Source organism: Botrytis byssoidea, assembly GCF_014898295.1.
Source record: "Botrytis byssoidea strain MUCL 94 chromosome Unknown BBYS_024, whole genome shotgun sequence".
NCBI classification, from domain to species: domain Eukaryota; kingdom Fungi; phylum Ascomycota; class Leotiomycetes; order Helotiales; family Sclerotiniaceae; genus Botrytis; species Botrytis byssoidea.
The window spans coordinates 493,539-621,340 of NW_024065865.1; the positions used below are offsets into that span (position 1 = coordinate 493,539).

Sequence of the window (127,802 nt, forward strand, 5' to 3'; positions counted from 1 at the left end):
GGGGGAGAGAGTGTGTGATCTTGACGTACCGGATATATTTGTATGGATATAAAAAATATCAGGACAAGTCCATTTGAATTACTAGATAAACTCAACAGATAATTAACAACGAGTGAGTAATACCCCGGCAGGTAGTTCGTAGATGAATAAATAAATCATCCTGAATGATCACGATTTACCTATCTCCATGCGAGGATATTGTACAACGCATAAGATACATATCATTCATTCATTTATTCATCTATCTCACTTCTTTACCCAGGCATCTCTTCATCATGCGACCATGTTTCCCAGCTCTGCTTGCTTGCTGAGGCTGGGTATCAGATTCGGATTCTCAGCCCTGTTGGGTTCCTCGTGGATTTTTGTGGTGTGTGTGTGTGTGTGTGTGTGTGTGTGTGTGGACGCCTTGTGGTTATTGGTATTGGTATTGTTATTGTGAGAATCATTGTTAGGATTATTTATATTCACATAGATCCATAAACCTAGCTAGCCATAAAGAAACACACCCAGATCTACAACCCACACCAATACCAATACATCAGAAAATAACTTCTCCTCTCCTCACCCCATCTCAACTCACCCATGGCATCCCAATTCCTACCCATACTCGGTCCTTACCCCAAATCCATACACACGATACAACCAAGCCCTAACATTAGGCAGACTGTACCACCGCCCATCTTCCCTCACCCACGCCATGCTCTCGAAAACTTGAAGAAGATCGGAAGATCCTAGCTGCATTTCTCCTCTCCATTCCTCTCACTGCATTCATCGCATTGGATCAATCATCAAAAGGGGAAAGCAAAGCTGACATGTTACACGTGGGAGCAGATGACTTTTTTCCTGCATCGTCGCTTGTCCTAGTATCAATTGCTAACATATATACATATGCTGTTAGGGAAATAGTAAGTACATATAAGCATGAGCGTTAATACGGAGTAAGTATATTTCGATATCTCTTTATATTCATCATCTCTATCGATTCGATTTGCAGATTTCGCATGTATGTATATATGTATGTATCATGTACGTATTACAAGTGGTAATACGGATGATGTTGTATATGGGATGTGTATGGTATCTACAAGGCTTGCCATTTCACAAGAGATCACGAGGTGCAAAGTGTGATGCGAGATGAGAAGGTCAGGGTAAGCAAGCAGACCAGCTGAATACCTCCAGCTACAGATGATGTGCTTATGTAAGCTTTGCCACTTTCTTGGGTTTGGGTTTCCTATTCAGCTTTGGTTGGGGGTGAGGGGGGTTGTGGATGGATAGATGGAGAGTGTAGTTCCGGATTTGTGTGGTTACAGTTATAGTTACAGTTACAGTTACAGTTGCAATTACAGGAACGGAGAGGATTTAATGGGAAGGAAAGGGAGGGCAAAGAAAAGGGGAAGGGAAGGGAAGGGAAGGGAAGGGAAGGAGAAGCTAATCGCTATTCCGGGGAAAAAGAACACGATAGTTTATTTATTCGTTTACTGTGCAGGTACACTATGAGAGAGTAGTTATTATCCCCTCTATCCGAAAAAATAAGTAATCGTGGTAATCTGCATCCATCCGGATCTACTCTATATAGATAAATAATAAATAGGCAAATAATAAATAGATAAATAGATAAACAGAAACAGATCCGATGACCTGTTTAACTCATCCATTCATTTCCTACCTACCTATCTAGTAATTCCATATAGATATATAAACTCCGAATGAGTGAATAATTGAAAAGAGAGGCAGATCAATCAATCATGCATTTCTCAACCCAAAATCTAAAAAACCACCAACCGAGTATCAATCTACAACCTCCCTCTCCCCACCCCACCTCTCTCCATCCACCGAATGAAATCCAAACACAACATTCTCTCTCCCTCGCAAATCTTTCCCCACTGATATACCTCGTAGTAATGGATAGTATAGTACTGTAGATCTACACATCTCTATACTCTGTACATCCATCCATACCGGTGTATACTTTCCACCATCCAGACAAACCCAAAATGTATCCTACATTAAGGTTGATGTACATACATGTACAAAGGGTCTCTTTCCCTGTTATGTTAGATTTAGACTCCTCTTTTCCATTTTCGTCTGATCTATGATAGTTATTGCGACTGTCTATCTTGCAGATTTAGATTTAGAGAAAGTTTATCTCGCATGTACGTATTGTTTAGAAGAGTAACTTGATTTTTCCAGAGGGGTTAGTGAGTTGGTTAATTAGTTAGTCTATTTCATCCGTGATGTTTCCGCAGAAGAGGTATTTAATCTATCCATCTATTGCGACGATAGTAGCATATGATATTGTCATGTTATGAGTACCTACCTAACCAACCATCTATCTGGATACAATTGTGAAGAGAGTAATCTTTTATGAATAATTTTCTAGTACATACCTGAATACCTAGTTCGTGGAGAAGGATTTTACTCCCTCTTTTAAAGACTCTCTCTATTTCTTTTCGTTTTCTACCGAGGAATACGTAGATGTTGAAGATAGGTAATAAATGTTTATGATTAGTTGATCGTTTTGTATATGTATATGTATATGTATGTAGGGAAATAGAAGGGTGTTATTTAAGTAGGTATATATTCTCAAGCTTTATATGTGTGTTTTGATAGATGAATAGGTAGTTATAGTTATAGTTAATTAGTTAATAGGTATAGTTATCTCTATTTCTCTATTTCTCTATCTACCTTCAATTCAGCTCAACTCGCATAACCCCATAATACATCTCTAAACCACCATACCATACCCGCCATCTCCCTCGATAAATCATCCTCACCCTCATCCTCACCTCACCCTCACCTCACCCTCACCTCTTACCGCAACAACCGACCTCCCAGCCTCACCTCTTACCGCAACAACCGACGTCCCACCCTCACCTCTTACCGCAACAACCGACCTCCCACCCTCACCCCAAAAAACAACAAACATCCATCCATCCACGCATCAACATTCGCCACCATCAACAAGGTACAAACCCAGACCCATCTCCAACCAACTACAAGGACCATCCATCCATTTCCCCATCTCGTGATCATCCCTTCCAAATTTCAAAAGCCTCTCAATTAACTCCCCGCCCATATTTATTCTTGTTCCTAGCCTCCTACGTACACAATATACAACACAATACGATATCCAACATCCCAACCCCGCACCCCGTACCCCGCCCACCCACACAACCTCACAGATTCCCTACAATAATCACAAACTACCTAATTAACTGGTAAAAAAATACTAGCACGCACGCAAGCTAATGAATAAATAAACGGAGAAATAAGGGTTCAGGTGCGTGCATACCCACTCGACAGAATAGTACCGCAAAATGGAAAAGTATTTATTCGGTATAAGGGGCGGGGGAAGAGGGGGGAGGGGGGGGGGGAGATTCTCGGATGTTTGGGTTTAGGTTTTGATTAAGGGTATTGGTTTAGGGTGATGATGGTGATGATGACGATAATGATGTGCGGAAGAAGGAAAGGGAAATTAATTAATCCGAGGTTCAATTCCATTCGGTAGAGGAAGATCTGATGATCTGATCCGATCTGCATTTTTCTTTTCCCTTTTCCCTTTGATTTTGAGAGAGAGAGAGAGATACCTAGATGGATAGATGGATACATAGATGTCAATCAGTCAGATGTCAAGTTTCGAACGGGTCGGGGCGAATCGAAAATGACGTTGTGGGTGAAAGTTTAACGTTTGGAACTTACTTACTTGATTGATTGATTGACATATGTGATCGTATAGTGTAGATGGAGTCTGAGTGTATACTTGACGTCTGACATACACTGGCTCGAGACTGGGTACGTACTAGCTAGGGAAATGGGTATCTGAGTCTTTGATCTTGAGATGGAGCTGGAGATGTAGATGGAGATGTAGATCTTGCGATGGAAAAATGGGATATTGTATATAGATGGAAATGGAAATGAAGAAATAGATTTCCTAATTGGTTAGTTGTCGTGATGATTTGGTGATTTATTCGGAATCGTGTTCGTATTTGTTGGCTTGTTTTGATAGTCAGATTTAATTCATTTATCATTATTATTATTATTATTATTATTTATTTCTATTTCTATTTTGGTTTGTTCTTTCACTCATGATTAGATAGATTACTTGATATCTAGAAGATATCTAGAAACTGGATTGTATTCGAGAACACTATATTCCGAACATACATAACCAAGAAATCTCTCCATCTCTTCATCCATTCATCATGTCACATGGCCAACAAACCAACAAACAACAAAAACACAACACAAGACAACACAAGACAACAAAAGACAAAAAAAGAAACACGGAATATCCCATTCCGCTTTATTTCAAATGATTAATCGATTCATCCATCCATCCATTGATTGAATTTTTGCCTTCCGATCCCAAGATGGAAAACTATGAGATGAGATGAGCTGAGATAGAATGAAATAGGATGGATGGATGGGATTCCCCGCATTCTCAGTCTTCTATTCATTCATCGCTTCTAGAAACGGCTGGAGAAGCAAGCAAGACTACCTAGGTAAGAAAGATCGCACGAGGGTTTAGAGATCCCCGTTGTGATGGCGAGATATAAGGGATCGGAATAGGAGATGGAAAAAGAAAATAAATGGATGTTGAAATCTTGGAATGGATATGTGAAGTAGAAGAAGAAGAAGAATAAGAAAAGAATCAGAATCAGAATCACATGATACGTTTTTATTTTATTTTACTGTATTTTATTTCATCTAGAGTAGCTACTACGTATACGTCTAAAGCAGAGAAAAGCTGGGTAGGAATAGATAAGTAATTTCAGATTGGGTATGTTTATTTATTTATTTATTTATTTCCTGATTGACTTGAACCTTTTGAACATTCAAAGATTGGAGACTTCCTATTCGTGCGCATCAAATTTTATCGTGGAATCATGTATACTTGTATGGATGTGTAGGATGTGAGGTAGGTAGGTAATCTACACTACATGGGATTCACATACATACCGAGGTAACGGATCAGAGAAGCACCTTCTCCGTATTGGTACGGCGATACCGTGAGTGAGTGATAAGCCTCGTTCCGAGACGATGAAATCCTAGGGAAGTACCTACGGAGTAGCTAGAGCTAGGACTTGCCCACCAGTGATCTGGCGATGTGATGATTTATTTGGTTTTGTGCGTGGCTGGATGGGATGGAATTATGAGATGTGCAAAATATGTTCATACGTAAGATTATCTAGGTATTTCTTCTTTACTGTGATTCGTGAGGATAATTTGAGGGGACTGGTAATGGTACTGGTAATGAACGGTACTGGTAACGGGCAAGACAAGGCGTAATTGTGATGTGATTGGAAGTAAAACAAGGACCTAAGTATAGAATGGGAGTGGAAATATACTCAGATAAAAGTTGATCTGAAGTATATATTTACCGGTGGTGATGGCGAAATAATAATAGTAAGTAAAAATAAAATAAAGTAAAATAAATAAATAAATAAATACAAATCCCTGCATCACTCACTCACTCCTATCGCCTCATTTATTATTATTATTTATTATTTTTATTGTCGTCGTTATTTAAATAACCCCATTCCAAGATTTTCCCTTTTTAACATTTCCATCCCCTGGGCACTTGGAAATTGGCAACATGGGATCGAAGCGATGAATACCCTTAACAGGCGCCACGGGTCGCTTGGATCCTCGTACCGGCGGTTGAGCGCCGGAAGATTCGAGGAGATTGGCAGGCGGAGGTTTGTTCATGTTCATGTTCATGGTCATGTTCATGGTCGCCATGGGATGGGACTCATGGGAGGAGAAAACGCTCGGGGCAGCGCGCAATGTTTTTGGGGGATGGGTGTGTGATTACTTGTGTGCTTGTGTGTGTGTGTGTGTGTGTGTGTGTGTGTGTGTGGGCTTGATGAACCTGAGTCTGAACTGGTGTCTGAACCGATATTTCGGAGAGATGGAAGAGTGAATTGGTTTGGGTCATTTTGTTCTGGAACAGTAGTTGGGAGTTGGGAAGCGGAGATAGGATGGAAATGGGAATGGGAAATGAAGGTGGATGAAGGATGGATGTAGGTAAATGTTTGTATGGATTTGATAGAGAAAAGGGAGATCAATAAGTGAATCATTGATGAAGAATATCACAGACTTGATTTAGGTGATGAGCTTGGATTCATTTGTGATCCTTTGAAGGATATACTCACTAAATGGATGGATGGATCGTCGTTCTTCTTCTTGTTCTTGTTGTTGCTGTTGTAGTGGTGGTAGTACAAAGTCAAAGAACGGGAACAGCATGATGGAGCAAGCGCTTGGGTTTTGCGTGTGCGGTTTGCGTAGCTTGTGTGCGCTCCCCGATGAGGAGACGAAACGGGAAGTATACGTGTTTCGGATTTGGGTATGGAGTTTGAGGGCTTGCTGGATGTGTGCTATAAATGTGCTATGTATGTGCCATTTGTGATGTGTGTGCAATTTGGTGGGTGCTATGTGATGTGCTATGTGATGTGATGTGCTATGAGCTCTGAGCTCTGAGCTCCCACAGAGAAGAAGCTGAATAGGATATTTGAGGTTTGTGAAACTTATATGAGGACTCGGGATTACCCGTTTACTGTGTCCGTATGTAGAATGTTGTAACTGTGTTTACCATATCATATTTCACTCTGCGCTATATGCCATGTGCCATGTACTATGCGTATACCAATGTGTTTGAGAACGCACGTATGGGGAGATATGTTGACTGAGTCGTGATATCAGGATCAATAGTATCAATCGCATAAATACATTATTCAATGTATATTTTCCATACCATTGATTTCCGGACTGATTTGAATCAATCAAATGCATGATATATATCAGTTATCGATTATCAATCATTCATCCTACTCATCGTTACATTCTTAATGCATAGCATAGGATATTTATTACCAGTTCTCTGTACGAAATGCATACCTCGTGGAATTTCAAGAGGTTCATGCACTCCACAAAACCACACCACCCCTTTTTTTCCCAAAATAGTCAAAAGGCTACCTAAGCAAGTCAAGACCCTGGGTCGTCCTGAGAGAAAAAAAGCTTGTCAGTGCTTTCTTTCCTTCATTCGATCCATTCACACTTTGCTCAAAAGTATCTTTTACCCAGTTCTTCCCAATTCATTCGTGGATAGTTTCACATTCCCCAGTAAATCTGTTAGGACTTCGTAATGTATACGCAAACGTCATTTATATCATCTCATCCAAAACATCATATGAATCTAATCTCCTTTTAACTTTCGCAAGCACCGGAGATATAACCTTTTTGGACTTACTTGTGCTCTCTTAGACTTTTCCTTCCCGTGGTCGTGGCGTTTCTAGTCTCCATCCCCGGATTCTATTCTTCCCCTCCCCGAGTCCCTTCGAAACTCTCCTGCTCTAACATGCCGATTTCTCACGCACATTCAGTATAGCTTCAAACAAGCTCATCTCCCACCCATCCAGAATCGATTGGGAAATCTTCTAGAAACCCTTCCTTGACGCCCAATTGGGTTGGACTTGCTCTACTATGCTGGGTACGCATTGATGTGATTTTGATTCTATTGATTAACGAACCGGTATCAATGTTTCCGCGACCCGTGGATTGCTTTATGGATGGGAAGTGGTTGATCTCATTCTTTTCGGGGATCTCTGTATGGGAATGACTCAAAGTTTATTTTGAAATTGGGGATTGGAGGGAGAGATGAGAAACAGGGGTTTTTCTTTTGTCTTTGAGTCGATATTCTTTTCAATCTTTTTATTCGGATTATTATTATTATTATTATTATTATTATTTTATTTTATTTTATTTTTATTATTTTATTTTTCTTTTCGAATATTTTTATTCGATTTCTACTTGGGTTTATTTTCATCTACCCAAGTACGAGATTTGAGTCGGGATCATCAGAAGTGGAGGATTTGGAACCACGGAAGAGATACTATATCGAGTATTCCGATATCATCAATTCCCAGCAAGATTTCACGCCTTGCTCACTCGCTCGTTGCTTCCAGATGGTCACAAAAGTCCTTGCAGGTTCTAGAAGTGAATACAGCCTGTGAAAGATTACTACCCTTTGTGCATACAGACATACATGCATGCAGATATACAACGGTTTTCTATTCTCAAGCCTTGTTCAAGTATATGACCGGAGAGAATGTCATGTATATCAGTATCATGCAGTAATAGAATCGATAAATACCTATGAATGTATGTAAGACGAACAGACGGTAATCAAGTAAAGGATAGATAAGATTGCTACCCTTCGCGGAGCATGCTGAGCGGGGCTGGATGGGGAACCCAAAATCTCACCCGAGACGATGAGGCGTGTAAGCAAAAGATTTTATCACTTCATGTGATAGAGGAGGATGATACGGGCAGTGAGATGAGATTTCATTCTTCAACGGGGAGAAACGGGTGATGCTGCTCGGTCATTGAGTACTTGATATGGTAGTTTGCTTGCGCGATGTAGACGTGACGATGTGGAATATCATAGCGGAGTTAGATGGATCGATACGGCCAAGAGAAAATGGCTTGCGGGTGGGAATTTACCGTGCCGTGATGATGAGGGTGAGGGTAAGATTCTGGAAGAGAGTTTGGGGGGAAATTGTGTGTATTGGTGGTAAAGTCTTCTCGCGATGATAGTAGATGGTATTCGATAACAATACACATCTATCTCTCTATTTCATAACGTGATGATAGCCAGTATCAGGACACCATACAACAATAGTATTTGCCTAAGGATTTCAACATCACCAGCTGATTACTCTGTACTTCGTAAACCTCCAAACCTCCCTCTTCAAATCCCCTCGTATTCATTGGACGGAAAATTGGCGGACCAATTTATCCGAGCGCCGGTAAAATTTGAATGAGCCGCCTGGCCGCGACACAAACACGAGATCAAGATTGGGTCTAGAATTTTTCACATGATTTTTACCTTTTATCACCAGGGATCATTTTGCGGTCTGGACTTTGGCTTTTCACTCGAATCAGAGGATCTCGTCGTCGTGTGTTTAATGGAGTATAGTAGATTTGTGAGAATATATCACGCTTCACTTCATCTCACATCTCAATAGAGTCTCTTTGGATATGTTTAAAGGGTAAATGGACTTATGCAGGTACCATTACGAAATTGTGAACTATTTCCTCAATAGTTCTTTGGCAAACCCCTCCTTCCTCGAATTCATTCAGCGGTCCAATCATTCATTCGCTTGAAAAACATATCCGGAATCATCCAGACCATCCTTCCATACCAAAAATACCCATCCCAGAAGTTCACCCTCCAAATTACCCATTCATTTTATCCCAACCAACCACGCGACTCATATCAATTTAACCACACCAACACAATAGGGCATCAATACCCCGATTCTAAATCATGTGTCAAAACCCACGCGTGGTAATTGGCACCGTAGCGAAAAAGCGTGGTAGCCCTGTTTGTTTGCCCTACCAATCCCTGCTCCTCATCGCCTCCCGTTCTACAGATTGCCAATGGTGGACGATACTCCGGGATTAGGTCGCGTAAAGAGATCCTGGCAGCCGGACCAGTATTCATGTGAATTTTCGCACGGCGGTTTTGGGGGTTTGGGCGCATCCTGGGAGTGGGGAAGTCAGGATGACTTGAGATGGTATTCGGCCCGGTAGGGACTTCAAGCGTAATGTGGGATGCCTCCGAGGAATTGGAGCTGGAACTTTGGGCGTGAAGAGTCTGGATGCTGGATGCGCGTGATTGGGATAATGGGATTGCAGGGGATGGTTTGGGGATTAGGAATGACTGGAATAGGAAATGCGGAGGGGAGTGATTTGGGTTGGGATTGGTCATGTGACTTTGAATCACGAGTGAGGATGTCCAGAAAGATGGAATAGGTGAAGTGAGTGCCGAGGTCTAGTTATTCACAAGTTACTCTATACTGACGATATGCGAACGACAAAGGTCAATTTGGATATCATGTGAGATGCTTCTGGCTTGGAGCTCAAATGCACAAGAGATCATCGTCGTCGCAAGAATATTCATCGCAGATTATCTATCTATCAGGTAACCATCTTCGCATGTACAAGGCAGCTACGCGTAAACCTAGATGCAATTTATCCCAATCCCGAGTTCCAAACTTCCCATTCATCTCAATCCCAATCCAACTTGTTCTATCCCACGAGGAACACAGGTTTGTGATCCCCAATTCGCGAACCGACATCTAGGATTTGAATCCCCCCAAAATCCCAAGGTTATCAAATTTCCAAATTCCCACGCGAGGCATACAACGCAATCTGGAAAATCCCATGTACAAACGTTACATGCGCTTTATCGCTATACGGAAGCGAGGTGTCAATGGTATACATGTTACATCAATTTCCTAATTCGATCTATCTCTTTACCGATGTTACGGGCGTAGGTACTCCACTCTCACGTTTATTACATCGGTTGGAGGGTTTGATTGTGAAATGGGGGTTTGAACTTTGATGAAGGGATTGATAATGACAATCGATGGGTACTTGATACCCGTTATTGGGGGTCCGGATAAGAGTTTATCGGGTAGGGGATTTGGTTCCAAAACGGAAGGTAGATTTTGAGTGAAATCCTTCATATGCAAAATCTGATTTGGTAGGTATAACCCCCACGAAGATGTGTTTGTAAATTTGGTCATCGGCGGTAAGGTTATAGCACGTGTTCCAGGATGGAATGGACTTCAATTCAATCAAATCACGGGAACCCGAGTTTTCTCATGATGCCTAAAAATTATCTTGGGAAAATAACTCTGGAAGATTGGAAGATACAACAAACGGTACGTGCAAACCCTATCTAGCTCTTTGCCTATCCCATAAATCACAATCTCTCATCGCAGATTCCCGAAACAAGCCAACACAGACAAATCAATCAATCTCAAAATAATCAAAATCCACATCACACGTTTCTAGATAAAAATTACCTATCAAGCGATGAGCCCAGATCGTTTGTTTGTCCTTACACCGTCTCTTCTATCCTTTCATTTATCCATTGATCCATTTATCTTTTTCATCCATGCTTCCATGTGTTCTTCCATCATTCTATCTACCTTCCAGACTATGTGTGCTAGGCTGGCACGGCTGGAAAAAAACATCACTTAATTTCCTTCTTCTTTCCCAGAAGTAGTTTTCCGGGCTCTAGATTGTCTCACCGTGCTTAAACATCTGTGTTATTTAGATGGATAGGTGGGAATCAAAAATTGATGTCACATCACATCACGATGCATACATACATGAAGACATGGTCCCCGGCAGTATTTGCAAAGAGCAAGGGGAGAAACGGGTTGGAAGTGAAAAGTTTCGCTTCCGAATATGCAGATGTGGAGTTTGGTGGGGAATGAATCGTTCCGGAATGATTTTTTTTTTCCCTCTCTTTCGGGGTTTCTTTTTGTATTACGATATTTTTGAGGATTTTGGGAGAGGGGGGGGGAGACAGAAATCGAGTACCGGTACCGACCGTTGGAATTGGGCTACGCATGGGAGATGAGATGAGTCTAGGAATTTTAGCAACTTGGACTGTGCTGTTTGGTTCATGGGACACATGGAATTGGTGGACTTGGTGGAGACGGTGAGACAAGACATGTTAATTATACTCTGGCTCTTTGAGACAGACGGCTCGGCTGTACCATTTCACTTTTGGGTGGATTGACTTCCTACTGACGTATGTATTCTAGTGGAAAGGGAATTTGGAGTCGATTTAGAGTTTTAATGGAAATGAGAGAGGGGGATGACAATGTATTGTTCCCATTGGTAGGAGGAATCGAAGATGTTTTTCTTTCTTACTTGGTATGGAGTTTTTCCATACCAACCATGTCAGTCGCATGGTAGATTTGGAAAACTCAAATAGAGTGTTATTTGTTTCTTTCACTCATTCTCTCTGTACGGATCCCGAAATTTGGTGGACGGAGGTAGTGGGCTGCATATGCAGCATCGAGACTCGAGACGTACTGATTGTGCAGGATGAAGTTATACGCATCTTGTGATTGTGAAAAAGGTATGGGCATGAATGAGTATTGAACATGTACATCGAGATCGAGGAGTTTAAATTTGAAACAGAATGATGAGATGGTATGGTTGTTTTGAATTTTCAATGGATGGTTGATGATTATTTGATGGGCAAGATTTTGTATCGTCCGATTTACTTGAGTGAGAGTATTAGAGATAGTTGAAATAATGGGAAATAATGGAAACAATGGAGTAATACTCACATAGAGGTTTTCAGGAAAAGTCATGTCTTATCTCTCTGTTTTGAGATCTATTTTTTGGGGAATTGTCTGATAGTTGTGAGACTTCTTTGTACAGATCAGATCAGATCCATGAGTTTGAATCTGTTCTATCTGATCTAGGTACCTATACATAGTGAATAATATATGGCGTTCAAGATATCATGCTCTTAGTGGATGTATGCATCACCGCACAACCAAGTATATACCAAACTCATCTAGTGGTTCATGGTGTATCACTCATTCATCAGCATCGTTGAATCACTCCCCCCAGCTGCAAATTCTCCAACCTATAATTCCGAGTACTCGGGTAGGTGAATGCAGATGTCGGAGAGTTTCCATGCGTGGCGAAAGCGGTCGGGATTTGCTGGGTGTTTTTTTGTGGTGTGGTGAGTTGTGTTGTGTTGTGCTGGGTTTGGTTGGGCTGAGTGGGATTGGATGGGATTGAATGGGATGGTTGGTATGGTATCGTATGTTGTGTTGCGGTAGGCTATGTTGGGTTGTGGTAGGTTGGATAGCGGTATGTTGTGTGGTGTTGTGCGATGGGTGATATGGGTGATGGGTGATTTGCGATGTGTGATATGTGGTGTATGGGAACAAGGAGTGCTGCGAGGATAGGGATGCAGAGGTGGAGAACTGGGGAAATGATTGGGCTTGGGGGTTTGTGGTGGTTGTGGTGGTTTACGGAGAATGGATGGTGATGTGGATGTGTATTGGTTGATGACTGGATGAACGGATGGATGGATGGATGGGAATATGGTGTTGTGGTGTTATGCTGCTGCTGATATATCGATGATGATATATATCCATATCCATATCAAATTCATATCCATATCTAAACAAAAAACCTAAAAAACAATACATACATACATCGCAATGATTGCAGCACACAAAACACAAAACACAAAACATAAAAAAGCAAATCATCAAGATTTCAGCAATGAGTTAGTTGTCTTTCTTCATCACTTTGCTAACTTTGTTACTTTGATACTTATGACATATGAGAAATAGAACTGTGCGGTTGGAGTATTTGGGGAGAGAGCTAGTCTTGGGGAGCGAGATGATTTGGTATATTGTATATTGTATGTATGTTATATAGAGTGCGGATGAGAGAGGTTTTGTAGGTTGGGTATATATATATGTATATGTAGAGGAAGGGGAGAGAAGGGGGGGGGGGGGCAAAGTTTCCGATGTTGGGTCGGTCGATCGATTGATTGATTGATGATGGTGAATGGATATGGATGGATGTCAATGGGTGGTGGATGATGATGAATGGATAATGGGGTATCTGTGTAACGAGAGTGTGGTGTGTAATATGTAGCACATGATATCACTCTGTTTTTCATCTTGGGGTATATATATGTGGGTATGGTGTATGTCTGAGTGTGTGTGTAATGATTACTTGCAAATATACATACATAGCGATATCCTTCGATTTCTTAGCAGCGGAGATGTCTCCGTGAGGCTTGTATTTGTGTGCTTAGTTACTCACTCACTCACTCACTTACTCACTCACTTACTCACTCACTTACTCACTCACTTACTCACTCATCACTATTGCGAATACTGTTCAAAGTTTCTGGGGGAGTGTACTCGTATTCATATATCTTGAACTATGAGAGAGTGGTTAAGTGATTGATAGATAGATGGATGTAAAGATGGATGTTATACCCTAGTATATTCTTCGGTATTTGAGATATGAATATAGATGATTGGAAAGTATAACTTATTATATAACTATGTCTGTTCGCATCTCATTGAAAGAAAAATACTTATCTATAGGTTATAGTTCGTTCCTTTGCTCTAGCTATAGGGTACTGTGAATATCGCAAAGATAATTGGTAAGTATACGGAATTAATCTGTATATATTTACCAAGATTATATGTCTATACGATTTTTCCTTCCCGCCAAAATCCAGCCGGATTCTCATTTTATGATCTGGTAAGTAGATAAATATCTACCAACCTACCTACTTACCAAAACACCCCCAAAAGAGATCGGTACCACAAAACCCACGCCGTGTACCTCTCCATCATTTCTTCAACCCTACACCGCGTCCGCAAGTGGGGTTGTGAGATATCAATATGCACTCCTACCCTCCCTATGCATACCAATATGCATGTGGAAAATCGAAATGTGTGCATCTGTGTACACACTCAATGGATATTGTATCGCTTACAGACCGCGCATTGTGATTTGTGCGCGTGGGCATGAGGGGAAGGGCCGGGGAAGCGAGGAGGGGATGAATAGGAACATGAGGGGAAGAAGGGCTTGTGTGTGTGTTTGTACCGGTACGCGTGTATGGATTACTAGGTTAATTGATGATTAAATCTATTTGATGGATTGAATAAATGAATTAAATTGATTTAATATTTATGGAAAATAGATATTTGATGAATGAATGAATCGAGTGGGTGTATGCATGTATATCTTTACTCTATCTACACTATCAAATCCTTAAAGCAAAAAGTCCTGAATAAATAAATAACAACTCGGAATCAACTCGAACCCTTCAAAACCAAAAGTCTAGAGTGATAAACCAGGTCCAGCCAAGTCGAGCATACAAAAATAAATTAATTCGTGAATTTGTATTGTGTTTTATTCATGATTCGTTCTGTACTGTAACATACTACCAAACCCACAAAACAAAACAAAAAAGAATAAAAATAAAGTAAAAATAACAATAGTCCCTCCTCCCTCTAGACATACATATCACGATAATTCACGATAAACAAATATATAAATAATAATTATTCACAACATACATATCCATACATTCATCCCCGGTTCTCGGAAAAGATACAACACTGCCAACACGATTAATGAATGGTCTGCATGGACTGTTAGCTAGCCCAGCCCGATATCTTGGCAGCGTCGAAAAAAGCAAGTAGAAAGAAAGGATATGGCAACACGAATTCGGTTTCGGGAATTGCGTGCGTGCGTGCGTGCGTTTCGGATCGGGAGCAGGATCGGGGTCGGGATGGATGGGTAGGTATTGCTAGGTATGAGAGGAAGGGGAGGAGTTTGTGAGATGTGATACCGAGATGTGATGGTTGGGTATTGGAAGGAAAGGGGTGGTGTGTTTTGTTCAAGGGATAGTTTGAGTGAGATTAATATTTGTATACTTGTTCATTAATTAGACTTTTGCGGGGATCGATGCTGGAATGCTAAACAGGGTTATTGGTATTGGTGGCTGTAACTTGTGGTGTGGGAAAAGAGAGTGTGTGAGTATGGGGGTGTAGATGTTTTTGGTTGAGGGTCTATTGAGTCTAGATTGTTGGACATTTCGAGAAAGTTATCGATACATCAAGTGAATAGAAAATATTCTCAAAATGATTTCGCAAGTACTAAAGTACCGTCAGAGCCTCAACTCAACCATTTACTCAACCATTTACTCAACCATCTCAAGTCTTCTTCACCGTCCCACCACCAACCCTCCTATACTTCCTCTTATCCTTTCTACTCATCCTCGTCTTATCTCTCGTTCCCTTTCCTCCCTCCCAGAAACTCGCTCCTCCCCTCCTCCGACTAATCACCCTCTCTCCGCATCCTGCACAATCTTCTGGTCTATAATTCCCCTCTCTACTACACCATCCGCAGATCATTTTCTTAGCCCATTCATTTACATGTTCTTCTGTTTCATCATGACATTTATCACATGGATATACCTTTTCGCAACAACTAAAACGAAACCAGCGGTAACTTTTACCGTAATGGCGACAGAGGCCATTTTTGGGCAAAGGAGTACCAGGGACAATACCGAGAGTTTCTTTCTTCTTTCTAGGGAGGAGATTATGAGGAGTTGCTGAGGAAGAGATGTGAAGAAACTTTATAGTAGGAATTGAAAAGGTGAACTTGGAATGACATTCTCGACAAACATTTGTAGTTGTTTCACCGCGGATAGAAACGATTCCAGGAGCTGGATATACGGTGGAACATGTGGAGCATGTTGGCCTGAATGTACTGTTTGTGTTTGGTTAGGCTGGAGTGGAGTGGAGAAAAAAACATAATGTGACTTACCTAGGTAACATATCACTAACTACACATCCTTCCAAATCCAAGAATCCAGCTCGGACATTGCTTGCGTGAACGAAATCTCCACGGTAGCAAATTGCAAGTGCAGTTGCGCATTTCCTACATGTCTCGGTCTCTTGAACTCCAGTTTTAAGACCTTTGATTTCTGTAATCTCCCTGCAGCGAGAACATTTGACAGTGATGTTCAAGGTAGTAACCTCCAATAACTCGATGCCATAAAGTTCAATAAAGGGGAATGATATAGCTGTACCGCGTTCAGGATTGGGTGTTGGGTTTTCAGGTTCATGCTCAACTCCAACTCCTCCTTCATCGGTTTCTGATTCGTCACCGCTGTCATAAGAGTACATCGAGTCAGAGTCAGAGTACTCTGCATCCTCAGCATTGACAATCGTCCACTCGGGTGGTCGAGCAATATACTGAATGTGACTCTTCTCTTCATTCTCATCGGTGGAAATACTTTTCCCCTTGACTTCCTTTTGTTCTTCAACAACAGGCGACGGTGTTCGTACAACAGGAGTAGGTTTCGGCTCTGTATTCAAGACAGTCTTTGCAAGAACGTGCATATTTTGTGCAAGGTAATTAATATAACCCATCAAGTTCAAAGCTTTTGCTTCTTCAGCTTTCTGTCCAAATTCTTTCTCTACAGATTTTGCTTCCGGAGCATCTACTCCTTCCAATTTGATTCGACAAGGTTCGAGTGGATAGATTGTGGGCACAAAAAGTTGAATGGCTTTAACAGCTTTGATCGACGGTGGCAAATCACCTCGTTTCCGGGGTTCAATTGGCACGGTATATGCAATCCCATCGCTGGATTTCTTGTAAAGGGGTAATCTACCCATTCTCGCTTCCAATTGTCTGGTTTCTAGTTCTCTTTTTTTCGATGCCTCAGCTTTCTCGGATTCCGTGAAACTTACAATTGCTTTAACTGGAGTAACCTTGGGTTGTTCTGATTCTTTCATTGCAGATTCAGGCTGAGGTGGTAGAACCACAAGTTGTACTTCTCTGCTCGGAATGGAGAGATGTCGCGTGTCTTTGTTCATGACAATTTTAACTGTCTCGGCTTTTTGCGCAGATAAAAACTCTTCCAGGTGCTTATCCAATGATTTCATCAAATCCAACAAGGTAGCATTCTCCTTTTCGTTAATCAATTGATCGAAGCCATTCTCCACATTGATAGCAAATCCTCTGGGAATATCCTTATTCTCTACCCTCAAACTAGGTGGGGAAGTAGGATATCGAGGAGGCACTGTAAGAGAACATTCCAAAGCAGTCATCTCAAAAGGGAAATCTGGATCCGATGGTGTGAGATTGAACTTTAGAATAGTAGTACCCTCGGCATTTCCAGATGGTCGAATCTCCTTGGGGGAAAATCGTCTTCGAATTTGTCCTAGCTGAAATTCTCGAGGGTTTTCAGTTTGTGCTTGTGGTACCGGCTTTGATACCACCCGTGATGCTGGAACAAAATTTGTGGTAGCTTGTGATGAATGATTTTGAATCACATTTTGTCTTTGTGTAGCTTCCGATATCGAAGCCTGAGAAACCTCGGGCACTGTTTTATTTACCGTGGCACGGCTAGGAAGTTTCGTCGGGTCATGGATGAATGAGCAGCTGTCACCAGCTCGACAATTCCCTAAGATATCAATATTAGTACCTTGTCATCATCGCATAGCTGGCTTCCTCTTCATGTGCTTTCACATGTGTTTCCAATATCACGTGGTGTAACCCAAGATATACCCAATGGCAATGACAATTGTAATGATACGAACGCCTCATGACAAACGCCACGGTCCAACGAATAACCCCCAACCATTCATCTCCATGATCATATCAACATCCCACGCTCATTACCGATGATCGGTGAATCACGGGATCTCCACCATGACTGCAACATCATGCAACTTTGCATTACCCCATATGCAAGACAATACCCTTCTCCAATTCTCTTTCCTCCCCAATTTCCGGCAATCCAATGAAAATATTCCAAAACAACTGATGGATGAATAAAATAAAATGAGAATTTACCTGATTTACTGAAATAGCGACATATCCTTGTTTTCAGCGGCTTTGGAGAATGAGGTTCGAGAGCTTGTGAGGCGGAATCATGTTCGTTTGTAGTATCTGCCAACGCATCAGTTCAATTGAAGCAAGCAGATGACCCTAGGCAGAAAGCCATAATATGCACTACAACCCGGGTTTTAAGGTTGATGCATAAGGGGAAGATAGGGAAAATCAAGCAAAGATGAAGGCGGTGAATATGTAAATAGAGCTTCTGACCTGTTGAGTTTGAAAGATTGGATGTCATGGTATCTAAAGATTGAGGAGGTATTGATGAGCTGGGCATAAGAGGTCTCGGAGGGTTGTCACGAATAGGTATAGAATGATGTTGAAAAGACCGTATGGAATGTTGATCTAGATAACGGAATACGACTTTCTTGGTGTACGATGGAGTGAGTTAATTGAGTCGATTGTCAGCAAGGTTGTCGTATAATCAGTCGGTAAGAAAGAAATGCAGATGATATGTTTTTTTCCTTGTGCGTTGTTGATCTTCTTGTCTGTTGATGTTGATATCGAGATTGATGTTCTTATGTTTTTGATATCACAGAGAACCCAAAGGATTTGATACCGAGTGGTGGCCAATTTATCAAAGTGGGAATCTTCATAAGAATGAGTCGAAATCAGCCACTCTGACAACGTTATGTAACAATGACTCCCATATGCCTTGGATTTGAGTCATTCATTGTTTACAATTGAATTGAGTTTTTTGATATCAAATAATAATAATAATGATAAGAACAATATTTGTATTATTTATTTTATTGTATTTCTTTATTAAATTTTGCTAGGCATTTCTATTTCTATTTTTGTTTTTCATTTTTATTTCCAACTGTTATATTGATTCCATCCAATTCAATAACTTTATTCCTTTTTCTCACAATGTTTCATCTGCCACACCCTCCATTATACAATCGGGACATAGAGCCGATGTCGTCACTCCCCAACGTACAAGCATGCAAGCATACTTGAAGATTTTCTTGATTGATCAACATAAAGATTGATAGAAAGGTCGAGACCGTCGAAAAAAAACAAACAACCCATGAAGCTATCCTTATCATCTCTTCATCTCATTCATCAGTCGGCACACGAGGAGATTAACAAATTGATATATCAACAAATTCACAAGTCAATACGTCAATATGCTAGACATCGAGATCTACAATCTACTCGGGCTCCCTTACCGAGTCGGTACGCTCACATGTTATAGTTAACATGTTCGACATAGTATCAATATATTGATATCTTCATACTAACACTCTCTTACCATTCTATTTGAAGATTGGGCATGACTTACCTAAGTTTTCTAATCAACGTCCGCAGACACGAGCAAGCCATTCCCCCATTCCCCCACTTTGTTGCTCATTGCAGTCTTCTACCTGGTGGCGTATGTATGTGGGTTACTTTACCATTAATATTCAACGCCACAATATATGAATCATCTAGACTGGCATTACCTAAGATTCAGATGTCAGTAAAGGGGATTCGTTGCGAAATCTATTGGTTTGGGTATTTCATGGTGATTATATATGCTTTATTTCAATCTCCAAGTTTCGAAGTCGTGAACTTGGGGAAGAGCGATTGGTTGGTCGCTTCAAGCTAGGATACATAGGCCGGTTATGGGTCTCAAGGTAAGGGATGGGGTAGTGACCATTCAAGAATCAATGCTCACTCACGTGTGTTGAGCTTTCTGTGCATTTTATCTTCTTTTTGTGAGGAATAGGTGAGTCTATGAAAGATTTATAGATGATGGGCTCTGGATAGCATTTGGGATAGTCTCCTCTATTGGTGATAATACGTGCAGATATAGAAACCTTGCAGCGTTAGATCCAGGCCTGAATTGTTAGTGGAAGAACCTTGGAAGAAGTCTCTCATTTGAATTCTGGTATTCGAGAACCATTCGATATTCAATTGTTCATAGTACACTGTCGTTTACTAGCCCCAATTTTTCTATGTTATATTCCTGCTCATCTGTTCGTAGGCTCAGAAAGGGAATTCCCTCGGAAGGTCGCTTCGTAGCTGCGATATCTCTTCAAGGTCAAAACATAAGATAAAAAAGTTGATCCACTATGAAATGAAAAAGACAGCATGTAGTCTAGTAGTATGCATTCAATTGACGAACATGCAGGATAGAGCTGAGACATACTTTCTATATCCCCACGAGTGACTTTATTCTGCGATGTAATACCTTTCGCGATGGGCATTTTAGCTTCAGCATGAGTATTCAGGGGTATTCAGGAGTATCTGCAGTCTCGCGGTAATTGCATTCACTCAGCGATAGATTCTGATACCTGAGATGCTAGCTACTTGGTAACAAGTAACAGCAAAAGTCATCATTTTTATTTCAGGTACATCTCGATCAGCCGAGTTTGAGAACTATATTCCAGGGCAAAATCATTTCCCAAAGTTATAGTGGTGAATCACAGAAAGATTCTTGATTCTGGGGATATGGTAAGACGATAGGATGGAGTCTCAAAGAACCATACATGATATCAATTAAGTTCTGAATACATGATTTGGTGAACTAGCTGTAAGATTTGGAAATTTCGGCGGATAGGGGATATGGGATTCGTTATCACTTGATGAGGAATTTCTGGATGCTGGGAGATGTGATCGGATTTGCATGTATGTACTGCTACCAGTACATGGCCCGTCGGTTAGACAACCAATAATAACCCCAAAATTCCTCCATTCTTTCCCGATAGTCTTCAGACTATCCTCCTCTCTCATTCATTTACATTGTTAATCCCGCAAATTAGTAATCCCATCATTATGAAATCACTTTGGAATCATCGACTGAAGATGTAGTCTACAGCATCTGGGTGGAGATGCAAGAGTAAACTCTGGAAATTACCACATGCTCTCGAGAGATCGTTCAAAGATGCGTCCCGATTCGCGGCTTCATGTTTTCTCTTTTCTGATGCTTCTGATCTCGTAGTTCTAGGAGAGTAGGCATGTCATTTTGTGCCACAAGGATTATCTCCATCAATCAAATGTATCAAAGAGAAGTTCATTTTTGCTATTTCGTCAGGTCTGTGAGCTATATATCTATTCACATGATCTAAGTTTGCTGCAAAAACACGTGTTTCATGCTTGAGATAGTTTGATAGCAGCCCATGCCTTGCCAAATGCTCGCAAATAACATCTGCACCTGTGGATGTATACTTAAGATGCTTCATGCAACGATTGCAGAGCCTCATGTGATAATGAAATCACTTCAATGGGAACTGAAGTAAGGAAAAAACGCGCATCTCACGAAAGATCGTGAACTGCTTCCCACAGGCGTGACTGTTTCATGTAGTTCGAAAATGCCATTCACCAGACCAATCGACCTGGTGGCCATCAAACCTGGGCAAAGTATGTGATATGGATCTTACCAAAGAAAACGAATGTAACTTAGAGAGGCTTTCACAAAAACCGGTATAAGAACATGAACATTTCCTGTGGAAGTGGATAATCATTAGTATTCAGGCGCATTCCAAATCTGCCCCTTTCACTTCTCCATTCCGATCTTTTCATTCTCAAATTCTACCTTACTGAAAGATCCTCGCTCAGAGATATCAAGATGCAGCTGTATGTACGAAATTGTGCCCTGTGCAAAGCCGGACAATCAGAAAATCGAAGAACTCAGCACTGTTCGTTGGATCCAGAAATTAATCCCTACCGGAGATTTGATGAAGTGCGACAATGCGACTTCTGTACAAAAGATCATGAGCCCCATCAATGCAAGGAATCCAAGGCAAACGCGTGTAGTAATTGTGGTCATGGATGGCATGACAAGCGTGAATGTATGTTAGATCAGAGTTTTGACTCTCATCTTGAGCAATTCACTCTCCCTAAATACAGAACTGCCAGCCAGATTCAAAAAGCACGGCCAGAGTCTCGGAGGGAAGAGCGTAGAGATAATTACAATAAAAAATTCAAGAAAGGACGCTACGCACAGTCCCCGCCTTCTACGACATTGACATCTACTCCCTCGAAATCCGGCACATCTGAGACCGGCACATCAGCATCCTGCTCTAAGAAATATAATCCTCTGGCACCTATTCTCTCAGCGTCTAGTCCCGCAGCACCTGGCTCGTCTACTAATCAGTCTAGACCCAATAAGAGTCTGCCAAGCGAATCAAGTCAACCACATCAGACAAGCCAGGCCTCGGGTCAACCCCAAAGTCAAACTCAAAGTCAACCATCTTCAGGTGATGGAGTTGAAGATCGAAGCGAAGAGAAGACAGAGGCGGAGATAAGGAAGGAAAATTGTGAAAAGTGGACGGGGGCAAGTCTTCGCCTCGCTGGATATCCTTCTAATAATCAACTCCCAGCTTCTGGCAACAACAGAATTAGGGCAAATTTCCTGGAAGTCAGAATCACGGACCCTACCATCAACCTTCGAAGGTACCGTGTAGAATTCGGAAAGATGCCAAACCGTGACGGAGATGGCATTATCACATATAGGTCCATCGTGAAACCCGACTTGAAGAGAGCGATGATCAACCAAATGCTGGCTGCAAATCCTCCAGCTACATTCTATGCCACTGATTTCTTTTGCTACATAATCTCGGTTGGAAGACTTTACCCTGATTGTGGCGATGCTATAGGCAATGCTGTTACCAGAGATCACCAGCTAACCTCTGCGGACCCAACTTTAGCTCCGCTATTCATATCAACAAGTCTTATCTACGAACGTATTGTCAACCTTGCCGAGTTAAGGCGTTTTGTAAACCGTGTTCCTGAAAGGGATATGACCTACCACCCTGGTGAAGATCTCAAGTCTTTAAACATTATATCTTGGCAGATGATATTTCCGGATACCTTTCGGGGGGGTCGATTGGGAAATAAGTTCTACCCTGAAAGCGCTCCATACTCTACCGTGAATAATACCCAAAAGCGCCAGAGACCGCTATGGGATCTCTGTGACGGATTCTTCAGCTCCATGCGCCCTGGGGATGGTAGATTGCTTCTCAACTTGAATTGCACAACGTCGGCATTTTTTCATCAATGTCTGCTTGAGGATTGGATCTCGGCTAAGTTCGGATTGCCGTTACCAAATTCTGCAAATGTGATTAGAGAGTTGAGAGGTGTCAAGGTCACATTTAAAGGGGATCCTAAAACTCCCAAGAAGAAATGGTCTGTAACCGGCATCGACGGTCAACCTGTCGGCGTGAAAACCTTTACCAAAGATAATGGGCAATCTATCACTGTTTGGCAACATATGACCAATAGTAAGTTTCACAATCTAGCATCCTCTTCGTTTCAGTCTTTCTTCATCCGAAAAAACTAATCCCTGTACTGCTTAGCATATCCTACGCATCAGCAAGGTTGTATTCAGAACGCTTGGTGTGTCAATGTAGGAAGTACCATTCCAGGAAAAAAAGGAATATGGTACCCAGCAGATATGCTTGAGATTTGCTTGTGGCAGCCCGCTGGAAAAAAGGCCGGCATAGAAATAACCCAGCAAATGCTGACTTTGGCAACTAAGACACCACTAGTCAATCAAGCCAATCTCAGGGACACTGCCATGCCTCTCCTCGGTCTACCACCATCACCTGACCATTACCGTGTAAGTGAACTCCAACCAATCCAGAGTAACCTTTGAGCTAATTGTTCGAGGCATTTGGGCTTGACGTTCAACCCGGTTTTCTATCGCTGGATAGAGTTCGACAATTGCCCCCCCCTGAGCTGAAGTTCGGTCATGATTTTACTGTGAGAACGGCTCGGGCCAATCCAGCAGGTTGGAACCTTAACGAGGTTGCAAATGATCCTAATCGTAATGATCGAGGCTTTGCTGTAATTGGCAATCCATATCCTGTCCTCTATTTGATCTATATTAATAAAAACCCTCAAAATCTGGTGCCTCCGACAAGAGCGACTCAGTTCGCAGGCGTTTTATGTGCCGATCTCCCCCGCTACGGTTTTTCTACAGGAAATAGTGCAAGCTTCATAGAGAATGCTCCGATATCAGCGATTGCAAATCCTAGTGCGAGGCGCGCAGCGTTCAGTGCTACGTTGGATCGTGCAGTTGCTAGATTGAAGCAACGGGGTGGAGGGTTCGATCCTCCGCTTATCGTTGTTCTCCTGCCCAATGGCAAGAAGAGTGAACCCGAGCTGTACTCAGATGTCAAATGGTGGGGAGATTGTGTCTGTGGCATACCGACTGTCTGTGTTAGCAGAGATGGTGTTGATAGAGGTGCTAGACCTGATTTGGGCTTGTTGGCAAACATTGCGTAGGTTCATTCTCGTACAAAAACCTTCATTCATCATAACTAACCACATTTCTTAGTCTTAAGATAAATTTCAAGCTAGGAGGTATAAATCATAGAATATCGAATTTACCGCTACGAGATCGGACAATGATCATGGGTGCTGACGTAACGCATGTTGGGAAGGGCCAAGATGACGCATGCCCATCTCAAGCTGGTGTCGTTGCTACCCGCGATAGCAATTATGTGCATTATCTCGCTTCAGCACGTCTGCAACCCCATAATACCGAGGTGCGCACAATTAACTATCGAAAGATATTCTTGCTGACCAAATCAATAGTTCATCGAAGACCTCCGAGGTATGGTTGAAGAGCGACTAGAGGCTTATTATCAGTACAATGGCTATCTTCCTGCCCACATTCTCTTTTACCGTGATGGCGTTGGTGAAGCCCAATACGGTATGGTGCTTGAAGAAGAACTTCCACAAATTCGTGCAGCGTGTGCGAGTTTAGTCGTGAGACATGAAGGTGGTACCCCCTTGATCACGCTCCTGGTGGTAGGAAAGCGCCATCATGCAAGATTCTTCCCGGACAATAATAAGATGCCGAGTAAAAATCTTCCCTCCGGTACGGTAGTGGACAGGGGTGTTATCGATCCCAATCGCACCAACTTTTACCTACAGAGCCATGATAGCGGACTAGGTACTGCGAGGACAAGTCACTATGTGTTGATTGTTGATGAGACCGGATATGGGCTTGGGCCATTGGAAACGATCGTGAGTAACCACTTCACTCCGCCTCCATTTAGTCTAGATTGCTAACACTCTTCACACTAGACAAACCTTATCTGCTTTACGGGATCTCGTGCTACAAAGGGTCTCTCGGTCTGCACACCAGCGAATTATGCAGATATCTTGTGCACTCGCCTCCGTTGTTACATGTTTCCTGCTTTGCAAAGACGAATGGGAAATGTTCTGGTTAACGCGACGGTCCCTCGGTATCGACAGAACGCCACAATCTGGAACAGTCCCGCTGGTAATCCATGGCATCGTAATGCAAATAACATAATGTTTTATCTTTGAGGAATGGAATAGCGAAGGCAATGAATGAAAATTGAGTCGCTGGATTTTTCATTGGGAGTTTGGGAGTTTTGCGGGAGTTTGATGAGATTTTGGGCTGTTTTTTCTTAATCTTTCTTTCTCTCTCCACTTCATTCATTGTCATACTCGATACTCTCTTGCGATTTTGATCTTGATTGTCGGAGTTTGGGATACGGAAAATATGAAGAGAAAAAGAATCTGGGAATTTTGAATGGTGTTTTGAGTTGGTGTTCAGGGTTTGGCATGTTGCAAGTGTTTGGCTTTAGGATGAAGTGTGGCGTTTGGTCTGCTTTTTGGGTGTTCAGTTTGGGATTGATGATTTTATCTGCTTTGAGATGGATTTTGTTGAAGAATAGTCAATTTCAATGGCAGGTATCCTTGCATATGATCTTGCCGATATGATAGGACCCGCGTATTCCGTGACTTATCTTGTGATATCACCGCAATGAAGAACGTGAAGTGATCTTGCCACTTAGCAATAGCCGCCTGGTGATTGATGAGCAATTAACTGATCATGCCCTGATTTATCTGGAATCCTCAATTTCAAGACCCATTTATATCAAAACGTTCACTTAGCTACTAAATACATACTTTTAACCTCATTATTCTTCCCCAAAGAACAACAATCTAACTTCCACGGCTCCCATCCATGTCATAAACGTTAGAGTTATTGGAAACATCAATCTCATCCCCAAAACACAGTTGAATTCAAGTGAGCAACATGAGCGAGTATGCGAATATGTAAAGAAGAATTAAGATAAGCGAGCAAGTAAGCAAGCTGGGTATAACCACTCCACCATTCAAATTTCCGTCCCATTCCTTTCGTCACTTCGCCCATAAACCCATTATTCGAGTCGCTGTAAATTCTCTTCCCAGTCCAAGTCTAGCTCATTGAGTAGTCTATCAAGATCTCCATTACCAGTAATATATCACCAGATCCCAGTCTATCTCCCAAAACCATTGTGATATTTCTTTCCTTCGCTCTCTAAATCCTTCCTTAACTTCTCTCCCTTTCAAACGACCATCAGCCAACAACAGTGCCCCATAATATACCACCGCCAAACATAGCTCCCACACTAATAATACTACTAACACTCAATAAACTCATTCCACTAATACCATGCCCACTCGTACAGCCACCTGCTATGCGTGCACCGAGAACCATGGCTATGCCTCCTAGAAGTACATGGATTATCGATATCTCTGGGATGGTGGGTGTGTCGAGGGACATTTTAGGAAGAGGAGAGGGAAGAGAAGATGGTAATGTGAAAGTATGAGAAAGAATATAGGAGCCGAGGAGGATACCGACAGTAAAGAGGTTTGAGCGGATGGAGGGACGTGGTCTGTGTTGAGGGATTGCGTGGTGCTTCGATACACCGTTCCCATTTCCATTCCCATTCTCATAACCCTTTTCAGAAGAAACAACATCACCACTCCTCAACCTTTCCAATCCCCACCAGAATAGATCTCCGATTTGTTCATACGCAGCACTAGTCCCCAAAGTGTTCCCCGTCAACCAAAGACTTGCTCCCTGCGCACACCCGATACCGATACCTCCCCAGGTCGCACTCAACACACTTTGTTCCTGAGAATTTGAAAGCCACGAAGCAAGAAGAATGATTCCCCAACAGAAGTTTTGATAAATGTATACTGCTTTTATTTCATCGGCTTTGGGGTCAAGTTTTTGATATAGCGTTGGTTTGGAATCGGGAATGGTGGGACGAGTATTGGGAGAACGGATGAAGGGACGGATAAAAGAATATATGATTCCGCCAAGGATTCCTCCGAGTAAGGCGTAACGTCCGGATGAATAACCGGTTACGATTTGAGGGAGAACAGTCCCGGGACAGGCGCCTGTAAGTGCCATACCGGTCCCGAGGAGAAGACCTCCGATGAGATTTCCATCGTAGGGAAATAGGGATAGGGAAGAAGGTTGCCGAGGAGGAGCGATAGTTGGTGAGAGACGATGAGCGAGGAGGAATATCGCACTATGTTGTGTTAGTGAAGCTATTCTATCGAAAGAACTTTGAAATGTATGGAAAAGAGAGGAAACTTACGCGCTAGTAGCACTTGCTGATAGAAATACTTTCAGCATATGAAAAGATTCCAACTTCATCTGCGATATAATCACAGTAGGAGAATAAACTCCTGCTGCAGTAAGTGCTGCACCAAACAGTGCACCACTTAATACTGATTTTGCTCCTATTGTTGAAATTGAAATCATGGCGAATTCTTTATTCCGAATCTCAATGTGAACCATCTTGAGAAAGAATAGGGTTGGAAGTTGAAGTATATGTATATGGAACAAAGATGATCTTCATGAACTAAAATTTAAGTTCATCTAAGAAATTGAATCGTGTCTTTCATAGCGTTTTGAGTTTTGATACTAATATTTTGATATGTGGGAAGTAGCAACTTTGATACCTCGACCATGTTAGAAGGATCTGTCATAATCATATGAAGAAAATGATTCACTTCTTTAACTATCAATATGATACGATTGAACAATTCTTTGACCCATTCTTTATTAACTCAAATTTATCAAACTGAGGATGACCTCCACTTGCAAGAAACTTCGCAAGCTTTCCACAAATATAAAAAAAATACTATGAAATAATGTACACCTTGTGCATGAAAATGACATACCTATAACGGTACATAATCGCCAATTCATTACTTCTTAGTACTTACGAGGTACATAGCTATCTTCCTACCTTCCTTTGTTTGATCAATGCTCCGTAGTCAGATTTGTTCTCTCACCGGTACTTTGAAAGTATTCATCCATGAAAGGGAAGAAGCCAGCCCCATCTAAAAAAAAAATTGAGGTCGCCGATTATATTTCCCCCTAACAAAGAAGCCCGTGTGGTGGACTACTTTTCTAAAGAACTCAAAAAAATCCTTCCAGAAACTTTCCATTGCTAGAGTGAAGTTAATTATGGAACTTCTCGAAAATATAGAGAGTTTCAAAGCAGTATAGGGGAAGGTAGAGACCAAAGTTACTTTTTTCTTGAAAGATCGTTGCATGTTAGTGAGATTCCCGAGATCTCTCGGGAAATAGGTAGCCGGGTCTGAGGTCCCCGAGTAAGCGACTACAACACCCAAGAATCCTTAATTGTCGGCGAGGATGCTACTGCACCATTTTACTGCCTTCATAATTTGCGGGGACGCGGGAATTTAATTTAGGATGATGCCCGATAGGTGATCTAAGAAAAGGAGGTACGGATCGGAGGGAATATGGTTACAATCCTATGAAATGAAGAGTGTCTTGCCCTATGCAGATTAAATGAACTCACCTTGGCTCTCCTGTCACATACGGATATGTTGATTGATGGATTGAATGATATAGTGATGGGTGGGATGGGTACGAGGATACATGAAAAGTGTACTTGAGCAATGTAACTTTCGCATGTTAACTAGGAAGTGAAGCGTGGCTTCGGAGATCCGGGGACTTGCAAGATGGAATGTTTCATATGGTGGACATTGGGTAAAGAAGCTTTAGAATGATTAGAATCGGTGAATGGTGCATTTGTGGAACTTCCGCGGTATAACAAATTTCGTCGTATATATCTATTCGCCGGTTTGCGAGCTAGAGTTTCTATAAGGATGATGGAAAGGCTTTAGAATGATTAGAATCGGTGAACTGTGGATTGTACTAACCCGATTGTACATCCGACGGGTGGCTACGTTCGTTGACTTGCGAAGCTTGTGGAAGCCTCAGCATTGATAGACATATGATTAGTCAATTTTTGAGTATCGATTGAAGACTGTAAATACATTTCAGTTGACGAAACCACTCTGTTATGCATCAATAAATACGCCGCGGTGACTATAGATTACGAATTGTCGAACCAGGCTCTTGGCTAGAATTTTTGAGAAAGATGCCAATGAAGGGGGCATGATCACGATGGAGTACCAGATGTATTTTCGAAGATATATTAAAAAACTGCATGCACACAGGATATACAATGCAAAGGTACAAGTACGGTGATGCGAGATTGAAAAAATTGGTTTGCGGGAGAGTCTGTTTGTCTTCTTCTCAACAATAGAATATCTTCTCAACTTTACCCCTTCATCAATCGGTAAATGCACGGATGTTCACCCACGGTTCGATTGAGGTATTGCACGTTGATATCCTCCTTACATCCTCAAATGATCCTCGAGGCTTTCTCAAGGTGTCAATGAGATGTCGAAACTCTTGTACTCGTTCGTATATGTTCGTACATGTTCGTACCATCAATTGATACTGCATCCCCGCCATTGTCATCATCCAAAAATAAATCCCTGTCCCCACACACCTTGCACAAATCCTCCTCATAAATTGCCCCTCCCGAAAAAATCCCGATAAGCACTCCCGTGCCCCTCATTCTCATCATACCACTTCAATACTCAATCCCCACACTCCCCACCGTCCACCATTGTCCATCTCCCGACTTCCTTTCCGACCTCGGGTTTTATGGTATGTATGAATTGCTTTTCTTGCTTCGTATATCTCTCCATTTAAACATCTTTTGAATCCTTCACACTGACTTTGAATACACAAATATACATACGCATTTAATACCCTCTTCTTTCATACAACACACATTCAAAATGGCACCAAAAGGACCCTATAAGCTCGTTACAGTTAACAAAGTCCCAGCTCGGGCAAAGATCTTGATTGGAAGGGTGGTCGAGGATGTTAAGGAGAACTATACCATTGAATATGTCAAAAACGCTGAACGTGAGTGTCATTCAAAGTTTCTTCTTTCCCCATTATGATACTTCTTGTGGGCTTTGAAACTGGAAGTGGGAATGCGGCATCGGGAGAGATAGACGGGTATACGAATTTGGCAAAAGAAGATAATATGAAATTTCGAAACTTTGCAACGACATTGAAAGAAGCATTCGTCGGTCAAGTGAAGTCTCACTGCCCAAATCCACAGGTTTCATGAATAACATTCTCATTTACTTCATGTTTGAGTCTGGAAGCGATCGACGAGTCAGAGTAGAAATGAAGCATGGGAAGACATTAACAGCTAAATCGGGGAATTGAGCAATGTCACTAACTACCTCACAGGAATGGAAGATGTAAAAGCCATGGTCGAAGAGCAACAACCAGATGTTCTAGTACGTATCATTGCTTCTACGCCATCCACCCCTTCACCCTCTCTTTGCCCCTTTCCTTCAGCCCCTACTAACACCCCCCCCCCCCAAGTTCGTAGCCTCAATGTGGACCACCGAAGAAGCAAACGAAATTCAGGAAATCGCCAAATCTACCAAGCCAGGTATCAAAACCATGGCTATCCCCCACGGATTACAGATCGAAAAGGGTCCCGATGCTGTTGTCGAGTTTTTGAAGGAGCAGTGGTCGGGACTTGTTGATAGTTAGTTTTTATTTCTTTTGAGCGGGATTTAAATTAATGATAGGAAAACTAACTCCTCTTAGATTAGAAAAGATTGGTGAAGTAAAGTAGGATAAAAGAAGAAGGGGGGAATAGATGGATGTATAGATGCATTTATGTATGAATGTTTGTAAATACCCATAGAGAAATCAAAGTATAAATATGATCGCGATATCTACCTAGATAGTGTTGAGTTATCATGTTTAAGAAGGGAAAATATTATTGTACCATAGTAGGCACATCATGATGTATAGAATCAAAGCCCACTGTATCTGCTCAGCCGAGTTATGAGGAAATCCAAAATCAAGGATATCATCAAGTCGTATATCGTCCCTCCATCCTATTTATCCATAATTGTTTACCCATCCTGTCTATTAATCCCCCCATTACACTCCATCTTCTCCTCTATCCTCCTAGAATTTCAACCATTCTATGAAACCTCTCCATATATTCACTGCCAACCTCCATCTAATCCCTCTTCTCCTCATAACCCCCTACCCCCCTTTCTCTTTCCCCACTCGCCTCCCTTGCATACCCATTAACCATCAGCACAAAAACCGTCACCAACAATGTCATAAATGCAAGCGCAACAAAGCATTCTTTCTTACGCTGCAACTTTCTATTTGATGAGTTTGTGGAGGAGGTGAAACGCACACAGCAGTTATTGTGGCCTTCAATTTTTTAGTTATTGTCTAGAGATGAGGAATAGAAGAGAATTACCATTCATGACCAATGCTTCCTCCATATCTCTCGATGCATCAGTAAATACAACGCAGCAGTTCTGTCTGTTTCTTTGATTCTCGCCCCCTGCATTTGTACCCGTACCAGCGGCTCTTAATCTGCGGAGTTCTTCATTTTCCAGCTGCGTTTTATCGTTAGCTTATTCCTTTGTTTGTCTGTTCTTATTCTCATGATGTATCGTCCCCTCCTCCAGAATGGAAGGTAGGGGGAAGGATGAACTAACAAGCAACCTCCCGATACTCTCCTCCAACCTCTCCATTCTCCTTTCCAATCCCTTCACCATCATTAATCCCCCCGTCCCCTCTCTATCTTCCCCTGCTTCATCGCCCCCAGAAGTAGTAGTCGCTACGCCCCAAAGTTCTACTCCACTTCCTCCGCTTACACCACTAACCCCACTGACATTACTAGCCAGTGTCCTCGTACTTGGCGTTGGACGCGGAGTACTAGAGCGGGAATGAAAAGATGGTGGTGCGGAGTCTGAATAATTCGTAGCATATGCATTGTTGAAAGGAGGGAATGGTGTAGTCCCTGCTCCGCTTGCTCCTCCTATCGCGTTTGCATATGTGTTGCTTGAGGTAAATTGCGAAGAACCTTGACTATTCAGATGCGCAACCTGACTGCTGTGAAAGCTAGGCGGTGGGGTACGAGATGAAATACTAGTGATAGATGTTCGATGGCTTGAAAGAGCGGATGAGGGAACGGATGTAGGAGTTCCGGAGTTGTAGTTGTAGGAGGGGCGACTTTGAAAGATTGGGTCGAGGAGAATCGGGGGATTTGAGGGAGATGAGGTGCGGGGGAGCTAGATGAAGGTGATTAGTTGATTGGTGGCTTTGCTTCGAGAGTGAAGCAGAGAATAGGATGAAATATTAATAGGTATGAAGTGTAGAACGTAAGGTGTAGTGCCTTGTAGACGTAATGAAAAGGTAGAGAAAAGTGGCTAAGGATGAGAATAATAAAAGCAAGGCGCGAATGGCAATATTCACCAATACATAAACAGCAGCCCCCCCTATCTATTTGACACACGATGCATATATAGCGAATCCAATCAAGCACCACGACGCACAATATAGAAGTAAAAGTCTTCGACCCTCAATCTCCAATTTCCAGATTCCTCCGAGTTACGCAACCCTCATTCCCTCCCATTGCACATTGCACATCCAATACCAATGAAACTAAAGAAAAAAACTCACAGCTTCATAACGCGAGCGATTCATCTTGGACGCTTCCGAAATTACCGACCTAGTATCCGTTCCGTACACCCAAGCTCTATTCTATCCGCGCTGTACCTGTACCTGGAAATTGTGGATCAAACCGAACCGTTTGCAAATAGACTTGACAGGAACCAGAAGGCGTACGTATTTCCTTCCGCGTATTTCAATCGAAAAACTATAAAAATGAACGAAAAACTTCAAAATCTCAAAATCTCACTTCTTTCTGCCTAGAACCCAAGGGAAAACTGCACATATAATAAAAGGAATCCTCTCTCATGAAGTTTCGCCGCGTCATCCAAACTCGGCTCGCAAGCTTGCAGCACTGCCACAATAATGGGATGGAATGTCATTTGCTCGTGAACGATGATGGATTGCGATAAGACTTAGACTTGCATATGCGGGGTCCAGGTTCCTGCCACTTGACGAATTGAGGAGTTCTGATTGGTTAGTTCATGGCCCCGTAGGGCTATGCAAATCATGTGATGAATAGGACTTTCTAGGCAGAAGCATTTTGACTCGATCTAACATTCTGGTCTGGTCAAGTCTCAATGTCAATTTGCATATGAACGATGTGTGTAGATTTGTTTCAAAAAGTAGAATTGCATCAACGTAGCTAAATATTTCTGTGTTGGAGATTTCATATCTGCAGTGATTAGTCCTTTCTAAATGTTAGTCTGTGCTCTTCTAGATTAGCGACAATACACAGTAAGTAGTATGATAGCAACGATAGCAAGATCTTCAAATATCCACATCAGGCCATCCCCTCGCACAACTCAGCAATGGTAGCCGTGGTCTTTACCTTGACTTCTTCTTCGCGCTCTCCACAAACAATTCTCTTCGTCCATCTTATCTCCTCCCAATCCGTCACTCTCACATTGATGATATGCAACAACCAAGAACCATTTTTTACGTCCTTCTTAACTCTGCCCAAACATCTTGCCATCAACGATTCACTTGATTCGATGAAAGTTCTGCTTTCGCTCTCCGCTAGTCCCGTAGTCTTAAAGTTCTCGAGAATACCCTTAGCAAATGGTGGTCGATCATGAAATAAGTCTGCAAATTGAAAGTGCTGTTTGGTAGTCCCAGGTTCTCGAGATGAGAAATTAACACGAGCAAAGAGCTCGATAATTGCGTCCTGACCTAGCGCATTGCATTGGCTTCCTTCTTTAAGCATCTCACCAATCCGAAAACAGACACGAAGAATGGTTTGAGACGATAATCCATTGATTGGGCATCGATCTTGAACTCTTTGGGGAAATTTCGGCCGAGCAAACGGTGCGAGGGGTAAATATTCATGACTATCATCTAGCCACATTTTCGATATGTTGGTTTGAATCGATTGCACAGATGTAAACAATTTCTCTAGAGGTCTGCTTTTGAATGGCTGGATGAGGGCCTCGGAAGATTGGATGACTGGAGCTTTGACCGAACTCAAAGCCGTGGATGTAATATAGCTCCAATCTGCATCTTCTTGCGTCACCGGTGGTTTCGACGGACTAGGTTTATCAGTGGATTTGGCCAGAGCTATTCCTTTAGAGAATGGCTCTCGGGGCGTAGGTGAAGAGAATTGAAGAGTATTATCGTATACTTCCCTGTCAGTATCATCACCGTCATATGGAAGGGTTAAACTTGGTGGTGGTTCCAATGCCTCTACGACACCTTGAACTTGAATTGTTCCTGCGAGTCGAAGCAACTCTTCTTCCAAATCAGTATCCATTGGGAAATCGTCACCGTCATCTGCAACGATGGGTGGAGATGTAGTGCGAGTGACTTCTTGCGAAAGAGTGACGGGATCGTGTAATTGTGTTGTCCTCGTGCGTAAAGAAGGAACAATATGTGAAATGGAAGGTGAACATGGTTCTGCTGGAATACTTTGGGCCACTTTGCCTCTCATGGGAGATGCGAGAATAATAGGATCTGCAACCAGTGCTAACAAATCTTCATCATCAATATCATCGCCAAAGCTATCACTGTCAAAACAATCTAGTGGAGAGTTTGTGATCGTTAGCATGCCTTCTTCAATGACTGATTGCTCAAAATGATTCTCGTTATCATATGTTCCGACACTAATTGTTGGCATGAGTTTCAGTAACTGTTGAGAATTCTGTGCTTGTTGTTGCTCGAATCCGGTGTTGGGCAGCTGATCATTACCTTCTGGAAGATGTGTATTGTATTTTAGCAACTCGGAAGTCATATCTCCAGATTCAGTGGTCACACTGCTGTCAATCTTTGGCAGAACTTTTTGCGGTTGCTGCCTGTCGACATCATTATTGGTGATTGCTTCAAGAGCATCCTCCCGTGTTCCTTCACCAAAGGTGGGAGGGCCACTAGATTGATTCGGCGAGTGCTCAACTTGGAATACCTTCTGCCGTGTGACGGAGGCCAATAGATTTTCAGAAAAGGGATGGCTTTGGGGTTGGTTCGTACGAATAGTGTCAGGCTCATTGCTGTCGGCAGATTGTTTTGAGATCCACAAAGCCTCTTCGAAAAATGAGCCACTTGATATATGCCCATAGTCTGATGAGGTATGATTCGACTCTTCTAAAGCATATCCATCACGATACTTATCCAGGTTAACGTGAGTGTCCTCTATTTTGCTCGCAGTGACCGATTCATTCGCCAATAGATTCTCTTCACGAGGTACATATCTAAAAGTTGCCAATTTCTGTAAAGTTGTGCTCGCGATTCCATTCGAATTACGTTTCATCTGTTCCTCAGTTGTCGTGAAACCTTGTAGCCGATTGATGGGTTGTGATTGCTCTCTCAAAGACTTTGAGGTAAAGCAAGACAGTGACGGTTTGGTAACTGTTGAGTTCTGAAACAACTCTGAAGATTTCTTTCGTTTGGAAACTGTGGCAGAATGCGCTCTCTTCTTAGATCTCTTATGAGTATCAGGTGGTGAGACCAATTGAGAAATAGAAGGCCGGTCGCCTAATTCGTTAGGTGGTTGCTCAAGATCTTGATGAGCAGGTATAGTTTTTACTCTAGAAGGGAACTTAAACGGGGGTTGCGCTCCTTTCGTAGGAATTTTCCTTCTCTTCGGCGATGCTATCTCAAATAGTTCAGCGTCACAATCTTCCACAGTAGTATTTGTATGCGATCTGGCATTGAGTAAGATTTTCGTGGGGCCATTCTTCGAGCGTGGAGTTTGTCGCTTTTTACCATCCGGAATGGGAGGACTCGGGACGTCATCTGGTAGGTCGTAGACATCTGTGTTGCGCAAAGTTTTCAATGGATCGACTGTTCGTGTAAAAGGTGACATTGGATTTAGACTCTTTGAACGACTAAGATTGATGGGAGTGAAGGATAGATATGGGCGCATTGCTGTTTCCGGCGCACTGTTTGTTGATAAAGTATTAGTATGACAGGATTGAACTATGGCGAAATCCAGACAAACATGTATGTCGGATTTTCTTGGCCTCTTCCTTCTCCTCTCAATTCCCCTTCATTCAAGCCTCGATACTGCGCCATCTTGACCATACTTCAGTTCATCACCAACTCTTCCTCAATCCATCACTTGTCGCACCACCCCCGTCATGCCCCTCCTTTATCAATCTCCCCTCCTTTTTACGTCATCAATTGGAAGTTATCGAACAACTGAACTGAGTATTGATATGTTGAGTTCAGACGGTAATATCAACGTCTCGAAACCACGGCTATGAAGTGACCATCGATACTGTGTAGTTATTAACAGTTGAAGATAGAGGCTCTGGAGATTGAAGTTTGACTAAAAGAAGCTCCAAAACGGGTGTATAGAGCCTAAGGCTCATATGCCATTAAAAGCGGGTACCTCGGACACTAAAGAGCCGTCCCGCCCCGCTTTACTAGTCTTCTTCCAATCCCTTTACACACTCCGTACATCACATGCTTCACTTAAAACATAACTAAAACCAAAACCAAGAAGTACTTTGCTCTCGTCTGAGTAATCTAAATCAGTACTCACTCAATACTCACTCATATCTACTGGTTCACTACTTACTATCGTCGACTCATTATTGAATGTCTTTACTTCACTGATATCGATATACTGTACTAGATACACTAGCTACTTCTGTACAGAAAGAGGAAATCAGTCAGATATCACCAAAAAAAAACATTCAAAGATCTTCCAACCCAACCCCAAATCCCCCCTCCCCCCACCTTCCACTTTGAGACGTGGCAGGAGAACATTTGACATCAAAATCTGATAACTTCCTTTCTCGACAACTCATACTACATACATTTTTGAATCCCACCAAATCAATACGGACTGCATCCACTTATCCTTGGTTATCCCGATATATTTGTTTGCTCTTCCTGCACCCGTACTATTGGTCTCTTGTTAGACATTCCGGAAGAAGCTTGTAGCGAAGCCAATCCTTTTCGTAGTCAAGGCCCCTGAGATACGGGTAGGCAAATATGTTTTCTTCGGTCAGTACTCCATAGCCATTCTCTACTCTTGATTCTTGACCTTCTTCATTCCTCCTGTTTACTTCCGGAATTGCCCCATTCTTATCAACTCACATCACGAGATTATGGAGACATATTCGTGATTTGTGAGATTTATGACCGATGTCCTCCTGTCATGGCGAGCATGGTAGTAGGCCTGCCAAGAGAAAACTTCAACGTCGCCATGCAAGATCTTATACTGCATCATACATTCCTTCAGAACCCCAATCCGACTATTTCCATAGAGGCCATGTTGGAAATCTTCTTTTTGGCAGACAGAAAACAACAAAGACAGAAGAACTAATATATGTTCATCGTAAACAGAAGAAACCATATTCAGCAGTTACCGTCGCTATTGAACGCCTCACTAGTGAGGAAAACGAGGACGGTGCCTATGGCGGTATTCCAGATTTGGTAGATGTTATCAAACTTCAAGCCACCGGCCCTAGAGAAGCCACTAGAGCTCTACGAAAGAAGCTCAAATATGGTAACGTACAACGTCAGCTTCGAGCTTTGGAAATTCTGGATGGCCTTGTTCAGAATGCTGGCCCAAAGTTTGAGCATGTTTTTGCCTCCGATGATGCTTTCCTCGAACGTCTACGTGTTTGTGGTGTTTCAAGCACTTCAGACCCTGCAGTAAAAGCTAAGTGCAGGGAGCTCTTTCGAGGCTGGGCAATTAAATATAAGAAAGTTTCTGGAATGGAAGACGTCGTCAATCTCCTTCATGTATGTATCATCTGGGTGTTTTCATATCATTTACTAACGCACTTCAAGGCACTGCCTGATACAAGGAAGGTTGTCACGCAAGATAGATCGAAAGTTCTCCGTGAAACAGAGGAAAACCCCTTCCAGGATGACGAGCTTGAAGAGCCATCTACCCCTGTTTCTTCTAGACCAGGTCCCTCTAAAGCTGGACCTTCTCACTCAAGACAAAGCTCTCTAACAACTGCATCTGCTAGTACCAGAGAGCGGGCATCCTCAATCATGTCTGGATCTGCTAAGAAGGTCAAGAAAGAAGATAAGAAGGACAAGAAGAAGAAGTCCAAGCCTTTCAACCTAGAAGCCGAGAAAGAAGCCATGAAGGCTGCTATTGCGGAATCAACTGTTGCATCTACCAATCTTTTGAACGCATTGAGACATATCGATCGAGAGAAAGAGCGAATTTCTGAGAACAAAATAGCCTCGCAATATTTTGATACCTGTAAACTGCTACGAAGGAAGATTCTACGATATGTAAGTTTGAAGTCAAGATCAGTGTATCTAGTAGACCATACCAGTAGACTAGATGTTGACTTCCAATGATCCAATTTCATTGGGATATTGAATCTCTCTGATTATCAAACTGCAGTCCTCACTGTAGTAACATCTAGTCAATGCCTACTTGACTTTGCTAACCGTTTTTTCAGATCCAACATGTAGAGGCCGAGGAATGGCTTGGGGGGCTTCTTCACGCAAACGATGGATTGGTCAATGCCTTAATGACATTTGAACAATTGGATAGATCGATTGACGCAGACAGTGACTCTGACGACGAAATGGCAGAGCAAGCTCATCTCTTCAAAAGTATGTGTATTCATCCTCAAGATTGCCTTTGATTTTCGAGAATAACGAAACCATCGAATTGTCGCATTCAAGCACGTACTAATACCATACAGTGGCAGAAATTAATAATGCAGAACGCAAGGCAGGACGTAGAGCTAGTGATTCAACCACACAACAATTACATGATCTTACACTCGGTACAGGCCCACTTACAGGCCCACATAGTCCAACCAAACCCGCTCATCGTCCCGCACCACCTACTCCTGTTCAAACGACTCATCCGAGAGCACAGGAATCGGAGGATGAAGAAGAGGAAGAGGATGAAAATGACCCGTTTGCTGATCGCAATGCTCTTGATTGAGCGTATGTTTTGATGCTTTGTTACATTGGAAGACTGCCATCCAGGGTGGTGGATCGTGGTGGATTGGTTGATTTGGATTGGTCGTTTTGGTAGCAAATGGGAGTTGTTTAATTGGCAAATCATAGCATGGATGGAGGAATATCTTTTGCGGCGGTGCCGTGCGGTGCAGTGAGGTGTGAAGCTTGACGGTGATGGACTGAGGCTGAAAGAGTCATAGATAATGAATGGATGGATGGAGAATAGGATAATCAATTGCGAAGTGTACTAGAGGCATAGTTTAGGATCATGATCATGTTTTACTACTCTGCAAATTGATCTCTACCTTCGGGGGCTGAAAGACTTACCACTAAATCTCGACATCTGTGGAAAATCCTAGAGCTAGGTATGCCCTTCAAGAGTAATAAGTAATTGAATTTATATCTACGGTTGCAGATGAAGTCAGAGTAAAAACCGAGAAGCGGGGTTGTGCTGTTTGAAGTGTTTATCCAATATATAGGATATATAATGAACACTTCATGCCTTCTAGTGGAGCATGTACTCTACTGCTCCCCGCCCTTCCAGCCGATCTTTAGCTGAAGCAGCGATGTAGATTCTGTTCTAATTCGTCGCCGTGTCTTCGAATAGGTTCCGAAACTAAAATTCTGGTTGCAGCTCATATAGTGTACAAGTTCGACATGATAATATGACGGTATGTCGTTATCAATGTCTGGGACTTACGACCAGGAATCTCTTCTGGGTTTTGATGAAAGAGCGTACAAAACATCAATGCAAGACATGAATTTATGATATCTTCTATCTACCGTCAAATGTGAGACGAGCTCTCAATGATGGTTGACGCTATGTATTTCCTGCTGAGCTTTCTGCTCTTTATCTCATATTATGATCGTAGTGACCAATGGTTCGGGATTTGGCTGGAACAATGCTAACAGTATGAGGTTTACACAATTGGCAAGCCTGAACTAAGTTCATTCGCTTCATTCCTTCAGTATTCTTGGCCTTTGCAGTTATCCATCCATGCCTACACAGTCATAGTGTCGTCCAAAATATCCTTCAATGACTGCCAGAATCATGCGACCTTGACTTCTCCCAGATGACGCCTTTTCATTATCGAAATTCAATTCTCAAGAACCGCTTCTGTCAATAGCTTTCTTCGTATGTTGGGCTCACTCATACTAAATACTCAAATTCTTACGCATGGAAGATTCATTTCGACCTATTCCGAACAAAAAATGTGTTCCAATAATGCATTCCCAAACTATATCGTGCCTTCACATAATTGGGCATAGGAATGAGGTATTTCACACCCAAAATACCGCGCTCTAAAGGCTACTGCCTAGATACTATCGTAGCAACTAAATACCTCAGACCCTTCTTCGTCGACAGCACCCATGTCTATTTCATCCCGTGATGCTATTTCCAACCCCATCAATTGCTCTTCCCTCCACCAAACTTATTAAAAGAACAAAGTTGGTTCCTGAGACCCATGATAGAGGAACAAGTGTGCGTCACACTCATCCAGCTCTTTCTCCACCATGATACACAATCGGCACGGGACTTCCACCTAAGCCGGAACCCGGATAAGTCGTCCAATCAAATGTTGCAGGGCTGTGGAAATACCTGGTACTCCATGCATATAGGGTCAGCCTTATAGGTTGGACTTACGACTTGCGATGCCGTTCGAGCCTTTTTGAAAGATAGGATATTGGCCGAGTAGGTGATCATGGCACAAGATTCCTCAGTTGGAAAGCATTAAGTACTTCGATGCTCGCCGCGAGGAATGAAGGTGGAATGTGTACAATCTTACTTGCATTCATTCTAAGGAACTTTAACAAACAAGACGTGTCAAATTTTAAGAACGATAATATATAGATATCGATATCTACAGAATTCGAAGAAAAAGAGTTCTGACATTACTCTTTGTATACTTATTCATTTGGAAGTGTGGTGGGACCTGAGTGAACGCCTCTTTCGAGAAGTGTCCTATCAATTGTTCCAAACCGAGTGAGCAACTCAACCACATATAAACCAATATCCCTTCATTAGCGATCGGTAAATATGAAAAGATCACCACCATCATTGTCGTCGTCATCGACATCAACAGGAAGAGAAATGGCACTGGATGATTACGAGAGTTTAAACTCTGTCACTACTTTGGACACCCAAAGCAGCGATTCTTCCGATGTCAGAGTTGCAGGGAGAGGAAAAGGAAGAGAGATGGAGATGGGTATTCAACAAACAGAATTGACTCCTGCATTTACAGGAAGAGAAAAGTCGCCTACTCCATCGATGTTGATGAGGAGAAGAAGTGAGGAGGAATCCATGCGGAACGGGCAGACAGAAAGGACGAGATTTGAGGGAGCGAGAAGTGGAAGTGTGAATAGAGGGAAGGGAGGGGAGAAGAAGGATGGCGTCAAGAGAAGACATTCGAGTAATGAACATGTTAATGTCTATACCGAGTAAGTTTTACCAAAGGCTTTGGTCTTGTTGACATTCTCGGCTATCATCTTGATAGTCAAACTTTCTGCAGTAATAATTTCCACATTGCCATGTGCTGACCTGGAGTGATATAGGTGCGGAAGACATTCAGACGATTGGCTATTCGGAGGATTCTCCCTTACAGATGCAGTGAAGAAGATTTGGAATAAGGACGGAAAAGACTCGGGATGAAATCTGAAAGAGTGGGCGATTGAAGGAAGAAACAATAGCACAAAGAGTTGCGACAATTGAAGGACCTACGTTGAAATGCTCCGTACACAAATCAGAATTGAACAGCCAGCATGTCGGCTTTGTTCAGGAGGAGAGAACCTCCGCGGCGTTTATATTCTTGTCGAATTCCTATCAGGAAGGGATCTAGTTGATATTGGTAACGGGAGGTTGTTTTACCCCTCGCGTTGGGCTGGAGGAGACGTGATGATGTATACGTTGAGCACCCATGACAATCTGAAGAGGGTTTTGGTTCTGGCATATAGTTTATAATTCCAATTCGATAATTGGTCGATGATTCAAATCTCCATATATAATTCCCTAATTGATGTTTATTAATGCAATGAATTTTGGTGGAGTATCATAAATTTCACATGAACGCTAAACTTCCATTGATCATGACGCTAGACCCCAACCCAATTGGCCCTAGGGGAAAAAAGTTCAAAGCTGGAGGGGACCGAAATTTTGACTTCTAATAAGAATAATCGCAATTTTTCTGCGAATTAAGTCATCCTCTACGCTCTACATTTTGAATTGGATTTTTTTAATGTTGAAATGCTCTAGAAATCTTTCAAGAGCTTTCCTTTCAAAACCTTTACTGTATAAATTTAACCCAATTCGATCCTATAACTTCTTCGCAATGACTCCATCAGCAGACCAAGGACCGGATCGCAAAAGAAAGCAGCATCAAGGCGGTCGAGCTCCTAAAAGACAAAAGGCTTACAAGCCAAAGCCAGTCAAGGAGGGATCATCTGAAGAAGTTTTAATAGCAGATGTGCGAGCATTGTTTGAGGCGCAGAAAATCTCCAATGCTTCTCAGGTCCCAATCGAAAATGGAAACCCCGAGTCTGCGAAGGTCGAAAATGGAGCAGAACAAGAGCAATTAGCATCCGCTGAATCAGCGTCCGTTGCGACAGGCACTCAATTAGAAGCAGCATTACCAGAGAGATTCACGGAGATCGAAGTCAAGGTCGTTGAGATATCATCTACAGGAGACGGACTTGCGCTTCACCCACCTACGAACAGAATATATGTTGTGCCATTCAGTGTGCCAGGGGATATTGTAAAGGCGAAAGTCATTACACATTTTCCAAGAGACAATTACTCTTTAGCAGACTTTGTTTCCGTGGTTCAACCATCTCACCTCCGGGATGATAGTCGAGTAAACTGCAAATACTTCAGCAAATGTTCCGGATGTCAATTTCAGATGTTAGATTATTCTGAGCAATTGAAACACAAGAAATCGATTGTTGAGAAGGCATACAAAAATTTCTCTCAACTTCCATCGGAACTTGTACCGGCCATCTTGGACACCATTGGAAGTCCATTACAATATGAATATCGCACAAAGCTTACTCCACATTTCGACGGACCACCAGGTTATAGGAGTAGGTCAAACAGAAGGAGTGATACCAAAGCTGCCTTTGATAAGGTTCCAGAAATTGGATTCATGCAGAAAGGGAAAAGGGCAACATTGGACATTGAGGATTGTCCAATTGGAACTGATGCAGTAAGAATGGGAATGAAGCTTGAGAGGAAAAGAGTTGCAGAGGAACTCCATAAATACCAACGAGGAGCTACGATTCTATTACGAGAGAGCACCAAGAGGATTTACAAAGGCGATGCGGAATACCAAGAAGATATGGAAACACCACCCAATACCATCAAAGTCACAACTCCCGAGTACACTGATCTGAAAACTTGCATTACGGATAATAAAGGGGAATCAACAGAATACATTGACAAATTCCTTTTCACCAGCATTGCGGGATCTTTCTTCCAAAACAACAATTCCATTCTTCCCGTTTTCACCCAATACATTCGAGACCATGCTTTACCACCTCCAGGATCCTACTCCCCAGACCTACCAAAAATTCAATACTTAATCGATGCGTATTCCGGTTCCGGACTCTTCACCATTACACTCTCATCTCTATTCAAATCCTCAACCGGAATAGATATCTCAGACGCTTCCATCATATCTGCGCGTCGTAACGCTGAACTCAATAATTTAGATGCATCAAGATGTAGTTTTATGGCAGCGGATGCACCAAAACTCTTCAAACAAGTCACTTATCCTAAAGATGAAACGGTGGTAGTCATTGATCCTCCAAGAAAAGGATGCGATGAGAGTTTCTTAAGTCAGTTATTGAAGTTTGGACCGAGAAGAGTGGTTTATGTTAGTTGTAATGTTCATACACAAGCGAGAGATGTGGGGGTATTGGTTAATGGAAGCGAGGAGGGAGTTAGATATGAAATTGAGAGCCTGAGGGGTTTCGACTTTTTCCCACAGACAGGGCATGTGGAGGGGGTGGCGGTACTCAGCAGAGTTGATGGGGTCGTCAAGGGTGGAGATGCGGAGATGGTTGATGGCAAAGAAGAAGTGGCTAAAGAAGAACCGACCGAACCCGAACCAGCCAAGGAAGAACCGGTTTCCATTGAGGTCAAGATGTCAGAATAGAAATCGAGCTCCCTAAATGGACTTTCTGCCCATACCCTTAGAAGGCTAGATCTTGATATTTGACTTCATTTTCAGAATATACTATCATCCAATCAAAATATTATCAAACATTTATTTATTTCCCTGCTTGATTTCTTACTTGCTTGGCCGCCAAGCTGCTCGAATAACCTCCTTCCAAATCCAAGTTCTTCAAAATATATCTCTAATCTCCCCGCATATATTGTGGAAACTCCACTCCACTCCGCCTCCACTCTGGCAATACTTCGTTACATCTACCTAACTTCAGCCGATAGGAGGAATAATTGTTATCTTTCTTACTTGATCCTATCTCGTGCTGTATTTCTGAGAAATTGAAAATTGTGGGATCGTGGGATTGTCAGATCTTGGATCGTTACATTGCATGCATGGTCTGCTGAGTGGTGGATAGGTAAGAAGTGAGAGGTGAGAGGTGAGGGTGAGAGGAAAATACCGGATTTAATGGAGTATATGCATGCTCAAGGAACTGAGCTCGGGAGATTTCGTAACGGCAATGCTTGTTTATCTTCTGGGCAGTGCTGTGCTTGTGCATGTGGATATGGGGATGAGTGGGAGAGGGAGGGATTAGGATGGATTGGAGATTGAAGTTGGGATGGAGTGGGGATAGAGATGGGAAGGATAGGATTTACCTGGAAGTGGAAGGGAGAAGTTGTAAATTGAAAATTGGGGGTTACTCATGCGGCTGGAGGGGATTGGAAACAGAACTTGAAAGTTGGTGATGCAATGTGGATTTGGAGGATGGTCGATATATGTATGGAGATAGCATCAGCTAGTTCGTTGATTTGTTGAAAGTACCTCCGAAAATAGTTTCATTACAATCGTCTATTTGTTGGAATAACCCGAGTACTGGGTGATTTGAAATGAACAAAACAAGGAAAAGATACAAAAGTGGAATGAAGAATGAAGAGAAACTGGAGGGGTTATAGCTGGCGACATGCGAAATGAACGGTGAGAGGGTAAGAGATATATGAGTCTCCGAATGATAACCAGTTTGTTAGAATATAACCTAAAACTCTTTTTCCATGCGTGGGTATGAGTATTGATATTATATGACAATGCGATATCAGAGTTGAAGGACTAAATTGCACTATGAGTGATGGAAGAACCAGACCACAAAATGACAATCATGACTTCCCCTCCTTTCCGTCGCTCTACCTCGACAAAACCCCTCCATTAAACCCTAACCCTCTGATTCCTTGCCCACCAAGTGAGATCATTTCAAGATTATAAATTCACTTACTCATCAATCTTCGTTCTGATACTCAAACATCAAATATGATCTCAAACTCCAAACACTAAACCTTACACCCCCATGAAACACATCTTTTCTGCCATTCTGCCATATCCCCCCTCCCTACCCACTACATTGAATATTCTCTACCTACCCCAGTACATCCTCGTCTCGTACAGATACACACACAACCCGACATGCAATGCAGACATGCAAAAGTAATGCACTGCGCACGTCCTCCTTTCTCCTTCTTTCTATGCTTTTCCTCCCGCTATAAAGATGAGAGAATGAGCATACTACACACTATACACTATATAATATGTAGTACCCATCCCGTAACATGCCGTGATACACATGTCGTGAATCACGAAACGTACGGGCAGAAACGAAGGATGTTTATGTAGCATGTACTTACAATACTCGTAAACTCCTAGTCTCGTCGTACCTTTTTGCAATACTTCGCATTCCAACTCGTAAGACTCACATATGTACATTACATAAAGTATGCAGATGGATATTTTGCGGGCAAATACTCGTGGGACTCGCTCGGAGGGAATACTTATTGTACTCTGTGTTTACCTGGTGACTCGAATACAAATGCGAATGCGCGGTGCATGCAGCACGCAGTGGAATAGTATGGTGGAGTGGAGTGGAGGAATACATATATACAAGAGAGAGAAGATGCAGTGTAGATCCAGAAATATCCGTCTGTAACCTTTTCGCGCTATTCTTTAATCATGTAGGGTGCGGATGAAGATGATGGGGAAGAAAATCAGTGTGAGCATGGCGATCATGATGGGGGTGGCGAGGATTGATCACTGAACAGAAGCTTGGCTCTTTCAAGGGAAATTGGATTAGCTAGAATAGATGGCCTCTGGACGTGAAACTGGAAGATCTTTGGAAGGCTAGAAGTCGTGTACTCACTCCTTCGATGGTGATCATTATTGTATCGAGTCATGAATTTTGATGATAGCTATGAGAAGAGAGGTCGAATCTCTTACTTACGCTGCATGCGTTGGATTTGGACATTTACAATGGTTTGTAGCGTACAACTTAGAGCATCTAGTACCAGTCTTACCTCCTAGCTTTCTTCTGCCTACCAACCACCCATCAACACACTCAGCTCAGCATGCAAACTTTCTCAGATGTTTCTCTTCCATCCTCTACACCCAAAGTGCCACACCCTAGCTCTTCCTTAGAATCCGCAAAACAGCATAGCCCCTCACCTTGTACAATGCCTCTTCATCCATTAATTCCCCAACAGCAACTTTAGGAGCTTTCAAACTCTCGGGACAATATTCATCTATGTACTTTAACGTACAGTACAAACTCCGAAGTATGTACCTATGACATGTGCATATTCAGACATCGCCTAAACACATGTATGTATTATGTACTCTTAAGCGGGAAGAAATTGGCACACGACATTGCTCCCAAGTAACCAAAACCAAGGTTAAAGTTACCTCTCCAAATGGTTCGCATCCATGGTGAAACACAAATGTACGAAGGGCCTAGTTCCTGCACTCAAGGTATCCACACTGTGGATCACTGGTACTCTATACATAATACTAGTCTACAATACTAGCAGCTTGGCTCGAGAACACATCTACACACATACATACATGATCAGACTTCAACTTCCAAGTACTTGATATGAATATGCAAAGAAGAAAAATTTTCGCCTGTCTGCCCGCTCCTGCTGGGTCCTCAACAGTCAGCTTCGAGAAGCATGTGGAGATTAGGTAGTTCTCTCAAAGAGGAGAGGGGTTATTTTGATAAATTTGTGCAAGCTTGGAAGGTGGTCGGTACATTGTGGAGTTGCTTGGAGGGGCAGCGCGTGATCCTGTACATATATTGTACATATACCTCTCAGGCTCCAGAGTGGATAACAACTTTGTCGCTCACACCCACGGGAATAATGTATAAGCTGGTACTGGAAGGTAGGTAGCTACGACATGATACATGCTCCTCATTCCTCTTACCAAACGGCAGAAAAAAAAAGCACAAAAGTTCCATTCAAGGCAGTGAGAAAGACGATGGATTAGTGGGATGAAAGGTTAGATGTACAACATATCTTGCAGTAGTCCCAAAAGCTTACTTCTCAAAACACACTACTTATGTAGAGAAGCCCAACGCGGCTCAATTTTGCCCAGTCTACTTGTATTTTTGTATGAGAAAGCTTGTGATTTCATTATTTTCCTTGGTATCTAGACAATAAAAGCGCATGAACGAAGTACTATTCATGTTACGAACACTTCTGAATAATACTTTGATGCAGATTTTATGTATGAAGGGTCGAGACTAAGAAATTTCGTCCGAACAACTTGAAAATATGAGGTCGGGGAGGAAGGAATAGGTTGCAATGCAAGTGGATAAGAAAAAAACAGTAGATAAAAAGATGGCAGAATTCGTGCAGGGAGGGAAGAGTGGAGTAGAGGGGTAAAAAAAAAGCTGACTGAAATTCAATTTATTACATTGGTACAACATATTAAATTATTCATACACCACAGGAATGGAATTTCGCTCATTCAACTATTATACTCAAAATAGATTGTTTTGATTTGTGGGTTAGGGTTTGAGAAGATGATAATAAGTGTGGTTTTGCTACATTACGCCTGTTGAGCTACAACATTCGCGAACACTCTCTCGACGAGGATAGTTGAGGTGATTACTCGAGTAGATAGATATCTTCCGATATGAATTTGAATTCCAATTCGAAATTGCCTCATGCCTCAACGTTCCAAACCCAACCCAGATGTTGTGATTTTATGGTAATCACATACGTTGATGTTGTGGGAGTCAAGGTCAACTCGCCGACATTGACGAATTCATATTTGGCGAAACAAATTTATCCGTTGTGTTGTGTGATGGGAATGTGAGTCATTAGTTGTCGTTACAGTCCGTAGACTATTAAGCTTAGCCACACGGAGTTTGTTTGATGGAGGTGTGCCAGATGTGTCAACCCAGAGGTGACAGGTGAAGATGTCACAAGTATCAAGATAGTATTGGATATTGAGGACTGGTGATGGTGATGAGATGAGATGACGATTAGTTGTACAACCCCAGTTTGCCTTACCTAGGCAATCTTTACACGGAGTGGAATAGACGCTCCGGAATGTGTGTGATGGCAGCTGGGGAATTTGGGGATTCTGATTCGAACCTTGGAAACCTATCATTGTGATAGCGACAGTATAACAACGTACTATTCGTGAGACCAAGCGGGCGATGCGACAGTGACGAAGTCCAATATGTGATAGGGCTTTAGATAAGATGAGATGAGATCTAACCATACGAACCAATCATTTTATTCACACATTCCCATAGATCACCCATAGATCACCCATAGATCACCCTAAAACTCCCCATCACATCAAAACCGCTCACTCATCTCGTACATGTTAGAATTTCACCTATCCCATCGATATGTAACATGTAACCCCAGAATTCCTACTCGGTACATCGCCGACGAATAAGAAAATTCGATATCCCAAACTCCCACCATCCATTCCATTCACACATATGAATATTGGAAATAATCCCAAGATTTTTCTTCACCGTCTCTTATTAACCCGACATCGACTCAGCATCAAGCTAACAACGTTGCATTTGGTTCTTGGGCGCTGATGACTTCGCACAGTATGAATCCTACTGGGGGCAATTCTCGTAAAAGCCGTGTATGCGATTTGCTGATTGATGAAATTGAAAAATGATTATTATTAGTTTACTAGGCAGAACTTTAATGTGTTGTACGCCCTCCTATTTCTATCTTCCAGCTCGCCAACTCGCCAACTCGCCAACTCGTCGTAAAGGAGCAGGAGGTATTCGTCTTCGGCAGCATTTCGGTATTGTAATACAAGGTTTTGAGTTTTTTTGACTTCATTCTACATTCCAAGCTTGGAAGAAGGATTCGATATGGTAGACCTGAGTTTTATCGCGGGTTTCTTGTTCGTGGGGATTCTTTACGAAATGTCTTACTTCCAAAAGTTGGAATTTCGTTCTAGAAGAAGTGGATAGAATGGATGAAGCGGAGAAATGTGGGTTATGCTGAGCTGACTCGAGCTGATAAATCCTTATCCGTTTCTTATCCGTATTTCTTATCCATCTCCTTGACCTCTTATCGTTGTTATCCTCGTTATCCTTCCTATCCTTCCCTTCCGTCATTGGCGCGGCAGATCACATTCACATCATCGGGTAAACCTAGGTAAGATCTACTTACATAACATACATACATTAGTACACATGTGTTTCCATTGGTGATGTGACTTGAACTCGGGCTTGCTCAGGACTCGAGAGTAGAAGAATGAAACAAATAGACTCGAGTCTCGAGGTCAAAGATTATCACAAGATCTGCTTTCGTGTAGTTGATCTGTTCTGGCCCCGCGATATACGGGGTAGATATGGGGGAACACTCCTTGAACGAATCTGAAACGACATATTCAAAGGCATGTGTTGTTTTCTTTTGATTCAGCCAGCAGACCTCTACGCATATCAAACCAAGCCTATTGTACATAGATTCATGCTATTTCTCGATCCGACCGTTTTGTGGCTAATGTGCGTATGGACCCTTAAAACTTAGACCAAAATCAGGGAATGCACCGCGGAATGAGAAAAAATCTAATCCTTCAAACTTGACAATTCCCCGAAAAGCTTCCGACGAGGCAAAACTTGAAATCAAGATCTGTGTATTAAAGATATTTGATGCTACCAAAGTAGGGTATATTTGCGAAAATACGAGTCATATTCAAAACATAGTAAAAAGGAAAAAAAAAACAAAAACAAAAGACGCTCGTTCGCACTCGTCAAAGCACACACCCGTAACCGGCCGGACCGTTCAATTTGCGGAGGCGAGGCACCGAACACCCTACGGTATCTGGCATATGTATGATGAAAGAGACGAAACGAGGATATTGAGGAGTTGAGACGGGAACCCGGATGATATATGAAAATGGGAAAGTGCAGGAAATACAATGAATGCGAATCTTACCGGCTTCATTTACCTTGTTTCCGGCTTAAGTTGAGATTTCATGCTGAAAGCGTTGACGACATCCATGCTTTGAGTTGTATTTTGAGTCTTGTCAGTTCTTGACGGATCTTAGCCCAACTCAGCTGGAATATGATTCTCCGGCTTTGAACTGTCACGTCAAATATCGAACTCTAAGACCCTGAAAATCCACGATCAACGAAAATAGTCATCTATCAACACTATCAACACTATCAACACTATCAACACTATCAACACTATCAACACTATCAACACTATCAACACTATCAACACTATCATTACTCGAATACTAAAGCGGAAGGCTGGCGGAGCGAAACCGCAGATTCGAGAAATAAGGTTGCAGTAATGATACGAAATAGGAATTTGTGAACGGTAATCACAGTTTTATGCAAGGTAGATCAATGAAAAAACAGAGCGGTGAAAGACGTTGCTTGACGCGAGCAAGACGAATAGAGCACTTCCGATAGGTCTTGTACTCTTTGGCGTGGGGTAGCTACGCTGAAATGCTTCACCGTGTTACCTCTGAACTGTTGACCGAATGGAGATGAACGATCTAGGCAAATTATTCACTTTTGTTCCGGTAGGAGGATTTGGCGGTCAGGTCAATTAAAAATTCTAAAGTGAGACCCAGTTAATTATCACCGATTGGGTTACATATTCTTGTCTAGACGATACGTGATGGAAATATTCGTGATGAAGGGGTACTTCTGAGAAGCGAGAATGGTTGGTGGATATATCTGTGCCCTCAACATAAAGGCCCCGTTGAGTACTACCGTACCATAAGAATAAAGTACTCTTGTAGTTTAGTTCGTAACATGAATAAGGAAAAATTTAAAATGTTTCAAACTTTCAATTATTACTCCGTGATTTTAGTTTGGGCTTCTCGTTGCCCAAACTCATGGCCAAAGTTCTAGTCCGCATCCATTTTGGCATGTTCCCTTGCTTTTTTTCTTTGGCATATACATGGTAAAGAGAATGCCCATGAAATGCCCCGTAGTGCCCACCAAAAGGCCCTTTCTTGAAGTTTCTTCCTTCGTATGCCCCGCGCACATGCTTCCTTCCATCGAGTTTCTAGTTCGTGATCTGTGTTCAGTAGCCATAATTATCAAGGTAATCTTATTCACCTGGTAAGGCGAACCGAATATGTGTGCGCGCCAACGAAACCGGCAAAATTATGGAGATACTGTACTGCTAAGGCTAAATCTAATTCCCCATTGCATATCTCCCCGTCCCCGTCGGTCCATGTCCATGTCCATGTCCATAAAATTGTCAGAATCAGTAGTCCAGCCCAGTCGTGCCCCGTCCACCCATCACTTCTCAGTCACCGCCTTGAAAACTCTTATTTTCAGACGGGAAGAATACATGACACTGGCGAACTAAACTGGTAATCTCCTTGCTTGTTGCAACGTGTTTCTGCCTTCCGGAATTACTAAAAGCCACAGATCCATTTTGCCCCTACACCGCGCGTGGGGAACTAGGTTTCTTTCAATTTTTCTCCATGTTGCAAAAATTATGCGTAAGTGTTGTAAAAAAGTAAACAAGGATTGGAATGAAAACATGGCAGCCCACCGCTCCCCAAATGCAAGTAAATTGTTCGTTCGCGACTCAGGCCTGCTTCCGGGAGGGGTCTATCATATATGATTCATTCCAAAGGACGTACATATTTTATTTTTTCGTGTTTGACTACATATCATTTTATATAGTAACGATACGCTGTACATTGGTACCTACATATAACAATTATTATTTTCGACATATCCCAACGCATGCACCACAGCACAACGGAAAAGGAATAAAGCAAACCTACCTGGGCTAAATCCTGCATACACAACAAAAATAAAAAACGAACAAACAAAATTTGATATTAATATAACAACGGAATTCTCGTTTCATCCATCATCATCATCATTCTCGAATCCAGATTCAAAAAGTTATATTACTTGCTGATATCCGCCTCCCTCAGACCAACTATTTTCAGAATACAATCTTCAACACCTTCACTACCAACAATAACAACTACTTACTCATTCTGACCTCATCAAATCTCATATCGTTACATCCGAAGCTCACTCATCATCCCTCGATTACTATCTGCTACCACGTTTACCATCCCTCAAGCCTATTTCTCCAGACCCCGAGATACTCCGGACTATATTTATATATAAGCGGAGTTTGCCCGTTCGATCCATCATCCCTTCTTATAAATACTGGGGCTGAGTAAACTACCGAGCTGGCGAATTTTCCACGACTTTGACATTCATTATCGCATATCGATACGATACTTTGCAGGGCTGACGCTAGACTTATCGTTACACTTCCAAAACGAGTCATTGTACACCAACAGTGTAACTCGATACCGAGATTCCTTTGGTGCAAATTACGAACGGGCTTTCAGGTGTTTAGGCTCCGAACTGACTCGGTCTGAGAATATCTAAGGAATATTTCCGTGTGGAATATTTAGAGTGATTCATATTTATATCTCGAATCGACCCCGGATTTTTTTGATGCTTCAGACTTAACTCTGAAACGATAAAAGTTATTCAAACACATAAACTACACGAATACATCAATACAAATACAAATAACTCAAAATGTATTTCTCATACACACCATCTCCACCCTCAACAAGCTACAGCACCTCCTCCGCGATGGAAATCCCCTCCTCCTCCAGCTCGCGTCCACAGTCTCCTTCATGTGCCTTCCCATCCTGGCCTCGACGCTCCTCCATGAACACCAGCGATTCCATCGATGCCCAAACCCAAAACTACTCGTACACCTCCTCTGCATTCTCCGACGAAGAGCTCTCATGTGGTCTCTACACTTCCGTCTTTGAAGAAGAAGATTGTTCACCACTCGCCACACCCAATGTTCGTTCTCCATCCGGATCGATGTGCGAACCTCAATACGTAGTCGTCGACAATGCAGCACTCATGAGAGAGTTGATCGCACAACACGCTGCTGAGAAGGCAAAGAAGAGAGAAAAGGCAGCTGAGAAGAGCAAGAAGAAGCATGGATCTTCTTCCAGAAAGTCAAGACACAGCTCTGGTGCACACTCAAGCAAACACATGACACCCATCTCCGAGGTTGGTGAATGAAAGACTTGTTTGAATATGTTCTTAGGATAGGATCTTTTTTTTGGTAAGTTCCCCATTTATCAACCCTTGATGTCAAGAGTTTGGAATACAGTAACTAACCAGTATGAATAGATCAGAATACTTTATACCCAATAGATAGATACACTAGATAGATATCAACAGTTTCAACAGGCGACTTTCGAAACGAACAGATTATAGAAGGAATGATAGAGGCAACTCCATGACATCGCCACCGAGCTACAACTTGCACACTGCCTATCTCATCAACTCAAACGACTGTCGGGATTCGGATGCAATGGAGATAGGATGGAAATATAATGGATTGGGATACGATACCCTGATGGGTTTCGCTTAGGATATGGCAAATATGCATGGATAGGACAGCATAGGATAGGACAGGGCATCTCTTCACCGGGAAGATCGATGATGGAATCAGGGATAGGGCGCATAGCGATGATGGTGAAATCAGACACCTCAAGCATGTATTGGATTTGCTTATGAAACAGACATGGCATGGGATTGTCGGCAGGACTGGCTTGGATGGATTCTGATTTTGGGACGGCACGTGTGTACATTTCTTGGAATGATATGGATCGCATGGATGAGATGGATTTCTTTTGTTTACTGATGATTGATGATTGATGATGAATATACCCCAGGGGAAGTCGAAGGATACGAAAGGAGGGGGAAGTCGTTAAGCATTCGCTTAAGTTGTTAGTGTATTGGGGATGTTAGTTTAATTGTAGATCACTATGATCTCTTGATTGGAATGAATTCAATTCACTTTCAAAACTTAGACTCAAATTTTCTATCTTGTGCTTCGAATTCGTGAATTACATGTGGTATTATTACTTGTCATACATATATGCTGTTGGGTTGATGGTAGCTTGGTGTTGCGAAAGTCTTTCACGTGAAGATTATTGTGAGAAGTTGTGTACCTAGAGTGTTTAGATCAAGATTCATCGTGTCACTCCACTGTTCTACTAATAGTAGCAGGAGATATCAAGAGATAGTAATACCAACGCGTATCCTAGACCAAATAGCTGACATTCCTTCGAAGCTGAACAGGTATTGTATACATCAAAACACAGCTGTTGATCCGCCCCCCTATTTAGCTAGCAACCGCTCCTCACATCCAATCTCTCACAACCATCACAAGAGGATAGAAGTTGCAAATCTTGCTTGCAGTCCTACATATCGAAGCAAGAAATCAACTTTTCAAAATTGAAGTGACGCTCCGCTAGGTCACTACCGTGGAGGCTTTTTCGCTTCGCTCTAGTTTGATACATTGAGCAGGCTTTCAGATCTTCGATATCAAGTTAATTATTATCATTTGATTCTAGGTATATATATCGATTTGTGTTTGCGGGTAAAGAAATGTGATGCCATAGTTCTGAAGTGGTGGATGCTGATAGAACATTTGGTGGAACTCTCTAGATACAGGAAAGTATTCTGTTCGACACGCAAGTTATGTGTGATCTACATGCTGTCTTGCTGTTGAATGCATTCATAGTTGGAGTCTTGAGTAATCTTCTCAGGCTGAAAGCCACGAAGTAGGTATTTCACTATTAGGAAATGCCATGTAACATGGCCATTTCATACTGTATTTTAATTGCTTAATATCTAGCTACGTAGTTTTCTTGCGCCATTCTCTTACATATCTTAAATACTCATGTATTAGTATCGAGGTAACAGTTTTCTCTTGATTCTAGGTGGTTATAATCCAATTTGATCCCCTCAAGTCTCGAGATAGTACTAATGTGAATCTGGAATTACAAGCAGACTTACTGATTGAGCGAAATCTTGACACCGAGATCTCTTCTCGAACACTCGTATACTAGAGGAATAGTGTTTAGACTTTGATGTCTCACCGTCGCATTCTATGATACAAACAAGCACGCACCCCTTACTTTCGCAACGGCAAGACATAAAACCACGCATGATCTACTCAGGATCATCCTATGTTGTAATGGCTGGAAGACAGATGCCGGACTTGTGTTACGGGAGATGAAAATAAGATGGAGGAGCGAATGAGAACCAGAAGAGGATCGAGACATAATCTTCTACTTCAGATTTATAATTTCGTTGGAATTTTGCCATGTTTAAACGCATAGTATTGAATCACATCTTCATATCTCAACACACCAAAGGAATGAAAGATGGATTTCCGGAACTAGAAATCATGCGAATAGGAGAGACTTAGTACCAATCCATTTCCGAGGGTGGTGTGGAGAACTATCATCCAGGTACGATTACTTGTGTGTGTGGAGAACAACGCTTGCACTACTGCATCCTTTACTTCAAGTAGCTTCATTCACTGGATAAAACATACTTAATGGACCGAACCGACGAATTGGTAAATTTAGCCTGGATGAAATGCAGTGCGCGATGAATTTGGAATTGAACGAGATAGGGGAAGAAAAGAAGAGGGTGTGGTGAATTATTAGGAACGAGGAAAACAAGGTGTGGCTGCAACGTTGCTGAAGGTCTTGAATTCAAAGATCTTGGGGGGCGGGCTGTCAGCTTAAATGAAATAAAGGATGAAGGGATGAAGGGATGAATACCGAGATGAAGAAATGAGTCTTGTTCTTACTTGCCGTGCCGCACGATAAGTTAGAGATATAAGGATTTGGCAATACACGAGTTGGTGGCAGTGTTAGTTAATTCTTGCGCGCTGTTTTCTATATCGAAGGGGCGAGGATTAGTCGGATCCCATCCGAAGCGTTGAAGATAATGTGCCACGATGTACTTGCCTCGATTGTACAGTTCGTTGTGTACGTGCTGTTCTATTGTAAACTTTGATTCTTGAGGATTCTGATACGAAATCTTGTGTAATCTATTGCTGGCAAGAATTGGTGAGTAGGACTGATTGTATTCAAGCTTAGCTGAGGTACTAAATTGGGTGTCACCATAAGGAAAATGACGGAGCAGCTCAGGAAAAAAGCCCGGGAGTCGTTAAGGAACTAGACCTTCTCCACCCCCGCCGGTATCTTTCCCCGTAGACTAAGCAATGATATTGAATCTTGACAAGCTGGGATAACACAAACGATGCCAAGTATCAGACTGTCCCCATCTATCAATGGATGAATCGGAATTCGACGTGGTCTGGTTCAAATACATATATCCATCACTTCTGTGATTCTATCACCAAATACTTACCAGTAGGAAGCAGTGCCTTGGTTTGAGTATGCAGTTGAATGCTGGGCAGGGCGAAGGCTTGATTTGATCAGACCTGTTGACCGGTACTTTGAAGTTAATCCGAAGTCGCTTTCGAGTAACTATCTAGGTAACTACTAATTGAAACTCTAGGCTTACAAATTATGCGTGTACGCTCCTCAGCATAGAGATATGACATGGTTAAGATTCCTAATTGCTATTCCTATATGTTTCGTACTGTACAAATATATCATCATATCAGAGAGGCGGTATATATCGTTTCGTACCGTTTCGGCCTGTCCTTCGACCAGTGGGGGCTAGAATTAGATATGACACGGTGCATGCAATACGGAAAATCCTCTCTCCGCAGCAAATGTAGGTCAGATATGTGGTCCTATCGTACATACATACATACATAACAGTACAGTAGCCGCAGTGTAGTACAGGAAAAATGTACTGTGCCTTGTTCTGCGGCGAAGGACATCTATGTTATACAGAGCATGTTGAGCTCTTGTAAGACTTACATTACGCAGTGGGTGAGGTAGGATAGGATGTATACATTACATTGAAAGATTGATTTTTGTGGTCCTCATTGACGATAATTTGATAACAGGAATTCTCGAGATCGACTTGGCGAGAGTAGTGAGGAAGAGGAAGGCACAAGAGTAGCGATAATGATAGGAGGGCATTTCATGGAAAATGAGGGGAACATGTAGAGATGGTTCTTCAATCACACTTGGGCACCCGCGTGAAATGTCTCAGTAGCATTCTAAGAGGTAGAAAATGATATCGCATACTTCTCCGATAGCTAGGTTAGTTAGACTCTTTGAAATGTAAAAGAACCTATAAATATTCGGAGGAAAAGTTTTCACATCACAAATGTCTTAATATGGATATAGCAAATCATATACGAAATCAAGCACAATCCCGTCACTCCTCATGCAACCATTATTCGTGGAATGAATACGACATGATAAAAGACTTTCATCCAGACGGAAGGATGCAAGCTGTTATACTTTCAAGCCATCACCTTTTCCCTTGGATACTCATTTCATTTCATTTCATTTGTGTGTGATATGGGATGGGATGGGATGGGATAGGGACGGGGTGGATCTTTCATCGGATTCGGATATGCTCAGATTTTCCTTCCTCTAGATTAACCAGCAGCAAGCAAGCAACAACATCGCTAGGTTTGCACGGATTTAGGAGAGATCTTTTACAATTCTCACGTACTACCTACCCGAGCTACCCTCTTACCCGAGTTAGGTTTTCTCCAAATCCTTTACTTTTCCCCCAAATACAGGAAGGATTCTTCAAAGCAGGGGAATGGGAAACTCGGAAGGTGCTGAATCCATGTTCGTTCGCGCAATTGCAATCAAAATCTGGCCACGGACGATGATCATTCCGTTGGTTTTATTTCGGCTCCTACTGAGTTTGGACCAGAGATTGACCATAGATAGATTGATCAGAGATGAGGATGATGAATGGATGGACGTAAGGATGGACGGACGGATGAAAAGTACCTGGAGAGCCGGTATGTATAGCTCTGATCGAATTCAGAAGATTGACACGATGCAAACTGCAAGTAACGAGAATTGGATGATATTCCGTGTGAATCGCTTGAATGAGTAGACCTCAGATACTACCTACCGAGCTACCTGGGATATAATCGTACATAGGCTCAAATGTAAAGTCGGAACGGAAACCTTCGAGAGACGACATGTCGCCGAGGAGTATATGAATAGAAGGAATTGTTATTGGATTTTTCCATAAAATTTCTTCTTTAAGTTCTTTCGTTGTCGTACGAAACATGCCATGGGAACAATACCTTTGTTGGCGCCTCGAGTAGATAGATATGACTTGACGGATATCGGAGTTGATAACAATCAATTGTTCATATTTAGATATGTGGAATTTAGTGGGACTCATCTGATCCTCTCATCTTCTCAATTCTCTTCCAATCGTCTTCTTTGAATCTTTTTTCTAGTCATTAGTTACACATTTCATGTGCAATACCAAGGTACGAGTAGTCATTCGAAAGTTATACAAAGCCGCCATTCAACCATCCATATCGTCTCAACGACTCGATGGTCAAAAAAAAACGCCGTGCCAACCATGTATCGTTGCCCATTGATATGGCGATTACCTTCTCTGATAGGATCAACTCTGGGTGATGAATGGCATTCATCTTGCATCTCGTACATATCGCTAAGAATAATCCCGTACTGCTTTGACCAGTAATGGCGCTTACGTGCCTTGCGATGAGAAAACCGTGGAGCATCGTGGAGCAAAAACACAAGGATCAGATACAAGGGCCCATCCGATGCTAATGGTATTAGTGGAATGGTGGAATTATAGAATGAAACTAATTGAACGAATAGAATCATCAGATTCAACTATTTTCATCAAATTAACCAATTAACCTTGAAGCTTTCAGAATCTAATATCACCAAAATCACCAATATCACTTCTCATCAGGGCAATCACTCGAATCAAGAGATGAGTTCAACCATTCCTCATCTCATCACCTTGTACAACACAACATGAGCAACATGAATCCGTGTCTAACTATCTCGGAAGATCTTTCTTTCATAGGGTACCTATTCGATGTTGGGTACATATCACAGAAATTAAGAATATCCACCTTAGATATCATCTCGCCCAGTACATATTCGAGAATCATGTACACCTAAGAATAACTTTGATACGTGACTACCTAGTACTTATCTAGTACAATGCCTTTCATGTCCCTTTCTCACAGCCTCTCTTGGAATAGAGGTACTATACACTATATACTAATCCATGATTCGTCTTACTGCTTTCCAATAGATGTTTCCGGCGTGTACCAGGTATTGTTACTATGCCGAGATATTCCATTTTCAACGCAACTCGAAGAGTCAGGTGAGGGTACATTGCACCAAAATGTCAACCCGAGTATCCAATTAATGATCGACCAGGCATGTTAACGTTGAATCTTCCCCTCTCTTTTGATTACCCCATTGTAAGGTTACCAATTACTTCCAATTATCTTCAAAAGAAGGTATACTGTTCCCAGTCATCAAATCTCGTACTATCTCTATTCCGGGTCCTTCATATCAAACTTAATTCTTTTTTCTAATCTGAACTTCTGACATCTGAATGAATGAAAAATACATTGACCCACTTGCTGTGACCAAGAATACAGTATGTGGTCACCATCACAATCATCACATCTTGCTCCCCTCTATCAGTACGTTTCTGAGAAAGGCAAATCAAGTAACGCACGTCAGCAGCCTCGAAAAAGGGTCGCAAAAGCCCTGACAGAATGCATAACGATTTGACAGGGTATAAATGGATTGAAAATACAAGCCCGAGCACCATCCATCCATTGAAGGGGCGTCAACCCTTGAATAGCATGCTAGAAGCTTATTTACTAGGATTTGCTTTAAGCGGTATGTAGACGGTATAGTGGCTTGTCTATCTCGACTTCTTACTTGGTGCTAGACACATGAGCCGGACCGCGACCGCATCACTTTCCACACCACATTCTGTGTCCCATGGTTCGGCTGGACATGCGTATCGAACAAATTCGCAGGTGCCAATTTCTAATTTGGTCTCCGCATTATCCACTGATAGCTCGAAGAATCTTTGATTAGCCGCTCTGTCCCATCGTGCCCTATAAACCCTACAACGCTCTCGGACTTAGTAACGAAAGCTATTAACCACCAAAAAAGCCATATACGGTTATTGTGCTCATTTTCCAGGGTCAATTTGTCTCCAGTCTTTTTATCTTTTCATATAGCGTGTAGTGATATTTTGCTGCTTTCTCTGGTACCCATACACGCGCCATATCTGCCGTCTTGCGATTCGGTTGGCTCCAGGCATGAGACGAGGATCTTTTTAGTGCTTTTGATGTCTTGTAGTCTGCTTTCGTACCACTTCAACTCACTTCAACTCACTTTGGAACATATTCTCCTCAATCCAGTTGTACATTCAACGCTCTTGACTTTTTCCTTCTCGACCATTGCACAAAGAATATTAGAACGAATCCCCGGAACACAACCACGCATCACAGTTGTTCACGGCGACACTGCAGAACGCATCCATTGATTCGGTAGCTAGAGCTACCCACTGCTATTCTTTACCGCCGGCCATACAGAATATCCCATGGGACAACCGATATAGAATCGGGCGTGGATAGTGATCAGCCCTCTGTACTGCAGAAAGCACAACAGCGAGGAAGAACGGCAAGAGGCCTGAGTTCCAGCTGATATATCTGTAAGTGACATTCCCTATTATCAAAAGTAGAAGAAGCATTGGACTCCCAGATTTGTCGAGTCTCTATGCGTTCATGTAGTCAACCTTTGGACAGAAATATCTTCATGCAGCGGCCCGACTAACTATTCCGATGCTCGATCCACAGATATTGAAATTATTACCATCATGTCTGTCGCAAGGACCCGGTCAATATCAATGAGATCCGGCCACTCATCCAAAGGTGCTGGAGCTACATTGGCCGAAGTCAGTATGCCTCCAATCGACGTACCTCGCGATTTTGAGCCATGTGCTGCGACAGCATCGATGTTCTTATATGTGCAAGGAAATTCGGTTGTTTGCGCTCATCACGATACCCTTAAGATTGAAAGACGGTTTTCGAGACACACAGAAGAGATACAATTGTTAGCGGTGGATAACATTAGTGAAAGAGGAGCTGGAAGATTAGTAGTGAGTTACGATGCTGGCCAAACTGCGATTGTATGGGATTGCATGACGGGAGACGAAATTGCCCGATTTGCGAGTTACGAAAATCTTACAGTGGCAGCTTGGATGCGCAACGGGAATGTTGCATTTGGTGCGTATGGCGGGGTAATGAAGGTCTGGGCTTTGTCGCTGATGAATTTCACACAGGAAATGCTCAAGGAAATGTCATTCTTTTTGAACCGACAACATCGGAGCATATATCCTCAAGAACTTTAGATCAAATTCCAATTACAGCTTTGGCACCAGCAGCAGATTGTAGGACATATGCTATTGGGTATGTAAAATTCCAGCGACACATTTTTGGGCATTTTCGCTGATTTAGTCACAGATTTTCGAATGGATCTCTATTGATTGCAGCATTGCAACCAAGATTCATAATTCTCCACAACTTGACAACCTCAAGAGGGCCATCTCCAATCGTCACACTATCGTGGCATGCATCATCGTCACGCCAGAAGTCGGACATGTTAGCATCTCAAACGAATGACGGCGATCTGCGGGTTTGGAGTATAGCAAAATCACCCACTAGCAATGACACAGCCAAAGTAGTCCGGGTATTGAAACGATCCGATAATTTTCAAACCGGTCCTAATTGGCTGGGCTGGTCAAAAAATGGTCGCATCATTCAGTTTTCCGAAGGGTAAGTAAACCTAGTACTCTCCCCTTATTTGTCCCCCACATTGCATAAGGCCATGGGCGCGCGCTTAGCAACAACCACTTACACAAGGTGTGATACAGGGAAACATCGTCATGGGACGTCCGAACGAAACAGGTCACTTTCGAGAAAGTTCCGACATTGGATATTGTGAAAGGTCTAGCTGTTTATGGACCTGGAGCAACCCTCTTTACGCTGGGACCGAATAATACGGCACAGCAATTTGATCTTAATTCTCCACCGCAAATGGTGGCAAACGTTCAACATCCAGCCAATTTGTTGCCACCTTCTCCCCCTGTTTCTATTGAAGAGCAGAAACAACAGGCCGCTCAAGCGGTTGCAGCCGAAGTTTCAGCTGTACCAATTAATATCGATATCTCCGAAAGTGACTCCGATCGGATGTCACCGCTAGCTAGGATTGCTCGACGTGGTGATGAAATAGAACAGCAATTACGTGTAGAGGCCATGGAGCCTGACCGCTCCGAAACTTTATCGCCTGTATCATCGAGAAGTCGCACGTCAAATTCCACTAGGTCATCCGCAGATTCAAGGCCACATAATACCCGGCACCATGGAAAACATTCTTCAGGCTTATCGGCTATATCACGTGGAGGTATGAGTGAAGCAACAACCATGTCGTTTGGCTCGTCGATCCACACTGGTACTGCTCGAGAACCTTCTATTCTATCAAGTAGAGACTCGTATGCTCACAGTAATACCAGCTCAGCACGATCATATCGTTCTCGACAACGTGGATCTCGGCTAAGACAAGAAGTACTCCGTAGTCCCGATGAGTCAGGAAGCCATGTCGTAGAGCTCTTCAAGTATACCAAATCTAGGTTAAGTGATATTCCTTACCGTCAGCCACAAGTCTCAGAAAGTGCCCATCTCACGAACGATGATCTTCGAATTCAAATGCTCAGTACAATATTTGGATGGGATGGAGAGGTCGAGGGGTTGATCCGTGATGAGATGAACAGAGCACCAATGGGATCAACCCATAGAGTTCTTCTTGCTAAGTGGATTGGCGATCTTGAGCTGGATATTATGGCTACAAGCTCCGAATCGATGACTTCTTCAGACTGGATGCTTCTTGCCCTAAGTGGAATTGGAGGACAAGCTTCGCAAACCAAGGTCGCCAGAGCTTATGTTCAACGACTTCTAGAAAAAGGAGATGTCCACACTGCTGCTACAATCATGATCGGTATGGGTGATCAAAATGATGCAATTGAAATATACGTCTCCCACAAACGTTTTATGGAAGCATTAATTTTGACGAGTCATGTTTTCCCATCGGATTGGTCTCGGCAAGCCGCATTGATCCGAAAATGGGGTGAGTGGGCTGTTCAGCACGGTCAACAACAATTGGCTATTCGATGCTTTTCCTGTACAGCATCTGAGTCGTCGGAGCCTTGGACATCACCATCTGCTCAAGCTGCAACTTTCACCAATATCCATAGTCAAAGCATCCCCGAATTATTAAGCCCTCCTTTGTCGCCTCCTAGCCATAGGGGTCCACAGCGCAGTATTGCGAAGACATCGGCATTGAAACTGATCACTGCGTTCGGAGATAAACAACAGAAGTCAAAGTTCTTTGGTATTGATAATGACAAAACACCGATTGGTCCTGGCCCAACACCGATCGAGGAATCTGCTATTTCTCCAGGTGGTGATACAGCACATACTGCTTTCTTGAGACCAGGTAATCGCAGCGCATATCATACCCCAGCTTCTGCGCGAACGGCAACACCTGGTGGCTTCTCACGTCGACGTCTTCCATCTATCGGCGAAACACCTAACGATGTCATACCTCGTGTCAGGTTGGAGCCATTGAATCCGTCAACGCCTGGCGATTCTGGTTCAAATCGGGAGCGAGTTGGCCAATATGCTCGTGACACAGAGGCGGAACCATTGCAACTTAGCTCGGCGACATATACTCCAATCACAAAGAATAGACCTACGACACCCATGACCCAAAAGAAGATTGCCAATCCATTACCATCACCATCGCCAGATACATTCACTTTAAAGAAGCAAGACGATCGTACGAGAAATGGATCACGTCATCGTAAGCCAGATGGGCTACAGATCCAGTGGCCACCGATGGAATCTATAATCACAGGCGATTACATGTCATCTCCAGAACCAACTGTGTCATCCCGCCACGATCCTCGGACTAACCGCTCAATTGGCGACCCTTTGAACTCTGCTGCTCTGTCATCAGCCGCTTCCGTTTCGGCCTCAAGTAATGCTAGAAGCCCTTTAAACAGCGAAAGAAGTTTCAGAACAACAAGCCCAGTCTTACACGGCAGAAGCATTGACCAATACATCAATAGCTTGGAAACAGCCACGTATCATAAGAAACAACAAAGGAGTCGGCAAGCTAGCCGAGATCGAAGCGGGAGAGCTCGCAGCAGTAGCCGAAGGCCAAAGGCTCGAGAAACTTCGGAAGACAGAGGAAGGAATATCGTCCAATACATCAAACCTGCAAAGCGTTCGCCAACCTCGCCTATTCCAATGTCGCCTGAAGATCTGAGAGATCTTGGCGCTGCAATCTCAGATAGTGAAGTCATGATCCAGGACAAGCAGTTCAGAACGGACAGTCGAACCGGATTCAAGTCATCAAGACAAGCAAGCCGAGTCCGAGAACAATCTCCAGAGCCGCGCAAGACATCTAGCCGTCAAACAAGTCGCAACGCCAGTCGCCGACCAGCCAGTCCCGATACTAGACTAGGCGGTCGAGACGCCCGAGGACGAAGCGCAGGACGTTCTGGATCAGCAGTTCGCTCCCCTTCTTCTCCGTTGCCATTCTCTCCCCAAGCGAAATTTTACCAGGAAGATGAGGTTGCTGATTTCGAGGATTTGAGGGCGGCAAAGGCAGATCAACTTGCATTTAGATTGAGGAGTAGTAGTCGTATCAGAGAGCGTGGTACAAGTGCTGCTCGAGGCTCTTCACCAAATGGAAGACGTCGTGAGAGATCTACAAGTCGAAGACCATTGGAAGGTCAAAGATCGCCATACTTAACTCGAGATGGTACTGAGTCTCAATCTCACTTACGAACACAATCAGAGTCAGTAAAAACGGCCCCTGGGCAGCAAAAGATGGATCCCAAAGATGAGCGAGCATTAAAGCGAGAACAAGCTGCACGAGAGCTTGAAGAAAGACGTAAATCTTTAGTTCAAAGACCATTGGCGCCACCAATCATTCACCCAGGAGAATTAAGTGGCCTATCACCACTAGCTTATCGTCCCTCTACCAATTTCCCCGAACAGGGATCAGCAGCGTCGTATTCGCCTCCCAAAGCAAGTCCTCAAGCCCCTAGAAGCCAACAGACTACACCAAACAATACTTCTCCAAACAGTGGTTTTGGTTCAGCTCCAGAGTCTTCCGTGCAGATTGGCTTACCAGCAACTCCAAGAGCTATGCGTCATCCTAAGTATGATCCTGAAGGTAATGGTGCAGATCGTATTCCACAAGTTCCTCAAATTCCGAACAGATATGATACGGGTCCATCACAAGCAGCAGCAACATTGAGCGCAGCAGTTTTCAACAATTCATCTGATAGCCCGCATGATACCTTTGGGCCTCTCCCAAAAACTGTGTATCAGGCATCTCAACCACCTCGCCGTATGCCCCCTCGATCTGCCTCAGCTCCGATCCCAGAAGAAAATTTCTACAAGCCAAATGTGATCCCAGCAGGTTTACCACTACATCCCGCATTTCAAGCTGCAATTCCATCCAGTTCTTCAAGACGCACACCCGATACTAGAGAAAGAATGTCACCCACCCAATCTTCTCGTAGACAAGTCTCCGGAGATCCCCATGGTGAGAGCGGAAGTAGAAGTGGAAGTCCGGTTTACGCAAGTGGACCTGTAAATGTGTTGACTGGAATCGACGAAACTATCGAGGCAAACCAAGCAATGCCTATGCACCATCCAAACCATGATCTGATTCCTCCACCACCCCCACCTCCACCAGCTCCTCCTCTTCTTCCGCAACTACAACATTTAGCTCTGCCCCCACCACCGCCTCCCGCTCCATTGTATAGACCAAATGCAAACACTAACTCCATGGTATCGGGTGTATCATCAGGCTCTGGTATCTCTGGCGTCTCTTCCGGTTCCGGCGTCATCGAAATAGTAATGGACGACGAACCAATTCCAATGATTCCCAAGAGCAAAACTCCCACCATCTTGTCTTCATCAACAATGAACTCTGGTTCCATAATGGAACCACCTCCAATTCCACCCACCCTCGAACGTCGTCGTACATCATCTGTCTCCCACATATACACACATAACCGCGGTCGTTCCGAGACGGACAACTCACTATCGAACCGCTTTTCGCGAGCCGCAGAACGTTTGAGAAGCGCTAGCCGTGGTAGGAATAATTCGAGCCCTATTGTTGATAAGGGAGTTACAAAAAGTCCAACCGAGAACAATGGGAGTCCATATGAAAGTGTCCCTCCTCCAACTTGGTCTGTACCACCTCCACTTAGTAGGAGTGTTACAACTACTCCTTCGAGTGGTATGCAGATGGAGAGACATCCTATGGAAGTGCGAGCTGCGTATCAAGGGAATATGGAAGGTGGAATGATTTGATCATCTTTATTTCTTTCGCATCATGTGGCGTTTTTATTCTGCTTTCGTTTATACTCTTTGATGTTGAAATTGCTTCAACTTTTTCATCTTCGAATCTCGATACCCTTTCTATTATTTCTTCAACGATGCCTTTCATTCCTTCTGATTTCAAACGCGAACAAACGCATAACGGCCTCTATTCTACATTCTCATAACATTAATTCGATGAACGAAAAGGTGGGCTGGATTGGAAAATTATTCACGTAACATTCCTGACTGTCATTTACAAACAAGAAAAACAAGATTACATAAGAAGCAGAAAGATAAAAATTGGCTCAGGCTTATGATGATATTATGAGTCTTTATAGGAGATGCGACAGGCTCTACCGATTTGATGGATATTCGCGGTGCTTTTTTGTTGAGAAAGAGAAATTTGTTCATAATATTGTATATCTACTTCTGCACTATCCTTGAATATATATTTACTTTTGCAAATTTATGATTTCTTCGCTTGCCTTTACTTGCAGTTGTCTGGAGCTGGCGTGATATGCTGCTCCCTGGTCCATCCTTTTGGCACTTGCAATTGTTTTCAGTCTCTTTTTCGGCCAGGAGTAGAGCGCTCAGTACCGCCCTGTTCCATTGATCTGAAATTAAGGTATTGAGAGGGTCCAGCGAACAGATTGAGGAGTGTTCAAAGACATGATATGGGGCTTGAAGGAGAGTAGAATGAAGCACAATACCTAAAGTAGCTTGATACTAGGCAAGAAATGGATAAGATACCAGTATAAGCTTGGAAGTGGAAAAGGAAAATAACATGAGGGAAAGAATGCGGTTAAAGGAATGGGCGTGGCCTTTCTTATACTTCTTGCCTCACGGCTGGTTCATCGTTTGCTTTTGTCTTTTTTTTTAGGCTGAGTAGGAGAGAATCTTTGATTCGAGGCTTTATTTGGATTTGCTATGTTTGAACTTTAAAGTAGTGATTGGTATATGAATTGGCAATTTAATGATGAACATGACTTCTACCTGCAATGCTCTTTGGGACGTGATCGGAGGTGGGCATACTGTGGTGGTGATGTTGACGACTGAGATATATGTGATGATAACTTCATGAGGTATACTGGAGGGTGTCTTGAAGTGCCACGTAGTTAATCTTTTCTGATTTCAACGGGATAAGAGACGGTATGTAGACAATCGACTTCTTGAGAGAAGCCTTGATAGAATACGTTTCTACCACTTGACATCACTCATGGCCCCATGCACGAAACTACATGCACCGATGATCATCTGAGTATTAGAGGTTTTATATAGAACAATATTTTCAGTTTGAAGAAGAACAAAACTCCCTATGGTCTGACTACCAGTATAATCAGATAGCAGTGTAGTATTCAACTTTGAATATCAATCAGAACGACATGCTAATAAAGATTGTGTATAGACTTTCCAGGATGAAGTCAACGAAACCCTCTCCCCAAGACCCCTGCAAGGCTAGGCACGTGACCCTCGAAAAAGTGTCCGAGCGATTAATTTTCTCATCAAATGAATCTCAAGCTGGATCTCGAAATCCAGGAATTGGGCTTCGAAAAGACGTGCAGTGAACCTGCAACACCCAAACCGCCTCAGAATGAGTGTCTCCCGCCCAGCGCGATGTCTTTTCAACGTGCCTCCCCCCTCCCTCCGACCACTCACCCGACGACAAAATTTCCACGCCTCGACTCCCCTCCCCGCACGACGTCGTGCCCGTTTTGCTAGCATAAAACAGTCGGAGCTCGATGCTGCTCCCGCAAAGGAACTTTACCCTGGATACAGCGACAAAGAGAAAGCTTTGTTAGGGAAACGATATACCCCAGAGCAAATCGCTGCTATTGAGGCTGCGGAGGAATCGGTCGATGCAGATGATCTGAAAAGTCATGGAGTGATACGGACGGATCTGGGGAGGTTGAAATATATGGATGATTTGAGTATGACACAGCCGGTAATCGATAAGAAGATCATGGACTATCGAATTGACCCAAATTGGACCCTGGATCAGGATAAGATCGGAGACGAATTCGTGGCGTACATGGATAAAGTTATGGAGGAGAATCCTGAGGATATAGATCCTGAGGATCCAGAGTGGGAAAAGAAACACAGGCCGAATAGATTGGATTCGCTGAAGGCGCTACAGAAGGAAATGGGCGATCCAAGTACTTTTGCAATTGCCCCTCAGGTTCCTGGAGATTTTACAAAGGACCCGGGCCAGGCTGCGGAGATAGCGAGGGAGGTGGATGAGGAAGATGAGGATAATCTTGATCCTAGGGATCCCGATGGAATTTACACGAAACTGCGCCACCAAACTGGACTTACCATGAACGAAATCTTCGACCTCGACACCAAAATCCTGGTCAGTCACCGAGTTGTCAATCAAACTCGTCTGGGTAAAATCGACAGTATGTACGTTTTGGCAATTGCAGGAAATGGAAGAGGCAGATTAGGTATTGGCGAGGCAAAGGGCCAGGAACCGGAAGATACGAACAATAATGCAAAGATTGCGGCTATTAAGAATATGCAACCAGTTCCAAGATATGAGGAACGAACTATTTATGGGGATGTTGAAGGGAAGGTTAGTGCGGTCGAAGTTAAGCTTATGGCAAGACCTCCAGGTATGTTCTAAATTCTATATCCCCCTTCACGCATCGATTTCCTAGCAATGCGGGGCAAGAAAAGGAGCTCATTTATTCTTAACTTCTAGGATTCGGTCTCCGATGTCAAAAACTTATCTTTGATATGGCAAAGGCAGTAGGAATTCATGATCTGTCAGCCAAAGTACCACGCTCGAGAAACAAGATGAATACCGTCAAAGCCACCTACCAAGCATTAATGAAACAGCGTATACCGGATGAGATTGCCAGGGGAAGAGGAAAGAAACTTGTAGATGTAAGGAAGGTATACTATGGAGGAAAGGTATAAGGGGTATTTGATGGGCGGATGCATTGAAACGAAAGAGAGGAAATATGTACATGTATATTACATGTTGTATGAGTACTACAAGATGGATGCGGAAAATGAATGTGCATTTGCATGGACTGGCGTAATGCTGGGTATGAGCACAAAAGCATATGGAAAAGCAAACATGACATGAATTCATGATATTGCATTGGGGAAAAGATCTTAGATAAGAAAAGATTTTGATATGCAAGTTGCATTACACATGTTATGTGTGGGTATCTTAGTCCAGAACTCCTAAACAACAGATGAAGCAATTCCTCCCTCCCGAGTTTCTATCTGACAACTGTAATTCGTGATATCTCGTAATGATAGACTCTGCCTTGCCATCAATGATGTGTACCTTGCCGCCATAGGCTGATCTGAAACTCCTATCATCCTCGCCTACCCTCTGTCATATCCTATTCTACCTTATCATGATACATCCCACTTCCCATATATCGAGCCATCTCAACGCATCCCTTGAAAGTATCGGAGCTTAAGTTGGTGTGTCCTAGTCGAAATTCTATAGTGGTCAAGAAAAATACTTCTCACTCCCTCATCGAATGAATGTGAATGTGCGGACTCTCAATCACGCAATCGTACAGAAAGCAATCCCCTGCAAACAATCTCCATCATCCCTACCGATTTATTCATAATCACCCTCCTCACTCCCCTCCCCTCCACCATCATCATTCCTCTCCTCACTGATCTGCTGCTGCAGCACAATACTATAAACACTCGCTTTCAACAACGTGAAAACCAGACTTGTTTTACGCTCCAACTGGCGTAGATTATCGAGGATATAGGCCGTGGGATTGTTGGACATAGTTTCGAGAGTGTGCGCGAGCTGTTCAGGACGCTGGTGAGTTTTGTGAACCATATTATAGAATTAAGATTGAGAGGGGGGGAGGGTGAATGGGAAAAATGAAGAGAGAGGATGAAGAAGGAAGAGCGAAGATCGAAGAGGGGAGAGGAGGGGAAACAAACAGTCTTCATATTCTCTGCCAAGCGCTCATACTCATCCAACAAGTCTTGCTCTGTAGGTGAAAGATCCTCATTGGTGGGGAGCGGGATATTGGATGCGTCTGTCTCCATGGTTGCGACGTCTTTTAAATTGTAATTCGGTTGCGATTGTAAATTTTGTTTAGGCGATCCTTGTATGCAAGAGTTGCAATCAATTTGGCGGTATCTAACAAATGTGCGGGCTGATATTTTCGTAAAGGGATGTGGTTTGGGGAAGTAATCATGTTTTGACTTCATGTCGCGTCGTGAAGTTCAAACGATTGTCAACCCCGCAATTACAATGGTCACGTGAAAAGAGACTTAGATCGGGTCCTGTGGAAGGAACAGCTTGAAGGCACCTAGGCTCACCGGGAGATGTGCACTGTGATAGATCCCTTCATGGCCTTGATGTACCTATCTTGACTAAGAATTAGCGACATGGAGTTGACATCACCTCACTTGTTAGATCAGAGAATATCACTCAACAATGGTCAATTGTGCAACAATTTAATCAATTTTCATCGACTACATCTCAATCTACGTAACTTGAGACATTTTACTTCGCAATGATCGCTTCATTCATTCTCCCAAAACTCCGCTTGCTCTTCAATATATGTATAATTTTCAATTCTTCATAGGCTCTATCTTTTCGACCACTTGTCTAGCTCCTTATGATCCTCCTGGTCCTCCCAACAGAGCGAATCTTCGGACAATGCTTGGGCCTATCTCATCATACTCTGTTTGATATTAGTATAAGATACTCGATCGACAGGAGAGCAAAAAGTATAACTTACCTGCTTTGGTGTGACAATAAGATCTGAACTCAGGGGTCTGACCCAAAAGACTACCACCGAACCATGGACCATGTCGTTGTCTCTTATGGGAAATAACCTGAACTTCCAAACCTCCGCTTCTTGCGCCACCACTTCGTGCTTCGCTGGCTCTAATTCTGTCATCTACCAAATGTTTGATATCACGTTGTAACCTGCGACCAAAATCTTTGTATAATGTACTTCCTCCAGACAAGACAATATTCTTGTACAGTCCACGACGAACATCGATGGGCGAAGATTGAATGACGCCGTCGACCACTGTTGGAAGTGGAGTCAAGAAATCGGAGGAGTGAATTTCTGGGTTGAAGAAGATTTCTGGAGCAAGGAACCGTTCGTAACCAACATCAACAGTTACTTGACGCCCGCCGGGCTGGGTAACGGTATGCTTCTCGAATCTCGTAGGGTCGCGGTCGAAACGACCAAATTCCTTGACAATATCTGGGCAGACATAACAATATTTTTCTTTGATTTCACCGGCAGTCTTCAATGAGGAGTCCGGTTCACCTCTGTCTCGAAGTAAGGATTGAATGAAGTATGTAATGTCTCGACCAGCGATAGGAATTGATTTGATTGATGATCCAATGACGTATCCTTCGGCAACAGGAATTACGTGTGTTACACCGTCTCCAGAATCAATTACGGTTCCGGTCAAGGATCGATCAGAAACTTTGGATGAAGTCCACGACGCAGCCAATGCGAGTACAGCTTGGACGGCAATGTATAGACCAGCGCAATTAAAGGATTCGAACATAATTTCGGCAGTATTCTCACGGTTCTCGGGTGGATTGAGTGGCTGGGAAATATCGGTAAGTGGAGAGTTTATACGGAATTGAGAAACGAGTACATACAGGTTCTGTTAACAGAAAGTAATGATCTTCTGGCTCAACGCGGAGATATTTGAATATCGAATTAGACCAGAATCTTTCCATATGATCCTGCAGATTTCATGTTAGCCACCTCGCCTTGATCGTAGCCTTTGACCTCCTTACCCAGTTGTCAATTTGTCCGTGACGAATTGGATAGTTTATGCCATAACCTGCAATGATCAGAACGAGTTCCAATTCCATATATCCTATAATTTATGCGCACCTGGGCCACTTGCGGCTGCTAATGCCTCGTCTCCGATAAAGAAGTCCAAATCTTCAGTTCCACGTTTCATTGAGAGATGACCTCCTGGCCCAGCGCCGCCCGTAAGATATGAAGGCTTGTTGGCAACTGCAGGACGTCCAGATCCAGAACCTGCACCAGCTCCTGCGGCATTTTTGGTCGCTATAGCGGTAGGGAAGACGAAGGAGGGAGAATCATTTCCAGCGAAACCTATAATTGAGGCATTATTAGTTGTGTGCCTATCTTCTCGGAAGAAGAGAACAAACCAAGCTTGGAGTAACCGGTACCGCTATGGTTAAAGTATCAGTAATTGTACGAATAGATAACATCCCTTTACTCGGGACACGGGGATATAGAATGCCTTGTGGGGATCTCGAACGTACTTGTCCATGACAACGGCCGGAGTGTGAGAAGCCATATTGAAATAAAGCTGCGCAATGCAGACCCAGAAGTGATGAGAAAGTTATGCGACAGCTTTAGAGATCGTAAATAACTTGTGCTGATAATTAACAGCTGGTATTGACCGTTGGCGTTTGAATCTAAGCTTCAAGATGACGACCCATACCTAGTGTAGGCGGTGCGGACCTAAACGAACTAACCCCATCAGTGCCAGCGACAGCCAGTCAAGTACGGTCAAAATGAGTATCACGTGCATGCAATATAAAATTGATATTCCTGACTTCACTCTCTCGTCACATTGCTCTTTCTCATGTTATGAGAAGATAATTGAATCTACTAGGATAACCAAGGAGGATGGGGAAAGAAATATGATATAACTTCTCTTGAAAAGAAGAGGAGATTTTGTCGGGTGAATTGATCATTTGATTGAATGAGATCATTTTCATTTTCATTATCCTTTAATAACTTTCCAAGTGAACAGCTCTTTCCCTTCTTATCTCGAACCTCACTACCTGTTCAATCTTACTATGTAATAGTGTACTAGGTACATATTTCAATGTCAACAAGAGAGATTTGTCTTTACTCTGCATCCTAAGATTTCTTCCTCCTCAACTCTAAACATTACCACCGCGTCCATCATTTCTTTCTCTTACGGAATTGCACAGTCAATCCCTTTCACCCACACATTCACGTACACTCATTTTCTGAACATAGTTTGTAAAGCTTTACCTAAATTATTGTTTGAATCTCAAACGTCTCAGCCGTTCTTTTGTATCTCTGATATTGATTCAACTGTCCAAGTATATCTTCGGGGTTAACCGAAGTCTCTTGTGACAGAAAAGCTTTCTGTTCTTGTATATTCAAGGACATTCATTGCAATCAGATATATTCCTATGGTATGTCCCATAATGAGCTATATTTGTGACGGTTGATGGCTGACTAATGTGTAGCTCCAACAACCAAATTGTTTTTGAAATAAATTGCAACCTCGACAGAAACAGAGTTAGAGAAAACGGCATCTTAGACGGCCCTCATCAAATATCGTTCTCGCCATCCTGTCCTTTCCTTTAGGTTCGCCAATCCAAAACTAAAAATTCTGCGGAAAGCACAAGTACACGTTGTGATTCACGTATCAGTTCTCTCAGCTGCAAATTCCTGCTAGTGTTCCGTCCTCCTTGACACAATTTTCGAGTATCAAGATATTCATATTCACCTGAATATAAACGTTTCACCTTTACCTCTCACTTCAGAGACTTCATGTCTGAACCCACGCAACGATCTACTTCTCTACCTCAACAATCTTTATTCGCCAACAAAATCGACATTGCGCGAGAACGTTTTCGTCAACTTCGTCGTGAACTCTCTAATCTTTCCAATCCACTTCGCAAGTTTCAAAAATATAACATCGAGATTATCCCGTCCCCATTCTTAGATCGCGAAGGTCCATGGTCAGAGTCCCCACCATTAATGGCTCCAACTCCTTTTTATCAAAACATGCAGACCAATGGGATGCCTGCCATGAGTTTAGATCCAGTAATGGATGGCTCGGCGGATACCAGAAGACCTCGTCCAGCACAACCTCAACCATGTGTATCTGCGATATTCGTACACGCTGGTGCAGGTTATCACAGCACTACGAATGAACACATCCACTTGGGAGCTTGTAATGAGTAGGCTGACCGAACCAAGAATTGAAGCCTCGAATGTTTGTTTGAGGCGTGTGAATTTTGCTGACATTTATTTAGTGCTGCTCGCGCAGCAATGAGAGTACTCAAAGCCGGTGGTACAGCCGTTGATGCAGTCGAAGCTGCGATCAAAGTTCTTGAAGATAAGGAAATCACCAACGCCGGATACGGCAGTAACTTATCAATTGAAGGCATAGTTGAGTGTGATGCAACAGTGGTAGATCATTTGGGTAGAAGTGGTGCCTGCGGTGCAACTGCTCGTAAGTTAATTGTCATTTTCCCACGTCAATCCACTAACCAACAATTTGCTCCCAGAAATCAAGAACCCTGTCAGTTTGGCAAGATTGATTTTAGAAGCTTCAAGTAGACCATTATCTTTACGAAGAGTCCCACCCAACCTTCTTGTCGGGCAAGGAGCGACGGACTTCGCATGGGAACATGGAATACCAGTTGTACCACATGATATGATGTGCTCTAAGAATGCGCGGGAAAGATATATTCGTTGGCGTGATGATTTACGTCGTGCCGAGGGACAAGGTCGTATGACACCATCAAGTACTAATAGCAGTCAAGCTGCTGATGATGAGGCTGCCGCTCGGGAGTACGAAGAACGTGTAAGAGCAAAACAGCGTCGGGACCACACCAACGCGCTTATGACTGGTACATGGAATGAAGGGCAACCTGATTCTCCTTCAACAACATCCCCAGGCCGAGTATGCCCTCAAGAATCTAATCCATACTCTCCACGTCCTGGTACTCCTCCGAGCCGAGGCTATTTTCAAATGAATGCGCCAGGCCGCGGAGCTTCTCGCTCTCCAGTCGGAACAACTCCCGCGAAACGTGCACGACTAGCAGCACTCAGTGATGGCAGTCCGGGGCGTGTTCAATCTCTTCTATCTCCTAGTGTCACTACCAGTGGGGTGTCCAGCGAACCAGGTATATCTGCAAGTACTGCTCCATCCACAATCGATAGGCCGTCTAGTACAGATGGTCATCTCTCTCCAACAGACCAGGAAAAGGTTATCGAAATGCATTCTGCTTCACTGAATCTAGCCCAAGAAGGAACAATCGAGTGCCCCCATGAGCCCACTCCAGAACCTCTTACTCCCAAGGAGGATGACGTGGACTTGATTACTGATACCGTTGGAGCTATCGCCATTGACATGTATGGGCGTATTGCTGCGGCATCTTCATCTGGTGGAATTGGGATGAAACATCGTGGCCGCGTTGGACCTGCAGCTCTTGTAGGTATTGGTACAGCTGTGATTCCCTGCGACGAGAGAGATGAAGATCAAGTATCGGTTGCCGCAGTTACCAGTGGTACGGGAGAGCACATGGCGACAACCATGGCTTCGCAAAAATGTGCAGACAGACTCTACCACAACACTAGACGAGCTCGTGGTGGGCAGTATATGGAAGCTAATGAGGACGAAGCCATGGAGTCATTTGTTCAAGCAGATTTTATGGGTCATCCTGGTGTCAGTGGCAGTAACTCAGCAGGCGCAATCGGTGTTATGGCGGTCAAAAAGACACATTATGGATATTTCCTCCACTTCGCTCATAATACCGACTCATTTGCCTTGGCATCTTACGCTTCAAACGAAAAAGATGCTAAGTGTGTTATGTCTCGTCTTGGAGATCATGGAAATGTTGTCAGAGGAGGTCGAAAGGTTAAGATCGACAAAGAATGACTTCCAGCAGCACGCCTCACACGAATTACCAACCTTCTGCTCTAAGGTGTCGAACTTGGTACATGCGTGTGGCTACTTGGTTCATAAATTCCTTATCATTTTTTACAAGCGTTGTTTTGGAGAGATTGCATTATTGCTTACGGAGAAAGGGACCTGATGATTTTTATGATTATGACCAACAAAATAGCGTTGTAGAATGGAATCGAATGAACAGGATGGGGAGGAACAAATGCTAAAACGAACAAAATATCACATTACCGTTGACCTAAAAACGCTTTCCGCTTGGAAATCAGATGGGTTGTGATAGGAGGGAATGGGAAAAATGGATAGAGATGATGATATTGCTTATGCTTTATTGCTACGCCGTTGAGAGGCGATATTTGATAACCTAATAGAACCTAAAATTACTCCTGACTCTGAGTGAATATGCTGCAATCAAATTCCAGTGTGATGCTGGTGTGTCGGATACTTATTATATTATGTATAGATTTTGATAATTTCATAATCGAGCTCGCTCCTGCTTTTGCTCATATTATATGTCATTATATTATGAATCTCGGATACTGTTCATTCTCTGAATCTTTTCGTCCTCCTCACCCAACTTCAAATTTAGACAATATTCTGGGAGCTATTGGACAATGCATCACACCACCGTATTCCCACGCCATTGTTCCATCAAATAGACTCCGCGTTATCTTCCTTGGATACATATTTGACGCAAAAAATCCAGGATGATCATTTTTTATCCCTTATGCTGAAATCCTAGAAACTTCAGGCTTGCCGTCCCCATGTCACAATGTGCAATTTTCCATCACTACTCTCAGATTCCCTGTAACAACCACTACAGATTCGACCGAGTCGCGAAAGCAGAGACTCTCCCCGGTCGTCGTGTTAACGTCTCTGCCCATCGATTTGAATGGTAAGTAAACCGCAGGGTAGCTCAAATATTTACTCCCCAGGCGCAGGAGTACCCCTAGCACTACCCGTTTCCACACCCGTGCCATTAATCTTGCGCTTCTTCTTCTTTTTGCGTGGAACAACGGCAGGTTTAGCACCGTAATTTCCGAGCGAGAGGTGCGTGGAACATGTTAAGCAGATGGCGCCTTCAGGGGGCGAGCAGAATACTAAATTGGAGAGAGGAAGATTAGTCGGATTCGTTGTGTTGACAAAAGGGAGAAGGCAGGGGGAGATATACTGCTCAAACATATACTGCATACAAAACCCACATCCACCACCTTCCTATGACAAAAGCATGCAGCTCTGAAATCTACCACTTCTTGCGTTGGCGCTATTAAATCCTTTCGACTTGTTTGATCGGGTAAGAACGCCATCATTAGATATTGTAATAATCCTTGCGGATTCTTCAAATGCATATATATCCCCCTAGTAGTATCGCTAGCTTGTTGTAGAAATACAGTGTCACCCGCGAGTTTCAATATGTCGATTGGAATCCGCATGCGCTGTGCAGCGAATGTGGTGTTCATGATTGGGATATATTGATGTGCGAGATCACCTGACACTGAGAGAACGAGAACTCGCGATTGCAACCCGGTGGTAGAATCGGAGGGGGTAACATCGGAGGTAGTGGGTTTAGAGTCAGCAGCTGAGACATCGCTGTAGGCTGATAGTTGTTTGTTTATATATGAGAGGGCGAGGGTGAGCGCACCGGCCATTTGGGTGGTGGTTGTAGTAGATACTTCTTGCTCGGTTGTACTATCTATCAAGTTTCGTACAGAGTGTAGGAGGGTATTTTCGATGAGTGCGAATTGTCTGTATTTATTTGCGTCATCTGGCGGGCCGTGGGTAGTCGAGCCTCCCATTTCTGTATCTTCGGACGCAGAAGGCGGCGCTGGGTAAAGCCATACTGCACGATGGCAATGGCTAGCTATTATGGCTACTTGATTGGCATTGTTGACAGCGAGATGTGCGTTTACGAAAACGAGGAGATTAGCTATCGCTTTCGAGAGAGGAAGAGTCGACGAGAGAATTTCCCACGCGTGCGGATTGGTATCTAGGATGATGACGAGGCATGAAGGAGAAGGACCTGTTTCTATATTAAAATGATATGCAATTGCCGCAATAATTGTTTGATCATACCTTTGACGCCTCCTGTGAAATGATCTGTACCATCTATACCATCCATAGTGAAAGCCTTGCAGGCATGACAGCCTGATAGGTTCTAAGTTCAAAGGATCTATCCGTTTTCCCGACTTTATATGTGACTTGCGGTTCTACTACAGCCCAGCAAATTCATTCCCTTTCCTAGTTGCTCAAAAAGTCCGTAGAACTGCGATTGATATTAATTTCCTTAAAGACTAAGAGAATTGATGGAATTATGAGCAAGGCTAGACGATCTTCATCCAGGGTATAATGCGGAATGCGGGTACGGACACCCTTGCTGTCGCCTGATCATGTGATGCAACCGTTTATCTTCGGTACTTGCTCATATATGTGGGCCTGTTAAGCTTGTGGTTTCACAAGGGAGGGGCATTTGCTCGTACTTCGTATAATTTGGAGCTTTCCCCTCATCTTCATCTTGATCTTCCCATTTATGATTTCGTTTCCATCAGACTTCAGTTATATTTGATACTTCATCATCATGTCAAATTCATTTGATCAATCCTTCGAAAGAAGAGGCACTGATCCAAGCGTTCCTCATGCTACAACCGCCGCAAATGATTCCCTTGAAGACCAAACACTTCTCTTACTTGCCCGTTTGACAGAAGGTGGACAAGAAGACGAGGATACTTGCAAGGAATTAAACACTCTTACCAAAATTCTCACTGATGATTCCACTGAAGAAACAAGATCGAAGGAGCCACACAGGCCTCTTTTTCAATTGATCGATCAAGATATCCTGGAAACTATCTTGGGTTATCTTGATATGAGACAATCTCCTTCGGTCCGAGGTCACGCGACTTTGACAACTTCAGCATACCTCAAAGCTTCGGAACAACAAGGTGTTGACTATCTTTCTCACTTCTTCTACGATCGAGTTGGCAAAGGCACATATGACGATCTGATTCTTGCTTTCTCTGTTGCAGCATCGATATTTCCCGTGGTTCCAGATGTTATTTCTTCATTTTTCCTAAGTGAAGGTTTCATTCCTAGCCTTGGCACCTTGATGAAGAGGAGATGGAAAAGTCGAAAGGTTGAACAGGCTGCTCTAGAGTTGCTTAGTGCTGCTTGCATGAACACACCTTGCCGAGAAGCCATCCAGAAGCATTGTACAAAATGGCTCGAAGAGATCGTCAATAATACTCCACCCAAGATTTCTGAAATCTCTACCTCACCTATCGATAGCAATGCAGAAGATGGCTCTATACAGCAGCGAATACATTCCGAGCAAGTCAGGAATCTCGCAGCTGTTGTCTTGGCCAAGATTCAGGTATGCTTATGAATTTACCTGCATTAGCCATTTACATACTTTCATATATAACATACCCCCTCTTCAATCAATTGTTCTGACTGACCGCAGAAGTGAAGGCTATCCCTTCAGCACCAACTGCTGAATCTGGGGAAGGAGACGTTTCTGGAAGTACAACTATTGAAGACCTTTCAGACATGTTCAAAAAAATGCTTTCTACAGATACATCTCAACAAAGTTCGATTGAAGGCCTCGCTTATGCTTCGCTGCAATCAAAAGTTAAGGAGAAGTTAGCTTCAGATAAGAAGTTTCTGGCCAATCTTGTCAAGACTATGAAGGACGCCCCGCCCAAATCACCGGCAACTTATGGATCTCTCACTGTTTTGGCTAATCTTACAGCATACCTGCCTCCCTTGACAGAGGAACAAAAAAAGCTAGGCCAATTGAAGGCTTATGCTAATGCATCAAAATCGTCCCTCAAACCAGATCCTCTCAATGACGATGATCACGTTACGAAGAGATGCCAAAATATATTCGACGCCGGTGTCATACCTGTTCTTGTCACCCATAGTCAGCATGGATCAATAGCATCTCTCACACTTGTCACATCCATCATTTTCTCACTTTCCAAGATAACTAAAATTCGAGGACAAATGGCCCAACAAGGTGCAATCAAGCTCTTATTACACGCGGATTCTGTCTTACCCTCGAAAAATATACCCGCTCGAAGAACCACAGCTCATGCCCTTGCCCGTATCCTCATATCCACCAATCCACAACACGTATTTGGCGGCACCAATCCTTTATCACTTGTCTCGGCTATTAAACCTCTTCTTCTTCTTCTGGAAGATGACCCAACAGTTGAACACCGCGATCTCCTACCTGTCTTCGAAGCTCTCTTGGCCTTAACAAATCTCGCTTCTACAGATGATTCAGCTCGTAACCCTATCATTCGACTGGCTTGGTCTCAGATTGAAGAATTGCTTCTTTCCAATAATACTATGGTAACTCGTGCAACGGTAGAGCTTATCTGTAACCTCATGCAATCACCGGAAGGCGTTGCGAAATTCGCAGACGGCAGTAAACAAGCTTCACAGCGTACACATATTCTCTTGGCCTTAACGGATGCCGATGATTTCGCCACCCGAAGAGCAGCAGGTGGAGCATTAGCAAGTCTCACGGAATGGGATACTGCCGTAAAAGCTATCCTTGACAGGGAAAGAGGAGTCAACCTTCTATTAGCTCTGTGCACAGAAGAAGAAGAGGAAATTAGACATAGAGGTGCAGTTTGCATTCTTAACATACTGACGGCACCGAATAAAGCTGGGGAAAAGGGAAGGGAAATGGTGAAGGAGAATGCGGGATTAGAATGTCTGAAAGAATGTCTGAAGAAGTCGAGGAGTCAACAGGTTCTGGAAATAACTGTGGAGGCGTTGAAGAAACTAATAGGTGATGGGGAAGAGGCGAAGCTGTTGGAGGGTTGAGTTCGTAGGTATTTGCGGGTAGTATCATACGAGAGCAGGATATCAAACAGATCTCAACATCTATATACCTGGAATAGATCGCATTCATAACTGGTTATTCGTAAAAGTCTTGGGATCTTCCACAACATAGATACCTGCAAAATCACAAATTTGATCAATTCGTAAATACCTAGGTCTCTTAATCGTCTCCAAGATTTCATCCCATTCCTAAACTTCCAATTTTTCATCGCACGAAGAGGAGTTGTATGCTAAACTCAATCTCACTCTCAACTCGTATTCCACAGAGAACAACACGGTCTCCAAAATATCAGATCTGCATAATAGCAAAAAATAACTAACAAGGCGATGTGATTGCCCTTCTTCCCAAATAGAAAACGCGATTCCCAATCACGGAATCATACTTTCAATACCTTATCTTCTTATCTAAAGGATACTCCGAGGATGCCCCGGATTCACTCCACACCTGCTACCCATCAAATTCACGGAAATAACGTGTCCTATATATAATAAAAAATTAAAATTTGCTTTCGACTGTAACGGTCATAAGATTAAGGCGAGCTCACGTTCCCTCTTTCTTCTCTCCAAATTCTCCAATCTAACGATTGGAGGTCACCAACAGTGCCCAGTCCGAACACCACGGAGGTAATCCACTCGTGCAGGAAACTCACGATGCTGCGGTTGCCCTAAGCAATGAAGATGATTTCTCGAGGGAGGTCTCACTCTGCAGAGAGCTCTTCACCGTGGGGTGGCGGTGCAGGATTACATTCGTTGTGTGATTTGGAGAGTGGAAGAGATTTGGGTCTCAACTTTTGCATTTTTTTATTGTTCTCTTTGGTTTTTGGAATTTTTTCCGGGTGTGGTAACGTGTGTACAGATAAGTTTGGAAAGTGGATTGATTGATTGTATGCCCTTTTGGGAATATTTGAGGCTATTGCGAGATAGGCCCACTTTTATTGTGTTTTGCTCCACGTCAAGCTTCTTCCTTAAAGCATACTCGGCAATATACAACTGAGACCGCAGTTGATACTGATTTTGCAAATTTTCGACCACCGAATCATTACGCCAATCATTCTTGATGGGCAATTCTTGAAGAATGAGCATCACTGACACTATGTAGAAGCAAACATACTCATGATGTCTTATATGCTAATATCTTTTACGCCTTCGGCTCGCTTGTATCATGTTACAATTGAATTATTCCTCTCATTCAAATCGCTCGAGCTCACTTACTTGCTTGCACCTTGTCATACAAAGCGTTTGGGAGAAATTGCATAGCGAAAAATAAGGAGTGAAACTCTAGCTAATATGGATTAATCTCGTTCTACCAACGATTTCCAAGCCCTCATGATAAACACCCTTTGGTATTGATCCTCCCCCGAAATGAACTCCTTGTTCAACTCCCCGTCTCATCCCATCCCTTGTATCATTATTTTGACTCATAAATACTCATCATCTGAATCCGAAGGCCAAGGTCCACAACCCGTTTGCGCATCCTGTGTTGATTGCCAATCAAGAAATGCAGCCACATCTGTTGGTGGCGGTGGCGGTCCTGAGATCTCCCGGTCTATCAAACTATCTTGTTCGCGCATCATTTGGCTTCGGGACATGAGTTGTGATGAACGAATCAGGGAGTAAGGGGCAGGTGTTGAAGATGGATGGTGTGATTCTTGTGCACCCTCGTCTTCTACTGGGCCATTTTCTGGGAGGTGATTGACTTCGTTTTCATGATTTTTTGTATCGTGGGCGTCGTTCTTTTCAAATTTTTCATTACGGTCATCATCATTCTCATCCTCGATCTGACTCTCAATCTCAATAACCGCACTCCCCCTCGTCGTAACAACAGGCAAACTGTCCTCGTCCAAGTCAGCCTCATCATCACTCTGACTTTCAATCTCAATAAACCTTCTCTCCCCTCTTCTCGGCACAATAGGTGTCAATATCTGCACCGGACTACTACCACGCGAGGAAGAAGGAATAGATTTTGTCGGTGATTCCGGAATAACCTCTGGAATGGGAGTTTCCTTTCGTTCATTTCGTGAACGACGTGGAGTAGCAGGTGTTTGAGTTTGTGTATAATCAACCGTTGAAGCTTGTGATAGCCTCACAAATTGACGCTGTGAAGATGGTACATGAATCACAGGAGTTTGCGTTGCGATTGGGGGCGAAGAAGGAGGCGAGCAAGGTGGTAAGGAAGATGGTGCTTGTGTGTGTGAGAATTGTTGAATGTTATTCGTGATCTGATCTAGTACTTCTTGAGATTCAGTGCTCGTGCTTGATTTTCTGTGTAGTGTGGATGCGGGATGTATATTATCTACAGCCGAAGAAGATTGTGTGAAAAGAGGTGGTAACAAATTCGCAATCAGTTCCCCTAAGACTGCGGGTGGTACCTTATTATATTTCTGTGGAGCAGCCTTGAACCATTGTCGGCTCTTCAATTCTTCCAGGGTCATTGGATTTGCGAGCGCATATAATTCTAGGATTTCATATGCAAACTTGGAACGTTTTTCGCCCTTATTAAACTCACTGTTACCAAGCCCATAAATATTCGTTATCTCTCCAGGTGTTTTGGGCGGGCCAATGACTGCCATATGAGTAAGAGTCGATAGAGGTCTGATTTGGTAAATCCAGATGCGGGATACAGTAGCTGGAAAACTATATGATCGAAACTCGTGGTTCTTCTCACGGGAGATTATATTTTCCACGTGGGTAGGATATATAGAGACAAATACATCAGAAGAATCCGATCGCGGTGCCATAGCATCCAAATGTTGTGTGGAGAGGCGTTGGCTCTCAGGATATTGACTTTTACCAAACTGGGTCTGCTTTTGGGTATATTGAGTTCCAGTGCGGCGGATTTGAGAATATCGAGTTTGTGTATGCTGGATAGTGGCATATTGGGTTTGTGGTAACTGGCTACTACCATAAGATACAGTTCCGGCCGCGTCGTCGCTTAATGGAGTATTTTCTTCGACATCACTTAAACTCGACGAAGACATGATCCGCTCAGCCTGGAATTGTGTTTCCGCTCCTATATCTCCATAAAATGTTTCTGGAAGTTCGGATTCCTGCTCAACGTCCCCTTCTGTTTGTCTAATAGTATCATACGCTGAGCGATCATCGTCCTGCTCTGGCGTTCCAGCTGTGTTCTCAACCGTGTCTCCTGCATTCGTGATACTTTCAAAGCCAGGGATATTTTGTGTTGGGGTATCCGCCACAACTTTAGATTCCTCATCTTCTTCGTCCTCCGCATCTGAATCCAGAATTTCGAATTTCATATTCTTGGGGGCAGGGGTCCCCAACCGGCGGGTAGGCGATCGCGACAAGTCACGTTGAGTGGCATGTTCTTCTTTTATGGGAGTCTCCTCCGCAAAAGATTCCTGACTAGGATCTGGTATAGCAAAGCGTACCGTTTTGGCCGGACTCGAATGCTTTGAGGGGGTCCGAAGGACTTGACTTTCATCTGTTCCGGTCTCATAGGTATCCTCAACTCTTAATTTGGGTATCTTTTCGGCACTTTTGATTGTGTTTGATCGTAGGGAGAAGGGTACTATGACATTTGTAGATTGCTCTTTGAGTGGCGACCGCTTTCGTGCGGAAACTCCAAATTGACTTGACGTTGGTGTAGCCGGTGATTGTGATGATGGAATCTCAAGAATCTTCCTATGTCTTGGTGTTTGTGGTGGAGGCATTAATTGAGCTGGATCAGAAGTAGTAGGTTTGGATAACTTTCGCGGACTTCGTCGAAGTGGTTGAAATGCTGGAGAGCTGGATACTGGGACATCATAGATTGATGGATCGTCCTCTGGTTCTTCTGGTTCTCGTGCTCCGGAAAGTGGCCAATAATCAAGTTGAGTAATCGTCTGCGTTGAGAAACTTGGTGTCCTGCCTTCCTCTCCTAGAGTCTTCCGTCTATTCTTCGATCCTTTTTTCTTCTTTGCCTCTGGTTCATCGCCCATAGTCCTCCGTCGTTTCGTTCTTCGTTTCGATTCTTCTTCCACAAAATCTCCTTGAATATCCTCAATATCATCCTCCAGTTGCTTTCCCTGTTCTTCTTGTTCATGCATTTTTACCCAATCCATCTGCGTAAGTGTATCCTGATCCTCGAGCTTCAGCTTAGATTTCTTGCCATAGTTCCTAGTTACACGCTTTTTCGTTTCTGGAAATGTAGTTTGATACAATGGTTCAACTGCTTTGTACGTTCGATTTACGGGCGCACTGCCTTTTGGTCTAGACTTCTGCTTTGGAGGCATTTTGCTTGAAGTTTGTATCGTCGTTGTCTGTATTGTAATGTATTTTGTTGCATAGGCAGGCAGGCCATGGTTGCCTCAACGCGTCAATCCGCGCTCGCGTTCCTTATCTGTTATCTATTATCGGACGCGATAATTTACACGTGAGCAATTAAAAAATCCCCGCTGATTAAGCACACCCTATGAATATTGTACAGAATAGGTACTGACTGGGTAGGTACTTTTCAAACGTTTCCCCCACGTTGAGATCGTTAATCGTCGAGCCTCATCGTTCTCGTTACGATATCATATTGACAAGATGGAGACAAGATTGAACCGAAGATTTTCGTACCCGTGATATGTCGGACATATGTAGGGTAAACCTATTCGTCGCGAGCTTGGGAAACGTTAACGTTGTGCTACGGTGACATTCTCATGAGTTGACTAGGGCTCATCCAATACCAAGCTGTCCGGAAAATCGTCAACAGTGACATTCAGTGACATTCAGAGATTATGGTGGCTTTCATGTGATGCATCTGCCAGCGCATATAGGGTTACACTCGCAACGACATGGTATGCAGAAGTGGCTGCCGACATTGATCTTTCCCATTGCGTAGCGGAGACGTCTCCTGGACCACGAACTATCACCGATCGAAATCCAACGCTTTCAATGTCACTATCAGTAGCGATCATCAGAATTTATCCGAGCGAGGAAGCAGTGCTAGTTATCGTCTCTCTTTCTTCTACAGATTGAAATGCGTTTTGATATGTTTGGCCACGATATTTGACGAATTACCTTTCTTAAGTGCGGAAGGTCTGCTTCCTTCTTCCTTTCCTGCGAGTATCATATCATGCAACAGGCTTTTGCTGTCTTAAAACGAAATCTTATCCCAATTAGTTTTCTCCGATTCTTGCCCTTGTGGTACTGAGATTCACGATCTCACGAACCCTTGATATGATATATCATTGCCCCAAATCATTCGCCCCGCTTTGACCACAACCCCCAGGACTATCATGTATTTTCCAATCTATCTATACACCTTGTGCATTCTTTAACGATATGCATGTACGCATAAATGATCATCTTTGTCACAGTTTGACACGCATGACTTGCTCTCCTAAATCAATTCTAGATAATATGGGGGTGCACTGGGCCTAAGCAAACACGTCACAGACATTTTCATCTAGATAAGATATGCAACGATCATAACACTTCCTTCTTTACAAGTACATATATTCTTGTCCCCTCAGTAGCCGAGATATATGACTCATCTACGACCGGGCTACAACGAATCGTCATCTCTGTACGCTGATTTCAGCAAGGATTTGCAATGTGCTTTTCCAACACACCTACCCCGATGTTCTATGAGCTCACATAAAGGGCTGTGTCATTTAAACAGAGGCTATGTGAGCAGTAGGTGCTGGCACTCGTGTTACCTGTGTTGATTTGGATGAGATATGCAACAAAACGCAAATTCTCCTCAGAAATCTGCACGCCCTCACTCTCATCTCGATTGGTGCCGCATGACACTCTTGTTTGTACCAATCCTAGATGTGTGTTCAAGGCTATCATGCAAGAAACTTGTGTTACATTTGTGTTTTGACTGAGATGTGCAACAAAACATGCAGCAGACTATGATATCCTCCCAACTGGCCTAGGGCTAGTAATCGAGGCATGCAGTGATACACATACATACTTCCAGAATCATGTTAGTGGATATCAGTACCACTTACTATGCTCGGGACAATTGTATTGCTTAAAGTTATGTCTTATGATTTTATAACAGAAGAATAATGAATTATCCTTCAGGCTCAAGAGCCGCTAAGGGGTGCCTACCTCAGCCGTTTCCCGGACCAATGCTAGTTGTATACGGCGAGTATAAAGTACGTTGTATTACTTGCGGTTCTTGAATTCAGATGTGCAACAAAACGTGCTAATACATTACACAATTCGGGGGCATACAAAGTGACGTATGGCCAGTATTCAGCACTGGTGGTGCAAAGAGACACTAGCCCGAGGGTATTAGTATACGTGTCACTGAGATGATCCGAATTACAGAGACCTGCCCTGTGTCACATCTGGTGGACTGAGAAGTGCAACAAAAGACGACAGTCATCTTTCCATCCAGTGGCTGCGTCAGTCCTACAGGTGCTGGTAGGACTAAGACATGCAACAAAAGAGCCAATTTACTTACCCGGCTCCATGGATGTGGAAAGGATGATTTTTGGCACGTGCGGCGGCGTGAAAAGCCAATAATGATCCTTCTTTTGATTAGATTGAGTTCTCATCTATCTAAAATGTTAGGTTCACGCTCGGCAGATTATCAGTATCTTTGTATCTAGTGATCAGAGCAATTCGAATTCATTGCCACAACACTCATGTGTCACCATAGGACTACAGTCTCACACGCTTCCACTGTAGAGCTTAAAATCTCATTCTTTTCTCATTACTACAATGCACGCTAAAACACCATATTGGTAGTTTGATACTTAAGTAAAGATCCCAAAAACGCACTCATAAAGCCTATTGATCCCTAGCTTCACGCCGTTGACCATTCCGTTCCATTTCCCATGACAATCAACTCAATCATTTGCTGGTATCAACCACATATCTTCCAGCAATCTTGCCCTCGTTCATCAAGTCATAGACTTTCTGCAACTCGCTCAAACCGCATGTCTTATACGGAGCCTTAATAAGACCACGTCTGAAAAACTCAATAGCCTCAGCAGAATCTTGTCGGTTGCCAACGTACGATCCCTTGATGGTAATCATCTTGACAACTGACTCGAAAACAGGCGCACGAAGATAAGCACCAGCTGGGAGACCGATAGCAACGACAGTACCGCGGGGTCGAACATACTCCGCAGCTTGCTGGAATGGCTTTTCATTGACCGCAACCAAAATAACAGCATGAGGTCCCAATCCATCGCGTGTGCAAGCCTTGACGTCATTGACCAGATTGCTGCTTGACATAAAGTCAACATAATGCTGCGCTCCCAACTCTTGTGTCATTTTCTTCTTCTCGGCACCTCCGTCAATTGCAATAATGTCTAATCCCATAGCTTTAGCATACTGGCATGCAAGCGATCCTAAACCGCCTCCAGCACCAACAATAGCTACAGTTTGACCTGGGCGAACTCCAGATTCTTTCAGGCCCTTGTAAACGGTTATACCAGCGCAAAGAACGGGAGCAATGGCTTCGAGATCGCATTCCTTTGGAATACGTGCAACGTGTGCGGCTTTTGCGATGCAATATTCTTGAAACGTCCCATCGACTGTGTATCCTGAGAGGAGGGCTTTGGCGCAGAGTGGTTCGTCAGATTGTTGACAGAAATCACAGGCGAGGCAACTTCCATTCAACCACTATACTTGAATTAATACTTGCCTTCTAATTTCCCACATTTTCCATGAGAACAGAAGGATGGACACAACTTACCTTAACACCAGCATGATCACCAACCTTCACATCCTCAACAAGACTACCAACGGCAACAACAATACCAGCTCCCTCGTGTCCTCCCACGAGTGGAAGCTTTGTGTCTAATGGCCAGTCACCATTTACAGCATGTAAATCAGTGTGACATACACCGGAAAACTTTATGTTTACGAGGACTTCGTCAGGACCGGGCTTTTGGACGGGGATTTTCTTGTAGACGACGGCTATAGTTGTAGGTTAATTGTGAGGTCGGAAATGAGGAATGCGGATAAGGGGGATGAGAACTGATGATAAGGGAAGGAATAAACATACGTTTGCCAGTTTCTTCGACTACTTGCGCCCATTGTTCCTTTGGGAGATTCTCCATTTTTGATATTTGGGATGATGTAGATGTTTTACTGGGAGTTTGTTGAGATTGTTCTGAATAAGATATGTGGGTGTAATTGTTGATTGATATATGATGGTATGACAATAATTGAATACTAAATAGAGAATACCTCTTAGAGGCTTGGGAATCAGTGAATATATAGTAATCCAAACAATCATATGATGGTACCTAGTTATCCAAGCTCTAGCCCCTCCAACGAAGATAACCCCACTCCTACTGAGGTGTAATGTCTCGGATGTCTAGTTCTGATCTACAGTCGCGCACTTAGAAGCTTGCGTTTCTTTGTTCTTTCACTTTATGCTATTGGATCATTCTAAAATTGAGTTTGTAGCTCGGATTCATGGAAAGGACTAATCAGTATACCTAGGTAGAATTCACCTGCTAATTGGGCAGATCATCGAGGCACCTGTTCTTGTTGGATTTGGCGATACCCTAGAGGCTGGGATTCACGGCGGCGGACGTGTGGAAAAACACCGGCGAGGGGCTAAAAAGCTATCGGTATCCACAGAATGGACGCATTGTGCATTGCCCCTCCTCCCGCCAGAGAGGGGATATATACCAGAATTTGCTCGGGAGGTTCAGAAATGGCGTGGTTTTGCTACTCAATTCGCTTTGTGGATGAGCCACTATGTCATTTATCATAGAAATCCCTGCCAAACGTGTCGTATGGGAGCTACCAATACCGTGATTTTGGAATATGCTATGGAAGCTTTCCGTTCTCGGTCAGAACAAGGTTTGAGGTCGTCCCCGCATGAATGCGGGGAAAGGTGTTTTGACAGTCCACCACGTATTCTCTAGCTTCCAGCTACGCGTATCACATCAATCAGGATGCGGGGTTACAAAGCTACCTAGGTATTAATTTTGTTACGAATAAATGAATGTCTCTCGCCCTACGAACCTAAATTATCGAGTAAATTTTTACCTTTGATCCGAGAGCTACACGGTATCTACGGTCTCCGGGAACAGGATTATCAAGAGTAAAAGATTTCTGATTATTCCATGTCATCGTCCACCAGGTTTTTTCGTCTTGGAATTTCTGTGATCAGGCCGGTCGCGATAGATATTGTGACGCCACAATCATGCTGTTATATTCTTCCTCCGGGGAGTCTCCCAATCCATTTTCTGAGTACTCGTATGTAGGTGATTATTTGATGTGATACGACGTTTTTAAGTGAGCTGTTTGAAGGTGGTCTGATTTCTCAGGTTTATTTTAGGGGCTTAGACGGTTGAAAGACGGCCCAATCCATGCTTGGTGGTTAGGCGGAGGAATGCACGATTTGTGCCTAGGACGCCGTTGGACTAGCTTAGAAGTGGGGGTTTGGGGCTTGGGGGGTTTCGCATCTCTCGCAATGAAAACTGTATATTATCATTTACAAATAAGGTTACTCTGGTTCCAATAATCAAGTATCCGAGTAGCTCTCATGTATACATTATAGGATGCTATTTCATCAACGAGGCAATACAGTAAATGCTGACAGCTCGAGAAACGCAATGCAGCCAAGGGGCCGGAGTGAGATGTACTCACTCCCTACCTGTAGAACCAGAGGAACATCTAATTGCGATTAATCCACAGCGACGATTCGCCGAATCCAAAGTATAGTCCAGTGGTGAAAGCGAATCCGAACAGATGCTTCCGATGAAAGGCAAACTCTCCATCTGCTATTTCTATGATGCAACTCAGAGAGAAATTGGAGTTCAGATATACTTCCTTTGGAGCATTTTGGAGCAGTATCACATATAGCAACTATTCAAAGACGAAAGAGCCACGCAAAGACTGAAATTTTTTACAAGGTGTCTGCGCACAGAAAAACAGAATGGTTCTACATGATAAAAGGCGTCAATGAGTGGCTAAATTGTCGAAGAGTTTCATCCACCTCAGGCATGTTTTCTTATAACGACAGTTTGGTGTACTTTTCTATGACGCCGTGATGGGTCCCCCATTAATCAGCACTTTTGAGATGTGCCATTTTGACAGCTCAAGTACTAAGGCAATGAAAATCACCCCAAACTATGAAACTAAGTGTTTCCAGTGTCTCCTACTCTCAAGGATGCAAGATTTGCCGTACGAGGTGGCGTTGGAGATTCTGTGAACTTCCTTCAGAATTTAATGAAATACTGATTCGTTCGTTTCTAATTACCTGGAGTTCAGCTTGGTAGAAAGTTCTGTGTGATGGTGATTCCACTTCGATTTTTCTCTGTTCGTCTCACAGATTTCGCTCGTTAGGTTTCTTGAGACCTAATCTCCCCATAGAAATTGTGTAGTATGACGAGATTTGAATGTTATCAAGACTCCGCAACGCATCATAAACGGTAGTAGGCGGTAAAATGGTTGTAATAGACCAAGGCTGAGGTTGAGAGCTACTGATTATCCTTGTTGGTTGATGGATCGAAACCCACACTTGATGAGAATCGCAAAAAGGGTACTGAGGGCTCTTTGTATCAAAGGAGAAAATACAATCAAGTACAAGAGCTTCGGCATTCGCCGATACCATGATGCTAAGGAAAAGACTGGCTATATGTCAAATCTCGCTGCGTTGCAACCAAATCACCACTTTCAAATGATAAGCTCACCACCCTGGGGGGGGATTTCCAAAAATTACCAGTGCATATCGTCTCTTGCTACTATAGTCTAAATGACTTTGTTGAAGTCACAAAGCCACTCCGGCTTGTGTAGTATATCTCGAAATTCAGATCATCCCACTGAGACTCTCCTCCTTTGTTAGCATATCTCTCCATGGATGCTTGCAGTGTCATATTTGAAGTAGGATGATTGAACGAGGACGGCGAGTCTTGTTCGGCGATTCTTGAATTAACCCAAATGCCCTTATCTTCCTCAGGGATTAATCTATGCAGAGTTCTTCTGAGGTTCGACTTGTTCAGATTCATAATTCCACGTTCACAGAAGCTTCGCATGCTACGAAATTTATTCCGACCACATATCAGAACTATAATTGCATAGGACTAGATGCAGCAGTTTCACTAAGTTAAGTATTCCTCATCGATTCGCAGAGTCTTTCAAGCTCCCTCACTGGTTAGGGCCGGCCTCTCGAACAGCACGAATTTAGGATCTGAAGCTTTTTGTATAATTCTTGAAAGTCGAAGTAAGAGACATCGGAACCGGTTCAAAGCGGCTCTTTTCTCCAAGTGCAGACTGTAAGATACATCCATCCTTCAATAAGTATCGTGGGGCAATTCGGGAGATTTCTGAGCTTGTCGAAGGCGCAGAACTGGGAGATAAAAAGCAACAGTGGGTGTTTCGTTTTCTGAATAATAGTGGTAAGTTCAGAACTATATTCATTAACATGAAAGAAATCCATATCTCTTGATGTTCCATGAACATCCAGCTCTATTACCTATGGCTCGGAGTAGTATTAAGATTTCACTGGATTCTTTGAAGGCCTCTTGGAAATACGAAGTATTCTGGATCATTATTTACCTGGTCAAGAAGATCAAGATGAACTATAAAATCACCATATTTGAAGTTTGACACCCTTGAAGTGTATAAAACAGACAGATCAGCAACTTATTAGGGTTCATAAAAGGGAAGCCCTTTATAAACACATGCACAGATGGCTCACAGGATTGAATGTCAAAAATAGTATAATTTATTCTACATTCGTTTGACCTAGTAAGAGATCACTGTTTGATGAAGTGGAGACAAGGGGCCTGGCAAACTTGAACCTTCAGTTTAACATCAATATTGCACAAAGCCGGGCCAGTTCGGCCCGAGTTTCATTGACCATAAACAGTTAAGAAGATTTCCTTGGACAGAATAGCCGAGTTTTCTTCTGCCCTCTTGGAATTTTCTCACACAATCTTGGTATTTTCCTCGAATATAACCTCTCGAAAGTTCCAGTTGCTTCTTGCTACCAAAATTTATTCTTCCAACTTCAACTTTTTTTGTTGCATACTACCAACTGCATGTATCTTGCAAGGTGTTAATTTGTTCTGGTAAGTTGATAATCTGATGCTATCTCTTCGAAAGTCTCTAGGAATGTCGCAGCAATCTTCATAGATTGAATGTATTACAAGCTGCATATCGAGATGCAACCAACCATTCACAACAGCACACCAATGATGTGGGTTAAAGAGAACTACTCTATGAACAGCTTTCCTCTTAAACTGTCCAAATCCTTGGTCATTGTTGTCTTTTTCTCTCTGGTCCATCGATTTTCATCGAACTTGCAGAGGAATATTAGAACTTAGCGTTGTCGAATATTTGATTTCCCATGTCGATAAGGACAATCCCTTTCAAGAGAACATTGATCAAAGACCGAGTCCTTATGCAACAAGCATTTAAGATTACAATGATACTAACGTGTTGCAACGCAGAACATAATATCCACACAAGCAAAAGCCAAAGCCTTCTTCGATTGCAAGAGGACTTTGATTTCTCGTGAAGTGCTGAGCGAGTCGAAAGGATAACATAATTGTCCTGAGAAGGTGCCAGGTGCGTTGCTGAAGGCTGTAGGGGTGTCGTCCCCTCACCTTCGCACCACCTCCAAAAAGGGCTGCGGCCGTCGAAGATCGTGCATCAGTACCATCAACAAGCTCTTCTGAGGTATTTGTTCTTTCTCTCGTACTGATTGTCCGTGGTAGCTGACTTACTCTACAGTAATAGTGACCAGTCCAAGAGCCGAGAACTTGGCCTATCTATTGATTGGAGCTCGCTGGACCAAGTCTCGACCATCAGTTCCTGGGCCCGCGCGGTGTTTGGGTCAACAAGCCCTTTGGCGAAGTAAAAGCCACAACAAAGCGGGCGAGAAATCAGGAAACTATATGTCGGCTTATCTTCCCATTACTCAGTCTACCTACCGACATGGTACTTTTGTAGCAGCTGACTCTGAGGTACGGGCAATACTACGAAGCGCCGTGCATGTTCGGAGGATGTTGGTCATTAACCCGGAACAATACAGACATCTCTTGATCTCAACCAAGTTCCGCCGCTGTCGTTGATATTCGAGCTCGGTAACCTGCCTTGATCTGAACCATACCAAGAAGAAGAGAAAGCCGAGGAGAAAAGCCTTACCAAGAATTGAAGAGATTCTGTCAGATATCGAAAAAAATGACAATTTCCAGTTGGTTATCTATTCACATGCGATGTCCGAGAGAATTCCTTCAATTCTTGGTAGCGCTTTTCTCCTCGACTTTCTCTTCTTCTTCATATGATTGAGATCAAATCATTTCTTGCGGTTGATTTGTACATTGGTGCTGCTAGGGAGGCCATTGGAGGTTCCTGTCAAGGGATCAAAGCCAAGAGTAAGTCTTCTAATCGAACATAGGGATCAAAACTAACTGACTAGTAAAGCATGCCCGAATTACCAATTTGTAGAAGAGGGTCATTGAGGGAAAGCTTCTGTCTGAAGACTCACCCAACTCAGCGGAGACTCCCATCAAGATAGGAAAGCCAAGAGCATGCCCGGCTTGTGATAGACATGGTACATAAGTTTTGATGCTCATAAGATTTGTTTATTTTGGTAAAGAATATCGATGTTGATGGCAATTGAATGGTCAAACTGGCTTGCGTTCGTCGGAATACTCACTACTCACTACATGTAAGTTTGGTCAAAACTATCACACGAAACCAAACAATGAACTTATACTAACAATTTCTAGTCTCTGCCATCGAAAAATTGTCCAGAAAGAACATTTAAATGCCCCCTAGACAGGTGGTAAAATCCAGAGCTACCAGAGCTGGGGCGTTAAGGTTGTTGAGATTGATCCAGAAGTTGCTAACAATGATGATGACGATCCTGACACTTTTAAGAAGTCAGTCCGGAGAGGTATGCACTCCCTCAATAGGGATTGAAAAGTGGAGGACCGTCACAAGCTGAGAAATCATTTGCTTCAGGCGGTACTCACCTTCAAATTCAAGGGTACATGCTTTCGAAACTTTGGCTCTTTCAATTAGATTTTGTAATAGAAGAATGACAGTAACCAGCTACTGCGTAGATACCTATTGATTTATATCTGTGAATAATCAATCTAAGTCTTCAGATTCTGGATTCAAGGGGCGTTTGATCGAAGTGCATTTCACAATTCCTCTGCAACCTTGGAAGTCCCCACTGCCAGATATAAGAGCTCTAAAACTATGCGTGTATCCTCACGCCCCAATAATCAAAGTGCATATTCCACTAAGAAAATGAACGACGAGGCTTTATATATAAGCTCTATGTGAGAAATATCTTGGAAATCCAGTTTTTGCAGCTTTGAATCTTGATTGCTCTTTCCAAATCAGAAGCATCAGGGAATTAGAGAAAGGGAACTGAAGGGCAACGAAGCCCAATCAAGGAAGAAAGAACTGCTTCATTGCCCTAATAATAGAAGGAAGGGTACAAGATTTTTGAATCTGATAGGGTCTAGGACAGGATTGTTATGTCGTATTACAATAACTCATTTTGACCGTCATTCTTTTAGGTAGTTATGTGATTACGTAATCATTCGTCGTGCAAGCAACACTTCAAGATATACTCGACATCCACTTCTAGCAATATAAATACGACCAGGATTTCTCGGAAATCAACAACAATGCTACCGATGAATAATTCTTCCTTAAATCGGGCCCCTGATCAATTTTGGATGGCTGAAGAAGATTCGGTGCAGCGCCATTATCATCAAACCCAACCACAAATTCATGTGCAAAACCCTCAACAGCGAAACCTTCAGCAGCAGCAATTCGAGCACAACCGACAACACGTGCAAGCGTATCAAAATCAACCACCACGGCCGCCTCCCTATTTTCAAAGTTACTCATACAATCAAACTCAAGTTCCACATTACATGAGCAATGATAACAGAATCCCTGCGACACAACATTCTGGGTATCTTCAAAATCAGAGCGCATCAGAATATCAGCCGTTTACGCCAGGCCCGCCGAGTATGGACCACTCCATTCGGATGAATTCTGAACAGCTAGTAGGGAATTTACCGTCACAAGCTGTTGCTGGAAATTTGGCCCAGGTGGTGATCAGGTCTCCGACCGCACCTCGGCGGGGACGTCCACCGAAGAATCTTTCCGATCCTTTACATCAAAAATCTCAAAAGTCGAATATACCAAAACGACGAGGCAGACCACCTAAAGATCAATCGGCGTTAGCCGGAAGTAACGATTCGGACTCATTCATGGTTAAAGACCAAAAGCTCAAATCCCCCAAAAATCAAAATCCCCAATTAGATGACAATCCACCAAAGAAACGAGGTCGCCCACCAAAGCAACCTTCCCCTGAAGTAGATCTTGAACCCCTGAATCCAAACTTCCTTGTTTATGGCTGTGAGTGGGACAAGTGTCCTGCTGAATTACACAACTTGGCTACGTTGAAAATGCACCTCTTTAAAGTTCATGGTAAGAGGGAGAATGGCAAGTTTCGATGCTTATGGAAGGGGTGCGCCGCTGCTGCACAACATACAGAAAGTGTAAATTCCTTGGCATTAAAATCGGCAATTAGGAAACCACGAGAGTTTGAAGATGGGAACAAGTGGAAGAGGCATGTTGAGAAAAAGCACATAATCCGCTATGCTTGGCACATGGGTGACGGGCCTACGAATTCATTAGGTAAGATGCATTTCGTAATTTCAATGCAACACACGATGATTAGCTCTGAATCTGCATAAATTTATAAACTTCAATCCTAATAATTTTCCACTAGATGGCCTCCAGGGATCAGAATCACCAACGGTTCCGTCATATCTGTTTGATAAAAATGGCAACCAAGTCACTCCATCAGTTGACGATCAACAGATTGAGGATGGAGATCCCAAGCAGAATAGCAAAAAGAGGTTCAAGCGAGTTATAAGTGGTCTCGATTTTGTCTTAAAGCCAATTTGTACCTCAAATTTTACGTCGCCAACTGAACCTGGAGAAGACGAGGCTCATGATGAGAACGACGAAGTCCATAATGAGAAGAAGGATGAACTATCTGAAGAAGATGGAGATGAGACGGATATGGAGGACATTAGATCAGAATTTTAGTAATTTTGTCGGGAAGGGAGGAACTGGAGATGAGCGCTCTCCGGTGGTTGGCAATTCAGGTAAATGTATTTCTCGATTATCATGATACCATAAATTATCTAGAACGGTTTCTTTGGCTATTTGATCAATATGGATTCTTCTGGCGTGTAGATGCTTATTTTACAGTGAGCAACTCGGTCACCTTCGCTATCGTGAGCGATTAGTAAAATTATTCTAACATTCACGTTCATGTTGACTCTGTTCTAAAACGACGGATTTAACACAGTTGTTGTAGAGGAAGAGGAAATTACATTTTCTTTACGGCTATGCAGCTTACATATGTTCCATCTCCCACAATAACGGAAACGATTAAGCTGAGTACTTTTGTGGACCAAAAAAGCACAACATGTATATATGACCGCGAAATTCTGCTTGTACTACAACAACTAGTCTGACAACATCACTGATTCTGTTCCAAGAAGAGATACAAGCCTTTGATGCTAAGTGGCATCGATGGAGTGTCTGGGCATTAGATCTTTGACAAACTCCCCTCCTTACACAACGAATGAAAATAAGGCGTACAAAGCGAAACGTTGAGCATTCAAGTGTCAAAATTTGTGTTGGAAAATTCAACATTGTTCTAGGCGACTTTTAGAGGTACTTTGAGTTTGATATGTGATATATTCTCGACACCTAAACTTAATCTTGAACAAGTTCAATTCCCAGATCACAGTGAAATATTTGAAAATTTCACGACGTTAGGGTGCCTACATTCAAAATGCGAGCTATTTATTCATGTCATGGCTCGTTGCGTTCATCGGCATTTTCCAAAATTTGATTCCCATCTACACTACCAATCGAGCTAGCAGTAGCCATCATATATGCTACTTCATCAACATAGCTCACACGCTCTTCTGATGATTCCATTCCACTTAGGTAACCTATTTGACAATGTTTTCTTTGTTCTTCGTACTTCAAATTCTTCAAAAGAAAGAGCTTGAAAATGTGATCTGGAAGCAGAAGATAGAGTGAAATTCTTTGTTTTGTCTTTGTCATTTCCTTTCATTTAATCTAGTTACTTTGCGCATTCTCAATCTTAATGCATTTATACCAAATGACATACCTTCTACCTACTTGAAATTCAATACTCGAACCGCTTCAGCTCTCAAATGATCTGGATAACATCAATCAAGTTGCATAAATTGATCTAGCATCATTAATTCGTTCTATAACACTAGAACTTGCAAAATTGTCCGATCAAGCGACATACCCACAAAGAAGCACAACATCTCAGGAATCCGCAGACATTTGAGCACACTTCTCACTTGCCGAGCAAATCATTCAGCATGGCAGCTAAAGAAACAGCATCTGGCCTCGATCGCAATTTTTTTGAATCCTCGTCCCGGAAAGTCTCCTCCGCCAAGACCCATGCAGCCAACAAAGCTGCCTCACTGAGGAAATGCGTGTCCGCCCCAACCTCACCCTACAAGGAAACCTCTGAGCGAATCACGCGGACGCCTCATGACTTCCCAGTCTCTCGAAGTTCTTCAAATTCTTGGCTCGAAGATTTCTGGGTTTCGGAGACAGGGGCTTTGGTTCTAGAGTACTGGACCAAGGCCAAACAATGGTATCGATCCTATAGTGATCACTTCGGTCATGTGTATATTGCGTATTTCTGTTTCTTCATCTTGATAACAACTTCAAACATAGGAGTTTCGCAAAGTAATTTCGATCTCCTATCCAATACGATTGGTGTCGCTGGCGTATTCTCAGAAACGATTGAGAATGCATATTTGTTCGAAAGTATCCCTGTTGAGCTTCGAGATGCGGGCGCTGATTTAAGAGCATATCATGATTTATATGCAGATTCAAGTCGTAATTCAAGACATCATACGCGAGCGGTGAGCAACTTGCTGTCTGAATTGGATGGGATCGATTATCATTGGAAGTCATTCGAGAATAGTAGGGATAAAGCGATAACGAGTGTCAAGGAAGAACTACAAGCTTCGCGTGCAATATTTCAGGCGGAATATGAGAGATTGGGGGGAGCAAATCGACGGCCATTGGCTGGATTAGGGAAACAATGGGTTAAAAGAATTCTGTTGCGCGATCCGTGGGAATCAAAGGTGCATTTTACGGAAAGCAATTGGATGAATAGTACAATTGAAATGGAAAATTACATTGACGTCTGGCGAAACAGAAGAATACCGGAGCTGAGATATAAATTTACCTCCTACCGGGGGGGCAAGACCGGCGGACTACCGGGAGTAGTAAAAGAAGTGAAGGATAGTTGGCCGGTGAAGGATCCGGGGCCTAAAAAATTCAGAGTCGCGCCAGTATATGAGCTGGAGGAGGTAGCAAAGAAGGCGATTAGTCTCTTGGGACAAGCGGATGGAGTTTATAAGGTATTCTGGCATGCGTTGCAAACTTTGAGGAAGACAGAGACGAAGAGAAAGGGTGCATTTGGGAGAGGTCGTCTGGAGATATTGTTAGGGAAATTTGATGAATCGATCAAGAAGTTGGAGGCGGCGGAATGGAAAATTAGGGAGAGGCTTGGTAGTAAGTATTATTAAGGGTGGATCCGCTGCCACACGGTCTGTTGGGCTGGGTGGATGTGAGGTTCGTCTTTGCTTTGCGATGGGAATTTTATTTTCGGGAAACGAAAAAATGTTATCGATCAGAAATTTGGCGTAGTGGATATGTGGATTGGTATATAATAATTGCGGATGTGTTATTTCGTATTGATTGGGAGAAGAAGTTACAATTGTATTCCCTTGACCTATTCAGGATTGTGCTGTGGTCAGAATTACTTCCAGAGAGTTTCTCCAGCGGTGACTGCGATGCAAACCCAAAATCATTGCTAGCTCAAAATTGATCGATTTCAACGTCATGTAACAAAACAGATGATCTGTGATTCTATCTGCAACATGTTTAGTGCCCTATCACGAGATTATATGAATTGATCTCAACCATAATTTGATTTCGGTCAACGAATCTCTCAACTAATTACGTACATCCATCCAATTTCCACAGACTTCATAATCCCTTTTAGTGATGGAATTGATACATGTATGTCTATGCGCCCACCCCATTCCCAAGCACTAAACTTCATGCCGTCAGTAGCCCCATCATGAGATAGGAGAGCTAGTATCAAAAATTATTGACCTTCCAATGAAGCTGTTCCATATCTCCATACATTGAGTCGAATATCCAGTATTGTATACATAATGGAACATCGTATGCGCGACATTCGTAGATATATACACTCCCCCTCCCCCGACTAAGATCCCATATCCCATGTTCAAGATCTACTTGAACGGAAAATCCGTGTGAATAAACCCGACCATAACATAGACCTAGGTTTAGGACGAACGAGGTGCTGACGTTTTCCGGGATCACAAGAATGTCGTCTGGTCCATAATCTCAATCCCTTTCCACAGTAATAGCAAAAATGAGCTCCACAGCAGCACCTAACTTTTACAGTATTAGTGATTGGTTGCAATGCACAAAGCCAGAAATGCGGACGTACGTCATGTAATTACAGCCATCAACTATAGCTACCACAGCCCAGCACTTGTAACATCTTTGCCAAAAGTTTTCTCTCGCAAGATCAAGGACCTCTTCTATTGAATCATCCCGCAGACACTTCCTAGCATGTGCCTTCGACCACCAGTGGGTGCACAGACTCACGAGACACTTAAGAGGAAAAGCACAATTTCACACCAAAAAGAGTTGTTTTGATAATTCAATTAAAATTCAAAAAATTGATATTTGACTTTGAAATTAAGAATTATTATTTTCAAATATAAGAATTTTATATAATGAAAGTTTTATTTCAAAAAAAAAAAAAAAATTCAAGTTTATATAATTGATTATATAATATTTCATCAAAAAATTTGATAAGAAAACATATTATTTGATTTTTAAATTCAATATTTATTTTTAAAATTCAATTTTTATATATTATATAAATCTTATATTTATAAATTATATATCTTAATTTAAATAATATTAAATGGAATTTGGAATTTTGATTGAATTTTGAAGTTGATAAATTTGAGTATGAAATTATGCTTTTCTGTCACGTTGTCCCGTGAGTCTGTGTATCTACTGGTGGACCTACACAACGTATGTGTTTTCACATTGCACTTGGGACATGTACCTCTATCCCTGACGATATTGGATGGAGGAATGAAAGTTGAACAACGCTTAGACGAGCAATAGACCTTGTACCGCGTTTCGAACTCGAACTTCTTTTTCTCGAATGTTTCTACAACGACAGGTTTGAGAAAGGAGCTGACATTGGCAATAGGGATCGCTTTACTGCAGCAGCTCGGAGGGAAAACTGATTGATCTTCTAATGCCAACTCGAAGAATTGTTCGAGACAAGTGAGACAATAGTGGTGACTGCATGGGACTTGCATAGCATTGCTGGAGACATCACCACAGCTCGTGCAGATTACCTGAGGAGTCGGCGTAGTTATCGCCATGATTATAGTAATCAATTGTAATCAGTGGACAGTTCCCTAAGATTCACGTAGTTGATTTTTCAAGTAATTGGATCTAGGAAAGAGTCTTATAGGGACGTTGAGGTGCTAGTCGATAAGATGGTAGTGGGATACGGCTGTCAAGTATGCTGCTGAAGTGAATATGGATTTCCTTGGATTTATGTCATTGAATGTATTTATAGAATGGAATTCAGTGAAAAGCAGAAGGGTCAGAATACAATGAAGACTTGAGCAGGATCACAACGCATCATACTTCGTTCGTTTGGCTAAATAAAAGCGGGTCTTGATGAGCTACTTGACAGTTGACACAAGCCAAATTTGTTGAAAAGTTGATCTGCACCAAGATGACACTATATTCGAGAGAACTACAGGTCACCAAAATAACTCAGTGTATCTGTCCCAATTTCGAACCGGAATTCGTGAAAGGGTGTGTACCTTTCCAATCCGAAAGACTTTTGAACTTTACGCGTGGGGCAGGTAACGGAACTGCGAAACTTTCATTGATATCGATCGGATCCATGGAAACTTTGTGATCTGATGATCTTTCTTCACGTACTTGGTTGAAACTCGGAAGAAATGACATCTCACCCTCGATACTCTTTGCTAGAGTAGACGACCACGATGGACTGCTTTCAAAACTAAGTCAGATCTCCATTCTATACGATCATACGTATATTCTTTGAGTGGAAGTTATCGCGAAGAAAGCACCTGTAAACAAACTACAATCACAAATCGGCACCATGTACGCTGCTTTATTGCTGCTCGACTTACTCTTGTGATTTGAGTTTATCATTCCTTCTGTTACAGTCTCAAACGCAAGTGGCATCGGTGCTGCCAGTAACCAGAACAGCGAATGTGCATCTGAAAACATTTAGCACAAATATTCATATTTGAGCGGGGCAGCAAGTTCTTCACAGATTGTGATGGACTGAAACAAATTCGGTATTGTGCATTTATCAAGCCTCCAAAGTACACTTTCGTTACGCCTAGTGATAAATAGTTTGGAGAGGAAATATCCAAGGAGATAGAGTTCTAACTTTTAGCGAAACTGATCGAAGAATAATTCCTCGCCAGCACGAAGCTACTCTGAGAAAAAATGATCATGATTTGCAACAGTATGGTCTTGGAATTGGAATATTACAACTTGATTATGCGACAATAGGTATTGGAACAAGCGTAAGAGGGATAAAAGAGAAATGTGGCCATATCTAAATTCAGCGCGGAGGGGGGGGGGGGGGGGGTGACTAGGAGTAAACTTTATTCCGTAGACATACCCAGCTTGCACAAGCTGACGAATTTAGAAGCGAAAACTAGGTTGTTGGATGATTTTAGAAGAACTTTGAAGCTTTGGACTACCGAAGCCTCATCTCAGCGGCCTTCGCGGATTTGATAAAGATATTAAGTAACGTGATGAATAGTAACGTCATCAATTTGTATGTTGGTGCAGATTTCCATTGGTGATCATTAGGAATTGAATACTCCCAGGAGAGGGCAACATGAACTCGATAATTCATCCCCATGATGGAGATTCTGTCATCCTAGCCATTAGAAGATGCACTTGTCAACTTAATTGGATCGAAGGCAAAGCGAGGTATAGACATGACAGAATCAGAAGAAAATGTGAAGTTGCCCAGGTGTCCCCTTATTGCACGAGCCAACACACCGCCACGAATTGAGGGGCTTGAGGGGTTGAGCTTCAGCCTCGCGTGCTTGCCCAATTGATTCAACTTTATGTTTCAAAACCCCAGCGCATCCATTTGAGCCAGCAAGGACGATTATTGATACAGGTTTATATTTACTTGAGATACTTGGCGTCAGTCGTTGTTTTCATTTTCCAGAATCATTCACAATGTCCTCGCAAATAGAAACCATCTCAGCGTTCGTGGAAGGAGCTCCACCAGGAGAGGTATGATGTATCCTTTGTACGAACCCAAGCTCTTTACCAACTAACATTCTTTGAAAGCTCGCAGATGTCATCGCTGGTACGAACTTTCACAATTACCATTCTTCTTCGCATATTGCCCATCATTAGACTAAGTATGGGAAATCTACAGATATCAAGGCTTTGACCATCGACACACCAAATCTTGTCTCGGAACTCGGTCCTGCATTCGAGAGATATAACGAGGAACAGTTTGCTACAGTCAAACTTCCCGGAAGCAGTCAAAATGTTAGTTTCTTGATGGCAGATCAAATCAGCACCCCGTGAAGGAGGACTGACGGTTTCATGAAGGTTATAATCAGTTCCTATAATTCTCTGGGGGATGGAAGATACTATGATGTCGAGAGTTCATCTAGTTTTGTTTTCGATCACACTACGCAGGTATGTATTCTATTGACACCTTCGTGTGCGAATCATAGACTGATAATGGAATAAAGAAAGCGAGTGCAGTGCAAAGTTATGTCTTAGAGGGCAGTCAAGCAGATCTTGTGTAAGTACCCCTAGCGGTACACAGTCTGACAGTTTATATTCTGACACAAGGCAGTAAGTCGATCCTTAAGAGCTTGGGTCCGCATGTAGCAGAGCATTTTCCAAATGCATCATACGGCGCTTTTCCCATTGAAAACGATTCCAAGATCGCAATACTTGTTGTTGCCAATAAATACAGCCCAAACAACTTCTGGTAAGTCTCTATATACGTCATCTTTCTAAACGTATCAGTATTTAACATCGGATAGGAACGGTCGCTGGCGCTCATTATATATCTATGAAACCTTGAACTCCTCTCTCACTGGCAGTATCAAGGTCGACGTTCACTACTACGAAGATGGAAATGTTCGACTTCTTACTACCAAACCTATCTCGGCAACAGCATTATCGTCGGCCCCTAGCATTGTACGGGAAATTGCCGGCGCTGAAAAGAAATACCAGGAAGAGATCAATAAAGGATTTAATAATTTGAGCGAAGGAGCATTCAAAGGATTAAGAAGACAGTTGCCCATTACCAGACAAAAGATTGAATGGGATAAGATTGCAGGTTACAGATTAGGGCAAGATATTGGTGGTGGAAGCTCTAGAAGATAGACATGCCAGATGTGTTGGGAGGAGATAATAAGGCAGGTGAGGTGGGGATTGGTATGATCTGATTGTCAGCAAAAGAGCATGCGATGACTGGTTGAATGGAAAGTTTTCCGAATTGGGATATAAATTGTAGAGTGGGTTACGTTCATGTGGAGTCGAGTTTGGGACCATGGTCTCTCGAGGGTCTTTCCAGTACTCTACGTATTCATTGCCCACTCTTCTCTTCTCATCTTTTCACAAAACTTCAATATGAGGATTCGCAAATCGGATAACAAGACAGCCGTCCATAGATGATACTCGAGTGACAAGAGAAGAAAATCTCCACGGAAGCTCGGAAGTTGTCCTCTTCCTTTCCAAATATACTTTCCAGAATAATCCACTGCCCCAAATCTCACAAATGTCAACCCTTCCATCATGTCACTCTCATTCTCACTCACCTGGTAATCACCAATCATGTTCACTTCGATCCTTCATCTACCGTAGTGTCTCACCGTACCATAAAGTCGTAATCAACTCAAAGCACCCCTCATTCCGCGGAGTACCTTTTGATCAACCAATTAGCAATAAGGAAATAAGTGCTGAGCAATTCTTAACCGAATATTGATTAGCGTCTATTGGCGTAGAGTCAGATCGGCCTCCGAGCTTTAAAGTTATTAGTCCAGATAGTACATGGAGCCTGTGCAGTGATTTATTGAATAGTTGTTGTCTCGTTTTTTGTGAATTGCGAACTGCCAATATTTCATCGTACTACCCTTAACTTATTTTCTTGTGCTTCGGATATCGGAAAAGAATTATTTGTCCTTTACCATACAAAAAGTCCACTAGGAATTATTTGCGGACGAGGGAATTGAATCGAGAACGATTTACGAACACAACAACACTTTCGAGGTTACAGAAAAAAGAAGCAATATAGAAGGACTTCAAACTTTACATACAACAGAAAAGATGTCGGAATCAAAGGAATACACATATGCTGAGGCAGCCGAACACAAGACTAAGAAGGATTTGTTTATGGTTATTCATGACAAGGTTTACGATACTTCGGCTTTCGTTGATGAACATCCGTAAGTTTACTATTTATCTTGTTGAGATTTGTCTTCTGCAGAAGGTGGGATGAGGAGGGGCAGGAGGATTCGGATATGAGGGAATGGAGAGGGAATTGCAGTGGGATGCTATGCTTCATCGCAGATGAATTGAGAATGGAGAATTGTACCGGAGACCAAATGCTATATTGTTGGGGATAAGGGTTTACATCTGGTTATCTCACTTCATGTTCTCGAAGTTCGTTCATTCTCCTCTGGCACCGCATCCGCCTGTGGTCTCCCGGTTTTTGGCTATTCCATTGTCTTTGCAGAACTTAGGTCTATGTTAAATCAGGCCAGATTGCTAATTTGCATGTTCTAATAGTGGTGGAGAAGAAGTCCTCCTTGATGTTGGCGGACAAGACGCAACTGAAGCATTCGAGGATGTTGGACACAGTGACGAGGCAAGAGAAATCCTTGATGGTTTACTCGTTGGTACTTTGAAGCGCATGGTATGTTTCCCCCATTTCTATCACCTTTTTCTCCCCCTTATCTCCACGCCCACCACTATCTTCCTCTCAATTTCCCAAATAGCCCCCCAAACTCCAATTCCGAGTCCCCTCAATCACATGCGCCCTCGGCTCGGTATATCATAGAAACTGACATCCCTCTAGCCAGGCGACCCAGCCCCAAAAGCCCAAGCAGCAACCGCTTACACTTCTTCCTCCCAAGGCGAATCCGGTATGGGTGTCGGTCTTTACGCTATCATTCTCATTGGTGGACTCGCGGCTTTCGGTGCTTACAAGTACATGTTGGCTCAACAAAGTGCCGTTCCAGTTCAAGCTTAGATACCCTTTGTAAGCTCGAAGATTGGGAGTTGGGTGCAAGGAGCATAGAGTGGATATACACAAATGTGAAGTTTTGAGAATATTAGAGAGATGGGCGGAGATGTGTAATTTGATATAAGAACGTGCATGCATACAGAATCTTTGGCGTGGCGTATTCAACATATCGAAATTTATTCTTCATTCTTCGCATGTAGAGATGGGGATTGCGAAGATTGAAGATAGACCTTATTGTCCTCTTGCATTTGTTTCAGCAAGTGATACATAGGAATGGATAGTCATAATAGATCGTTTATTTTACCTTCATCTGAGATGCTCTTCTACTTTGAAATATGGATACGATGGGAACGATGGGATGATGGGGAGATTGGAGTGAGATACGAAGACCGGTGTTGATGTTTTTGGGACATTATGTCCACTGTAGATTACTGTACATGATATCAGGAAGACATGTATGCATATATACAGTCTGTCAATGCTATCATAGGTTGTGCTATTGAACTAATGTTCCCCTTCTCTATCTCGCCGAATCAGACCACTCAAGAGTCGGCAAGCCCAACACATGGCACATGCACATGAGAAGAAAGAGAGTTCAAACCGGAATGATATACCAAGTGTACCGTTGTGTGTGACTTTGGACATGTATGAGCTTCAAGTATATAATGGTATATGACTGAATGGTATATCGTCGCTTGTTTACTATTTGCAAGAGGGTATTCCAGATCCCTGATATCTGTTTCTTGCCAATTTGTGAAGGAAGATGGCTTCTCCCTACAAGTCCCTCATTCTCGCTACCGCTCTTCTATGGGTCAAGGACGCATCTGTATTGATTCCAAATTCCGCACTTTTCTCGGCCTGGCATCGGGTCGTGCTATCATTCATCCTTACCTGCAATGAACCCATACATTTTCCTTTCGAAATCTCTGCCCCCATAGGACCTTAAGCGTACATCCCATCATCGCCGTCGCTTTCTTCGTCCTCGTCCCTCTTTCTTCTTTCCTCCTCCTCCTTCTTCCTTTCCTCCCCATCAGCCCCGAATCCTAAGCCTTCCACGCCTCTCCTCATCCTCTCTCTCTCTCTCTCCGCCTCCTTCCCCCTCTCCTCCCCGTCTCCAACCTTCTTCCTATCCAAAGGACATGTCCCATTTAATCTCAACCACGGGCCCACGCACTCTAGATCAAATTTATGAGTTTGATGACATGGTAACACAACGACTAAGCAATATTGGTCATCCAGAAACTTCTCGCCGCAGATCGGACATGTTTCATCCGCCTTTAGGGAGGAACGAGGAACGCGATCGATGGTATCGAGGTAGGCTTGAGAGCATCCGGAGATGGTGGTGGGCGGAGAGTCGATTTGAGATGTGATGGAGGAGATAAGAAGGTCGAGAAGAGGGGCTGTGGTGGAGGAGGGGTCATTGGTGCGGAGGGTTAGGAATTGGTCTTGAAGGAGGCGATATGAGGCTGCTACGTCGACCTGTTCATATGAATTAGCCTTCGAACCGACTGGAGGGTAGAGTCTTAGTTTGAGGAAGAGGGCAAGAACATACGGGAGTAGGAACAGCATGCGGATTATTGTGATGCCAGTTTGGATCAGTAGTAGAAGTCGAGGTTTCACATTGCGATAATTGGTTGAAGAAGGAGGACATAGAAGGACGGCGACGAGGTCGAGACGACTGCGGAGACGCTTTTATGTTATGCTCAACTATTGTATGTTAACAGGAGCTCATCAAAACATCGAAGGAACTCAATGGCGGGGCAAAGAGAGTTGGGAAGCTTACCTTCATAGGGATTCATCTTGGAGTTAGGTTTGAACTACACTGTATAATTTAAGTGGATTGAATGAGGATATTTCGAAATGAAAATCAGACAATATACTTATAAGGGCGAGGGTAGACAGAAAAGTAGATATGCTACAAGGAAAGGTAGGCAGGGGACGAGACGCAAGCCTTTTCGCTTAAAGCCGAGGCTGGCATGCAAGGCTGTGGGGGTGAATCTTGGTATCATGAGATTCCTGTACGAGGACAAGACCTTTTCGTGTTCCGATTTTTATCCAGACGACATCAGGCATACTCAGATGAATCAAGATTGCTCATTATGTCAAATGATATTCTTTCGGTCGCAGTTCCTGTTATGTACTTTTGACCAACGATCGAGCAACTCCATTTCTGCTCAAAGCAAATCACGTTCCAAGTCCCAGTCCTAGGAAATAGCACGCAATGGTGTCATTTGGAGCTCGACGATCAGTTCTACCTTTCGAACCCCTCTTTGGATCAAGTCTCGAACTGTCACTTCTGGTTGGCCCGCACCACTATTGTTTCCTCCAAAGTTGATGTTACTAGGCGGTCTTGCCTTCGTATCATGGAAATTAACTTCTGCCAGATCAGGCCTTGGACTGTTCGTACGGCTGTTGAGCATGCAACTTCAAGGTTGTGGTTTCAAGGGTACATTGTGGAGCGGTACGTGGTCCATGAAGTTCAGCAAGAGCTAATCTCCATTATATACCTGAATTGTTGTGGGAGTGATGGTAAGGAGAGCAGAACGAAGATTCTTATTTCATATCTTCTTAGCCTGGCAGTATTTCCATGTCATTGGTCCTATCACACCAGATTAAAAAGAACTTCTTGGACCTTATATCACATATGGCATCCCTCTTGAATAAGATCGAGGTCAAAGTTTCGGTCCCGCAAAGACATCCCCACATATCTATCTATATTGCGGCTAGGAAAATTTCACTCCCCACAAATCAACGACAAGTCTTTTCTTTATCAACAGATCCAGACCACGAAGGCGAAGGGGGTAATCCTTCGTCCGATAGTCGGATTCGCAACACCGCTTTTCGCAAATCTTGAAAATTTTCCCAGCAAGCGTGCGATTTGGTCACTCTCGGGGTTAGACACAGCTTGATTATGCAAGCAGACGTGGGTTTTGCCTCCGAGATGTATGTCACCGCCCCTTCTATCAAGCATGTCAAATCGTTGACGCCTGTCAAACATCAAAAAGGATGTATCTAAACGAAAAAAGACCAGCAAGATGAAGGGGCGCTTGCGAAAAGCTTGATTCAGATCTACAACAAACGCGGATAAGTGCCGATTATCCGTTAGAATTCTTCCCCTGTAAGTTTTCTTAATAGCGAACTCAATGGTTCTTTAAGTCGAGGTATAGTATCTCGATATTTTTTGCGTCATCTCTCTTTCCCCTACATTCTTCTTTCACCAGTAATCATTTTCATATTACTTTGAAACGATCATATTTCATTGGCTACGATGGCAGGACCGCATGACCATGAATTGGTCCGAATTGAAACAAATATTCTCCCCAAAGGAAAACTAATAGTAGTTTTCTGTGGGTTAGCATTTGCTCTCCTCATCACTTTTATAGATCAAAATTCTATTGGTATAGCATTACCAACAATCGGAGCTGATCTTAATGCTGCAACTACAATTTCTTGGGCAGGCACTTCAAGTTTGATTGCCAATACAGTTTTCCAAGTTCTTTATGGAAGAATATCAGATATCTTGGGAAGGAAAGTGGTTTTCCTCACTGCTGTGGGATTATTGGCGCTCGGAGATTTACTTTGTGGGTTCGCTCAGACGGGTCCTCAACTCTATGTTTTTAGGGGCATTTCTGGTGTGGGGACCGGTGGGATCATGGCCTTGGCCATGATGATCGTATCAGATGTGGTTACTCTGGAGAATCGTGGAAAGTGAGTTTATTCCAGCTGTCACATTCAGATTATCCAATAATTCGGACTGCAGTCCGACAACGAGGCGCTTATAATGGTTGAAATTAGTATTTCAGACTACAAAAGTTTTGGTGGATTTGAAGATTCAAAATCCTTGATTGTCGGATCATGATTTATTTTATTGGAAATTTAATTTCGTAGGTCATGAACTAACGAGCTTTAGGTATCAAGGGATCTTAGGATCATGTGTCGGTTTGGGCAATACCATTGGACCATTCTTGGCAGCTGCTTTTGTTCAGAATTCAACGTGGAGAGGCCTATTTTGGTGTATATGCCCGCTAGCAGTGCTTTCAGGTATTATGGTAGCATTCACACTTCCTCCAAGTAAAGTTCATGGCTCGACAGCGACCAAAATTCGAGTCATCGATTACCCAGGAATCGTCCTCGTGACCGCAGCCATTATGCTCATCCTGATTCCTGTCTCTGGCGGCGGTACCTATTTTGAATGGTCCAGTCCCATGGTAATTTCCATGCTCACTCTGGGTGGTATCTGTTTAGTTGCTTTCTTCATTGTGGAATGGAAGTTTGCTGTTATGCCGATGATACCTTTGAACCTTTTCAAGAACCCTGCTGTCTTCGCCATTCTCACCCAAAACTTCCTCTTTGGTATAGTCTATTACTCGCACCTCTACTACCTACCAATCTATTATCAGAATGCTCGCCAATACTCACCTCTCATGTCCGCCGCACTCACCATTCCATTCGTCGCCACTCAATCCAGCTTCAGTATCGTATCCGGGCAATACATCTCCAGGACTAAACGCTATGGCGAAATCATCTGGATTGGGTTCATGCTTTGGACTCTAGGATCAGGCCTCGTTCTCTTGTTCTCTCGGGAATTACCGAAGTGGAAGATAGTCTTGATCCTCTTGACTGAAGGTGCAGGAGTAGGATTCGTCTTTCAACCTACGCTTATAGCAGCACAAGCCCATTGTACTAAGCGCGATCGAGCAGTCGTTATCTCTACTAGGAATTTTCTACGTGCTCTGGGTGGTGCAATTGGTCTAGCGATTTCCTCGGCTATTTTCTCGAATTCCATAAAGTCCCGCTTAAATACGCTAGCAACTCCTCTACCGGCAGGATTCAAAGACACAATCTTAGCATCGATATTGAGCGTTCCGAATTTGAATGAACTGACAACGGGACAGAAAAACGAAATATTAGATGCGTACATGGGAGCGAGTAGAAGTGTGTTCTTACTTTGGGTACCGATTATTGGGGTTTGTCTGTGTCTTTGCGTGTTGATCAAAGATAAGGGATTGCAGAGACCGGACGAGAAACCGATTGTTAGAGACGAACAGCAGGAGGAGGAGGAGAGTGGGAGTGTGACCGGGAGTGAGATTGCTGTGCAGCACGAGGCCGGTAGGGAGAGGGATTTGGAGAGTGGGCAGGGCGAGAAGGTCGTGGGGCCGGAGAAACATTGAAATGAGCCTGCAGTTGTGGAGAAAAGAAATCATCATTTGCGTGCTTTTTTGGGTTGGTTAAGATAAAGGAGTTATATACCCTGATTGGGCATTGGAAAGTGGAAAGGGCGACTCTTGACGATTAGGACACATGTAGACACGAGACTAGACTAGATTAATTCAAACATGAGATAATGATATAGAGTATGAATACCACAATCTACAACTATCTACTTTTTGATACATGTGATCTACGATGCATTCGTTGCTATGCTACCCAACTTTTACGAGACCAACTTTCCAGACTAGTGACAATTTCAGTGGCCCAAACTTACGGAATATTAGGTCAATCGCGAATTCAAAAAATTGAGTTTCCGCTGGATAGGTACTATTAGAACAAACAAAGCTCTGACAGGAAGAAGTGCAAGCTCTAATTCACGAATTGATCGATTTGAAATGCGAAGATGGAGACATAGATGTGTAAATCATCGATTACCAGTCATTTAACTCAATGTATTCTACTGTTCTTCCTTTGCCCAACCTTTCGCCCTGTCTTCGAACCATCTGATTGTTTCCTTTGCAATTGGAAAGTCCAGATCTTGAGAGCCATGAATCCGATCAGGGTTGTCGTAGGCGTATTTCAACCCACCTGTGTCCCAAGAACGAAGAGTCAAAGACTTGACAAAGTTGAGCTCTCGGATCTGGTTCATCAAGAACGGAGTAATTGTATGCTCAAAGTCTCTCTCTTTTTGTATAGAGAAAGTACTATCATATGCATTGGACAAGGTCGGTGCATCAATTTCCAATGTAACTCTCTCCACACTTGGACAGAGTTCGTTGATGAATTGGATATATATGCACATCTCGGGAAATAAACTGACGGGGCAATTGGGACATCTACCATCCCGAAAATTTGAATTGCAGCGGTGTATTGATACTGTTCCCCAGAAGTATAAATGCTTCATCAGGTCTACATTTCTTGGACGAATGACGTAGAGGAAGCGAAGGAATAGATCGTGATAGGCCCAGCCAGCGAATTCCTTTAGTGGAACGCCTTGCCGAATCTGCTCCATGACATAGGGAATTGCTTGTGGCCAATCATATAATTGACCAAGTTTCGGCTTTTCACGATCAGGGTTCTAAAACTCTCCATCGATCCAACATGTTTCACTTCTATAGGGCCCGATAGCTTTTACAGGAAACTTGAAGATGTTGTTCCCGTAAAGAATTGCAGAACCGAATTGGAAAAATTCCCTGCAAGTTCGGAGACAAGTCGCATCAATCATTAAGCGTAAAATCCTGTTCAATTGTATGATCTCCCTTCCTCCATGGCATATCTTCTTTTCTTTAATCATTGCTGACCCTCTCCAGGGTTGGTATGTGGCATCGTCGTTGTGCATTGGAAGAAACTCGTTCAAGAGAGTAGCCTTGTAGGTGGGCTTCTTGAACTTTTCATATGACTTCACCACATTTGTGATAATAACATCTGGTTCCACAAACGCATATGGGACCCATAACAAGTATTTAAATATTATGTGGAGGATTTCTGTAAGTATTAGTTCAAGATCTGAGTCTGAGGAATGGCCCAATCATACCTGGTGGAAAATTGAGGATATGATAACGATGTGACCTTGGTAGGTTCCATGAGTTTTCAACAGGGTAAATTCCTAGTCTTTGTCCCATGTCTTTTGTTTCCGGAGATATTTGATCCTCAATATTTATTCGAAGGCGATGCTCTGAGAATGTCATAGGCTGGGCTACAATATATGTATATCCATCATCTTTAACAATATGTATGAATTTTGTGGTAGCACAACTATTATTTTCGCCAAAGAGTTGAATATCTGTGTTCGGTACATGAGTCAATCTTGACCTTCTGCTATGTTTGAAATGGGTCACTTACCAGCGCCAATGATATACACCTTTCCATCCTTGATGAATTCGAGACCCTCAAACCATCCGCCATAGGCGTGTTTTTGTACAGTAACCTCATAAGTGTTATCAGGACTTAAATCCACAGCTTGCATGTTCCACCTCTCCATTACATATTCATGATGCAGACAACCGTGGAACACTGATGATTGGTTTGGGTAATATGGCTCTCTACCACTTGGCCAAGATCGACTAAATACACCTTCTGATTTCTTCTTATCTGTATGGATGAAACCGCCGTCTTCTTCCAATGGTCCCGCGCTGTGTATAGGTGCTTTTTCATGATCATGTCTTAATTTCGATCCTTCGATAGACATCGCCATCGGAACTGTAAGTGCAAATTATCTATCGTAGAGGGTGACAAGGTAGTAAATTGACATGAACACTTATACCAAAATTTGTTTTAAGGAGCGAGATTTATATGTCCTCAACGTAGCGAGGCCTAATTAGACTCAAAATACTCGCTAAAAACAAAGCGGTGTAGAATTGATGAGTGTTGATCAAAATCAAGCTACTAATACAATTCACTGACAAGAGTACTGGCTCTGTTTTCGATCACACTTGGATATTGCCTGATTCTATACCAGGTGAATTCTATCAATAGTCCGGAGAGGGGTAAAATCGCAGAGCTATTAATAACTTTAAAATCGAGGTAAGTATTACCGACAAGTGCTCGGAGACTTCAAAGTAACACCACATTGGTGTCCACAAAGTTTCAGTGTTATGCCGACTAAGGAAATGCAAGGGTTAGTGGAACAATATTACAACACCGAGTTTGAAGCATGGTACTGTCATTGAGTAGTTGGTATGAGTCCAGGAAACCAGTCCTATCAACAGTATTTGAATCGCAAAATTTCCGGGGTGTAACGATATAGATCGTCGAACTCATTATCAGGTTCGTAGTTGAAGGACTTTAAGGGGTGTACTTGTCATCATTGGCAAATTGACAAGGAAAATGTAAGCTCCATTTGAGAAAACTGTAGGGCAAGGTCTAAAACACAGGACGCATTCTCACTCAGACACAGAGAAGACACGAGGGGTGGGAACACAGGAAAAATGAGTGTATAGAGGTCACAGAGAGAGCGAAATAAAATATTGAAGAGAAATAAAATTGAGGTCCATAGACTCATAATTACAGAGAAAATGAAACGGGTTTAAAAATAGAAGATTTTCAGACGAGAAATTGTGAATGAAAGTAAAGGGCAAGAACACACTATGAGCCGCAGCTATCGTCCCTAAAGACCGGCTACTCGTGATCAAGTAAATTCGGAGGTTTGTACATCTCTCGAGTATCCCGGCACATGGGGCATATTACTTTGTTGTTATTAGCAGTCTCGAACCATGGAATTATACAGTTTTCATGAAATCAGTGTAGGCAATAGTATACTACAGTAAAACGATGGCGTATATAAAGCTTTTAATATAATAGTTAATATGTATTAAATAGTTGAAAACTCATTGTTATAAATATTACTCAAAGCTAATATTTACAAAAATATATAGAAAAACTGAAATATAAAAATCTAAAAATATATAAAAGATAATATTAAAAATCAAAATTAATTCTAATAAAATTTAAATAATAAAAAAATATTATCTAAAAGAATAAATTTTATTTTTTATTTATTCAAATTTTTGAATTCTATATCATTTTCTATTTATAAATCTAAATCTAATTATAATTTCAAATATTTTATTCTTTCAATAATTACAATTTAAACTTATTTCATTTTGTAATAATAATCTTTATTGAAAAAAATAAGTATTTGATAAAAATAAATATATTAAAAATATTAAGTAAATCAAATATTATTTTGCTTAAATTAAAATATACTTATTACTATATAGAATCAAATCATTATTTATAAAAATCTTAAATATATTTAAAAGAAAGAATAATAAGATATTTTATATATTTGTTTATTATATAATAAAATACCTTTTTAGTTTATAAATATATAATTAGTATATTAAAAAAGATTTCTTTGAATATTAATTAAAATAAATCTTCAAAATCTAATTTATATTAATCTTTCCAAAATCTCTTAATATTATTCTTTTATCTTTTGATTTATAATAAATAAAATTCCTTCCAAAATTCTTTGAAATATAACCATTTTTGTATAGGATTTAGTATAACAATTATAATATAATATAGTAATTTATTAATAAAAGAATAATATTTTTTGAGTTTTATCCATTTATTATTAATATGAGAATCTAAAAATGAATTATTTATATAAATAATTTAAATAAGATTAAATATAAATAAAATAAGTAAATAAAAAGATATAGAATAGAAAGATATAAAATAAAGAGATATAAAATAAAGAATATAAAAATAAAGAATATATAAACAAAGAATATAAATTATATCTTTTCATTTTCAAAATGCTATAGTAAAAACTCTATTATAAAAAAAATTCTTTTAAAAGTGTCACGGTCATGAACTAAAGGGCTCCATTAGGCATGTGATAGTAAGCCCTTGGGCCTACCGTGTATCAAAGGAAGCCCGCATATATATATATATATTATATAGTTTTTATAAATTTAAAAGAATTAATAAAAAATCTTTATACTATATTTTACTTAATTGATTTATTATTAATATCTATTTTAATAATTCTTTTTATTTTTTAATAAAATAATTTATTAATTAGTATTTATTAAAAAGCTATTAATATTAATATAATTTCTATAAAAAAAATATTTAAAGATTATAATTTGTATAGTATAATCCCAAATCAATTGAATAGAGATATTAATTAATTTTTTTAAAGAAATCAATATCGATATATAAATAATTCAATTATAATAATCTTTTGATAATAAGGATTTATTATTAATTCAATAATTCCAAGAAATAAAAGAAAAAATAATTGTTATAAGAAAAGCTTACAAAATAATGATAAACTATTTATTATATATAATCACTCTAATTAATTATAATAACTCTGTAATTATAATATATACAATTATTAGGGTTATTATTCTAAATCAAGAAAAGTCTTTTAAATTATAAAAACTAAAGTAATATAAAGAAAAGAATATTAATGAAATTAAAGATTTTTTCTTTCAAATAAAGATTATATTTCGAAATAATAGTGAATATCATTTTTCAATAAATAAAAAAAATAAAAATTATATTATTTAATACTTTAAAAAGCAATCCTTAGCAATTTAGTATCAATATAGAAACAAATTATTTAATGAAATAATAAAATAAAAAAACTTCAAAGAATATATATATAATATAATTATAAATAAAGGGAATTAATAATAACAAGTAATTCAAAAAACTATATATATAAAACAAAAGAAGAATAAAACTATAAATACTTTTATAATATATTTGAAAGATTTTGAAAAAGATATCAAATAAAAACTAAATAATATTCAAAAAGAAAAGCTATTAATAAATCTTTTGTTTAATTTGATTCAAAAAATATCTAAATTATTCTAGTAATTTGAATTTTGTTTTAAACTTATTAAACATACCCATAGATTAGAAAATATTAATAAATTATATTTAAATAAAAATATTAAAAAGTTATAATAAATATACAAATATATTCATTCTTTTTTATAATCAGATTTCTCTTTAAAATACCCCTATATATAAAATAATATATTTACAAATATTACCTTTTAAAATCAAGAATTAAATTAATTAATAAAAAACTTAATAATCAAATCGGAAAAACCTTTTATTGAAATATTATACACAAATTACATTCGAAATATTATTTGCTATAAATATTAATATAAAAGATATTATATTATTATATATAAATATTATAAAGGAAAATATAGAAATTTTATTTATTTAAATAATATATTTAAAATTTTTTGTTTAGAAAATATTTAAATTCAATTATTATAATAAGTATTCTTCTAATATTAGATTTATAAAAAGAAGGGAAGATAATTTATATAATTATTATGTTTTTTAATATAAATAAAAAGCTAATAGTTTTTTAATATCTTATTAATTCAGAAGTATAAATTAATATTATTTAATAAAATAAATATACAAAATAGAATTAAATATCAAATAAAAAGGGTATTTTATTTGTATTTATAAATAATATTGTTATTACTTTGTATAGGGATTATAAATTTGCTATAAAAATAAAGGATAATAAAAAAGAGAAAAGGATTTATATTTATAATTTTATTTTTATTATATTAAACTTATTAAAAATGAATATTATTCTAAATCTATTTTAATTATAAGTAATAAATCTAGATATCAATTAAAAATCAATATCTTTTTGATATTATTCTAATTTTAATAATTTTAAGATAATTCTAATAAAGAAATTTTATTGAAAGATAAAATAAGGTAATTGAATTTTTATAATATTCCTAGATAATAGTATATTCTATTAATTAAAAATATAGAATTATATAGTATTTATATTAGAATTGTTTATTATATTAAAGGAATTCAAAAAATATGAAATAATGTTTTTAAAGAATAAAAGTAATCTTTTGTTTAATTATTATTTGATAAAATATTATATTGATTTCGAATCTGATTCAATTTTTTTAAGGTTTTATTTATTTTTTGTTAAAAAAGGAATTTCTAGTATTATAGAAATATTTTAAAGAATATTAGAAAAAAGAATGAATTAAAAGATTAATTAGTTTAATAAGTATTTTAATTATATTTATATTTAAAAAGAGGGAAGGTTATTAATTATATATCAATTATTATAAATTAAATCGAATTATAAAGAAAGATAGAATCCTATTACCTCTTATTAGTGAATCCCTAAATCGATTATAGTAAAGTGTTATTTTTACAAAATTAGATTTAAGAGATGTATATTATTGTATTTATATATAAATAAGAAATAAATAAAAAACAATGTTTTATATATAATATAATCAATATAAATATAAAGTAATATTATTTGATTTTATTAATATTTTAATAATATTCCAGATATATATTAATCAAGTATTAATAAGCTTAACAGATAATATCTATATATTATATTTAAATAATATTCTAATTTATTCAAAGAATAAGATTATATATATAATAAATATTTGAAAAATTCTTGAATATCTTATTAAATATAAATTCTATATAAAACTAAAGAAATATATCTTTTATATAAATAAAATTGAGTTTTTGAACTTTGTTATTTTAATTATAGGAATTATAATAAAACTAGAATATATTTAGATTATAATGGAATAATTTATACCTAATAATCTTTAGGATATACAAATATTTCTTAGCTTTATAAACTTTTATTAATGTTTTATTAAAATCTATTTATTTATAATCTATAATATAATTATATTAATAAAAAAAGCAAAAAAGAGAAAAAATATAATCAAATTCAAATAAACTAATAAAATCCAAAAGGCTTTCAAAATTCTAAAAAAGGCTTTTACCTTGATATTAATCCTTTAATACTTTAATCCCTTATTTTATATAATAATCGAAACCAATATATTAATATTTGTATTAGATTATATATTATTGTAATTATTCCCTACAAATATAAAGACATTATTTATATAATAATAGTATTCTATTACATTCTATTCAAGGAAACTAAATCCTATGGAATAACAATATTTCATTTATAATCAAAAATTATTTATAATATATAATGCTTTTATATAATAGTATTATTATATAATAAATAATCAATATACAATTATAGTTATATTTGATTACAATAATCTTTAATATTTCATAACAAAAAAAAGTCTAAATAATAGATAAGCTAAATAAATAAAGGTTTTAGCTGTATATAATTTCGAAATAATATATAAACCAGGAAAGTTAAATCCTATTAATAGATTATTGTATTGCTTTAATTATATAATAAAAATAAAGGATATCAATAATATACTTTTAATTTTATGAAATAAATTAAAAAATAGATTAATAATTACAGAATTATTTCATAATATATCTATTAAGAAAGCAAAGTTTCTATATAATATTATAAGCTTCTTATAATAGGAAAGATATAGCTTACTATTCCATAAATAATTAGCTTTATTGATTAAAATTAATTGTAAATAATCAATACCTTATCAAATAGCTTGCATTTTAACAAAAGATGAAATAATATATAAACTAATATTGGAAATAATAAAAAGTATTTTATTATATTTTTAATAGAATAATAAATTTATAAAGAATAAAAAATATTTAAATCAAAAATTGTATTTTATTGAAATTGCTTTATTATAATAAATAAATATTAATAGATTTCTTAAATACAATAGGAATATCTATATATTATTAGATTCTATTTTAAAAGTAGAAATCCTAAAAGTTTATTATAATAATTTTATAAATAGATATTAGAATATTACAAAAACTCTTAAAATTCTAAAATCAAAGTATTTCTAGTTTTCAATAAAAAAAGATATTAAGAATTATATCAAGATTTATATAATATATTAATGAATTATTATAAAAAGATATAAATTTTATAATGAATTATAAATTCTTTCTATATCTGATAAACTTTGAAAAGAGATAACTATAGATTTTATTATAGATTTGCTTTTTTCAAAACTAAATAAATATATCTATAATATAATCTTAATTGTTATTAATAGATTCATAAAGTTTGTTTGATATATTTTTGTAAATAAAATAATTATATTATCTAAATTTATATAAAAACTAATATAAAATATATTTAAGGATTTTAAAATATCAAAAAGTATTATTTTAAATAAAGGATTATAATTCATAAATAAACTTTAGAATAGTTTTTTATTTTATTTACAAATTTGTTAAAAACTTTTAATAATATTTCATTTATAAATTAATAAATAAATTAAAAATAAAAATAAAATCTGATTTATTATATTATTTATTATACAAATTATTAATAAAGCAATTAAATATTACTATTATTTTTCACAGAATTTATATATAATATTATATAATATAATATAATAAATATTATTTTTTCTAAATAATATATGAATACTAATCTATTTTTTATTATATTAGTAAGAATATTGATATTATAAAAAAATATTAATAATATATAAGCAAATTGTTTTTTTTAATAAAAAAAGGGAAAAACTGAAAGAATTTTTGATAAACTATTATTAAGCAAAAAGCAGTAAAAACAAAAAATACAATCTTATAATAATATAATATCAGGGATAAGATAATATTAAATATATAAAACATTAAATAACTTCAATTAAAAAAGAAATTTTCAGATTGATTTATAAGCTCTTTTATAATAATAAATATAAAAAGTAATGATTAAATATATAAATTCAAGTTATTATTTATTTATAAAATTTATAATATTTTTTATATTTTCTTACTAAAATTATAATATAAATAACTAAATATTGTAAAATCTACTATTATTAAAAGAAATAAATGGATATTTAGAATATGAGATAGAGAAAATTATAATATATAAAAAAAAAGGAAAAGGTATTTAATATTTAATTTAATAAAAGGATTATTAATTAATGAAAAATATATAGAAGATTTTCTATAATCCCAAAAATACAAAATAAATATTAAAAGAATATAATAAAAAAAAGAATTATTAATATAAATTTTAAAAAAAAGAAAAAAGAATATTACAAAATAATAAAGTTATATTATATATTTATTTAAAGATTATTATTATTATATAATTATTAAAATCTTTTTTCTTTTTATTATCTTTTATTCTAATAAGAATAAAAATGTAATCCTTTATTTATTAGTATATTATATATAATTACCAAACAAACTATTTCCTCCCAATATTTTTTAATAATTTTCAATTTTGATTCATAAATCTCAAAATTAATATTAACCAAATCCTTATTAAAATTAAATTAATAGGATTAATACTAAACTTTTCATAATATTTCATTTTATATAAGAATTTGTTTATAATCAATATAAATATAATATTATAAAACTATTATTATAATAATTTAATAATAGAATTCTATAATAAAATTAAATCTTCAATATTATATTCTTAAAATATTAATTAGAAAGAAAAGGATTCTAAAGTAAATATTATTTATATTACTATTATATTGTTTTTTTGTATTTATTAATATATCGATTTCATTCTTATTAATTTATTTTTTCTTTTTTTTAGAAATATTATTAATAGATTAATTCTTTGGTAATTTAATAGTAATATCTTATTATTTCTTATAAAATCGATTAATATCCTTACCTTTTTATTAAGATTTTTTAGAGAAACCCATTTAATTATTAAACTCTTTTATATAAATCTTTTAATTCAAATCTAATATTTTCGAAATAAATAAAGAATCTTTTATAATATTTAAATTCTAATAATTAGATATAAATGAAGCTTCAAGAATAGATAATAAGATCTTTTATTTAAAAAACTTCTAAGAAGTTTTGTGAATAAAAAGAAAGAGAATAAAGAAAGTGAAATAATGAGATATAAATAACAAATTAATAGTAATATTATAATATATTGAATATAAAGTATTACAAATACTACTCAAAATTTTGAAAAAGATAACAATATATTATAAGACTTCTAAGATTTGATAAAGAATCTGGATATTTTCATTATTCTTTTTATTATTCTTATCAATATAAAATTCATTTTTATTAGATTCAAAAGGAAAAAAAGATTCTTTAGGGAATTGGATTCTATATTATTTGTATTTTATATAATCCTTAAAAATAAATATATCTAGTGTTTTAATAATAGATTAATAATAAATATAATCTTTTAAACTAATTGTTATATATAATATATCAAATTAAAAAGTTATAAATAAAATAATTAATTATATAAATATTATAAGAAATATTAATTCAAAAACTGGATTTAGTAATAATAATATGTCTATAAGAATTATATAATTGTAAATAATAGAAGCTACAAATTCACCTTTGTAATCAAAATCGGCTATAGAAATAAGCTTTGTAATAAAACCTGATATAATAATATCCAAAAAAAAGTAAAATATTTTATATATTTAATAGATTAACTTTATAAATTCAATATTTAAACAAAGGAGAATTAATTATAAATTAATAAAAATTTATAAAATATTCTATTAAATTACTAAATTAATCTAATCTATTTATTACTAAGAGACTCAATTTATTTATTAATTGGGGTTTATAAGTACTCCTATATTTAATCTTTTTTTATAAGAAAACCTTTATACTTTTTATATATTATTCCCTTTATCAAATTATAATCATATTATCTATAGCTTTCTCTATATTATAGACTAGAGTATTATTATAATAAATATATATTTAATATATAAAATTAATATCAGAAATATATTAAAAAGATATTAGAATATAGATTTTCTTTTAATAATAGTAATAGTTATAAAGAATATAAGGATTATTATTAAAATAACAAAAGTTATTAGAAGAAATACTAGTAATATATTTGGAATAATAAAGATAAATAGGGATAATTAATCTTATTGAGCTGATAGCTAAATATAATATAATGAGTGCAATATTATTGGATTAAGGAGTAGTTATTATAGAATAAATAAAAATTAAAAAGAATTATATTATTTAAATAGATATATCTTTTAGGAAAAAAAGATTTTTTTTATAAAGAAGTATGATAATCTGTTAGTAAAATAATAAAATGTGTAAAGACTATTTATTTATATATTGAATTATTTATGGTATATAAAGATATTAGAATTTTCTTTTAGAAATATAATAAAGGTATAGGTATATTATAATATAATTATATATTATTTAGATAGTTTTGGGAAGTAAATAATTATTTCTCAGAATGCAAAATACAAAAAAAGGGAATTCTATTATAGTTATAAATTAAAAGACTTTATTAGATATGTGATAATAAACTTTCAAATCTATTATATATCAAAAAAAGTTTGTATATATATATAAATTATATAATTTTTATAAATTTAGAAGAATTAATGAAAAGTCTTTGTGCTATATTTCACCTAGTTGATTCATTACTAGTATCTACTCTAACAAAAAGTAATATTATTATTTTTTATAAATTCTATTATATCTTTTAAAGTATTTAAAAAATAATGAATATCTCGTAATTAATCAAAATTATCATTTATTAGTTCAAGCTCTATAAGGAGTTTATTTGAATATCAAATTTATTACTTTTTATTAAAAAATTGGGTGGAAGAGGCCTCTGTATTGACTATATTACTACGCATATAAGTATATTAATCCTCTCATAGTATTATATAAAGGGATTAATATACCTATCTATAATTCATTTAATCTAGTTTGTTTAGATAATTATATTACTAATTACTATATATATTTAGCACTAATGACTTCTATTCCTTTTAATATTCTTTTATAAAAGTTATTATTTTTAATCTCTCTAATCTTTTGTATTTTTATAATTTTAATTTTAATATATTCTTAAACCTTTTGAATATTATTTTTATTAAAGATTTAATTATTTTATCTATTATTATATTCAATGTATTAATATAATTAATTACTATCTTTTGCTTTTTAATAAGATTTTTAATAAAATAATAATATATATTAATATATTTTAATTATTTATATAAATATAGGTTTTTGGTTAGAATTATTACTCCTTAGTTATTATTTAATAATTGAATAATATCTTTATATATAAATATATATTCTATTTTTCTAAAATCTTTAAGTATTTGAGCTAATTATTTCTTTTACTTAAAGAATATTATTATTGATATATATTTGGACTTAATATTTGATATTATTATTGAATTCTGCTTTTTATTAATCTATAATATTAATTCTTTATAGAATATAATAATTCCTTCAAAAATACTTTTTTAATTATATTAATTATTTACCCAGTTTATATTAGTAAAGATTTTTATAATATTTACTAATAGATTATATTCTTTTGTAATTTAATATTATATTCCTTTAGATTTATATTTGAGTTTCTGAGTGATTATAGCCCTTAAATATTATATTAAATTCTTTACTTCTATTCCATAATATTTTATTGGTTTTATTATATACTATAATAATTGATTTAATATAAAGGAGATATCTGGTTTTATATATACTATTAAATAAATAAGATTATTTATAATTTATTGATATTCAGTAATATTGATTATTTTATTGTTTTCTATAGTTGATTATAAATATAAATAATTAATAGCAGATATCTTTTTAATATAATACTAAATATATAAGATTCTGAATTTTGTAAATATAGCTTTTAGATATTCTTTTTAATTTAATATAAATGATTTATTTATTTAATTTTTTATAATTCTAATATCTAAAATTTTACTAATTTCCTCTAGATTTTTAATATTAAAATATAAGAAGAATATTATAGAAAATCAATTGAATTAATCTTTTGAAATTGAGAAAGTAATTATATTATCAATATAAACTAATAGATTAAGTTATTGAGTAATATATATATATAAATACAAATCAATAAGATTTTAAATAAAGTTTCAATTAATTAATTCGGATTTTAAAAATTAATTCCAATTTTATCCAGTTTGTTTAAGATTATATAAACTTTATAATATATATAAGATATATTTATTTAATATATTAACTCCTTAAGATAATATAAGATATATTTTCTTTTTAAAATAAAATTCTATAAAAGCATTTTTTATATCGAAATATTAGTATTTCAAGTTTTTCTTTATAATAATTATTAAGAATAAACAAAATATATTAAGTTATACTATAGAAATAAAGATTTTATTATAATCTTTTCTAAGAATTTGATTAAAATCTCTTATTATTAATTATACTTTGAATTTTTTAATTTTATTATTTTTTGTTTTTATTATAAATATCTATTTTATTAAAATAAGATTCCTTTTTTTTAATAGAATATACTCTTTCTAAATATTATTTTCAATTAATAAACTAATCTCTTTTTAAATAATTTGTTTTCATTTTTTATTATATTTAGAATTTGAGATTATCTAATTATATATAATAGAAATAGGGATTTCTAGAATTTCTTTTATAAAGAAGACTATATTCTTATTTATAAAACTCCCTAAGATTATTTAAAGATTTTTAAATATTTTTGTTTTAATACTTGAATTAATTCTTAGTATAAGGGATATAAAGATTATAATATATTTAATAATGTTTTTATCTAGATTTATTAAGAATATTATTATTATTATTTTTATTAGTTTTTAAATATATTTATTTAATTTATTATTATTTCATTTATATTTTCGAAAAAAATATCTTTTAGGGGGATCTATATTTATAGATATAATTAAAGTTTTTATTAAAAATTTATTGATTTCAGATATTATATTTAATATCTCTATTTCTTTTATTTTTGAAAATAGAATTGATTTTGTAGATAAATTAATTTTTATAATATTCTCTTTATTATCTTTATTGAATTTTTAAATATTATTAATTTTAAATATATTAGAAATTATAACTTTTGGGGATTCAAAGATAATAATATTTTATAGGAATTCAAATAGGGATTTTTATGTTTTTTATATTTTATAAAATCTATTTTTAAATTTTTTATCAAAAATGATATTCTTTATGCCTTAAGATTCTAATATAGAGTTTCTTATTCTCAAATCTAAATCTCCTCCTTTTTTGAATTTATTTATAATTATTTGATTTACTTATATAATATAATCTAGCTTTAATAAATACACTCTAATATATCTATTAATTATATATAAATATTTTATAAAGATATCTATTCGGATTATATCTTATAATTTATTATATCATTAATTCTTTAGAATTGTTTTTGAATTAATATATATATAATATTTGTTTTCCTATATTCTATAATAACTAATATCTAGGGTTAATCCTATAAATACTTTAATTAAATTGATAATACTATTATTAATAATTGATTTAATATTTATTCTATTTCTTTAATATATATTATATTCAATAACTTTATTCTAAAATTTTAATAATAATCCAATCTCTTTTAATATAATTCTTATATTAGCTTTAGTAATGCTAATATTTTTCTTAATAGTTCTGTTTTAATAAAATAATATTATAATAATCAATTCTAATTAGATTTTAGAATTCTATTCTTTAATAGTTTGAATTAATTCTAATATATTATTAATTCAAATAATTACTATCTTATTATTAATATCAAATTCTAATTCAATTTTCTATTTCTTCAATCTTAATATAACTTTGTTTTTTATTTTCAAAATCAAAATCCAATTCATTTTTATTTAATTATTCATAATTAATAGGAAGTAATAGTTTTTTTATAAGGATTTTGGAAATAGATTAATAATATCAAAATAAATAAGATTTAATCTTCTTATTTTATAAAAACTAAATTATTTGGAATTAGATTCTTTATTTTAATAAATGTATATATTTTATATATAAGGATTTTAGATAGAACTTTAATTAATTTTCCTAATATTATAACTTTATAAAGATTTTATATTTTTTTTGAATTAAAATAATTAAATTGTTTATATTATAATAAATAAGTTTCTAGATTCTTTTTGATTTTATTTAAAAAGATATCTAAAATAATCTTATTTGGTTTAATATTATCAATAATTTCTATACTTTGTAAAACAATATCTTTATATTTTTTCGTAATATTCGAGATTATATAAATTCCTTTATTCATTTTTACTTTAATAATATTTATTCCATTTTTTCGAAAATATATATAATCTAAATTGAATTTACCCTTAAATCTAATCTTACAAATCTTTTTGTTAGAAAAAAGATTAATTCCTAATTCTAATATATATAATATTTTTGAAAGTAAAACCATACTATTATTTTCTAATTCTATTATAATAATATCTATCCAATTATAATATATAATTTCCCCATTAATTTTTATTATCTTTCTCTTTATTTTCTTAATATTTCTAAAGAAAAAAAGTTAATTAAATATATATAAAAAAGTA

At 40.1% G+C, this 127,802-nt stretch overlaps 27 protein-coding genes across 27 annotated transcripts; 15 read left to right on the forward strand and 12 right to left on the reverse strand.

Moving 5' to 3' along the window:
• Positions 1–9,307: 9,307 nt before the first annotated feature.
• EAE97_009916 (uncharacterized protein) lies at positions 9,308–9,772 on the reverse strand (the record flags this gene model as incomplete). Its single annotated transcript, XM_038880431.1, has 1 exon — positions 9,308–9,772. One exon carries the CDS (start codon positions 9,770–9,772, stop codon positions 9,308–9,310), a length of 465 nt encoding a protein of 154 aa, XP_038728798.1.
• A 5,806-nt stretch (positions 9,773–15,578) lies between these two features.
• Positions 15,579–18,511, reverse strand: EAE97_009917 (uncharacterized protein; the record flags this gene model as incomplete). The annotated part of the gene is made up of 4 exons (XM_038880432.1): positions 15,579–16,137; positions 16,195–17,839; positions 18,232–18,327; positions 18,484–18,511. The coding sequence occupies 4 exons, from the start codon at positions 18,509–18,511 to the stop codon at positions 15,579–15,581; spliced, it is 2,328 nt and encodes a 775-aa protein (XP_038728799.1).
• Positions 18,512–21,826: 3,315 nt separating this feature from the next.
• Positions 21,827–25,539, forward strand: EAE97_009918 (uncharacterized protein; the record flags this gene model as incomplete). The annotated part of the gene is made up of 6 exons (XM_038880433.1): positions 21,827–23,480; positions 23,556–23,818; positions 23,869–24,482; positions 24,539–24,749; positions 24,799–25,233; positions 25,294–25,539. The coding sequence occupies 6 exons, from the start codon at positions 21,827–21,829 to the stop codon at positions 25,537–25,539; spliced, it is 3,423 nt and encodes a 1,140-aa protein (XP_038728800.1).
• Positions 25,540–26,313: 774 nt separating this feature from the next.
• EAE97_009919 (uncharacterized protein) lies at positions 26,314–27,899 on the reverse strand. Its single transcript, XM_038880434.1, has 2 exons — positions 27,615–27,899; positions 26,314–27,545 (listed from the first exon to the last, which is right to left on the reverse strand). Exons 1-2 carry the CDS (start codon positions 27,815–27,817, stop codon positions 26,582–26,584), a joined length of 1,167 nt encoding a protein of 388 aa, XP_038728801.1. The 5' UTR covers positions 27,818–27,899; the 3' UTR covers positions 26,314–26,581.
• A 2,149-nt stretch (positions 27,900–30,048) lies between these two features.
• On the forward strand, positions 30,049–31,448 carry EAE97_009920 (uncharacterized protein). The gene is made up of 4 exons (XM_038880435.1): positions 30,049–30,277; positions 30,614–30,663; positions 30,752–30,920; positions 30,983–31,448. The coding sequence occupies exons 1-4, from the start codon at positions 30,148–30,150 to the stop codon at positions 30,985–30,987; spliced, it is 354 nt and encodes a 117-aa protein (XP_038728802.1). The 5' UTR covers positions 30,049–30,147; the 3' UTR covers positions 30,988–31,448.
• EAE97_009921 (uncharacterized protein) lies at positions 31,407–32,893 on the reverse strand (the record flags this gene model as incomplete). Its single annotated transcript, XM_038880436.1, has 4 exons — positions 31,407–31,609; positions 31,659–31,800; positions 31,903–32,478; positions 32,870–32,893. The coding sequence occupies 4 exons, from the start codon at positions 32,891–32,893 to the stop codon at positions 31,407–31,409; spliced, it is 945 nt and encodes a 314-aa protein (XP_038728803.1).
• A 748-nt stretch (positions 32,894–33,641) lies between these two features.
• Positions 33,642–36,361, reverse strand: EAE97_009922 (uncharacterized protein; the record flags this gene model as incomplete). The annotated part of the gene is made up of 2 exons (XM_038880437.1): positions 33,642–36,228; positions 36,288–36,361. 2 exons carry the CDS (start codon positions 36,359–36,361, stop codon positions 33,642–33,644), a joined length of 2,661 nt encoding a protein of 886 aa, XP_038728804.1.
• Positions 36,362–37,441: 1,080 nt separating this feature from the next.
• On the forward strand, positions 37,442–39,221 carry EAE97_009923 (uncharacterized protein; the record flags this gene model as incomplete). The annotated part of the gene is made up of 4 exons (XM_038880438.1): positions 37,442–38,044; positions 38,093–38,551; positions 38,725–38,881; positions 38,974–39,221. The coding sequence occupies 4 exons, from the start codon at positions 37,442–37,444 to the stop codon at positions 39,219–39,221; spliced, it is 1,467 nt and encodes a 488-aa protein (XP_038728805.1).
• A 2,055-nt stretch (positions 39,222–41,276) lies between these two features.
• On the forward strand, positions 41,277–41,888 carry EAE97_009924 (uncharacterized protein; the record flags this gene model as incomplete). Its single annotated transcript, XM_038880439.1, has 2 exons — positions 41,277–41,677; positions 41,792–41,888. 2 exons carry the CDS (start codon positions 41,277–41,279, stop codon positions 41,886–41,888), a joined length of 498 nt encoding a protein of 165 aa, XP_038728806.1.
• A 676-nt stretch (positions 41,889–42,564) lies between these two features.
• EAE97_009925 (uncharacterized protein) lies at positions 42,565–44,385 on the forward strand (the record flags this gene model as incomplete). Its single annotated transcript, XM_038880440.1, has 1 exon — positions 42,565–44,385. One exon carries the CDS (start codon positions 42,565–42,567, stop codon positions 44,383–44,385), a length of 1,821 nt encoding a protein of 606 aa, XP_038728807.1.
• Positions 44,386–53,245: 8,860 nt separating this feature from the next.
• On the forward strand, positions 53,246–53,749 carry EAE97_009926 (uncharacterized protein; the record flags this gene model as incomplete). Its single annotated transcript, XM_038880441.1, has 1 exon — positions 53,246–53,749. One exon carries the CDS (start codon positions 53,246–53,248, stop codon positions 53,747–53,749), a length of 504 nt encoding a protein of 167 aa, XP_038728808.1.
• A 6,747-nt stretch (positions 53,750–60,496) lies between these two features.
• Positions 60,497–68,080, forward strand: EAE97_009927 (uncharacterized protein). Its single transcript, XM_038880442.1, has 5 exons — positions 60,497–61,162; positions 61,308–61,736; positions 61,793–61,919; positions 61,974–62,285; positions 62,384–68,080. Exons 2-5 carry the CDS (start codon positions 61,328–61,330, stop codon positions 66,900–66,902), a joined length of 5,367 nt encoding a protein of 1,788 aa, XP_038728809.1. The 5' UTR covers positions 60,497–61,162; positions 61,308–61,327; the 3' UTR covers positions 66,903–68,080.
• A 422-nt stretch (positions 68,081–68,502) lies between these two features.
• EAE97_009928 (uncharacterized protein) lies at positions 68,503–69,827 on the forward strand (the record flags this gene model as incomplete). Its single annotated transcript, XM_038880443.1, has 2 exons — positions 68,503–69,520; positions 69,610–69,827. The coding sequence occupies 2 exons, from the start codon at positions 68,503–68,505 to the stop codon at positions 69,825–69,827; spliced, it is 1,236 nt and encodes a 411-aa protein (XP_038728810.1).
• A 664-nt stretch (positions 69,828–70,491) lies between these two features.
• On the reverse strand, positions 70,492–70,940 carry EAE97_009929 (uncharacterized protein; the record flags this gene model as incomplete). Its single annotated transcript, XM_038880444.1, has 2 exons — positions 70,492–70,692; positions 70,833–70,940. The coding sequence occupies 2 exons, from the start codon at positions 70,938–70,940 to the stop codon at positions 70,492–70,494; spliced, it is 309 nt and encodes a 102-aa protein (XP_038728811.1).
• Positions 70,941–71,516: 576 nt separating this feature from the next.
• Positions 71,517–73,205, reverse strand: EAE97_009930 (uncharacterized protein; the record flags this gene model as incomplete). The annotated part of the gene is made up of 7 exons (XM_038880445.1): positions 71,517–71,584; positions 71,642–72,473; positions 72,529–72,615; positions 72,670–72,716; positions 72,770–72,997; positions 73,054–73,076; positions 73,171–73,205. 7 exons carry the CDS (start codon positions 73,203–73,205, stop codon positions 71,517–71,519), a joined length of 1,320 nt encoding a protein of 439 aa, XP_038728812.1.
• Positions 73,206–73,833: 628 nt separating this feature from the next.
• On the forward strand, positions 73,834–76,962 carry EAE97_009931 (uncharacterized protein). The gene is made up of 4 exons (XM_038880446.1): positions 73,834–74,082; positions 74,137–74,856; positions 74,932–75,131; positions 75,187–76,962. Exons 2-4 carry the CDS (start codon positions 74,444–74,446, stop codon positions 76,560–76,562), a joined length of 1,989 nt encoding a protein of 662 aa, XP_038728813.1. The 5' UTR covers positions 73,834–74,082; positions 74,137–74,443; the 3' UTR covers positions 76,563–76,962.
• Positions 76,963–77,510: 548 nt separating this feature from the next.
• On the reverse strand, positions 77,511–78,705 carry EAE97_009932 (uncharacterized protein; the record flags this gene model as incomplete). Its single annotated transcript, XM_038880447.1, has 3 exons — positions 77,511–77,686; positions 77,758–78,606; positions 78,660–78,705. The coding sequence occupies 3 exons, from the start codon at positions 78,703–78,705 to the stop codon at positions 77,511–77,513; spliced, it is 1,071 nt and encodes a 356-aa protein (XP_038728814.1).
• Positions 78,706–79,132: 427 nt separating this feature from the next.
• Positions 79,133–81,853, forward strand: EAE97_009933 (uncharacterized protein). The gene is made up of 2 exons (XM_038880448.1): positions 79,133–79,950; positions 80,049–81,853. Exons 1-2 carry the CDS (start codon positions 79,162–79,164, stop codon positions 81,411–81,413), a joined length of 2,154 nt encoding a protein of 717 aa, XP_038728815.1. The 5' UTR covers positions 79,133–79,161; the 3' UTR covers positions 81,414–81,853.
• Positions 81,854–82,849: 996 nt separating this feature from the next.
• Positions 82,850–85,663, reverse strand: EAE97_009934 (uncharacterized protein; the record flags this gene model as incomplete). The annotated part of the gene is made up of 1 exon (XM_038880449.1): positions 82,850–85,663. One exon carries the CDS (start codon positions 85,661–85,663, stop codon positions 82,850–82,852), a length of 2,814 nt encoding a protein of 937 aa, XP_038728816.1.
• A 2,563-nt stretch (positions 85,664–88,226) lies between these two features.
• On the reverse strand, positions 88,227–89,443 carry EAE97_009935 (uncharacterized protein; the record flags this gene model as incomplete). The annotated part of the gene is made up of 3 exons (XM_038880450.1): positions 88,227–89,003; positions 89,077–89,300; positions 89,389–89,443. 3 exons carry the CDS (start codon positions 89,441–89,443, stop codon positions 88,227–88,229), a joined length of 1,056 nt encoding a protein of 351 aa, XP_038728817.1.
• A 6,549-nt stretch (positions 89,444–95,992) lies between these two features.
• Positions 95,993–97,433, forward strand: EAE97_009936 (uncharacterized protein; the record flags this gene model as incomplete). The annotated part of the gene is made up of 2 exons (XM_038880451.1): positions 95,993–97,016; positions 97,111–97,433. 2 exons carry the CDS (start codon positions 95,993–95,995, stop codon positions 97,431–97,433), a joined length of 1,347 nt encoding a protein of 448 aa, XP_038728818.1.
• A 1,325-nt stretch (positions 97,434–98,758) lies between these two features.
• On the forward strand, positions 98,759–99,985 carry EAE97_009937 (uncharacterized protein; the record flags this gene model as incomplete). Its single annotated transcript, XM_038880452.1, has 1 exon — positions 98,759–99,985. One exon carries the CDS (start codon positions 98,759–98,761, stop codon positions 99,983–99,985), a length of 1,227 nt encoding a protein of 408 aa, XP_038728819.1.
• Positions 99,986–103,769: 3,784 nt separating this feature from the next.
• EAE97_009938 (uncharacterized protein) lies at positions 103,770–104,945 on the forward strand (the record flags this gene model as incomplete). The annotated part of the gene is made up of 7 exons (XM_038880453.1): positions 103,770–103,826; positions 103,884–103,902; positions 103,975–104,090; positions 104,154–104,243; positions 104,300–104,352; positions 104,407–104,544; positions 104,600–104,945. The coding sequence occupies 7 exons, from the start codon at positions 103,770–103,772 to the stop codon at positions 104,943–104,945; spliced, it is 819 nt and encodes a 272-aa protein (XP_038728820.1).
• Positions 104,946–105,616: 671 nt separating this feature from the next.
• On the forward strand, positions 105,617–107,157 carry EAE97_009939 (uncharacterized protein). The gene is made up of 3 exons (XM_038880454.1): positions 105,617–106,006; positions 106,350–106,476; positions 106,639–107,157. The coding sequence occupies exons 1-3, from the start codon at positions 105,888–105,890 to the stop codon at positions 106,810–106,812; spliced, it is 420 nt and encodes a 139-aa protein (XP_038728821.1). The 5' UTR covers positions 105,617–105,887; the 3' UTR covers positions 106,813–107,157.
• EAE97_009940 (uncharacterized protein) lies at positions 107,158–108,776 on the reverse strand. Its single transcript, XM_038880455.1, has 3 exons — positions 108,590–108,776; positions 108,359–108,513; positions 107,158–108,285 (listed from the first exon to the last, which is right to left on the reverse strand). Exons 1-3 carry the CDS (start codon positions 108,603–108,605, stop codon positions 107,749–107,751), a joined length of 708 nt encoding a protein of 235 aa, XP_038728822.1. The 5' UTR covers positions 108,606–108,776; the 3' UTR covers positions 107,158–107,748.
• EAE97_009941 (uncharacterized protein) lies at positions 108,777–112,157 on the forward strand. The gene is made up of 2 exons (XM_038880456.1): positions 108,777–110,514; positions 110,717–112,157. Exons 1-2 carry the CDS (start codon positions 110,075–110,077, stop codon positions 111,975–111,977), a joined length of 1,701 nt encoding a protein of 566 aa, XP_038728823.1. The 5' UTR covers positions 108,777–110,074; the 3' UTR covers positions 111,978–112,157.
• Positions 112,158–112,474: 317 nt separating this feature from the next.
• On the reverse strand, positions 112,475–114,211 carry EAE97_009942 (uncharacterized protein; the record flags this gene model as incomplete). The annotated part of the gene is made up of 4 exons (XM_038880457.1): positions 112,475–113,095; positions 113,153–113,502; positions 113,552–113,800; positions 113,860–114,211. The coding sequence occupies 4 exons, from the start codon at positions 114,209–114,211 to the stop codon at positions 112,475–112,477; spliced, it is 1,572 nt and encodes a 523-aa protein (XP_038728824.1).
• Positions 114,212–127,802: the final 13,591 nt, after the last annotated feature.

Excerpts from the sequence above, each read along its gene's own strand:
- EAE97_009919 (XM_038880434.1), bottom strand. The coding sequence starts at position 27,817 with ATGGTTCACATTGAGATTCGGAATAAAGAATTCGCCATGATTTCAATT. Across the intron at positions 27,546-27,614 it reads TCAGCAAGTGCTACTAGCGC|TGCGATATTCCTCCTCGCTC; the intron begins GTAAGTTTCCTC and ends AACACAACATAG.
- EAE97_009920 (XM_038880435.1), top strand. The coding sequence starts at position 30,148 with ATGGCACCAAAAGGACCCTATAAGCTCGTTACAGTTAACAAAGTCCCA. Across the intron at positions 30,278-30,613 it reads ATATGTCAAAAACGCTGAAC|GAATGGAAGATGTAAAAGCC; the intron begins GTGAGTGTCATT and ends ACTACCTCACAG. Across the intron at positions 30,664-30,751 it reads AGCAACAACCAGATGTTCTA|TTCGTAGCCTCAATGTGGAC; the intron begins GTACGTATCATT and ends CCCCCCCCCAAG.
- EAE97_009927 (XM_038880442.1), top strand. The coding sequence starts at position 61,328 with ATGTCTGTCGCAAGGACCCGGTCAATATCAATGAGATCCGGCCACTCA. Across the intron at positions 61,737-61,792 it reads CAACGGGAATGTTGCATTTG|GAAATGCTCAAGGAAATGTC; the intron begins GTGCGTATGGCG and ends AATTTCACACAG. Across the intron at positions 61,920-61,973 it reads TGTAGGACATATGCTATTGG|ATTTTCGAATGGATCTCTAT; the intron begins GTATGTAAAATT and ends ATTTAGTCACAG.
- EAE97_009931 (XM_038880446.1), top strand. The coding sequence starts at position 74,444 with ATGTCTGAACCCACGCAACGATCTACTTCTCTACCTCAACAATCTTTA. Across the intron at positions 74,857-74,931 it reads CACTTGGGAGCTTGTAATGA|TGCTGCTCGCGCAGCAATGA; the intron begins GTAGGCTGACCG and ends ACATTTATTTAG. Across the intron at positions 75,132-75,186 it reads TGCCTGCGGTGCAACTGCTC|AAATCAAGAACCCTGTCAGT; the intron begins GTAAGTTAATTG and ends ATTTGCTCCCAG.
- EAE97_009933 (XM_038880448.1), top strand. The coding sequence starts at position 79,162 with ATGTCAAATTCATTTGATCAATCCTTCGAAAGAAGAGGCACTGATCCA. Across the intron at positions 79,951-80,048 it reads TTGTCTTGGCCAAGATTCAG|GCTATCCCTTCAGCACCAAC; the intron begins GTATGCTTATGA and ends GCAGAAGTGAAG.
- EAE97_009939 (XM_038880454.1), top strand. The coding sequence starts at position 105,888 with ATGTCGGAATCAAAGGAATACACATATGCTGAGGCAGCCGAACACAAG. Across the intron at positions 106,007-106,349 it reads GCTTTCGTTGATGAACATCC|TGGTGGAGAAGAAGTCCTCC; the intron begins GTAAGTTTACTA and ends ATGTTCTAATAG. Across the intron at positions 106,477-106,638 it reads TTGGTACTTTGAAGCGCATG|CCAGGCGACCCAGCCCCAAA; the intron begins GTATGTTTCCCC and ends ACATCCCTCTAG.
- EAE97_009940 (XM_038880455.1), bottom strand. Across the intron at positions 108,286-108,358 it reads CGCATGCTGTTCCTACTCCC|GTCGACGTAGCAGCCTCATA; the intron begins GTATGTTCTTGC and ends TCATATGAACAG.
- EAE97_009941 (XM_038880456.1), top strand. The coding sequence starts at position 110,075 with ATGGCAGGACCGCATGACCATGAATTGGTCCGAATTGAAACAAATATT. Across the intron at positions 110,515-110,716 it reads ACTCTGGAGAATCGTGGAAA|GTATCAAGGGATCTTAGGAT; the intron begins GTGAGTTTATTC and ends AACGAGCTTTAG.